The 144,179-nt window shown below is 39.1% G+C and overlaps 9 protein-coding genes and 1 long non-coding RNA gene across 15 annotated transcripts in view; 3 read left to right on the top strand and 7 right to left on the bottom strand.

The window, feature by feature from the left end:
• The first annotated feature begins 822 nt into the window (after nucleotides 1–822).
• On the top strand, nucleotides 823–1,189 carry LOC116697652 (uncharacterized). Its single transcript, XR_004334019.1, has 2 exons — nucleotides 823–1,007; nucleotides 1,077–1,189. It is a non-coding gene; the product is annotated as an uncharacterized LOC116697652 (long non-coding RNA).
• A 7,010-nt stretch (nucleotides 1,190–8,199) lies between these two features.
• Nucleotides 8,200–15,097, bottom strand: sp3a (sp3a transcription factor). Its single transcript, XM_032528941.1, has 6 exons — nucleotides 14,908–15,097; nucleotides 14,408–14,505; nucleotides 11,418–12,663; nucleotides 10,380–10,566; nucleotides 10,094–10,290; nucleotides 8,200–9,047 (listed from the first exon to the last, which is right to left on the bottom strand). Exons 1-6 carry the CDS (start codon nucleotides 14,912–14,914, stop codon nucleotides 8,755–8,757), a joined length of 2,028 nt encoding a protein of 675 aa, XP_032384832.1. The 5' UTR covers nucleotides 14,915–15,097; the 3' UTR covers nucleotides 8,200–8,754.
• An 8,976-nt stretch (nucleotides 15,098–24,073) lies between these two features.
• LOC116697637 (obg-like ATPase 1) lies at nucleotides 24,074–66,058 on the bottom strand. Its single transcript, XM_032528986.1, has 11 exons — nucleotides 65,843–66,058; nucleotides 65,642–65,733; nucleotides 59,997–60,140; nucleotides 58,515–58,642; nucleotides 45,367–45,542; nucleotides 41,634–41,714; nucleotides 41,167–41,264; nucleotides 31,047–31,187; nucleotides 30,407–30,503; nucleotides 26,596–26,718; nucleotides 24,074–24,539 (listed from the first exon to the last, which is right to left on the bottom strand). Exons 1-11 carry the CDS (start codon nucleotides 65,855–65,857, stop codon nucleotides 24,438–24,440), a joined length of 1,197 nt encoding a protein of 398 aa, XP_032384877.1. The 5' UTR covers nucleotides 65,858–66,058; the 3' UTR covers nucleotides 24,074–24,437.
• A 3,042-nt stretch (nucleotides 66,059–69,100) lies between these two features.
• sp9 (sp9 transcription factor) lies at nucleotides 69,101–71,698 on the top strand. Its single transcript, XM_032528970.1, has 2 exons — nucleotides 69,101–69,349; nucleotides 69,860–71,698. Exons 1-2 carry the CDS (start codon nucleotides 69,329–69,331, stop codon nucleotides 71,156–71,158), a joined length of 1,320 nt encoding a protein of 439 aa, XP_032384861.1. The 5' UTR covers nucleotides 69,101–69,328; the 3' UTR covers nucleotides 71,159–71,698.
• A 1,458-nt stretch (nucleotides 71,699–73,156) lies between these two features.
• On the bottom strand, nucleotides 73,157–78,936 carry cirsr (corepressor of RBPJ and splicing regulator). The gene is made up of 10 exons (XM_032528967.1): nucleotides 78,717–78,936; nucleotides 77,288–77,382; nucleotides 76,977–77,050; nucleotides 76,830–76,843; nucleotides 76,647–76,699; nucleotides 76,499–76,547; nucleotides 75,893–76,013; nucleotides 75,128–75,234; nucleotides 74,734–74,819; nucleotides 73,157–74,336 (listed from the first exon to the last, which is right to left on the bottom strand). Exons 1-10 carry the CDS (start codon nucleotides 78,786–78,788, stop codon nucleotides 73,622–73,624), a joined length of 1,386 nt encoding a protein of 461 aa, XP_032384858.1. The 5' UTR covers nucleotides 78,789–78,936; the 3' UTR covers nucleotides 73,157–73,621.
• A 325-nt stretch (nucleotides 78,937–79,261) lies between these two features.
• On the top strand, nucleotides 79,262–82,466 carry scrn3 (secernin 3). Of its 3 annotated transcripts, none has more exons than XM_032528974.1 (8): nucleotides 79,262–79,388; nucleotides 79,637–79,803; nucleotides 79,920–80,101; nucleotides 80,325–80,524; nucleotides 81,318–81,530; nucleotides 81,632–81,794; nucleotides 81,893–82,073; nucleotides 82,174–82,466. In XM_032528974.1, exons 2-8 carry the CDS (start codon nucleotides 79,648–79,650, stop codon nucleotides 82,333–82,335), a joined length of 1,257 nt encoding a protein of 418 aa, XP_032384865.1. In that variant the 5' UTR covers nucleotides 79,262–79,388; nucleotides 79,637–79,647; the 3' UTR covers nucleotides 82,336–82,466. The 3 variants fall into 3 exon arrangements, with proteins under 3 accessions (XP_032384865.1, XP_032384866.1, XP_032384864.1); XM_032528975.1 differs by having other exon boundaries at nucleotides 79,289–79,407; nucleotides 82,179–82,466; XM_032528973.1 differs by having other exon boundaries at nucleotides 79,289–79,407.
• Nucleotides 82,467–82,990: 524 nt separating this feature from the next.
• On the bottom strand, nucleotides 82,991–94,395 carry gpr155a (G protein-coupled receptor 155a). 3 transcript variants are annotated; one of them, XM_032528934.1, is made up of 16 exons: nucleotides 94,091–94,395; nucleotides 93,340–93,857; nucleotides 91,004–91,403; nucleotides 90,493–90,661; nucleotides 90,233–90,388; nucleotides 89,510–89,593; nucleotides 89,263–89,383; nucleotides 89,054–89,138; nucleotides 87,030–87,120; nucleotides 86,737–86,932; nucleotides 85,677–85,769; nucleotides 85,417–85,553; nucleotides 84,850–84,945; nucleotides 84,704–84,768; nucleotides 84,437–84,568; nucleotides 82,991–84,264 (listed from the first exon to the last, which is right to left on the bottom strand). In XM_032528934.1, the coding sequence occupies exons 2-16, from the start codon at nucleotides 93,773–93,775 to the stop codon at nucleotides 84,069–84,071; spliced, it is 2,457 nt and encodes an 818-aa protein (XP_032384825.1). In that variant the 5' UTR covers nucleotides 93,776–93,857; nucleotides 94,091–94,395; the 3' UTR covers nucleotides 82,991–84,068. The 3 variants fall into 3 exon arrangements, with proteins under 3 accessions (XP_032384825.1, XP_032384826.1, XP_032384827.1); XM_032528935.1 differs by having other exon boundaries at nucleotides 85,417–85,547; XM_032528936.1 differs by having other exon boundaries at nucleotides 85,417–85,550; nucleotides 85,686–85,769.
• Nucleotides 94,396–95,505: 1,110 nt separating this feature from the next.
• LOC116697627 (acetylcholine receptor subunit alpha) lies at nucleotides 95,506–102,978 on the bottom strand. Of its 2 annotated transcripts, XM_032528969.1 has the most exons (9): nucleotides 102,738–102,978; nucleotides 101,551–101,693; nucleotides 101,417–101,461; nucleotides 101,011–101,120; nucleotides 100,378–100,573; nucleotides 99,051–99,288; nucleotides 96,818–97,041; nucleotides 96,361–96,600; nucleotides 96,019–96,274 (listed from the first exon to the last, which is right to left on the bottom strand). In XM_032528969.1, the coding sequence occupies exons 1-9, from the start codon at nucleotides 102,778–102,780 to the stop codon at nucleotides 96,146–96,148; spliced, it is 1,368 nt and encodes a 455-aa protein (XP_032384860.1). In that variant the 5' UTR covers nucleotides 102,781–102,978; the 3' UTR covers nucleotides 96,019–96,145. The 2 variants fall into 2 exon arrangements, with proteins under 2 accessions (XP_032384859.1, XP_032384860.1); XM_032528968.1 differs by lacking the exon at nucleotides 102,738–102,978 and having other exon boundaries at nucleotides 95,506–96,274; nucleotides 101,551–101,742.
• Nucleotides 102,979–106,936: 3,958 nt separating this feature from the next.
• On the bottom strand, nucleotides 106,937–117,348 carry chn1 (chimerin 1). The gene is given in 8 exon segments (XM_032528994.1): nucleotides 106,937–107,752; nucleotides 108,175–108,280; nucleotides 109,528–109,665; nucleotides 110,506–110,583; nucleotides 112,017–112,069; nucleotides 112,071–112,188; nucleotides 115,219–115,303; nucleotides 116,602–117,348. Coding segments are annotated over 8 exon segments (1,002 nt in total). The 5' UTR covers nucleotides 116,854–117,348; the 3' UTR covers nucleotides 106,937–107,580.
• A 22,751-nt stretch (nucleotides 117,349–140,099) lies between these two features.
• Nucleotides 140,100–144,179, bottom strand: part of atf2 (activating transcription factor 2) — an 18,610-nt gene continuing 14,530 nt past the window's right edge. Inside the window, 2 exon segments of the mRNA XM_032528960.1 lie at nucleotides 140,100–141,879; nucleotides 141,882–141,994. Coding sequence (XP_032384851.1) covers nucleotides 141,790–141,879; nucleotides 141,882–141,994 — 203 coding nt within the window. The 3' untranslated portion in view covers nucleotides 140,100–141,789.

Below are 144,179 nucleotides of genomic sequence, written 5' to 3'. Positions count from 1 at the left end.
TCTTTGTGAAAGTTAGCTGTTGTGAAACCTGATCAAGTGCTTTGAAAAAAGTATAATTTGAACATCTAAATTACTATTAAACCGGGCAAACCTTCATCTGCTAATGAAAAGCATAATATGTGCTATGATGGAAAGCTCCTGAGCATCTACTGAATGGACCTTGTCAAAAAAAAAACGAAGTGCTGACGGAAAGCATACGTGGGAAGTCTCTTCCAATTGAAGTTCTCTTTGTTAACAACAGCATAAAAAGGTTGTTGAAAGTGTTAATCAGACCCAAGGGCGGACTGGCCATACCGGACCCTTACCGGTGGGCTGACGTGCTTTTTGGGCCAACCCATTTACCGGCCTATGAAAGTGGTAGGCCTAGATCAGCAGCCCATTGTATTTTCAATTGACTCTGAGGTGGCCCAAAAAATCCGAACACCCCCCTCTTCTCACAATTAAATGGACCAGTCCGTAACGGTGCGCGGCGCGAAACATAAACACACAGTGACAGTAGAACAGTAGAACTGAGAAGTACACAAATAGAGACGAAGCGAGACGAGTCTAAACGCGAAGATGAAACAAAGTTACCAAATCGGCTCACTCGAAAGAAAAACGCGGAAAGACGCGGAAAGACGCGATACGTATTTGTCAACGCTGCCAAAGATGACAAACTTTTTTACGGCTACTGTTGGGCTAATAGAGAGGAACAACAACATCCAAAGCGCTGAACATGACGCTACAGCAGCAGCAGCTAGCTGTGAAGTGGCGCTAGGGGAGGATAACGTTAACCAAGACAATGATGAGGACATCATATCTTTCGACAGAACCCTCTTTGGGATTTCTGCCTGCTGCAGTTTCGGGTTGACATTTGTCAGGCTAGAATAGTGATAGAAATCAGGGAGAAGAAACGCAAAGGAGGTGCAGACAAAAAAAAGAAACAGACGGTGCCAAATGGGTCAAATTGACAGACATGTTTTCGGCAGTAGCAGGACCTTCATCAGCTCCCGTGGCTGATGATAGTGGTGGTGGTGGTGTCGGCGGCAGTGACATGCACAGTGAGGAAGAGTCTCAGAGGGGGACAGATGAGGGAGCAAGGGTACAACCTGCGCTAAGCACAACTCCCCTTACAACACTTTGCCCCTTGATAAAACTGAGCCAAAAAAAAGTGGTGGACAAACTGTTGATGATAACACTACAACAATAAGCATGCTATACTGTATGACTGCATTAGTTTGGCTAAGCGCGCGTGTATCTGAGCCTTGACTAATGATGTTCTCACCGTTTTATTATTATAAGACTGTATTAGCCTACCTTTCATACAACAAAGTAGCCTACATCTTAATAATAAACACCACCTTATGGTTCATCCATCCTTAAGCTTGTGCATGTGTGTCCTTAAAGTAGCCTAGATAAACGTTGCACATTGTGCAAACTAACGAGACAAAAACTCATGAAAGACCTCTTCAGTCGTGAAATGGTAATACATTATATATAATAGAAGAGAGAGATTGTTTTTATGATTCATGAGGAGAAAACAGTTTTATTGTATTAATAAATGGCACTTTTTTGAAGTTTTTAATGTGTCAACTCTCACTGATTCTTGCTGTCTCATTACATGGCGTTAGTAGTTTTAAGGAGTGGGAGCTGGTATAAAAATTCAGGGGAGCGTAAGCACAGGTGGTATTTGTGATCTTATGTGGTGGGCCGGTCTGGGCCAAAATGCCAGGGCCAATTTTTGGTCCCAGTCCGTCCCTGATCAGACCACTGGCTTTGTAATCAGAAAGCTGCATGTGTGTGATGTCTGTGACCTCCACTATATTGTTCCCTGTCCTGTATGTAGTGTAGCTGCACTAATTTGAATGTACAATTTATAAAAGGATTGTACTAATCAAATGGAAAGATGATGAAAAAATACAAATTAAGTTGAAGGTGCCTCCTAACAGCAAGTCTTGATTAACTAAATATAGAAGCTTGTGATTCATTGTAATGAACCGTTCCAACAGCTTTTTCTTTTTTAACAGAACTGCTTAATGATTGTTTTCAGACAATCAATTTTGCAATCATTTTGAATAACTCAACTAAATTAGAGGATAAATGCTATACAAATGACTGACCTCATATTCTTCATAGTTTTGACATGGAGAAAATTTGAGTGCAAGACACCTTTTACAACCTTTTATTTTCAAGACTTTTTCTTTTTGGCAAGCGTGGTTCTCAATCCGAAAAGTTCATGTCAGAATCCTAGTGGGTGGATGGGAGCTATTTTGGAAACGTTATGTTTTAGTGCAGACCCAAAAGGCCTGTTAGAGGTTACCTTACTGCTTCAAATCTTACAGCTAGACCACCTTGGCTCGTCTACGGAGGCATGCATGATAAAAAGTGAAAATGTTCCACCAAAGTGAAATATCGCTGTAAGTGGGAGTGTCTGGGTTGCTGTGGGGGAACGTTAGAGGAAGTGGTAATGATGACAGCTCTAACTCAGTGCAGGTGCAGTAAAGCATGGCAGGTTGGTCAATTGCCCAGAACCCATTACTTCTCCCCCGAGACCAACCTTGTAATGTGCTAGGTAACTTCTGTAAAGGATTGACCTACTGTCAACAGAGAAATCTCTTTTTACAAAAAGACACAAGTGTACCTCACAAGGTTATGCAGGCAGGTTAATAGCGTGTTGACTGTCTGAGAGCGCTCTTTGCTAACATTATCTATTATGCGAGAAAAAAACCTTTAAATACAGGTTTGCTCTATCATTAAACCAGTGGAACACTTTCTTTGTACAGAGAACAATGGAGTATTAGAGCTTTTGGCAACCTAGGCTCTGAGTGCATTTTATGGTTGGTCTTGTTGGCCAGGTTTAGCATTGGCCTGCGGTGGGAGACACTTTGCATTTTGTAAGCACAGAGCACAATGCAGGTACATGTAAAATGCATGATATTGTTTCTTTCTTTGTTCCTTTATAGGAGCTGGAGATAGGAATAGGATGACCTTGGGTGCCAGATACATCTCTGCTCCTGTGTCATCTTCAGACAGCCACAGTTTGACCACTATCTACCAGAAGCATTCCATCCGACACTTGTAACAATAGTGTAAATGGGACGAAAATTGAGCTCACCTTAAAGGCGGACTTCAGTCCTCTTGAAGGCTGAAAGCACTGGATGAGTCCAGCGCCCAGTGGCAGCTCAGAGTCCTTGTTTTGCTCCCTGAGACGTGTGTAATCAGAGAGAAAGTCCAGCACAGATTACAGTCTTCAATCAGTCAGGGAGGAAAATGATATGTACATCATTGTCTCTGCCGCACATCCCAGGCACTGTCAGCCTGCATGCATATTACCTGTGTCAAAGCTGCCAGGGACATGACGAGAGAAACTGAGAGCCATCACCAAGCCGCCACTCAAGGGGGGTGTCGAGTCTTCGAGCGCAGCAGCCAGATTCAGTCTCCATGGGGACTCTACTCTGACCTCCAGGATGTTGTTGACACCATTTCATGTACATTTTCAGATACAAAACATCTCCTTTCATATCTGAAATTGTCTTTCAATGGGCTGAATAACACTGAAGGCCAGCTCTTGTCACCAAAAGAGAATATTGAGAACATGCTTGCAGTTTATCCTCGACTCGAGTCAGAGTAAGCTCAAGTCACATTTGACCTTAAGGTGCACAATAAAAAGTTATTTCGTACAGTGGGAAAACTATATGACTGGTGTGAAGATTGGCTACACATTATCCCTCCTATTCTTCTCATAGATCTCAATATCATCTCAATTGTCTCCTCACTAAAACCAGACACTTGCTGCGTATAAGTACAAAGAACAACATAATGTGGAAAATTTAATGGAGGTGTCTTATTGTTGTCGATTCAATTTTCACAGTTGGATCTGGAAAACAACGTACATAGAGTGAAAACCAGCAGGATAGACATTTTACAATAAAGAGAGCAAAGATTGATCACATCTGAATTCCACCCTCCTGAAATCGAACATGGTCAGACTGTCATTTTCCTGAAACAAGAGTGTTTAATTTGAAGCTGTGAATGGCACCTCTGCATAAAAAAGGATGATGAAAGATGATTTGCAGCTACACCAATGCACATACACCATAATTTTAAACCCAGTCGACATCTAATTGCCGGAAATGCATGAAAAACTAAGTCTGCAACTTCTGGCCCTGGCTCAGGTTTGCATAATAACCTCCCTGTCCCTCACCAGGTATCCATTCACCTTGAGAAGTCCATACCTAAACGCAATGTCAACATAAGCACTTTCTAGCTCAAAAATTCTGTTTATCCTGCTGAGGCTACAGAGGGAGGTCACCAAATTGTCTCTGAAATAAAATAAAAAAAAAGGTGCTGACCTTCTGCAAAATTGGCCACACTCAGTAGACAGGGAATATCAGGTTATTGAGTTGATCCATGCTGTGTTTCCCTGCCTGGGGAAAATGATCTGTGCTATTGTCTGCCTTCTACAGTTGATCAAGGGCAAGGATGTGTCAGGAATGTAGAAACACAGGAACCTTTTTTCTGTTGTTACAAATATCCTAATGCTTTAAGATAAAACACACCATTAGTACACTGCTGTAAACCTAAAATTAAGCAGAACAGTAAGTGCTTTTCACTAAAAAGTGACTTTCAGTTTGTATCAAAGAGAAAATTAAATAAAGGCGTTATGCTCTAAATGCTGTTTCACATAACAGACGTAAGTAAATGCAGCCGCAGGACCCCAACAATTCATTGCATTGTACTTTGAAGTTGTTGATTCCTTGAGAAAGACAAATAATAGTCACTTTGCAAAATTGCACGCCTATCCTTCAACTGGGGAAACAGTTAAAATTGGCCAGGAATAGTGAAGAAGCAGCCCTCTTGCTGAAATATTTTTTATATTTGGGACAGTATAATGAAAGAAGTCATTTCTGCCAACAGTTCACATTATCTCCCAATGGTTAAGAACCATAATCCCAAATACCATTTATATTCTATCACACATACAGTTGGAAATGTTATTGCATGATTACAGTGTTTCTCTCCCTCTGCATAGTTATTGTTTATGCATTTTGCACATCAATTGGAAGAGAGGCTGAGCACTGTGTACAATTGCACTGCTATTGAAACTGAGCAAGAAGAACTAAAGCTATTGGTTACAATAAAAATAAAAAAAACTATCACGAAAAACACAATCCTGAATGTGAATTATTGAAAAACCCTTAGTTTTACCCTCCAAAATAAGACTCAAGTTGAATTGTTTCACTCCTCTTTGGCAAAATTCCCTCCACATAATGTTCAAACTACACCAGTAACGATGAGGAACTAAGTGTGTGCAGTAAACGTACGTTTGCTCAACAAATCAAAGCAACAAGAAGCTTTGCTGTCTTGCATCAGTTTTTTTAAAATGATATTTTAATAACTATATACGGACACTACCTTTTCAGATTCATTGGCTAAAAATGCTGACGTACACATGTAAGTATATGCTAATAGAAGAGCTACAGTTTGTTGACAAAGTTAGCCTCCAATCCATATGGTCAGTTGAAATGACAGTGGACAGTGTCACGCTCAGAAGTCACCTAATCTCTCTACCTGACGGGAAGGATTGCTCACTGATGGCAGCTTTTATCTGCCACGGCCAGAGGAACTGTGCCTCTTCCTGTTACAATGCACTTTGTCAAGCAAGACAAAGTTATCCTGGCCCTGGCACCGGACAATCGCCCTTCGTCTCTACATTTTCAACTGTGGGTGTGATTTGCATCATGAAAAGCTGAAGGCAGACCATATACAACCTCTAGTAAACAATATTCGAGCACACAGTATAAATCCCCAAGAAACTGCAGACATTTCCTGAATCTCAGACCTAAGAAATATTTCAAGACACTCACGTTTTTAACTGCCACACGTTTTAACTGGAAAAACCACGACTCTCTGCGCAGATTGTCCCAGAGGTCTGTGCATCATATAGATTAATTCCTGCAGGGGAGCAAAGATTATTACAATATTCAGATTACCAAGCAGGGGAAATTAATTGGACTAATTAACATACAAGTAAATGATGATACCGTTAACACATTTCATTAACTCAAACTGTCATTCTATGTTCCTGGTGCACTTGGTATTGCATTACAATGAATTAGATTCATTAAATTATGCAAATGAAAGCAACGACAAAACGGACGAGTTCTTTTTAACATTATAGACCACATTTTCTGACTCATTTTCAGCAAATTGACTAAGACTCAAAAAGCATGCACTTTTCAGTCTGATTTACCAGATAAAGCTTTTCATAAACTACCATTTTAATTATGTTCACAGTGACTAAAACCAGGTAGGCTATAATACATTTTTAAATCCCTTATGCTGCTGTGTTGAGCATTATACCGGTATTAAAGAAAGAAAAAAGCAACAGTACATAATTAGTAAAATGTCCCATTTAGTGTAAGAGGCACAGATAGTGATGTGTGTGTGCTGCTGAGGGAAGGTAATATCAGGTTAATATATCAAAACATTAAGACATTATTGCTACTTCTGGCAAATGATAGTGACAGGAAACTCTGTGCACACTTTAAAGTCAGAAACAAAAGAGGACAGGTTATTTAAATGGATTTCCTGACAAATATAGAAACATCTAGGTCATAAAACCAGAAGCTGTTACATCCCATGCGTCTATAGGGTTTGTTCAAAGTCATCAGACAGTACTTTGTTCTCCAGCAGCAGAATATGTTCCTGACATTTCTGTGTGACATTAACTTGCGGTTAATTGAGGGTCCACACCTCCTGTTGGCCTCTGTGACTTCTGTCTTTATCTTAGCAGCGCTACATGGGGCAGGTCAAGGGGTCAAACATACCTCTTATCCTGCTCCCTTGGCTGCAGTGACATCTACTGGACTACTAACCCAGAGAGGAAGTCATAGGGGGAGAATGAACCTCCTGGCTTGATGAGAAGTCTTCGAAAAGACACAAAACAAAAGGTTTTAAGCATAAGTAAAAATTCAAACGTGTCTCACGTTTAGTCATTTTAGTATGAAATATAAAGCTGTCCTCAGAGAGCAGATAGTGTACAACCTCCATACATTAAAACAGAAAAAAAATAAAGCAAAAATGAAAGGAAATTCAAGTGTAACAGAAAGGTTTATATTGATGTTATTATATGGACATATTTATACAGAAGATTTTTGAGTGAGAACAAACCTTCAGTGTTTAGTACAAATTGAATAATGGGGGTTAAGTATAATCTCCTGAAGAGGACGTGTCCATGTGAGCAAAAAGATCACACCACATAATTTCATAATGTATCACAAAAAAAAAAAAAACTAATCAAATATGCCAGAATAATTCAATGTTCAGCGTGTATTCAATTTAACAATTCAACAGTTAGGGGGAAGGGGTTCAGAGATAAAATAAAACATACTATCGTGGAAGATACAGTTAAAGAAAAAGAATCAACACAAAAACAGAAATATTGTACATTGACTGAAAATGAATATAAAGGACAGGTTTTTGGGAAGTATACAAAACATTTTTTATACAAAAGGATTTACAAAAGGGTTAACAACAAGATGAAAGTGATGAGAATAGTGCTGTTTAAAAAAAAAAAAAAAGAAAAAAAAAGAAAAGAAAAAAAAGAGTACCGCTTTCAGTTATATATTTATCCAACTGCATGATGGAGCAAGACACTGGCGAGAATTCTGCAAAGCTGTTTCTATAAAATGAACAGGGGTTGTCCTCATTGTAAAAACTGACATGGTAGAATTCAACGAGCATTGGTTACATGGTGACAGCTTAATTCACCTCAGCTTTTGGTCCATCATCAACTAACATTTCTTCACAACATCGCCACCATGGCTTGAGAAGCTACAGGAGTGATTTACTCTAATTATATCACACAGACACAAGTCACCCTGAGTTTGTAGTCAAATTTGGCAATTACCTCCAAAAAAATGGCTTCTCTTCTTCATATTACAATGACTGTTTTTTGAAGTCCTCCAACAAGGTTTTTACAAAAACACATTTAAACTACATATAATGGAACAATTTGAAATATTTTCGACTTTTAATATCACAAATGCATTGTCTAGGTAAAGCCCAATATAAATAGCTGTTCAGTCAAAATATTTAATAAGCAAATAATGTGTATCATATCAACAGTATATGTTCAAGAGGAATTACAATACAAAATTGTGATTGTTTGATTTTTTTACCTGCAAAATGTAGCAGGTGTGAGCAAAGTTTAAAAAAAAAAAACTGGAGGAAAGAGGTCACGCTAATTTGCAAGCAGACTGACTGCAAGCAGGACACTGAAAACAAAATGCATAATATTGAAACAAAAACGTGGAATACATTTGAATGGACGTAAGCAATAACATTACTATAGCTGGATAAAATTAGCTCTGTTGTGAGATTTAGTATTTGCTCAAAGGATGGAACAAACCTTGCTCACCAAGGACATCATTACAATATATCATCAAAAAAAGGCGAGGAGAAAAATCGCTTAACTTACCAATAATTTTTGTGAAAAAGTAGATTCAAAACAAAATGGCATCCTACATTTCCGACGACACAATATTGTACAAAATAAGGCATTTCCTTGTGTGTTTACTGCAATGTCTTTTTCCACCTTTATCTTCTTTTAGTCTCCACTTTCAGTCCTTAATAAAAACTGAGTATGGACATGGGCTGACTATTTCGGTGTTTTTATATATAATTTTAGTTTTTCTTCAAAACTTGAAAAAAAATGCAGGTAGGAGTATACAGTATGAGAGAAGTTGTAGAAGTTCATAAGTGGAGTGTAAATCACTCCATGACATCGCTGGCCGCTACCGTGGTGACGAGCTGGAGAGGGATCTCTGCGTTGGCCAGGATGTCCTGGGCGTTGCTGGAACCCTGCTGGATATTGGTGAGGATGAGGGTGGTCCCGCCTGCCGTGGTGATGATACTGTCTGAGGACCCCGCCGATTCCATCGAGGCCACCACAGCGCTACCAGAGTTCACGGCTTTTTTGTTCTGATGAGTTTTAATGTGCTTCGCCAGGTGGTCGCTCCGCATGAAACGCTTGGAACATTCTGGGCAGACAAACTTCTTCTCTCCTGCCAGAGAGAACATATAGTTTAAAAGATAAAGAGTTTGATGCTGAATACATTTGGAGAGGGTCAAACATGGCATGTATCTGGAGGATATGCTTTGTAGGTGAGGAGATTAGTTGCAAAAAGTGGTCACATAAGTTCAATTTGTTTGTGTTAAGAAATGCCACTGAGATCTTATTGACTTCTTATTTGAATTGTTATTGAATACATTTGTGTTGTGTTTTAAGTTGCTGGATTCCAACCTGTCACTGACAAAACTGATAAATAAATTGATGACCAATTAATACAATTTAACTGATTACAATTATCAATTATTAATAATTAATTATCACCAATTAGAAACATAGAATGGTTGAATGTCTACTTGCAAAGTTAACTGTGAACACTAAGTCTTAATATCTGAGCTAGAAGCTGACAGCGTAATGAAATGCTACTTTAGCCCGTACTGTCAGAGGCCTCACTCAGCCAATGATATGGCCAGGGTTTCTCTTTCCTAAGTCCATCCTGGCAGTAAATCACCGTGGCATCAGATATTGTGTATCATTATGTTGTCCTGGTACATTTGACTTCTCATAGGCTACTACTTCTTATATTTTACCCTATGAATACTGATGGCAACTGCAGGGAAATGTTCTATCAAATTAAAAACAGATTAGGTGACCTGATACAAGAGTGTTCAGATTTAAAGTGGAATCACGGGATGAAAATTTAACCATAAGGCTAAATTCTTGAAAGCTTATTACTAGCTTCTCTTGTAATGTTTTATATTATCTGATGTTAACAGATCATGCAAATTAGACTGCAGAACAAACTGTTTAAACCCAATTCTGAACTGGAAAATTACCACCAAGTCTGTGAAATCTCAATTTGTTTTTTTTTTCACAATGGCCTTCAATACTAACCTGACATTTTACATGTAAATCTAGATTGGAACAAACACTGTTATTTCTTACATGACTCACACTTTGCAGGGCACAAATTAACACATTTTACTGATTTTACTGATGTTTTCCTGAAGTGCAAAGTGTGAGGGAGCAAAGAAAAGGCACCTGTGTGTGTTCTCCTGTGTCTCTGCAGCTCGTCGCTGCGTGTGAACCTCTTTCCACAAAACATCCAGCTGCAAACAAAAGGTCGCTCCCCTGAATGCCAGCGCAGGTGGGCTCGCAGGTGCGATGTCTTTCCATATACTTTCCCACAGCCGGCAATGTGGCAGATGTGCTGCTTTTTCTTCCCCGTGCTGGATCCTCTGAGAAATACAGATTTGAGTAGTTAGGGTTCTGATGATGCTGATTTCCTATGCAAAGCTGTACAGAGTGTCAAGTCAGGCTTACTCACCTCCCACCTGACTCTTTACAGTTGGGGCAAGTACAAGCCACTCTGCGCAGCCTCTTGCCCTCCTGACCCAACTGATCCTCCTCATCCACCAGCCTGACGCGAAGGTGGGACAGATCGCTTGTGTTCAGGGTGGACTCGGTGCTTAGCTGCCACTCTTCAGAGTCGGGCTCTTCTTTTATCCGAATCTCTGGAATTAATGTGCATGTTAATATTAAACTCTGGTAAACTTGTCAAAAAGCCTTCACAGTGAGAACTGCTTTATTACTGCATGTGACTGACAGCATGGCAGCAAATTTTACAAGTAAAACTCCATAGTAAGCACTGATAAAATAATTAGTTGACTGACAGAAAATGTATCAATGGCAATTTTTATAATTCATTAAACGTACCATGTAGACTTTTTAGCCCATGAGTGGCAGAAAATGGATAGAACTTAGCTACAATCAAAAACTTCATCACAATGTTTTGATAGCTATAATTACATTAACACATGAACAAACAGTTAATTATAATGTTAAAAGTTTGCATTATAAACAGTGTTTATAATGAAAACTCCAGTTGTTAAATGTTGATAAATTATCAACTAAAAAAGGCCAAGCATTTGCTGCACACAGCTTTCATGAATTTGTATCATTTTTAGACTAAAATATAGACCATTTTCCCAGAAGACATTTTTACTTGCCATAGTTACCGTTCTTTTTAAGTTTCCCAGTAAGCCATGACAGTGTGACAGTGAGACAGCATTCACAATGCCAGAATAGTGAAACTGAAGCAGCTAAATGGAATTCAACTATTATTCACTTATGATTAACACCGGTGCTTGTCCTGCTGTGAGATATCAAAATGTCTTCAATAAGGGCCTATTGAGTGATTCAGTGTAACATTGTATTAGTGTAATAAATGCAGTAATTATAGTAGGGCAGTAAAGTTAATGTTTTTCTGAAGATGGACCCCTATGAAAGATGTCAAAGTGGAAAAACTTTTAAATATAAATGCAACAATAAGTACATTATTAATTTTAAAAAAGAGATACTGTACCTCCAGGGTTGTCTGCATCTCCTTGTTGGGCCATTGTGTTGACTGTCACTGTCTGCAGGTTGGGCATCTGTCCCGTGCTGATGCTGACTGGACTGGAACCCAGTGATAGGGTCTGGACTGGAGCCAGGGTTATCTGCTGGGGTGGTGTTGTGGGCAGCTGGAGGTTCTGCAGGTTCTGTACTCCCTGCACCTGAAAGGTCTGCCACTGTATCTGACCTGACGGTGTGACCGTCTGGGCTTGGATGATGAAGGTTCCCGGGTTGATCAGCTGCACGTTTTGCAGGTTCTGTCCTCCTGTTGCCATGGACTGGACCACCTGACCGTTGGTGGTCTGAATAGGCACCTGCTGCAGCTGGATGATGGACTGAGCTGAGGACACCTGGATGCTCTGCTCTTGGTTCTGTTGGATGAAGCCCTCCTGGAGACCAGAACTCGAGTCGCCTTGCTCTGTAGCCGCTGATGACAACGAAGTGTCTTGTGTCAGCAGATCTGATTCGTTTGCTGGAATGTGTAGCTGAGAGGAAGAGGTTGGCACATAAATCTCATGATTTGCATTTGAGTCATTTACTTGTAGTGTCTGTGAAAGGTGATTATCTGTCTTTGCCAGACTCTCTGAGCCATCCACAGGCTGACTCGTCATAATTAGCTGGCCATCAGCAGTGACCCCTGTTGCTATAGTCTGAGCACCAGAGAGGCCAAGGGAGTCCAAATCCACACTGTTAATAGGAACAAAAGTAATGTTCCCAGGCAAACCCACAGGCACATTAGTAACAACCTGACCCTGGTTGTTGAAAGTGGAGCTGCTAAGAGAAATCCCCTGGAGCTGCTGGATATTACCAGTCTGTGATATGAGGTTCTGGTTGGTATTAAGGATGTTTGCAGTTGATGTTACACTGAGACTGTGGCTACCTTCAGGCAAGATCTGAATCTGCCCTGTGACATCCTGAGTCAGAGTTGCTCCTTCCACGCCTGTTGTGAAGCTCAGCTGTCCATCTGCTGTCTGAATTTGAGGAATGACTTGGTACTGAATGTTAGGCACTGAATTGGCAGAGGAGGCGTCTGTTCCAGATGTCACAAAGATTGGCTGACTCTGTAAGTTCTGGAGAGGAAGAACATACTGTCTGTTTGATGTTGATATTCCTTGACTTTGGATCTGTATCATTCCAGATTCATCTTTTTCTGCTGTTGTGGGGGTTAACACCTCCCATTTCTCTGTCCCAGTTAGTTGCGTAGATGGATCTGATGTCTGTGAAAAGAAATAATTGACATTAAAAAAACTGTACAAGACAATTATGTTCTAGACTTTGTACATACTATGCGGCTATCAGTTTACACAATCAGCATCAGACACATGAGTGGGCAGAGGGGAAAAAATATTTGAGGCGTAAGAGCTGAGTGGGCAAGACATTCAGAGTTTTGTTTCACATGTATGGTCCTGTTCTTAGTAACTGATAATCTATGATTCTGCTCAGACCTGTAGTATGGTTTGCTTGGTCCAGGACAAACAAAATAAAGATTCATTTGTTGCACATATGTTAGTTATGTTAGTTTTAGCCTGTAAGGTACATGCTGATTAATTACGAACCACGACAAATCAAGAGTCGTAAGACTGAAGTCTGACAGGTAACTCGTACATTAGACTATGTAGGTGGCCTGTCTTCCTGCATCATAAGTGCAAATGGGCAAACACACAAGAGTTTGTGTCAACTGTATCAAACAAGTGAACATAGCCAGAAAGAATCTTCATAGGTTTTCTTTTATGTTCTGCTTTGTGCTGCTATCACAGCTTTAATCAAGTGTTACTTTACTATAAATACAAACTTAACTGCTCGTGCAGCTGCTTTGCAGTGAAAACAAATTGTGCTCCTGTCTCCATGTCTAAAATACTTTTTTAAATGCCAAAAATTATGCCAAATATCCATTCCAGTGTTTCCCCTATATTCATTCTGCAGTGCTGCACTGACATGAGTCCATGAACAAGGCAACTATCTATGGTTAGTCTATGTGTCTGTAATAAGAGCAGGACAGTTGAGTGTGTTGTCTAAACTGCTAAAGTCAGTTGAACAGGTGAGGAGAAGATGTCAGTAGGCTACTGATTACAAACTGGCTCAGTAGTAAACAACACACTAGGATGCTTACAGATTCTATGTTTTTAGCTATGATGGGCGAGAGAATAATAAGTTAAAACATATCAATGAGGCTGTTTTGCCCTGTTCTCTAAGCATTGCACCAGTTTAAAATGCTACATTGCTTGTCTGCAACCAGCCATATGGTAACTTGGGAAGCAATTTGGCCTTGTGTACGCTGTTTAATTTGGCATGCAGTTAACACACAAGTCGTAATTTTGTTAAATAAAAACTCAACCCCCAACATTTGCTCCTGGTGTTTTTAACCACTGTTTTGGAAGGAAATAACTGGAGTAACAGGAAAACCATCCTTAAAAGTAAAAATGAGTGTTTTCTTATTAAAACACTGCCACCACCAATTTTGCTCAGTTGTGACTAAAGGCTTTACATCTGCTGTAGTTGTGTGATCTAGCAGAGGTGCTGATTCACCACAACATCGGCAGAACCTCTCCACCTCTGATGACAGTGACCCAACCAGGTGGTTGCTAGCAGGCCAAGGGGTGATGGCTGAGTGTCCTTCCTACAAAGGGTGAATTGAAAAGGAAGAGAGTGTGTGTGGCCATTCGTCTGGGGCACCTATAAAGTACGACTCACTGCCAAGTAGCTAAGGAAGAGGAAGTTAGGAGGTTAAAGGACTCTCTTGCCCGTGTTAAGCGCCCCAGGCAGTGTTTAGGTCTGACTGGAGTAAACAGCCTGTCACTTCGACCCCCTAAGGAGGCGGGATTTGGAAGATGCCTGAGAGGAAGTGTTGCCCAAGAGGTTTATTATATGTTGAACGCGTTAACTTCGGTAAGCACCACTCCGTTTGTGGAAACCCAGAGACGGCGTATAATGAGAGTCATAATCCCGAGAGGGAAACATTACCTGATTGCCCCCGCCCTGCTCTTGCTGCACAAAGTCGCTTTGACTGCTGTCCACGTCCAAGGCAGCCATATCTTCTGGTTTCATCGGCTGTTCCGGTGCTGTGTAGTAAAAAGCATATAGCTAAGAGTGGGAGCAGCCAAAGCTAACGTTAGCTAGCTAAGCAAGCCTGATACTCGCATAACTAGAGGACTAACGTTAGCCAATAACGTTACTGTAAACGTCAGATTACAACTACCACTACTAACTAAACCAAACTCCATAGAGAAAAGATGGATGTAGCAATAATTAGTTTGAAAGATAGCTCACTAGCTAGTGTTGTATATTAAACAAGCTAACGAGCGCAGAGTTAGCAACTAACGACATTGCTAACTTAGCCGGCGATGGTAAGCAATACAAGCATCCATGCTAGCGTGCTAGCAAGCTAATTCAGCCAGAGGATGCGTGTGGTGACGTTAGCTTGTTAGCTTACATGGGTAAAGAATAAGATAGCTATTACATACCAGTCATTACGTGCCTTGTCTTTAAACGGAAAGTCCTAATAGTCACAAGCCACCGGACATGATCAGCAAATGAAATTGATTGTATACGCGTAGAAATAGGTGATAACTGTCAGATTTTTTTCTATTTTGATTGACGGGCGGTAGGTAACACAAAGGGTGGGGCCTCCAGTGTTGACTCGGAGTATTTGCGTCACAAACAGGAAATCCCGCCGTCCTTCATAGAGGTGATTGGTTGTTCGTTTTGCACACCGTGTTTTTATTTGTCAGTCGATATGTCAGTCCTCCTTTGTTAGATTCTTTTCCTGTTTATTGTGCATGTTCAGTTTTACAGTACTGGTAGTGAGGTTTGTAGTTATATTGTTTACTTTCACTTATATTCTTCTTACCTATGAATCAAACTTGTTCAGTGAGATGGCTGCTTGCAAAGCCTGTCATATCTATCGGAGGACATACAGACAAGATATAGAAAGAGAAGTGCAGTCACCTTATTTTTCCAAATACACTGAATTCTTCGTCTGCATTTAACTCATCCTACCTAAAGCCCAAGTGAAATCACCAGTCCACTAAATGGCCGGCCAGTTGTAACTAGACTTCTTCCAATAAATACCACTCTGACAAAGGCTAATCAGTAAACATTGAACCCAAGCCCATTTAAAATAAATGCATTGTGACATTGATCTGATCATTATGACTCCTTTTGTCGGGTGTAATTTAAAATGAAAATACAAAAGAAGATAGTCTAATGCACCAATCCAGTTCTCTCTCTATAATGAGTCAGATGCACAGAGATAAAACACCAGTGCTCTTTTTCCCAAATTTAAAAACCAGTATACCTCACTGCAACGTGGTTAGTGTAGATATTATTATAATTTCTTTTTTTTCTTCTTTTTTTTTTTACAGTGTCTAGTGTATCAAATGGCATTGGAGTGCTGTGGCTTTAAAAACTGAGCCTGTGGCCTGATGTGACTGAATAAAGTAACTGATGGCGGAAAAACTGTTTAATTTAATGATAATTGGTCAAGTCATGGCAGATTAGAACAGTATCCGTATTTTTAAGTTAACAAAATAAATTTGCTCTATTTAAGACACTGATTTTGACTGTTTGATGAATCTAAAGGATGCCCTTTATCATGGCAGGTTAGCTCTCATGCATTTCTACAAACTAATAGTTGCTTTTTCTTACATGGGAATAAGAAAGTGATCAGCAATAGAGTTTTAAGATGTGTGTTGATTTCTTAGGACAAAAAGTGACACAATCGAGACACAATTTGAGTTTGTATTTGACCAGATTTATTCCCCTCCATCTGATTGTGCACAGTACAACATTGTGAAAGCATTGAAATGAGAGCCTGCATGCTATTGTACCTGCTCTGTGCCTGTGATGCTATCAGGACCCCACTTCTGAGTATTATTTGTGGTGTGTCAATTCCTCACAGTGTGCAACTGCAGTGAGGCTATTTCTCTCAACCTTCAATTCAAACTTGGCCCATTACAGCCAGACTACAAAAGCACTTTCCGTGCACTCAGAAGCTCACGGCAGTGAATGGTGGATATTTCCAATCACTCTGCTGTCAATCCAAGTGTCAAGTAAACACAGGCCAATGGAAACAGCTTTAGAAAAACCTTGCAGCTGTGTCTGTCTTACTTCAGGAGTCCTTGGAAACGTATCAACAATTTCTACAAAGACCTCCAAGTTAAAGGGAAAAGTCAAATATCCTAAAGGCAGCTCAAATGCAACACCCTGGTGGACGCAGTGGCCTACACAAGATACATAACTGTCATGGTGTTTGTCTTCAGACCTGTGAGTGTTGTCTCCAGCTCGAGCTGCAAACAAAGGAAATAAAATTGTATTGACAGACCTTGTATTCACCTCATGAGAGGAATCTGTGAAGTCTGTGGAGCAATTACCCAGTGGGAGTTTGAGCACCTCTATAAGGATTCAGTGTGAGAGATATAACTGTAAATAGGGGTATCATTGACCTTCTCACTGCCCAGACCCTCTAGCTTTCAGCTTTTTTTCAGTATTGTTGTGGGGAAATATGATACAAATTAGATTGCATTTTATTAAAAAAAAAAATCTTCACAGTATAAATTGACTAGAAATATAAATCAATACTTTATTTTTCAATGTAAGAGCCTCTTCTCTTTAACTTCTAGGAGTGGACATTCTTTAGAGCAGAAATGGGAAGGATAAGAGGAGTAACATAGTGAGTCCACAATGGCTTCGAGTGTTTCAAATTAACATATTGACAGTTGTTTTCATGATGGCCAGTCCAAGAGAGAGTGACCCCACAGAGAGAAACTGCCCTGCTGGAAGCACCTCGTGGGACAGTGTAAATGGGACCTGAGAGAGAATTGAAACTGGTGCAGCATGGAGAAATGTGGATGGAATATCAAATGTGTGTAATATACTTTAACTCTGAAGCACCTGAGAAAGAAACAATCATAGTGTTCTTTGTTTGAGTAACTGAGAATGTACTTGTTAGACATACAATGGGAGGTGCTTGATAGGTTTTCATAATAATTATTACTATGGATCTTTTTAACATACGGATGTAAAATATGGTCGTGTTGATGCATATTGATTTAGTATCAGAATAAAAAAAACATAAGCAGAAAAATATTCAGCTTTCATATGGTAAGAAGTATGAAAATACATGTGTTTGCATAAACTTTACTGCATATACTATACAGAATCATTGTTGTAAACAGCGTTTGAGATTTGGAAGTGTGCATTTCAAGCATGGCAGTGCAAAGGCCTCTGAATAAATATGGTATGTAATACACTTTTCTATATACAGATAATGTTTGAGAAGGAAATTTACACTCAGTGACCAGTTTATTAGGTACACTTGTACAATGAAATGCAATCCAATACAACTGTTCTGCCATGAAGTCCGCTTTTATAATGTTGTTTTGTGTAGTTAAATTATACGTTTTAACATTGAGGTGGTGTTGTTGAACTGGACAGCGGTATAGTCAAAGGTGCATCTAATTTTCTGCCTCCTCTGTAGTGAAGTGCAACACCTTTAACCTCATTAATAAACATAATTGAACAGCCTACTCAGACTAACTAATAAAATGTTAACATACAGTTACAGTATGTATTACAGGGTTATTGCCTAGACATTTTTGACTATCACATGGCTGCTTTAATTGTGTGAGTGTTATGGCATGAGTAAAGAAACATTTTTAAGTTATCGTTTTCATGCTTAAATAGTACTTTTTAGCATTTTGTGTGAAACTTTAAAGACTAAACTTGTTCCAAAAATGCTACAATACCACAGGTAACCAGTGAAAGTAGTTCAGACACATGCAATAAGAACTGAAAATGTATGCGTAAAAAAGTAAGTTCTTTATTATTTTATAACTATTTTAGGCGTTTTCAATATACAGAAACGAGCATACATACACATACAAACCTAAAACCTTGAGACATAGTCCCACATTGGTGCCCTCCCATTCTCCCTCCCCATACACCCCCCTATGGAACCAAGAGTGGAAAAAAGAATATACAGTTTGGTCAAAAGTGTACATACACTTGTAAAAATCACAATTTTTATGGCTGTCTTGAGCCCTTCAATAAGTTCTACAACTCTTTTTTTCTGTGATAGAGTGATCGGAACACATACATGTTTGTCACAAACAACAGTCATAAGTTTGGTTTTTTTCATAAATTTATTAGGGGTCTGCTGAAAATGTCACCAAATCTGCTGGGTCAAAATCCATCAGCAAATTAGTATTTGGTTACATGTCCCTTGGCCATTTTCACGGCAACTAGGCGCTTTTGGTACCCCATCCACAAGTCCTGGCAAGCTTCAGGTCGAATGTTTGACCACCTTCTTGACAGAAGGTGCGTTCAGCTAAATGTGATGGTTTTCTTGCATGAACCTTTTTTTAGCACTGTCCCATGTTCTCAATGGGTTTTAAGTTTAGGACCCTTTGGAAGGCCATTCTAAACCTTAATTCTAGCCTGGTTTAGCCATTCCTTTACCACTTTTTTGTGTGTGTTTGGGGCTTGTCTTGTTGAACACCCAACTGCGCCCAAGACCCAACCTTCGGGCTGATGGTTTTAAGTTTTCCTGCAGAATTTGGAGGTAATCCTCTTCTCATTATCCCATTTACTTCTGCAAAGAACCAGTTCCACTGGCACCCAAAACATCCCCAGAGCATAATACTACCCACCACCTGCTTGACAGTAGGCATGGTGTTCCTGGATTAAAGGCCTCACCTTTTCTCCTCCAACATATGCTGGGTGCTGTGGCCAAACAGCTCAATTTTTGTTTCGTCTGACCAGAGAACTTTCCTCCAGAAGGTTTTATCTTTGTCCATGTGATCACAGCAAACTTCAGCCGAGTCTTAAGGTGCCTTTCTGGAGCAAGGGCTTCTTTCTTGCAGGGCAGCCTCTCAGTCCATGGCGATGTAAAACCACGCTTGACTGGGAGACTGACAACCTGTGTTCCATCAGCTTCCAAATCCTTGGCCGACCTGCTTCTTGGTGATTCTTGGTTGACTCTTGACCATCCTGACCAATCTCCTCTCGGCAGCATGTGATAAGCTTGCGTTTTCTTCCTGATCGTGGCAGTGACACAACTGTTCCATGCACTTTATACTTGCGTATAAGTGTCTGCACAGTTGCTCTTGGGACCTGTAGCTGCTTTGAAATGGCTCCAAGTGACTTCCCTGACTTGTTCAAGTCAAAATTCGCTTTTCAGATCCACACTGAGTTCCTTTGACTTTCCCATTGTAGCTTTTGTAGCTGAGTCTAATCACTGGGTCAAATGACCCTATTTAAATGGCTCATGAGAAGTCAACAGCTGTAGTCAATCAGAATCACTTAGAAGAAGTGAGAGGCCATGACATGAGCTAATTTGATTGACACAACTCGCTACATCACCAAAATTGACATATTTTGTTGCTGTATGTATATTTTTGACCCAGCAGATTTGGTGACATTTTCAGCAGACCCATAATAAATTTATGAAAGAACCAAACTTTATGACTGTTTTTTGTGACAAACATGTATGTGTTCCGATCACTCTATCACAGAAAAATAAGAGTTGTAGAACTTATTGAAGACTCAAGACAGCCATAACATTGTGATTTTCTACAAGTGTATGTACACTTTTGACCACAACTGTTATATATATATATATATATATATATATATATATATATATATATGTACCAATTGTTCAAGGGTATGCAAACTTTTGAGCACAACTGTATACCTCTGTAGAATTGGATCTTTTATTTTTTTGTGCAAAGAAAACATGAGTGAGCAGGCAAAACACAACTCTTATCTATTATGGGATTCACATTAAACTGTAGGTCTTAGCAGAATGGCACAAATATAAAACAAAACATGGCAACAAAGAAAAAAAATGAACCGACCACTGTTCAAAAGTCTACATACCCTTAGTTCTTAATTCTGTGTATTGCCACCTTTAGCATCAATGACAGCGTGCAGTCTTTTGTAATAGTTGTCTATGAGGCCCCAAATTCTTGCAGGTGGTATAGCTGCCCATTCATCTTGGCAAAATGCCTCCAGTTCATGCAAAGTCTTTGGTCGTCTTGCATGAACCACACGTTTGAGGTCTCCTCAGAGTGGCGCAATGAGATTAAGGTCAGGAGACTGTGATGGCCACTCCAGAACCTTCACCTTTTTCCGCTGTAACTACTGGAGAGTCAACTTGGCCTTGTGCTTGGGCTCATTGTTGTGCTGGAAAGACCAAGATTGTCCCGTGCGCAGCTTCCGTGCAGAAGAATGCAAATTGTCTGTCAGTATTTTCCAATAACATGCTGCATTCATCTTGCCATCAATCTACACAAGATTCCCTATGCCTTCAAAGCTCGCACACCCCCAAAACATCAGTGAGCCACCACCAAGCTTCACAGTGGGGATGGTATTCTGTTCACTATAGGCCTTGTTGACCCCTCTCCAAACATATTGCTTATGGTTGTGACCATAAAGCTCTATTTTGGTCTTGTCACTCCAAATTACAGTGTGCCAGAAGCTGAGGCGCATCAAGGTGTTTTCGGGCATGTTGTAACCGGGACTTTTTGTGGCATTGACGCAGTAAAGGCTTCTTTCTGGCAACTCGACCATGCAGCTCGTACCGTCGAATTGTGCTCCTTGCAACAACCACACCATCTTTTTCCAAAGCAGCCTGTATTTCCCCTGACGTTACCTTCGGGTTCTTCTTTGCATCCCGAACAATTCTTCTTGCAGTTTTGGCTGAAATCTTTCTCGGTCTACCTGACCTTGGCTTGGTATTGAGAGATCCAAGAATTTTCCACTTCTTAATAAGTGATTGAACAGTACTGACTGGCATTTGCAAGGCTTTGGATATCTTTTAATATCCTTTTCCATCTTTATAAAGTTCCGATACCTTGTTACGCAGGTTTTTTGACAGTTCTATTCTACTCCCCATGGTTTAATATCTAGCCTGCTCAATGCATCCACAGGAGTGCTCACAAACTCATGGACTATTTGTACACACACACTAATTGCAATTTACAAAGCCACAGGTGTGGGAAATAACCTTTAATTGCCATTTTCACCTGTGTGTGTCACTTTGTGGGCCCGTGAAAAAGGCCAAACATTCAAGGGAATGTAAAGTTTTGATTGAGTTATTTTTGTTATAAATATTATTTAAAAAGCAGCCAAACAACTATGTAAATATGTCTTCATGTGATCACTATGCTTGAATCAAAGACAGATTTTTTTTGCATGATGAGTCATATTTTCAAAATTTATGACAGGGTATGCAAACTTATGAGCCCAACTGTATCAATGGGCTAGTCAGACTAAAGAGAGCGCTTAGATAACATGAGCTGTTAGAAATTAATTTATGGCGTTCTTTTCTCTCAACATTATACTGGCAATGTTTTCTCACTCTGACAGAGATGGCAATAAATCAAAAAACTTTGTTTCAGTACAACACAGATGAGAGGAAATTATTTCATAAACTCTCATAAATGAACGTGAAGTGTTATTTTAGTCAAATTCTGATTCTATATTGATTTCATGGCTGTTAGTAATAGTAAATGTGTCAGACTGAGTAGTCCTACAATATCAATAATTACAACATGGCAACACTTTTATTGTTATCCAAAATAGAGATAATCTCCTCTCTGTAATGATATGATACAATGCCTTTACAATAACCATTGAATTTTCCACCACAATCCCTTGTGCAATGTAATTGCTCTTAAAAATTGTGTTGTTATTTATATGTTTATTTGTTATAACTCATACATTCCTTTTTTAAATTCTACAAAGGTCTTTGGTGTGTACGTGATTTACAACAGCAAGCCGTGGTCGGTTGTCCTGGGTGTGTGTGTTTCAAAGCAAGCTTTCCACTCTGTGCCCTTCTTGATTTGATGCCACTGTGGTTGGCCTCTAGGCAGAGTGGCTCCTCTTGATTGATGGTGCTGACAGAACATTTGTACCAACAGAGAATCTGTCACATTTCTGGACTTGTTTTTATTACTTAGAGGTTAGACCAGTTAGATTGCTTTAACAATCCACCTACGTCACCTGATAATGTTTATGAATACTTGCATACACATTAACTGGTGCTTATGTTTGCGTGATTACTTTGAAATGTGTAACATGGCACCAGAGCAGAAACGACACTGAGTGACTTAAATCGACTGAATGACTGAATTCATTCTTGCCTCGCCTATGACAGCAAAATTCTTAGTATCCAACCCCGAAATAGTTGAGGACGTATAGAACAAGAGACTTTGTTATGATGTTTGTTCCTATACAACATCTGCATGATTTGAAATAGCTTTATTACTCGCTCTCAGAAGATTTACTGTCACTTTATGAAAAACAAAATGGTCCACGACCCAGACCACTGGGAACAACTCATCAGTCTGAGCCTACAGAAGATGAATATTCTTCTATGTGGGGTTTAGGTTGGCCAACACCAACACCACCACCACCCAGAGAGGAATGCAAAAACTGTTTTGTCTCAAGGCCTTATTGTGCTCTCCAGAGGATCTGTATGGTTTCACTTAGAAAACAGTGAGCCAAAAACAGCCTGTTGTTGTATAGAAGACAGTATATGAGAGCTGTAAATGTTAGTAGCAGTGACTTCCTTGGTCTGCTGCATGAAATATCTTTAAGTGATTAAAATCAGTGGTTAATGCTAAAGCTACCAAGCCAAGTACACTTATTGTTACTTCATACACGTTGTCATCCGTCTTTCGTTCCATCTAACCACAATAAACACTATCCTATATTTTGCCACTGATCTCAAATCTTAAAGACTATAATCCACCTTATTTCCATGACAAACACTGTTCTTTGTAGGGCTAGCAGAGACATGGTTCCTTTCTAAAACTTGGATATGCAATACTATTTCTGTGAAATGACCATTTTTATTCTATCTTTTTGTTCCCATCAAAAGGCCATTTTGTTCTCTGCAGTCTTAATGGTTACACGATATTCACCAAAGCGCTGCTGATCTACAGCTCTTTGTTCGGACTCCCACAGAGAATACAATCTTACTTTGGAGCACTGCGGCTGCAGCCATACAATTCCATCAGCATAAACGCTTCACAAACACTTACACACAAAGTATAGGGGCGAGAAAAACACTACTTCAGACAACAGGAATCGTTTTCTGGTTGTGGATTGTGTCACTTTCTATTTTCATACCATACAGAATATTATAAAATGTGGACTTTTTGTGAAAATTTGGTTTGACTGAATATTTCTTTTATTTATACGTAGGTGTGTATTTGCCTTCATTGTTCAGGGACAGGATAAAAAAAAAAACTGTAAACATAACAAGGATGCTATTTTTCTCAATATTTGAGGATTGTAGTGGAGTACTGCAGGGAGAGTTAAAGAGAGGACACACATATTCATCAATCATAAATGAAATGGAAATTGAAAATGAAAGGTTACCTCAATCACTTTACAAATAATCATTTAAACTGACCAGTTCTTTTGGCCGAAACACCTGCATCCTGCATGTGCCCTTCTAAAATCAGCATCACTTAACAGATTTAATTATAATTGTCCCCTCTCTGCTACAGTCAATGTCAGCTGTGTCTTTTAATTCTCTAATCAGTGGTCGGCAGGACCACTATCACCATCCCCATGCAGCTTCCCACTCAATACAGACATCCCAAAACACACACAGACTGGTTTTGTCAAATGTTTTATTGAGTGTAGACATCTGGGCTACTGTAAAACATGCATTATCTGCAGAAGGGGGAGAAGAGCAGGTGGCATTGTCCCCACTGTCAGCTGTGTCAGTGCTGGCACCCGTGATGGAGATTAATGAGGTATCTGGAGAGTAATATGCTCCTTCAAATGCTGCTACAATTTGAAGTGGGGGCCGATCCTGATCTTAAATAGCAAAGCTGTCAGAGTTTACTGAACCTGTGCTTTGGATCAGAGGGGGGATTTGATCCTACAGAAAGTGAGAGTAGCAGTGGGTATCAGGCCAATGAGAAATGAGGGGGTAACAAGCACAAGTCAGTTATGTCGACAGATTGTTCTTGTGTCACTTTTTCTTAGGTGCATTTGGTATGTTAAACTTGAAAAAAATGATGTCTCCATCTTCAACAACGTAGTTTCTCCCCTGTTGTCTGTATTTCCCTGCCGCCTGTAAGATAACAAAGAAAAAACAAACTAACAATAGAGCACATTGTAAAAAATAATTGGAAATAATAGTTCAAGATTAGTATCCAATCTATTTTATCAACTACAATAACTTTTCTCCAATTGCAAATGTCATATTCTCACCCTTTCGCTCTCTCTCTCACACCAACACACACACCACACACACACACACACACACACACACACACACACACACCACACACACACACACACACACACACACACACACACACACACACACAACAACACACACGTTTTCGTCAAGGGGGCCTGATTCCCACTAAGTAATAATCCTCTCTTCTGCCCATTTCAGTTTCATGTGCACAAGCACAAAATGTTAATAAGTCTTTGATTACAGCCTATCAAACTTCTCAAGGAAACAAAATAAGTTCTAACATTTCTTTTGTATACAGTAAGTGTTTGTTCTCCTTCCCGGCAAACTCAAAAATAATTGACTTGAAGTGCTAATACGGACAGGTTTATGCATTCTGGTTCTGCACAGCGCACAATTAATTAGATAAATCAATGTCCCTTTAAAGGCTCAGGAGACCATTTAATCCAAGCTCAATACCACCAGAAACACTGGATAGAGAGGGAGACAGGGAAAAAAAATCAATGGCTATTTGTGATTCCTGAGTATGTATTAAACCAGACGCGTCTAACTGGTTCATTTGCACTTGAAAGCAGCCATCTGGAGCAGCAAGCTTGGCTTAAGCAGATATGATTACTAATAATGTGATATCCCCATACACTGGCCCTATTCAGACTGCCTATTCCCACAACTGGCATTAAATAGGACAGACTTTAATGTCACAGTCAGAAATGCTCCATGTTCTTATGAGGCCCAAAAAGGGATTAGTAAGAGAGCATGCAGTAAGGACCTGACACTCAGATCTCAACCTTGGATAACAATAGTGGAATTCCCCAGAGACCCACAGGTTTCACCCTCTGTTTGCAGCTTACGATGGGTGTGGACAATACACTGCTGCCGCATTAAATTCTAAATACTTATTAAAAAGGCTTAGATAATAAAGAGATTTAAATGTTTTCATAGTGCTTCCTTTACACACTGGTCCCTGCCCGTCCTGTGTGTCACCATAATTACATTAGTTGAGCCGTGTAAATGGGCACATGGTGTTGATGATGCAATAGTGGGATTGTAACATCATGGCTTACATATGCTGTCACACAAATGTCACACACAGCAAGGTTTAAGTCACTTCTGCTTTCATTTAATTAACTGAGGATTCAATTTGTTGTCTGTACAGAAATTAAAGTATAAAAAAGAGCATCTTTGATATAAAAGGCATCCTACTGCATTGATTAACAGATTAACTCTGTACCTTCAATTGCTAAATTACAGTTTGCCGAAAAGAAACAAAATGAAAGCCAAATCTAGAAACAAAATTTGTGGTAGAAAAAAGCCTTTTGCAAAGTACTTGCTATAGTTGGGATCCAGTTATTGTCTTTACAAATTCACCATGAAATCAGTTATTACATTTGACAGGAGTGTGCACATGAACAACCCACAATGCAGTTAAAAGGTGAAAAACAAACACTGGCCATCGTGAAAATAAGATATGCATGTTACATTTCTGCGCTGCTCATCCATGAAACAGTCCTTATTTGAGGAATTTCACACTTTATTTAACTTGCCGCTTTATATCACTGTCACATGCTACAGTGGATTGGGGATTTGGCAACAGAGAGCTCTAAGCAAACAGCACACTCTATAGATCTGATAAATGCCTGGTGAGGTGACGAAGTGCTACCTCTGAGCAACTGTGCTGAGCCACGAGCAAGAGCGCCATCAGCCAGTTAAGACACATTGTGATAAAGATATGCACAGCTGGAGCAGAATGGCAGTGTTTAGAGCCAGAATCAGTTGGCTTGTCAGGAGTGGTGCTAGAGTGTGTGCAGTAATTTCTTCCCCTGAGTAAAGGTGAAGAGCAGTTTGCAGTAGGAGCTGTGTGGTGACTGTCAGCTCCACTGATCACAGAAGACTTCCCCTCATCTCCTCCTGCACCCTGACTGCTCACCTTGACAGCACTCTCACTGCCTTCCTCTTTAAAATCCTGGAATTTCATTACTTCCGCCATAATGAAGCCCTTCTCAAAGTCGGTGTGGATCTTTCCCGCAGCCTGTGGAGCCTTAGTTCCTTTCTGTCACAAGGAAGGAAAAGAGGACAAATGAATTGTTTGGAGAAGATGGATTACAGCATGCGAGCGACATGGTGTTTGATAGGGTGATAGTGTTGTGAGCATCACTTGGAGGTGTTTTCAGTCAGGGTATTCTTGCCTCAGTCCTGATTTCTGGACAGCTTTCCACTCGGCTGTGCCCTGCTAGGGCAGTCTGGACACCGATAAGGACCCAGCACTGCTATCAATGCGTTCTGATTCCCATTCCGTGGTGGTATTGATTTCTGTCCAAGCAATCTTGCCTCATTGTGGGTTGCTGCTCGGCTCTCTGGTCATGACAGCAAGAAGACCCAGTGTTGCAGTGAGAGGCCAGGGTGCTATAGGCCTCACTGCATTAGGCCTTACTATTTTGGCACAGCAGAGTTTGGTCATTGAAATTTCCTTTCAAACCTTTAATAATGTATCACTGTGGTCAATGCAGGGCTACTGGAGTATGTAAAGATGTTTTTGATGTCTTTAAATTTGAATGATGATTTTATCTCTAAAACATCAATTTAGAGGTGCCCCTGAAGTATTTCCGATGCTATTCACAATACACAAAATAACAATTTAATAGCTTCATAAATTCTTTGTTCCTTGAATACTCTTTAAAACTCTATAAGATACACAAATGGTGACTGATAAATTGTGCAATTTATATGCACTGAAATAATGCAGGGTGGAAATGACAAATGACCCAAATAAGTGACGTGGCTGCTGTGTATCATTATGACTCCTGCCTGTCGACCTGCTCGCTCTCTCTCTCTCTGCTCTGCAGCTCTGTGCTCAGGAACTGTTGAGCAGTTTTAATTATGTATATAATCAGGTTGGGGTCAACATATTTCATGCCAAAAGAATGATGCGTATTTAATGACTCTAATACATTACCATCTCTTTGCAATCTCGTTGACGGAGTGCTTGTGAGTTTAACTACCATTAATCAGCATCAAGGTTTGTCTATCTGGAGAAAAATAGATTAAGGGAGAGATTTTTTTTCATACGGAGCATTACAAGAGATCCACATTGTCCTAGTTAAGAGCTATGCAGAGCAGGCTGATAGATAATGGTCACCTCGAGGCTGCCTAATAAAGCATGTTAAAAGACTTAGGAACACGACATTACTGAGTGTAGTTTTTACAATGCAAGATGTATTGGCTTAATATAGTTACTCACTGATGCTTACCTGACTAAATGCCCCTCACACATAATCAAGGCTGGCTGTAATCAGTTATGTCGACGAGGACAAGCGTGTTTTTGAGGATGCTTTTGAAGTGTTTCACAGCTTTTTTTTGTAAATAGCGAGGACATCAGTCATGCTGAGACGAGTGTGTGCATAAACCCGGTGATGTCACCTGGCTAAAATGTAATGTGTCCTGTGTAAAGAAAGAAGAAAAAGGAAGTGAGCTCACCTTCCCCCCAGGCCTGTACAGTCTGAGAAGCCATTCTAAAAACATTTACCAAATGGTTTCTGTTTACATATTTGCCTGGACATGTTTCATATAATTTGCAACATTACATTTAATATTAATATATTTAAAATAATAATAAAATTAGTTTATTTGAAGGTGGCTGTTTCTTACATAGAAGTTTCATATTCATGTGAAGTACAGCCCTGAAATAATTATCTGATCCAGTCAGTGGCAAAAGAATACGGAAAATTTGCTGCACAGGAATAAAATTTGCATTTCGGATCAAAATGTGAATATTTTTTAGCATGGGGCGTCCTGTTGGCAGGAGATCTGAGGCTAATACTGTATAACTGCGATGTCCTGTGCTCATTACTGACCAGAAGGGGTTTGTTTCTCTTGCTTTCTTAACTTCCTGTTCTTCTTCTTCGTAAACAAAGTAATAAAAACAACACCCTGAATAATCTTTAAAAAATAAAACACAGTATAGGTTACTGAGCCTGTATTTTGTTACGTTTAGCAACATAACACCAAAATAACAGAGGATATGATAAATTCCTGTACTGTCACTACATATTGACTCTAAATCTGAAACATAAACACAGTTTGGCAATTTGGCAACGTAGCAATCTGTTATTCATACACCAAAAGACTGGAAATGTACTATGATATAATAACTGGAAATTAAGTTTAACACTTGTCAAAAGGGATTTATAGTGAAACAAAAATATTTTTGCCTTGTGCTTTGTTTTTGTGTTTATCCCTGGATCTAAAGTTGGTGTTCAGACTCAGAGCTCATATTCCAGCTAGTGTTGCCCCGCCATGTTCTACCTCAGAGGTGGGCTTCCTTCATACACCAGTCTATTTTGCACTTCAGGAAAATGAAATGAAACTGTCAACAGTAAAATGTTTGATTTGGTAGTGACTATCTAGTTTATAATAAAATAAGCTATAGTGATGTTAATCCATCCACCACTAAGACAACTAAACTCCTATCTAGATATTTTTCAACCGGATATTTGTTGTTAAAAGTTCTTTACTTTTGACGTGAATAACAAGAAAACTGGTAGAGAGCATAAAAAGATCTATTGGCTTTTTAAACATCTAGAAAAAACGTTTGTGTCCTGTAATATGATGCCCAACACAAAAACATCTTTTCGTGCCCTGTAAGTTAAAACCTAATGTCAATTTTAGAGAATTTAAAAGCAGTATCTGCAATGATAATCCACTGCTTATCTCTCATTGCTGCTTCTAAATAAACGTAATTTGTAGCAGCCTATTCACCAAAGAAATTGAAGAGACACAACCTGGAGAATTTCCTGATTATTTGCCATTCAAATGTGAAAGCTGTAAGTAGCTCACAGTCAGGGAACAAAGCCTTAATGATCTGCTTGGCAACAAGTTCTTTGAATAGATGTCATTGTGGAAAATTGCAATGCTTTTTGAAAATGGTCATCCAAGTTATGATTATAGGATTGAAAGTAAAAAGTGAAAAGTTTCAAATGGATGATTACGTACGACAGGATACAACCCAAATCTTCAGTTTTCAAAAAGTTTCTTAAAAAGTGACACTGCACTGTTTTTTTAACCGCCTACATGAGCCCTATAATATGTAACTCCGGACCAGTAAAATACCATATTATATCTGCACTCTATCCCTCTTTTTTCTCAAGAAGAAAAAAATATGTCTTTACACAGTACCAGCATGCAAAGCCAACATCTGTATTGATGTAAATCCTGTGATCCCATTGCACAAAGCTCTTGGCCGGCCGGCTCAGTAAACTGAAACACACAGGGAGGAGGAGCCCCCTGCAAGGGCCACAAACAGTCGAATGAAAAGCGACATCAATTCTGGCACAGACAACCTCCGTCACACAGATTAGGCAGGCACAATGCACAGGCTCCTTATCTCCAGCGGCAGGAGGAGGGCAGGCAGATCTGCACAGGATGGAAACATTCTCATGGACGTAATGGGCAAAATCAATTGTTGCCCTCCTCAATCAATGTAGCCCCCACTTTCACTGTTCAGCAGCTCACCAGTAATTGAAGTTATCCTTGGCCTGTAATGACTAGCTAAAGCACAACCATGACAAAGTTGAAAGTGTGTGATATCAGTGAGGGTGCCAGCAGGGTGGAACGTGGGACACTGTGTGTATTTGTATTTGTGTGTGTGTGCGTGTGTGTGTGTGTGTGTGTGTGCGTGCGTGTGTAGGTGTATGTGTGTGTGCGTGTGTGTGGTAGGCAGCAGGCGCAGCAGCGGCTCTTACTCGAATGGTCCATGCACGGACCTCATCTGGTCCAGCAGTGAAGAAGTACTCCAGCAGCAGGGCTGCGTAGCCTGCCTTGATGATCTTGCTCAGGGCGCTGGTGGAAAGAAATTTCAGTTTAAATCGAGGGGTCTGAACTGTTTAAGTATTATTTATTGCCACTGATGCCAAGACAAAGTTCACTTCAGTGGCAAGGCCCCATTCATTTCAATATATACTCATTAAGTGAATAAGATGGGTCACTTCGTTTCACATAAGACATTCAACTCTCCAATGGTTTCTTTGATTAATTAGAAAGCTTGTAGACTCATTTAGAAATTTTAAGAATTCAACCCGATGCCTCGTTCTGCACCAAGAGAAAAAAAACATCTGCTGTCACAATTTTTCTTTCCATAGAGGTTTTCACACGAGAACAATACACCCAAAATGCCCAAGTTATAATTATACCTACAGATGACAGATGACAGTTAAAAACTTAATTTAGAGGAAAACCCTTTGAGTTGTTCAGTAAGAAGAGGAATCCTTTGCTTTATAATGGTAATTACTCTTCCATTTATTATTCTATCAGCACATGCAATTAAAGGAGTGCATGGAGGACACAGCTGATAATAAAGTGTGGGGAGACTGAATGCTAATTAACCTCTGCGTCTTGTGCTCTGTGCAGTGCTGCTGCCTCTCCTCTTCACTCTTGTCCTGTAGCTGACTCTCCAGGGCGCTGCTGAAGGGGATGACCATGGCGGCGGGGTCATGACTGTCCACCCACTCCTTGATTTTCACCAACCTGGTAAAAATCAGCAGCCACACAACCAGTTGAAGGACTTGATTAACATGAAAGTATTTATCTGCTGGCATATGCATATTCATGAGAGCAGCTGAACATATGAGTGTTTGCAGCAGACTGAAGTCCAAAGGTGACATTTCTTATAAGGATTTTGACTTTGTTTCCATAAAGTGTTTAACTAAACATTTTGACTTGGAATGTGCTTATACAAAAGGGCATAGATCCACAAAGATGATTTTGTATGCAGTAAAGAAATAAGTGTGCGAAAAATGAAAAAAGTTGATTTGTGTAAATGAATACGATTAAACAAACTTGATTACAAATTACCTATTGTAAGATAATACCTAACTAATTGGAAGATGACCATGCCTTATGTTTTAGAAGCTGATCATATCTTTTGTATGAAAAAAAACAAAATGTGCAAAGTAACTTTAGCTGTAAAATTAATGAATTGGAGTAAAGAGTACATTTCTCTCTGAAACATATATAGTAGAAATATAAAATAGAACAAAATGGAAGTTATAGTACCTCGGAATCGTACTTAAGTACTGTAATTGAGTACACGTACTTAGTAAATTTCCATCAAGTTCAAAACACACACACACACAGCTTTTGCTTAATATTTACTATAACAAACAAATAGTTTATCCACCCCAGCTAAACATGTATCATAATGCCAATGAGAAGAAAAAAACTAACCGCTAAGTGTCACCTTACTCATAAATGCCTTTGTCATTCTCTCTACCACCTGAGTGTTTTCTTTCTTATTGTCTTCCAGTGCAGCAGGACACCTGACATTGCAGGACAAAGATATCCTCACACTTAATGGTAACTCTCAGTCAGGACAATACAAGGGGGTTAGGGCAATTATGAGATTAGCACCACAAGCTCTAAGGCTGGGATTGGACAGGTCTTAAAAACAGCATCACACAAATCCATTTTCACACGGCGGCCCTGACGGAGCTCCTAGGCTGGATTGATTCTAAGGGGTCCCTGTCATTATCTATAATGCTTGTTTCCTGTTTAAAGCCCATATGAATCAAAGACTGGGAGGGACAGACCACCTCAATACCACATCTATTCCAATAACAATGTCACTGCTTTATCCCCTACAGCACCATATCACTGCTTCTAATAGTTATCAATATGCAATATGTGACAGGGAGAGCCTAGTTTTTGCTTTGATTGGATGCATATCCCAACAAGCTAGAATAACACTACAGGGTAAATTTGGAATGCCTCATATGCTACATTGTCTGTTCAGATGCACATCAATTAAGAGCAGTAACCTAATATTTCTATGTGGAGCTGACGTTTGACTGTCACCACAATAGGGTAGTCACCTATGTCTCACCAATAAAAGACAGAAAAATAAAACACATTTAGTCAAAGACTAAAAAGCTAAAAAAGGAGATGGCGGGCACTCCAATAGGGGGAAAAAATCCGATCTGAGATAATAACAGCTGTAGTTTGTCACTTTTAGCAGCACAGCTGTCTATTTGGTGGCACGTTATTTGCATTCCTCAGGTATTGCGTACTCTACAGGCGGCTGAATAATGATTCACAAATCACTCTCTCCATACCAGTCAAGGGCTGTGATCCTTTGAATAGTCCATTGTACCTGAGACTGTAATTGGTGAAGTCTTGACAAAGCTGAGCCAAGCCAGCCAAGCAACAAAAAGGCTCTTGGTAGAAGGCTGAGGGGTGATTTTAATAATGCGAAGGCGAGACAGAGAACGTGAGTTGCAAATGAGCATGGGGGTCTCTGGGTCCTTGCACTGAGTGACACAGGACCAGACAAACACCTTGCCACAAGAACATGAAACTCCCCCTTCCTTCAATTCCAGAAACAAAGCACTGTCAATTAAGAGCTTTGATGCTCTGTCAACATGGCTCCCAAAACCGATTCTGTCAACTTCACCGCTGCCTACCTATGCCACTTTGCAATTTGTATTTATGTCCTTTCCAATTATTTGTGTGAAATTGTATGTGAATGTGTAAATTGGGAAACTGTTTATGTAAAACATGCTGCAGATGTTTTTTTTTATCTTTATTATTATATTTATTTCATTCAAGACATTTTAAATCATAAAAGGTCTTCATGTAAATCTGTATTTCAATGAAAATCAAAGAATCGTGTTTTCTACATCAAGGCCTGTTACCAGTTAAATCCGCACAATGGCATAGTATTAGTATCTCCTCTCTTGAAAATTTACTTTTTAATGCAGAATCCTCACCATTGAAAATTGGAAATCCTCTATGTAGATTTGTGAACTTCCATAATATAAATAATATATATTTGTTAATTTAAAACATTTAAATGCGTTTTAACAAGTCTAAGCTGCAAAAAAAATAAAAAAAATTCAGTGAGCGAAAGTGTGTATGTGTGTGTCTTGTCAGTCTCCCATTATGTCCCAGTGCCATCTCTCACCGCTCGCTAATAGAAAGATTCAGCACTTTCTGGTCTTGATATCCCTCTCTGAACAAATGATGCCTGAAATTTTTATTCTTTTTATAATGGAATTCCAACGGCCTTTGCTGCAAACCAAGTGGAAATTTTTGCATATCAAGTAGGAAAAATTAAATGTTAACCACGTTTTAATGTGATTAAGGGTGACAGGGACATTATTTCTGCTAATCATTCACCAGCTTGAAGGCTCAAACAAAGCTAAGGAACAAGCCGTGTTTGTGCTCTTCCTGCTGCTCTTGATTCAAGGAGAAAAATAGTTCTCTAAACAAACTTTTGCAAATCTAAAACAATTTTTGTTTGTTTATGTTAAAAACTGATAAAAAACCAGTCACTACAAAACAATATGTTTATCTTACAACTAGATAAATATGCCATATTTGTTCTAAGCTTAAGATTTGATGCCTGTTGTACCATACATCCGATTTAAAGCTCAATGTGAAATGAGGGTAAAAAAACAAAAACAATTGGAGCTTCCACAACAAGCTGGCTCTGAATGGAGATGTCCCACAGGGGGCCACTCTCTGGGGCTAGTCTATTTGTCTTTTTGTGAGGGAATCCTAAGGGGGGAACAATTCCTGTGTTTCTCCATGCCTGGGGCTTCCCTGGGCTTTGTCAGAGCTTTGATCTGCTTAAAAGGCTCAGGAGGGGTTAACAATTGAGTTTCTAAAGTACAGGGGCAGCTATCTGAGACAATGACCTGGGCCTGCGTCTGACATACATTCATACAGGTTGGCTTTATTAGCAGTGCTTAGCCAGGTAAGCCTGTAAAAGGTGGGCCATCACCACCAGTTTGAGTGCTCCTTTCAAATGCAATTGAATGTTGACAGAATTAAAGAATAATCCACTACCTGCATTCACTACAACTTCATCACTGACACACCCAACCTGGTGAGTGATGAAGGGATCAGCAACGGGCGTCTGGGCAGGCAGGTTTAGATCATTTAAAAACACTGGTCAGGTGTGCCCAGTTACAGCAATGGCACCTCAGCTCCACACAGTACCAAGGCAAAGGGCGCTGGGGCCGCCCCAACCAGCCATGTGTATTACTGAGCCGTTTCAAAATCTTGGCAGCTGGGCACAGACTCATCAAATCATAAACCTGGGGTCCCCTTCTGTTTTGCTGGTCCCCAGTTGCAGGGACAAGCATCCTAGAGGGTTAGGATGCTGCGAAATACAGCGCATACAACCCCCCTCATTTTTCCTTCCTCTGTGAAGGGAGACAGATATGAGAGGTATGAGCTCATGGTGGCTTTTGAGGCTTGGAAGTTGGGGCTCTGTGGGAAGCTTTTTATCCTCCCAGCGGTGAGCTCCTGAGCAACAAGAGTGCAGACGCTTTCTGCTCCCTATGGCCATGGCTGGACTGAAAGGCATTACACATCCGAGAACACAACACACACACACACCACACACACACACACACCACACACACCACACACACAACACACACACACACACACACACACACACACACACACACACACACACACACACACACACTCCAATATTGTGAACATCTTTCAGCCTTCAAAGCATCACACAAGCTGGAGGAAACAGCGCAGGCACAATGGGAGCAGCTTTAATTAAGAGCATCATCTCACATCATATCTTAAAGAAACCTCGAGGCTGTGCTGGTAACAAGCTTTTTTGAACAACTTTTTCTTTGATAACTACACCCATTAAATTTTTAAAGACAAGACTTGTGACTTTAAATGTTTGCACATGATAGATAAAACCCTAAAAACCCATCTCCCCCAGTTTACGATGGTTGTTGAGAACACATTATCAAAGCTATGGCCTTGTTTAAGGGTATTTGGGAGAGGGGGGTGACAAAAAGACAAACATTAGAAATTCAAACAGTAACCCAAAGGAGTACATTCAACATCACCCAAAATAATTCTCCATATGGGGTATCCATGCTGTCATTCACAGCAGTTGACTGGGCGAGAGAAAATAAGGGGGCTGGGGTAGAGTGGGGGAGTCATCAAGATGTGACAATTGTGACAAGAGCAGGCAAAGTGTAGCGTTGAAGAACACCACACGGATTTCTCCATCTCTTTTTTTCCCCCAGGATGACAGCTTAATGTCTACCACATGCAATATTTATTCTCATCGTATGTCAGACTGTCTAGCTGTCTTAGGGAGTACAAAGAATGCCACTTATTAGAATAAAAGCAGAAGGAAGGTAATCAAGGACATATGTAACATCAGCCAATCATGTCCCCTTCCAATCCCACTTTTTTTTCCTCCCCCATTCATAACAGTTCAACAATAATCCTGATAATAAACATTTAGGAGATGTATGTGGCAACACTAAATACATTTATTTGTCTCATTAGAGCTGCCGTGACCACAGGCAACTCACTGTGGGATGTGTGTTCAGGCTTAACCTTATCGCATTGATAATAAAAAGCACAGCTCAACAAAGCCAAAGCTATCCAATTGTATCATTAGACAGACTTGAAACTCGCAGACATTTCTTTTTATTTCTACAATGCCAAACATTGGCTTTGCAGGAAAACAATTCCCAGGAAGCCTTCAGAAGAAAGCACACATTTTGAACTGCTACAGAAGTGTCTACATACATGAACTGCAAGCAATTCACATTGGCGTACTTGGGTAAGGCATGATAAATGAGGGGAAAGTGACAATCTGTATTGCATTTTGGAGAGCAAACTGATTTCTTGCAGGTTCATTAAAGAACAAACAAGAACAGTAAATGTCTCCTCTAGTCTCAAGTTTAGGGTCTGTCTCATTAGCTACAACAACAGCACGGTGTCTTCGCCACCAGGACACAACAAAGACAACGGGGTGACATGTCAACAGTGTCCTTTCATTACCTGGACTAGTGACAGTCAATAACCAGGCAAACTGGACCAACAGGACTTTATTAGCACCATCTGTTATAGTTTTACTATTTAGCCTCTCCTGTTGTTTTCTCCCATTGAAAGCTAGCTAAAGGCATCCATTAGAACTGACTATGGGTAGTAGGGTTCCCATCTTTCCATGGGAAAGGGTTTTTCAGGATCCCACACCATAAATGGATCGTGCATAAAATTAAAAAAGTGATTGTTTATCTCCCTCACGGCTTTGAAAAAAGAAACTCTTACTCCCCAGATAGTAGTTCTTAAAAACGTGTATGGAGTCAGTGGTTTTGCACTCAATAAAGTTTCAGTTGTGTTTATGGCAATTATGGTTTGAGTAGCTGAAGTTGACTGCAGAGACAGCTTTCATGGAGTGGCTTCCAGTAAATCATAATAGTCTCCCCCCATTTCAGTTTTTCTTCGGTCTCTAAATCTTGACGAGTACTCAAAAATGGCTGGCTGTTTGTCAAAAATAATCACACAAAAAAAGAAAATGCATGTTTAAGTTATTACTTGGCTTCTTCAAAACCAAAAAAAATTGCATAAAACAAAACACAAGGCAACACTAAAGCTGAGCACATGAAGCATTTACATGATCTGTTTGGAGAAGCACTGAGGGGGAAATAGGTACTGTATGAGCTCTTAAGACAACTGACATTCTGTCATGGCTTCCTTTACTCTGATTGTCAAAGCTCCTCCTACAGGCCAACTACAGTATCAGACTCAAAGATATTTCTCCTCCTTTTTAACTGCGGGTGGTTTTCTTTTATTATAGAACCAAAGATGTTTAAATGTGCTAAATGATTTCCTGAAATGGCTGGGCATTGTAGTTTTTAGCAATCATAACTCAAGCAGGAGTACACAGTGCATTTGTTGTTGTATTTTCAGCCACGGATTGATACACATTTTGTCTGCTAGTGAGTATTTACGACAGTGAATGTGGGATTGATCCAAAATAAACTAGAGGTTCAATGTTTGTTGAAACAAAGAAACATGTCACCCAGTGCAACAGTGTGGTTCATAAATGTGTTTTTAATAGTGGAGCTCTATGGCACAGAGCAATAAGATGCACACAGGCAATATTTTATACTAGAATCAATTCATTGTTGGTTTTAAAGGAGGGAAGGGATGAAAATGGATAAATGCCATTACACAGCAATCTGATTGTGCAAAACAAAAGAACATAAGGCAGCTGCGCGTAACAGCATGCCTGAAAATAATCATATTTTTAAAAATGCATTTTTGTGAGATTTTTTGAAAATAAGGAAAAATACAGACTATTGCCAACTGTATCTTCTAACTTATGAGTAAAGTAGACAGGGTTTGAGTCAGGGTCTTCCTTAACAACACCTTAACAAGGACTTGTTGATCACATGTCTCCTGAAGTGGCGAGACACTTATTGTTATCCAGACACAAGCTGTCTTTTCAACAACAGTTCACAACAACTGGTTCACACATGGCATGTGATTTTCTGAATTACACCATGTCAGACAAATGTGGGGAATTAATTATGAAAGATTAATCTATGCCTTTGTGACAGAAAAGAAAAAGATGATTAAAAAGGCTGACTGGAAGATGAGCTGTGGCTTGTTTATTGGCTATTTCAGTTGCGGTTTCCTAAACATTAAGACAGAGGTACCTAATGTAAAACGCACGCAAATAATGTTTAAAGAGATGAAGTATTCAATTCGTAAAAAGAAGTGTAATAAGACTTAAGGAACATCTATACAGACTAAAGAAAGAAGTGCACGCACACGCACAGTTAATAAAAGCTCCAAGCAATGGTACCCTGCAGTTCTTACACTCACCAGGATAACCCACACTGCAGAGGCACTCACAGACAGGTCACGCTGGCTGGTTTCTTTAAAGGTCAACTCATCTACTTAAGAGGCACCAATTTACTTTAATGCACATTGTCCAAAAGAATAAGAAAAAACATAGAAAAAGACATGACAAGAAAGAAAGGCATCACAGCATATCTGGATCTCAACTGTGCTTTTTTACCATTCCGAAATGTGATTGCTCTTAGTTCTATGAGGAGGATTGAATAAATATCTGATATCAAACATATTAAAAGAAAAAAAGACTGATAAAGATGCCAAGACCACAAGCTTGTAAAATAAACAATAACTTAACTGACAAGTGAAAACACACTAACATTGGGCAGGCTGCAGCCACCACATCATCAACAGTGCTCAAATGACTCTAACACACAAACTATGTGGCACAGAGAAAAAGTCTTCCAGGCAGCTTACTGACGCCAAGGAAAGAGGAGAAAGCCTCTTGATAGACTCTTGTAGATGCCATTCCCTATCACGCAATGCCTCTCAGTCATAAACACATGACAAATGCGGCCTTAATCATTTTTTACGAGCGGGGATGTGCAGGGGGCAGTGCATGGTTAGAGGGGAGAGGGGAGCGGTGAGCAGCAGGCGGCCCCCTCTGCACAGAGGAGAGGGTTGTGTGGTAAAGTCTCCTCTGGAACATCACTGGGCCAGCAAACCTTTGATCGCCACACCGCAATTACGCCAGCATCCAAATGAGCGTGGAGTTGCCTCTGAAACAGACTTCAAACATGCACATGTACGCATTCTCATACACATACACAGACTGTATAGGATTGGAGCCATGTGCTCCTCTCAACAGTAAATGATGTACTGTCTCCAGCAGAGAACCTGGGGATGAAAGGAGGCCTTGCTCGTCGTCTGATCCTTCCATTAATGATGCCTCACTAAAGCTAATACTGTGTATTCTTGTCTAAACAAGGGCAGCTTGGTATGTGGTTCCCACACTCCAAACAGGATAATCTTAGTTAACAATGGACTGTTTATAGAGGCAAAAAAAGTTTGATGAAACTGCTGTATTCTACCATGTGAGACAAAAGCAAAGCATTACTGCAATAATCAATTGTGTGTACCTGCAATTAAGTGTCTGTAGTAATGAAATCAATTAACTTACATACATTCAACCCATAAAATTATGCTTGGTGGAGCATGCTGCTAAACTTAGTAACATTAACATAAAGCCTGAGTGGCAGCAGGCACTGAACAAAACATAGAATATAAAAGAGTACTTGAAAAAAAAACTGCAAAATGGCCTGAATGGATGTCCTGAGAGACACGGATGAGATTGGCTTGTTTGCCTCATTCGAGGATTCACCCTCTTTTCCTCCACACATTAAAGCTGAGATTGCAGTTTGTCTTGCTGTTTGCTTTGAATAGTCCTTAACCGTATCATCATCTCAACTGTGCTGGTGGAAAAACACGGGAGCATGGCGACAGCCAAATGGCAGTCTGGCGTCTCTGCTGCAGACTAGCTGCCATTAGGGTTGAGAGCAGCATTTATTGTACAATTAGAGCCAGCTAGATCTACCTGTAATCATCTCCATACAGGTGTGAGCCCCTCTCTGGACAAGGGAAGTGACTCATCACTTGTCAAACATCAACACTTTGATGTCAGCATTGTTCATTGTGGCACCCTCAGGACACCTGAGCACTACTGTTTGGCTGTTTAAAATGCTGGAGATTTATTATGTTTCACAAAGTAAAAAAAAAAAGACACACACACGCAACAAGAAAAAAAAAAACTCTTCCTACTGATGACAGATGTTTCACATGCTATGAATCATTTGATTTATGAGTTCCTTCCCCCTCCTTCTGTCTGACACTCATACTTTCATGTCAGAAACATTTTAACAAAAAGTCATAGGTAAACAACTTCACTTGTAATACAACGCTGCAAAGCACTAAAAACAAATTTTGTACAAACTGACACCATAAGCCTAGAGGGCAATTGGAAAAGTGCCATGGCAATCCACAAGTTAGTGTTATTGACAAAATGGCTGTGGTGTGGAAAAGTAGCCCTTTCAGATATAATAGATGTCTAACAGCAACCTTCTAAATCTGCTCTCACTGTGGCCACATTGTGACAACATTACTTACAAAGTGATTTTGACAGAGCTGAAAAAAACAACAAAGAAGTATATTTAGTGCATTTAAGGTCATCCTCAGTAAATTCACATTATAAATAATCTTGCACCTACAAAGTAAAAAGTGCACATGCCAATTTTTCTTCAGTTGTTATTGTGATGTGTGGGAATTTTCTGACTGTAAAGTGACACTGGTAAAACTACTTGAGCAACAACATGTGTAGACAAAACCAATTGTTTGGACCAAAACATTTTTACATAGTATAATATTCAAACAGCCTTATCCTTAGGATTTATTGGCTCTCTCCAGATAATATTAATTCCTTGTTTGGCTTTGAATGTTCTTGTTTGCTTTTAATCCTTTGATGCTTTCTATATGATATGACAAATTTTGATGGAAAATGGGGACCATATATGTGTATGTCCTTGTAAGTGCTTAATGAAGCGCAGTCTGGTTGGGGTTTGCAGAGCTGGATGTTGTATTAGAGCTTACTAGTGGCAGATCCTTTCCCTAAGATATGAGAGTTTCTGTCAGCAGGAGACCGCAGTCAGTGGATCAGCAAGGCCAAAACTCTCACACACACACTTCTTACACCCTGGCACACGCATACGCCGACGCATGCACACACGTTTTATTTTGAAATGCAGATTCAATCAAAGTTAGTTAGCTCTTAATAAGTGTAATGAGTTGGCTCCCACCTTTCTTTCAAAGCACTTACCATTTGTTCTTTTTCCTGATGTAGTCTTTCTCAGAGAGGTTAACGAGGTAAATCATTGGTTTGGATGTCAAAAACAAGTATTTGTTCAACACTTCAATCTGTGACAAAGACAGAAAGGGCAAGTGCTAAGAATCCAAACTTTCCAAAGTAGCCTTTGAAAACAGCACAGACAGGGTGAAGCCAAATCAAATTAGGGTCTGGTGTATAGGCGCTGTGGGGAGTGACTATAAAGCCTCTAAATTAAAATCAGCACGGCTAGATGTCATTAGCTTGTACAAAAGTAATGTCAAAATACAACCAATAAAAGACTGCATAATATTAACTTGTGATTTGCACAAATGGAAAATGAAATAAAAATAAAATAAATAAAAAATAGAGGAGGAGCAGCAGTTGTTCTTTTAGGTCAAATGAAAAGATTACCAAGCCAAATCACATTAATAAATTTGACTGTAACATCAAAGGCTTACCTCCTTGTCGTTCCAATCGTGATAGTAGCGGACGTGCTTCTTTTTATCCATTACCCAGCTCTTGATTTTGCACATAACGTCCTGTTTGGAGTTTAAAGAGAATAAATAAGAAGCCATTAAAGGAGATGAAAAAGAATATAAACCCAGCAGGGTATGGGGTAATTATTTCCTAAATGCATGGCATCCTGATGCCAAAATGAACAATGGCTGTGCTCGCATTTGAGCAGGAGTGGCCAGGCTTTGACAGGGATTGCATGCACAAGCCCCCCTTCCCTCCTTTAAATCATGACAAAATGCCTTCTGGGGTGTCTCGCTTAGAGTCGCAGTTTTGAACATCAATATTCCATTGGGACAGTTTAATGAAAAGAAAAGAGAGAGGAGACTGAATTGGCAATAACTGGAAACTAATTGGAACTTGGTTAGTTAGGTGTAAATTATTGGTCCTTCCTCAGGCACTTTGCAGAATGTAGTTATATACTACATAAGCACTAGTGAGGTAAAAGAACTGATCATTCACTGTTTCTGGAGAAAATATTGAGCATTTACAGCTATGTATGCCACATTCATTGCTGAGGTACTTGTGGGTTGAGACCACAGGCAAGACTGGGTCTTGACAGGATCTGGAAGCGGAAAAGGGTGGGAAAATGGGAGGGAGGTAGTTATAAAATTTGTAATAAAGAAATTGAGCCTATTATTGTTGATCCAGCCCCAAAGAAATTAGCGGAACACATTCTTTTTGTTCCTGTCAACTTGACCCTCCCCTCCCCCGTATAAAAACTCCCCCACCCCCTGCAACACTCCCCTACCTCCTTTTCCCTCCCCAAACCCTTGCAGCACTTCACAATCACACTCCCTTTTGAAAGAACTGAGGAAAAAAATCCTGCCAGAGCCTCAATTACACAATGGCAGAAAAAGCTCCACACACTGACCCCCAGCCAGCTGCATTCACTCTCTGCACATCTCTCTCCACAGGAATTCTAAAGGCCTTTTAGTCAGGCAGCCAGAGTGCAGCCAGCAGGAGAGAGCGCAGGAAGAGCTGCATACACTCCGCCCGCGCCGTCCCAAGTCTTCACAGAGAGATTAATCATCTGTGAAATGGAAACAGCAAACGGCCAGTGACACAGGCTGAACCCGCTCCAGGTCTCCCTCATCAGCTCGCAGCCGCCGTGCAGCGCTCCTCTAACAGGCAGGTGTTAATAAAAGGCATATAGGTCCCACAGGGGTCAAACACATATGCCTGCCACCATGAAGCACCGCTGGTGGGCCGCCTTCTTATTATTGTTTTGTAAGGATGGGGATTTTTGAGGATTCACACGGACAAAAGCAATGAAACATTGTTCTTGTAAACACAGCACTGGAAAAATTGATTTAAATCTTTATAACAATGCATACATATGAGCCCTGCGCTGCAGCATGCACATAAATGTAGCTGAAGCTCACAATGGAATGAGGTTTTCACCCTGACAGCAAATTTGAACCATAATATACTATTTCATAATTCCAAATTTCTGAATTGGTTGTTTATTTTCTTACAAAATCATATTTTCTTGATATCTTCAGCTGTGAGCTGCAGCAGTATGAAAACTCAAACCAATAAAATGTTTCCATAAATCCCCCACCTTTCTGATAGAACAGCAATCCATTCACTAACAGATATCGTTTTTAGTTTACAATACTAATCATCCCCTTACTATAGGGTATGTGTTTTGTCTTTCCCCAACGTCCTCTTTCAGCATGAAGTACATTAAAAAAAAGAAGCAAGATGCCCTCATATCACGTTATGTTTCATTTGTGTCACAAACAACAGAAAATCAACTATTCAAATATTCATTATCCCTTTAAGGAATACATGCACAAGGTATTACACTATACTGCATATACTAAAACACTAATATATGCATTAATTCCCCAGAGTGATATGGTAAGGTAGTGTTTCTATATCTGTATATGTGTAGCAGTAATAATATACAGGACATTCCCTACACTGCCTACATTTCTCTGAAATAAGCTACTAAATGCAACATAGATACCTGTGTGGGTTTGTCATATTTACTCCAGAATTTCACATAGTGTTAATATTTTTTTTCTCATATAACAAATCTGTAATTTTATTTTACCTCCACTGACAGAATAAAAATGTGAAAGATTATGTTTAAAGTCTAATGTTTAGTTTAACTTTTAGGACATTATACTATTGTGTCCACTAACCAGCACTATAAGTGTGAATGTGTCATCTGGAATCATATCAGGTATACTATGTGACAATAAGCAGATATGTAAAATAATTCTCAAAATTTACTACAAGCGAGATTCAAGCAGTTGTTGCACATGGAATTTCAGGCCACATAAAAACCTGTAGCGCTTATAGGAAACTGAGTGCAACAAAGGAAATTACATCTGATTTCAAATGTCTTGCAAATTACTCAGCAAAGAGAAAAATCTGGGGAAGTAATTAAAATCTACTCATAATTCCCTGTCTGTTCCTTTTATTTAATAGCATGCTGTGGCTCTACAGAAGAAAATACAAGCACTATTGTTTCTTTTAAATGTAAATTTTTTAAACATAGTCTTGCACATGTTCAACCTATAGCTGCTTATATAAACATGTATATGTGTCTGTGCACAGCTGAGCATGTCATACGCCAGGCGCACGCAGCCTGTAAGACAATCACACAATCCCTCCCATCTAAAAGCTTGCTGTAGCCTTTGATAAGCACCATTCTTTGCCATCTAAATAGGTCTTCCATAGATTTCACTTGCCGACGTGTGCACAACCTTTGACAAGTAATGTATCATTTTTATTCATTGCCTAAAATTGTTAGCAATTATGTGCGTAAGCGGCCACCTGCCTAGCCTGAATGGCTCCTATCTGTGGGGCTACAGGGGTGTGGGGAAGTGCTGTTGGCTGTAAGGGAGGGGGGGGTTAGTCTGAGGGGAACCAACCAAACATGGGGCCTCTGCAGCAGGTGAAAAAGCCCTTCTCGTTAGTGTAATGAGTGGTCAGGGCCTTGGTGTGTCGGGGCCTGAAATTGGGCATGCCGCTTCAAGTGAAAGGCCAGATCCCCTCGCGTGCTGGCCCATCCTATCCTGCGCCGATGCTGGAGGGACATCATGAGACATTTACAACCAAATTGTTGCTAACGTTGGCTGCTCAGCCTCATTACCTTAACAATATGACCATCTGAATGAGTGTGCATCCACACACATTTTGATCTGACATCCAGGATGTGGATTTTTTTTCTTCTGATCTTACCCTGCATTTGGCCCTGCACCTCGCTGCATAAAACCAAGTAATCCTTTGTCAAGTATATTCTAAACATTTACGGTATTCATACCGAGGTATTGGCATATGTGTCACCAACCGTATGGCCTTATACATTTTCCTGAGCTGCTGTAGGTGTATAAGCATGAGCAAGAGCTGTGCCATGATTTGAGTATTACTTAAGATGAAAAGAGCGGTGTGGAAACACTTTCATTAGCCCAGTGCTGTGACCCAGGGTCAGCAGCTGAATAAGTAACTCTCTATTAATGATTTCTACAGCAGAAAACCCCTGACCCCTGATCACTTTCAATGCAAGAAAGGGAAAAAAAAGGGGCAGGGGGAGGGGTGAGACCTATTGGAGGGAGATTAAAAAAAACATACTTTTTTTCTCGTTGGCCATGTGTGTGGGAGGGTTATTATTTGTGGCTTGTTGTGAGGGGGAGCAGAGGGCCTGCTGGAACATTGACTCACATATTCTGGTTTGAGTTTCTTGTCACCGCCTCTAATGGCCATCTTCTCGAGCTTGTCAATAATAGGGCCGATCATCTCCTCATCCTTTAGCCTCAGCTCCTCATGGATGATTTCCATATCCCTCACTGGGTCCACTGTCCCCTCAACATGGATGATATCCTCATCCTCAAAAGCACCTGCAGCACAAACACAAAGAGAGAGCATCACTATAGCATTTTTTTCAGCAGCAACAACACCACCACCACCGCTTTACGTAAACACATATAGTACAAGCAACCGAATCAGCGCCACAGAATCAATGAAATTGACTCCTTGAGATTGAATGTGAAACAGTGATTAGATTTGGCCTAAAAAATCACTAGCTCTTTGCAGAGAATAGGGGAAACCTTCATAGGAAAAAGCACAGTGGGAGTCATAAGTCACACAAATAAAATAAAATACTCAGGAATACATAAAATCTTTCTTTTCAGTGTGCAACTGTTAGAACTATAAGAAACCAACTTATAGTGTCAAAGTTAGTTCCACTATGTATGTATGTATGTATGTATGTATGTATGTATGTATGTATATATATACACATACACATACATACATAGTGGAGCTTTAATTGCAACAAAACAGACTTGTGTCAGACTGCACGGCGTAGGGTATGTCTATTCATTCTACCCCTGTCTTAAAACGATTAGCCATTAACTTAAAAAAATAAAAATGTAAGAAATAAACAGTAAAAAATGTCAACATTCACAGACAACAGAAGACAGTCTTTCCTTAATCATTTGCGTCTTGGCTGTGCTGGTGATTAGGTAATGAGACTCTGAAGCAGGCCATTTAGCCAGCAGCGGCTCTCAGGACTCCTGATACTCCAGAGAGGGAGGGAGGGAGGGAGGGAGACATGGGTGTACATCTGTCACATGAGAGTGACAGACTTTAACATTACCAGCAGCAACTGTTGTGGACTGCAATATGTTGTTTCATTTACATAAATACAGTTGGTGAACAGTTTGTTTTTTAAAATGATCATTCATTTTCCACTTCAAACGGGGTTTAGAACACCTCAGTGGTGGAGGGAGTATTTGGATCCTTTATTTAAAGGGTAATTTCAGTATTTTTTAATCCGGACAATTTTTCCATGCATTTGTGTCTAATTGCCTAATATGAACAAAAATCTTTACAATTAGTTCAGTATTAAGCGAGAATGCTGAAACCAGCCACTGTGAACCGGGCTGTAATGTAATGCTATAGGGCAAATGCGCACGGTCAATGTACTGTACCGTCCACTAAAAGTGCTTGTTTTTTGCAGCTGACAGGCTTAGATTGTTAGAAGTGTCTAACTAGATTAGTGAAAGATGGTGAAGTCTCTTTTTGAAATTGAGGTGACTTTCTGGAAGACAGGATAGCAACTGGGGAAGGAGGAGTTGAGGAGTTTGTTGTTTTTAGTACAACAGAAAGCATAGTTTTGTGTTATCTAAAAGATTTTCAAGAAGTAGCATTGAATATAACTACTCAAGTACACTACTTGAGTTCCACCACTGGAGAAGATCCAAGCTAGATTTATATAAACACTGTATAGGATTTAAAATATGGCTCAACATGTTTTGTAACTCAGTCAGTGACTTGTAAGACATAATGGGAATGCCATCTCATTCAACAGGGAAGTGGATGTCAGGTGAATAATGACTTGTGTTAAAGTATTGCTGTGTTGAGGGACACTGTGTTTGGAATGTGCATGGTGGAGTCAATAAATGTTATCAACAATCCATATTCATGTGTTGACACCTGAACAGCGAAGGTCTGTTGACAGGTCAGGCCCTGCGAGATAATGTCACCGAAGTGATTCACACTATTTATCACAAGGTTGTCACATCGCCTCTCAACAAGTTCTAACAGTGAGACATGTCAGAAATATTGATGATTCATAGCTGTGCTTAGTCATCATGGGCAACAACATACCTTAGATTCAGGCAAAACTTTGCAGAGCTACATTATGTATGAACTTATCAGACATAGTAGTTTGAACAGTCAAGTTATCCCCTGCATCTTCACTAATCAGATAAATGTCCTGGTTGCCTACAGATGAAGCCAGATTTTTCCCTAACCTGAAACAGTGCCCCCCGAGACCATCTCTAAGTGTTTTTTTTAGCTGCATGGCTCAAGGGATGGCATTGTCAGTCCACCATTTTGGTCCAGGCTGAAATATAACAAGTGTTGTATGGATTGCCATGACATTTTGCATTGACATTCATGGTTCCCAGGGGATAGATCACTAATAACTTTGGCAATACACTGACAATTATCTAGTGCCCCACTAGTTTAACATTTGTGGTTTTGAGTGAAATGTATCGACAACTTTTTTGCCATATTATTCTGTTTCCCAGGACAAACTGTAACTAGTATGCAAACACGTTAACCTAAGATGGTAAACACGATGTGCTAAACATGATCAATGATCTTCCACATGCACAGAATATCATATTCTTCTACTAGATTAAGGAGTGACACACTCTTGATTTTTTCTGTTTTAATAATAATAATAATTATTATTATTTTTACAATTTAGCATCAGTCACATCTAAAACATTAAAGCTTAACAAAAATGACAGACAAACAAAAATCCTTATTACTTATGTGAGTCAACAGAAGCTGTAGACTTTTGTGCAAGCTGTCATCCTGTGCGTTGTCCTCATGGTAAAATGAACTTATCCAATTACTCTTTGCCTAATCAGGCTGTTTTGGTTCCTCTCCTCTTGCAGAGGTACTCCACAGTATAAACAGTTCACTTACGCCGCACAGAAAGGGGCTAATCAGTGGAATTATTGTTTTGCTGCTCCAATTTGCCAGCTCCCTGTTCAGCACTGATTGGAATGAAAATTTGCTATTGTGTCTGCATGAACTCAGAAAATATAATGCAATGTAATCATTTTGTTAGCTGAAAGAACATACATATATTATAAACAATTATGATGCAATTTTAATACACTGTTTCAAAATGGAAAATGCATACCAGTCTGTTGTTGAATTTATATTTACATATTAATGACAAACCAAGAGGTTTAAACCAGGTTCACATGGCTAATAAACCACTCATGATTGGTACAAATCACTGTTAATGAATGCATGAGAATGACTATATGTCAGTCCATTTATAAAAATGTTTAAATGCCTAAAGCAAGCACAATCATTTCGTAACACATTTTTTAATTTCTTAAGTAATCGTCAGTTTCTAACTATTGTTAGACATCCCTAATAAAACAATGATAAATCAAAATTTCCAAGTGGCTTTCAAAGAGCAGGAGCAGCTGATCACTCACTATTTAGTCATCAGCTGACACTCTGCTCTGACTGCCACATATTCCAAAGTAATTTGCTTTAATTAATTTCGCCTAATTTAACATTCACATCTACTTTACCAACGTCCCATTCAAGGCTTAGAGCTGGAGAACAAATGGACGAGGTGAAAGAGAGGAGAGAAATCTGAGGGGGCAATCTTCACAATTAGTCCTTTAACAAATGGGTCTGGGTAGCGCTCTTATGAGTCTGTGGCGCCACACGCAATACAGTTAAAACAGACAAAAAAGAAGAAAGAAGTCAGCAAGGCCTAGTTTCAAGAGTCAGGTCTGTCTTACAATTTGAATTTTACTGCTTTATTTAAAATTATGATGTTTTGAAGACACTATTAACAGGTGCTCCTTTATTGACAGAACAAAAGGATTAGTCACTAGAGGGTGAGTGGTATTCAATGGCATGATTTCAGATCAGGCTCTGGGAAGATATAACTCCATGAACTAACATTTACAAATGAAAAACATTTAGAAAAGAAAAAAAACATTTTAGTAACATATTTAAGAACATACTTTAATATACATATGTTTTAGCAATCTATTTCATTACTTTTGTCAGGTGCATAGACAAGTCATCTGAGTCAAGTCAAGATCAATACTGATTGAGCTGCTTCCTCTGATGCTGCTACCTGGGAGAATATGTGGTCAACATAATTCAGTTAAATTACAGTATTCATTGGCTTCTAACTTCCTGTGCATGTTTTCACATGCAAGAGGGGTAAGAGCACATCTAAAGAACTTGCATTCCTTGCACTGCTTTTAAAATGTCCATGCAAACTCAGTGCCGCAATTCTCCTGGTATTCAAAGCAGTAAAAAGCCATTTTATGAGTCTGTCAGGAAAAGCCCATTATAGATGTCTCCTAGCATAGAAACACTAGCAATGCACACAAGGGTATTTATGTTCATTCAGGAAATATCTTCTTGACATTTAAGGATACATGAAATTGACAGCAATTTGAAGTACACTGCTTCTGTAACAGAGTTTGTGGCATATTCAGCCTTGTTTATTTGCGTATGTCAATTATGGCAAATATATATTAGCTCCTAAAAAGCAGTTTGACACCAGAAAATGGTGGGTTTCAGCCCATCAGAGAAACATTCATGTTATCTACATGATCCCATCTTTTAAAATAGATCAAAGTGAAATCACAGGGCTTGATTTTATGAATATCTGTACATCACAAGATATCTCCCATTCCTAAGTAATCTACGGTCAACTACAGTTTCTTGTACCAAACTGAGTATTTAAGGTGCATCTCCCAAAATGTTTGATATCACTGACTAAAACAAAATACATGAAAAGCCATTCAGACAAGACTGATCTGTGTGTAGTTGAAAAGTGGATGTACTGGCCAGGCTCCAGTTTTCATAAACTCTGAGAAAAAGAAAAAAAAAAACAGTGTTAATTTCCCTTATTATTAGCTTAACCTCTGTGATTCCATTTATTTTATTAAACCACGGAGCATGAGTGCCTTGATTGAAAGGAGCCGCCATATGCACACTACTGTTGTCCCACATCGTTCAGAGAACAAACCTTTTTAGATCCTTAACTACTATAGTGCTGCTGATTGCACAGGCACCAGCAATTTCCTAACCAACCGCCACCTGAACAATGATGTGTTCAGCTTTCAGGCCCTCCAGCCTTTCAAAAGGTGAATCATTTCACAGTTTGGAGCGAGATCTCCATAGCAACTCCTCTTTGAAGGGTTTAGAATCACCATCCAATAATTCTATGATCATCGGGCCTTGCCATTCCCAGTGGTTCTTTTCACAGCGGACAGGCAAGGGGGGCTTGAGGAGGAAGCAGGAAGATTCTACAGTCTATTTCAGGCAATTCATCTCGCAGCCCCATTAGAATTCAAAATATTGCGACCTTCAATCACCGGGCATGTTATCTGGAGCTGTGGCGATCTCCAGTCAAGATGGGTAGACATTTTGCTCTAATCATCCACGATGAGTGGAGGCTGACAAAAACTCTTTATTCTCACTAAAGCAAAATGCTCATTTAAATGCTGTGACAGCACCTTAATACAGCCCCAAAAACACACAAAGGGAAGATGATCCCCACAGCTAAATCATCTGGATTTACAATTGCAACGACTAACATAAACAAAGAAACACAACTCAGGGAAGCTTATGTTAGTGACTGTTTTGCAATGCAACTTTACCATTTTCCTCAAGACACAACAGTAAGGCAGTTGCTAGGACCCAACTGAGACTGTTGTACAACAGTGTATTTTTGTCCAAATGTGGAAAGTGGGTCGCTTGCTTCTTAAAAACCAGTTAACTTTGCTACAGCAGAGTGGACCATGGCTGAACGTTGAAAAAACAGACAAAGAAACAGTATGATGAAATCTGACACTGAAATGCCACAACATATAAAAGTGTGTAAAAGCACTACTGTTTGTCAGTCTTCCCGTGTCTCCTCCCGTGTGTGCATGGCACACCTGACGCCCATCAACCATGAAGCTCAGTATATGAAATCCGACTCTCCACTCACTCAAAGCCAGTTTGTTCTGATTTCTATGTGGCAACTATACAGGCCCTTATACTAAGGAGAATACCTGTGTCTTTTCCACCTCCAGTACCTGCCTGAGTTAAGCCTGCCCCTGCTGTTCCTCTGCCATAGCGTGCCACAATACTCACCAGCCAGCACCACTTCCCCACTACCAGATGCCATCGGCTTCCACCAGGATAGCCACCTCACTTGTTCACCATTTAACACTCCACTTGCAAGGACCAAGCTCAGGTTAGGCCAAAAAAAAAAAAAATGCTCTACTCTAAATCCAGTGTGCCAGTGTTTGAATCTGCCTCGGGGTCTTATTGTGAAAAACCAAATCATAACCATTTTCATTATTTGTTGGACATACAAGATCATGTCACAATGATGAGGAGATTGGAAACATGCCTTTTGTAAATTGTGCATGCTTTCACCATTTGGTTTCTATTTTCTGGCTCTTAGCACTTAGAAGATTTCCTTGTTTTAAACAATTTTTACTGTAAAATATTTTCAGCAAAATAAAAATCATATTTCTAATAGTAACTATTGGTTGTATAAATTAATACATCAAAACAACTGATATAGCAGCTGAATTGCTGAGAGATTCACTCATTGCCTGATCTGTTTAGACAGTCACACACATGGAACTCACTGGGTTGGGTAAGGGCTTTTGGATGTTTGAGAATTGGTGTGTGGGTGAGTGATGAGGCAGAATTCCTGGAGACCAGCCATTACTGGCGTCAGTGAGGAGGCAGGTTGGCCATAAATTCTGTCTGAAAAGTCAATCCAGTTTGTTGCTAACGCCTGCAGCTAAACAATCCGTTTGATTTGTTCACTATAAGCGATGAGTGGGCCGCCATCTGCATGATGCAATAACCAAACACAAATACTGTCCTACCAGATTCAGCAAAGTGAAGCAAACTCATTCAATCACTCTTTATCATCGGATTCAGATATTCATCAGGCAATGATGATTCATGTGGAAGTCAATGAGAACATGTTGTTAAAGATGTGTGAATAGGACAGTTTCCGGAGAGGCACACATGTTGACTGACTTGATAACATTAGCCCCAACACCAAAAACCAATATAGACAGTTAGCACCTAGAAGCACTTCCAAAGTGTTTCACAGCTTTGAAATACAAACTAACACACAACAACAACTAAGATGCAGTTAACAATTGTTACTTATGTTTATTAACAAACACAATTGTTCACAGTAGTAAAATCGGCCTATGTCTTTATAATTAGTTGCACAGTACAAAAATCTATATTTCCCGAAGTCTGTCAACAGTCTCAACCATGGCATTTTATGAAGGTGTTTTCAAGGTATCAAAGACTGCAAACCACCTAAAGGACTACAGTAGTAGCACGTTGGCTATTGGTCTGTTAAATGTTGTACAAACTGCTGCTATTAACAGTTACTTGCTGTAGGCAGTGGTGGGATGTAAATGTAAATAGACTTTTCTTATAGCGTTTTTCTAGTCTCAACAACTACTAAAAGAGCTTTTACGTAGTACCGGAACAATTCACATATTAATACACTGGCCGAGAAGGTGCCGTACAAGGTGCCACCTGCTCATCAGATACACTCACATTTACACTCCAATGACACAACATTGGGGTTAGTGTCTTGCCCAAGGACACTTTGACATGGGACTGCAGGGCCAGGATCAAACCGCCAACTTTTCGATTGGCAGGCAACCGCTCTACCATTGAGCCACAGGCATCCCCATGTAACTAAGTACATTTACTCAAGTACTGTAGGTACTTGTACTTTGAGTCTATTCATGCCACTTTCTACTTCACTAAATTTTAGAGAGAAATATAGTCTTTACTTCACTACATTAATCTGTTTTAGTTACTTTAAAAATAAAAGATTTTTTTCACACAAAACACATGTCATTCATAAAATCTGATGTTTTATTATAAATTAAACTACCCAACAATATAACGTCCTATAAATTTAGCTGAAATTATTAGAGATTAAAACACAGAACTGTTAGGATTGTTTCCAGTTTCTAAAATGTGAGTTTTCTCTGCATTGCGTACTTTTACTATTAATATTTTAAATACATTTTCATGATGATACTTTTACTTGCATTCTTATGATTATGATGGCAATCAATGCACAATATAAGACAAATAAAGTAAAGGTTAAGACCTGCAACTTAATTTCTTTTTCAATTAATCTGCAGATTTCCCTCTCAAGTAATCAATTAACTGTTCAATAAAACATCTGGAAACTTGAAAAAAATTCCCATTACAATTTCCTACAGCCCAAGGTGACGTCTTGTTTAGTCCGACAAAATTCAAAGATAAAAGCAAATCCGTACATTTTAAAAGCTGGAACCATCAAGTGTATATTTTGCTAAATGCCTTGAACACTGAATTAGCTGCTGAATAATTATCAATGGATAAATACACCAAATGTTTCAGCTCTATAAAGAATACTGCAAAATAACAATCGTACTGCTCTATGGCTAAGATCTCCTGTGACTGAGGTTTTGTTTCACTAAAAACCTCTAACATTGTTTTATAAAATGGGAGAACTTTGTGTCTGCTTCAGGCAGTAGCAGAGGAGAGGGAAGAGTCTTAACTTAACCTGGAGTACAGGTGCTGAAAGCATGAACATCCCAACGAGAGAAAAGTCTATGCCAAAAATAACAGCTACTTTCCAGTCGGCTGCCCAAAACCACAGCCAGTCCCTAAAGATAAATGTGCTATACCACAGTACCTTAAGGCTAGATTCTTACTGAGTGTCGTGCAACCGTAAATAAGTCTTCATTAGAAGTGAACCACAGCATTCCTGCAGCAATGAGGGGGGCACTGTGTGAGCATTCAAAAATCTAATTGCTGGAAACCAAACATCTGGGAATAAGGCCAGGTGAGCTGGCAAAGTAGCTAGCGGGGAACAGAAGAGCAGATGAAGTAGAACATGTCTGTGTCTTGTCTCAGACAGTGAGGATCCAGTTGTGTTCCAGTCACTGCAGAAGCACTGGGAACACTTAACCTGCAAACCATTTTGTTACGAGACAAGGCAACACCAGCAATTCAACAGAATCAGCTCTCAGGAGGTCATCATGCACCTTAATAGTAGTTGGAAGGTATTGTTGAAAGCAAATCCACTGTTTACACATGCTTTTCAAAGTCATTAATGTTTAAAAATATTCATATTGTGCACACCACTGGTGAAATTTTGAGACATAATTTGGAAATTCCAGTTAGACTACTCTATAAAAAAAAGGTTCTTATAAAAAGATCTAAAGACACTACAACCTGTTCTACCTTTGTAAAACCTGTTCACTATAACTCAATTTTCACAACTTTTAAACAAATGAATGCAAACCAAATATAGGGAATAAATCAATTGCTTGTGTCCTCAGTTGGCTCTAACAATCACTGCTTCATGTTACTAACGCTGAGCAACTTTCATACCAATCCAGACACAAAAAGTTATCCCTAACAACCATATAATCAAGCTATATAAAAGTAGTGGCTTTAACACTGGAGTCTGCCTGACACCAGCTAGATATAATTATAAAACAAAACCAGCTATGTTTAATGGTTAAGTTGTGAAACATACCACATTGTGTCCAAGGACTTCACTAGATTGGAAACAATGGCATGCCAAAGCAGATAGCTGTAAACACTCCACGCCCACACAGAAGCTTTCGATCTCCCTATTTATGATGGTTTAGAATGTTTGTTTTCTTTGTGCGAGTCGAAACAAAGGAGTTGGTTATAGGAGAGAATCTGGCATATACATTTGGCCCATATCAAATGTTAACTGAAGGTGTTTTAACAATGTACATCATGATACTAAAAATACACATATAACCCACACACTAATATTTTCCAAATGGACAGCCTATATAAGCTTGGACCATTCCTGTGCCACACATGTTTTAAGGCCTATGATGATTACTGCTTTGTTTCCCCTTTTCATGTGCATTTATTTTCTCCTTTGTCTTGTCTAGTGAAAACTTAAATAAATGTATGGTCTTATTCTTCCAATTGATAAAATACTTGCATTTATTATGAATCAGTGTTTATTGATGAGTGTCTGTAACATTATTGATGCATACATGCATGCAGTGTTTTTACATTGACATTATTTCCTGTATTGTGTTACCTGGCAAATGCAACTTTTCAACAATCTGGAAGGCAAATGGAAATGTTGTTTTGTTAAAAAAATATGGTATGTGTAAATAAAACAATGTATGTATTTTACATATCACAAACACATTGATGGTTTTGATAATGTTTTAAGGGTTTTGACAATCCGAAGAATGTAGACTACCACCAGCCTCATCCCTCACCAAAAGTCATTAAAAACGGAACTGACAGACCCGTATACTGTATCTCCCTTACATGTCTTGTCCACTCTGTAAATCAGTACTAAGTCTTGCAATGGGTGGTCTTTCAGTTCCACTTCTCACTAACTACAGACTCAAAGGCTATTTGAAAACTGTACTGGACAAAAATAATATACTTGTCAATGATACACAGAGACAGCTCACAAAGAACATAGCAAAATGGCCTTAATCTTAACCCTTTCTGTCCAGCCTGCCAACACTGACTCTCTAATCAGAGCTCCTTTCACACAGTGGGAAAGTCAATAACAGCCTTCAATCAGTAAACAAATTCAGCTTAAAAGGGCCTCTGCATTCATTTCAGATGCTGATATTTGATTTATTCTAGCGTGTAACGGTTTGTGTTAGACAAAAGACTATGTCAGAGACAGAGGAAGTTGAGGAAGACCTGGAAAGTACTTTGAAGATTGCCTCACTAAGTGACAGACAGGTATTAATTTAATGAGATGTCCATCTGGACATCTACAAAGTCACAGAAGGCAGTATTTTATACATTGTGGTAGAGAGATTTGTGTGTTCCTATAAACCTGAAGGCTGTGTTGTCTGGAACCGGATGTTTTTGATAAGGCTTCCCATGGCAAAGTTGTCTCTGGTGAGGGGCCAGACTAAGAATGGTTCAAAAAGCCTCATGAATCATTGAAGGAGAGGTGGAGTTACCCTGGCCGTAAGAAAACCTGGGGCTCCCGTCTGGAGCCAGGCCCAAATGGAGGGCCCGTCAGCAAGCGCTTGGGCCCGGCTGGGCACAGCCCGAAGAAGCTACGTGGCACCTTCCTCTCCATCCCATGGGCCCATCTGGTGGGGCTTACCTCTGCACTCTCGGTTCTGGAACTGTACTTGTGGATAGGGGTTGGACTCTTCTCTGAAGTTGCCCAGGTTGTAGTCTTGCATTGCCAGACCTGACTCCACAGCGCTGTGGAGTCAGGTCTGTCCCCTACACACACCCCTATTTTTTTTTGCATTTCTTTAAACCAATCACAATCGTCTTGGGCAGCACTAACTCCGGTCACAACGATGGTGCATATGCAAAATGTTTTCGGGAAAAAATTTGCTTTGGCGGAACATTTGCACCCCACAAAAGAAAACGGCACATACAATTTAAAATGAATGGGGGTTGTTTGCGCACATGCACCAAACAGCAGTTTGTATTTGGTCTTTTTGGAGACCCTGAATGGTGTCCTGTATGGGCTCCATAGTTCTGCTTGGACACTTCAATGCGCATGCCACATGGGCAATTATTGAGACACGTGGAGAGGTGTGATTGAGAGGAATGGCCTCCCTGAACTAAGCAACTAACGAATAACCTCAACGGTTATTTGTTGTTAGACTTCTGTGCCGGTCATTGATGGTTTGAATTTATGGATAATCATAAGTTTACCTCTACCAGAGCACCCTAGGAAGAAGATTGATCATTGTTGTGATCGTATCGTCTGATCTGAGGCCACATGTTTTGCACACTTGGGTGAAGCGAAGGGCGTAGCTACCAACCGATCACCATTTGGTGGTGAGTTGGGTCAAGGGGTGGGGAAAGACTGGACAGATCTGGTAAGCCCAAATTAGTAGTGTGGCTGAACTGGAAACGTCTGGAGGAGGCCCCTGTCCGGCAGATCTTCAAGTCACACCTCTGGCGGAGCTTTTCTTGCATTCCTGTGGATGTTGGGGACATTGAACTTGGGTGGGCAATGTTTAAAGCTTCCATTGTTAAAGCTGCAATGGGGAGCCGGAAAGGAGGGTTCGGCAGATAGTCAAACCTCACATTAGAGAGGAACATTGCATATTCCATCCTGGTCGTGGACCAACTGATCAGCTCTTCACTCTTGCAAGGATCTTGGAAGGGGCCTGGGAGTATGCGTTTCCAGTTTCCATGTGCTTTGTGGATCTGGGGAAGGCGTCCCTGGTCCCTCGGGAGATAGCGTGGAAGGTGCTGTGGGAGTATGGGGTCCCTTCTCAGGGCCATCCAATCCCTGTCCAAAGCGAGAGCGGTGTTCAGGTTCTCAGTAGTAAGTCTGAGTCTTTCCAGGTGAGGGTTGGCCTCCACCAGGGCACCTATCTTGTCACCAATCTTGTTTATGATATTCATGGACAGGATATCGAGGCATAGCCATGGTAGAGAGGGATTGCGGTTTGGTGCGCTGGGGATTTCATTGCTGCTTTTTGCAGATGATGCGGTCCTGATGGCATTGTCAATCCGTGACCTTCAGCACTCATTTGATTGGTTTGTGTGAAGCGGCTGGGATGAGCATCAGCACCTCAAAATGTAAGGCCATGATTCAAAGCACAAAACCGATGGAGTGCCAACTGTGCCACCCTGGCCTGGGAACACCTCGGGATCCCACAGTCAGAATTGGTCAATGTGGCTCAAGAAAGGGAAGTTTGGGGTCCCTGCTGCCCCGGGACCCGATTCCAGGTATGCAGATTATGATAGATGGACTATTATTGTTGTCAACAGAATTATAAAAAGTATTATACTTATTAGGAATGTACAGTATGCAGTGTGTAAAAATACAAAAAGAAAAAATCCTTATGATAACTCATATACCTCCAATGCACCCAAACTTAATCAAAAGTGACATTAGGAATCATATTACAATATTTTGTGGAGCTCAACTGAAGACTCTTATGTTTCTAAACCTCAGAATGGGCCACTGATTGTGTGAAGCCTAAACTTGGCACAGACCCTTTACTTGTGATTCTTATTTAGGGAGCATTGAATTTGAGGTCTGATATGATTTTATTAAGACTATTATGTTGATCTTGGCATGCACCACACAAGATACCCTACTGGCAAAGCTATAGCTCAACAAAGGCCTGTGCTTTCAAATAGTGTGAGCAAATGTTGCCAATGCTAGTCCTATAGCAGTATAAAATACTGTGATTTGTTGATGATAGTCTATAAAACAATGAGAGAGAGAGAGCAAGCCTCAACCTGTGACTCACGTGTCATGTGGAAGATGCCGTCACAGGCGCTGATATGGGACAGGAAGGCATTTCCCAGGCCTTGTCCAGCATGAGCACCTTTCACCAGGCCAGCAATGTCAACAACATTAAGGAATGCTGGGATTTTGCTGCAACCCAGGAAGTAGAAGGAAAATATATCATTAATTTAAGACTTTAAACATATCAATATTTTAACAAAAGAAGAAACCAGTAAAAGATTTCTAAAACACTTTGCCAGATTAATCTATGATTTTTGAGACTGTAGTTTGTGATGTTGTATAGGATTTCACCAATATAGTGGTATTTAATACAAAACTATCTCAAATTATAGCCACAAAACGTGGCATAGTTTAGTCAACATAAAATTAGCCAAATAAGTCTTAACACAGAGTGAACATCTTAAAAGATAAGGCTGGTGTTATTCTAGATTATTTTGATATTGTAAACAAAAGAAAACAAGAACAATATGTTAATCAATCACTCAATACTTTGACTTTCCTACAATGTCTGTGAACCTTAGCTTAAAGCAAATTAGTTCCTACTGAAGACGTAAATCTTTAACGGTTAATCTTTTTAAAAACTCAGTGCACTTGTTGGGGACTATTTTCAGTCGTGCATAAATACATATTTGCGGGCGCTCGGCTGCTCGGTTGGTGGAGCGAGCGCCCATGTGTAGGGGTTTACTCCTCGATGCAGCGGGCCCCTATCGGCTCTGACTTGCGGCCCTTTGATGCATGTCATATTCCCCCTCTCTGCCCTTTCATGTCTTCAGCTGTCCTGTCGAATAAAGGCCTAAAAATGCCCCAAAAATAATCTTAAATTAATTTGATTTTCTAGAATTTAGGGCACAGCAACAATTTGTGTGATTGACTCAAAATAAACTACAAAGCCCATTTTTACAGCTAAGTTTTGATAGTAGGTCCAATTCGTTGTTGATTTTGTTTCATGAGGAATATTGCCTGTATTTCATATTTTTTGGGTCGCTGGTATAATATATATATATATATATGGACTTTGTTCTGCATGTGTTTAAGTTACAGTACAGAGCATATACAAGATAAGTAGGATAGAACTGAGTTCAAGCATGCTTGTGAGATTCATACTGCTCTTTGAAAAGTAGGAGTGTAGTTTTTGTGACTAAAATTCATGCACTAAAATGATCTGTGCTATTTAACATACAAATACTTGTCATTCAAAAAGGATATCTTGCTTGTACTTGTTCAGTATAGAGAAGATAATCTGAATTCATCCTGCTTTAACAGCCTCTATAAATGCGTGTGATAACCAAGTGTTAGAGGTTCAGATGCTTCAACTTTCCCCTTAACAAAAAACCTTGGAGTAGAGCAGCAATCATACATTATACAGAACTGGCAGCTACATGTCAACAATATTGTTTTACGTTTTCTCATACCTATTGCAAGAAGACCGTCAGCAACTACACATCTGAAGTGTGAAAAATACGTGAACAATGAGACCACATACCTGGGAGGTTTGTGGAATTGGCAGAGGAAATCATAGCGTTCATCTGGAATGGGCACTCTGCTTTCATTTGGGTCAATGGTGCAGAAGGGGAAATTTTCAGCTGCAGCCTGACTCTTTGTCAACACGTTAAAAAAGGTAGACTTCCTGAAAATAGAAGCAGCAGTAAGGTCAATCCGTCTAATAGTGCTGCTGTGCAGAACCTAATGGTTCAATAGTATGAAATCCTTCAGTAAATTATGCAAGAGTGGCTTTTTTAGTTTTACTGCACAATAATGAAAAGGTTATTCTAATGGATTAAATATCTGAGCGCTTCAAAAACACAGTATTTTACCCAATTACAAGGTCAGATAATCCCATAATAGATCATTTGTACATGAAATTGCGGGACAAATTACATTTCTGATAGATATCAGCTTTTGAACGGGATCAGCCAAACGCCGCCCCATGTTGTGATCACAAAGAGGTTTATTTTCTATGGCACAAGCAGATCAAATGTACTTCAAAATCTACAGACAATGGCAAATGTCTAAGAGTAATAATGGCATGGCAGTTAATCCAGGACTTCCAATTTTTAGCCCCTTACTGGATGCTTCACATTGAAATGATTGTTTGTCGAGTCCTTTAGGCATGAAATTGCACAAGCTTGGTAAAGTGCATGCATTCCTTATATAAAGCTAAATTGTTTCTCTAACATACTTAAAGGCTATCTTGGGTCACCTTGGGGGAAAAAAAGAAGTACAATCCATGGTAAGACTCACCCATCATCACATGTAAAAACAATCTTAACTAATTGCACAGCAAATTACTTAAAAATTATGGTGCAATATGCTGGTCAATGGGTAAAGTGATCTGTAATTGAAGCCAGCAGACATTAGTGTGTTTTTCCACTGGTGGGTGTTAGAAATGTTATGGGTGCAGGGAATGGTGGACCCAAATGCAGGAGAGCAGGCAGAAGTTTAGTTGCAAGAGCTTCAGTCCACAACCAAGATCCAGGAAAAAACAGAAGGTGTCCAAAAATAGATGGTAAAAAATGAGGCAGAGAAATACACAACACGCTGACACAGGGACATCCAACAAACAGACATAAAATGATCTGACACAAGACAAACGGAACACAGACGCTAAATACAGGAGGTAACAAGCAAACGGTACAGGGGATATAGCAGGTGAAACACATCAGGGTGGGGCAGGACAATCAGACAGGCGGGAAAACACAGGAAGTAAAACTAGACAAGACAGCAGAGAAAACAAGACTATCACAATGAAACAGGAAACAAAACATAATATAAAGACTGAACTTTACACAATCACAAGGAGACAAGACATAGAACCAAAGAAATAAGAAGGTACAGAAAACAAAGCAAAATACCAAAATCATGACAAGAAACTCCTTATAGGGAAGTGAATCCCCCAGCATAGATGGCTGTGAGGCTATGTTATGTTGCCGACAAAGATATGCATTGTGGAATACAATAGATGCACCGAACACATGAGGATGGCGCAAACTCCAACTGCTGAATTGATGAAGACCGAGAAGTGGATGAAATCTACAGGTAATACATATCAATTCACAATTATTGTTGTTTAATAAAAGAAATCCAGGTAATCAAAGTCTACTCAAAAGTAACAAACAAGCTAGGTTATCTAGCTAGCTTAATCCAAATCTAGTGTAAAAATCTGGGACACTTAATGATGTTTTTCCACTACACAGTTATAAATGATAGTCAATAATAAACTGTTGTGGCTTAGGCAAGGAGAGAAAAAGTAGATAGGCCACGTTCAGAAAGCCTGTTGAGTTTTAACAATGACTCAAATTAGTTAGGCCAAATACTGTGTGCATACTTTACCATGTGTTCCAATAAGGGGTTAACTGAACTAAGACTAAACTTTTTTGTGTCTCTGAGCACTAATAGAATATATTCTGGTGTAGAAAATAGCTGCAACATTTCAAGTTCTCATGTTTCCCATATGTGTGAAGAGTGGTCAGCTACACCCAACTAACAGTAGGCTAGCATTTGAACATGGTTCATTGATGAAGAAACCATGGGAGGGTTGGCTAGTTGTACTTTGACACAAATGTGGTATGACAGGCCACAATCTCAATGAGTTCTACTTCTTATACAAGGAAAAAAATTGTGGTTTTGCTAGGGTAAGAAATAAAAACACTGGACTCTAGAGAGTTGGATTTTTGTGCAAAATGCTCAAAATCTAGCAAAACAGCTAAGACACAACATAATATAGATGGTGATTATACTGTGTTATCAATATGCAATATCTGACTATATAATGAAGTGAATTTTGTGAAAAATACTCTCAGCCTGTCAATGATTTATAGCAATATCCGTGGACTCAAGCTTACTGGTTCAGAGCAGTAACTGGATGACGTATCAACATCCTGGGCCTTTCTGTCCCTTTAAAACCTGCAGTTTTCAGCTATAACAAATCTTTCTAGGCTACTTTGAAAAACAACAGTTCAGCTAAAAGTGACTGAAAAATGTTTTAAAGAGCTGCACAATAAAAAAGAGAACCTGTCAGCTGAGCAGAAGATAACACAGTGGCCCTTTCCTGTGGCTCTAAGGGGGCTGAAGGAAAGTAATGTTGGTCTGCCCTGTGATTACGCTCTGTCACTGATGTTGCTGAAGGTCTTGATAGATGCTGACAAGGTGGATGTGTCTGACCAAGTCGGACATACAGACAGTGTGTCAGCCTCCTAAAACACATGGCCATGTAGTACAGATTCTTGACAAGTTGTCCACCTAAAAATCTTTCACACACTGAATAACTTTTTGACAAAGAGGTTGAAATTTCAACTACCTAATATTTTTGCATTCTTCACATCTATTAATTGTGTTTGATTACATTGATTTATTGATTATTATCAACAATAATTTGAACACCTCAAATAAACTAAAAATACTCCAAATTTCCTGGGTCTATGTCTTAGCTAATTTGCCTCTCTGTGATTTTTCTGTTAGGTACACATTGTAAACTTTAGTTACATATACACCTCAAACACACCCAAGCCACAAACATTATATATGCACTACTTCTCCCATAAAATAGCATCATTTTATATAGAAGAAAGAGACAAGATCTGGGACTCTGTTTTACATGCTGCAACTTATTCTCATTCGGTTTTCACCTTGCATTCTTTCGGTTCATTGTGCTGTAGAGTTTTAGGTTACCTAGGTTATGTCATACATGCAAGACACCAAAGCATATCTGGCACATTACAACAATTTTTGTAGTTATAAAATATTTAAAAGAATGACATAAGTTCAATGATAAAAAATAAAACAAGGATTTTTTTATATTCTGTCCATGCTGGACTTTTTTCAGTGCTAGTCAAACTCATCTAAAACATGTTTATTTCGGTAGATTATAATTGGATTAATCTTAATAAATATATATATATATATATATATAATATATATATATATATATATATATATATATATACACACACGCAGTATATTTATACAATTATTGTCTTTAAAGTGCCACAGGCACTGATTGTACCTGTGAGATTGGGAGCTGATTTAAGCACAACCCAGTTTCACTCCCAACAAAATATGGACGCTTGGTCATTGTCTCTTAGCGTCAGATGATGCAATAAGCACCCCTCAGTGTGTGTATGGAAGGCACCGGGCAAAGCAGCAGCTCCACGGTGCGTGAAGATGACATAGTAATAAGAGTGATAACGGTTGCGAGTAGTATGAAAGCACAGCACTTTCACCCCAGAGACCGGGGTTTGTGTCCTGCGTGTCACTGGACTGTTTTATTGTATAACCCCACCCACAATCTTTTCCTGAACCGAACTGTCCCGTTCTTCTTTTCCTCGCATTTAGATAAAGCATGTTTAGACAAAGCGCGTGTCGATAAGACGCTAAAGAAGACTTCTAGCTTCAATAACAACGCCTAAGCACTAAGTAGCTTTAAATTTATATTGTTCATTTTAATGTTTTTCACTGCAATACATCCTGCTGCGACTGATATTTGCTCTAGTCATAATCGTCTTATAATCATTTTTAATTTTATATTTTGCATATACTTTATATTGCACATATTTATATTTATACTGTTTTCACATTTTTTTATTGTTTATTTTCTTTTTTTGGAGCCTTGGAACGGAATCTCGCTCAACTATATATTGTGAAAGTGCAGTTGAATGACAATAAAGTCTGTCTAAGTCTAAAGGCACCTGACCAAGCTTCCGTATTTTAAGCAATGGGAGTGAGAATGTGTTGTCAAGCAACTACAGGCAAATAGCCATGTTGAAAAGTATTATTTCATGCAGGTTGCAATAGTGTCTGACGGATGAAAGGAGAAAGTTGATTTTCATACAATTTCCTCAAAAATGTATTCCGTGTATTACAGTCAATGTTCTGTTTCTGTTAAGATAAGATAAGATATATTTTATTATCCCGAAGGAAATTTGTCTTGGACAAACAAACAATATCTGCTGTTTAAAGAATTCAACACAACAACGGGGTGCATTCATGATTCGTTACAGCAGACGCTGACCTGCTAGGTGCCTCAGTGGTACTGACCGTCCTGAGTCTGAGAGTTCACTTTGAGATGTGGTTACTCACATGACATGCAGGTTAGGTGAGCTGGAAAGACTAAATTACTAGACATATGAATGTGATGGTGACAGTATTTGACTGCTTATGATTGACCGGAGAGCTGTCCAGGATTTACCCTGATCTTTGACCGGTGCATGAGTTATAAGTGGGTATTTAAAACCAATTGACAACCGGGTTTGTTTGCTTTGCTTTTCATTCATTCAAAGTTTGTCACCGCATTCATAGCAGTGTGGCAGGTTCATTCTTGCTTGCTGTCACACAGTTTTATACAAAATTAGATGGCTCATGGCACATTATATTAATAAGATGTCAATTAAAATATTTTCTTAATTAAAAGAAAACACAGCTGTGATGAAAAAAAAAAATTCTTAAATCCAATGAGGGACACGCAAAGAATAGATTGTAAAATGATTTAACTATGGTACTAAAACTTTGATTTTTGACGTACTCCAACTCTTTTAAGATGCACGTTTAACGTCAATCATAACACTTATCAGCTATAACGGACATGCTAGAAGTCTTTGGAGAAGTATGAGCAGCTAACATACTTTTATTTACACAGAGAGACAGAGAGAAAGTTAAGATGCAGGGAAGGAAAGACGAAGCTCTAGTGGGATTTGATCCTTAGCAAGTAGGGAACACGTAGTTCCAGACACTTTACAGCCTTAGGGAAGACTCCTCTGGTTGTTAAGGAACACTGAAAGATTTTCCTTGGACAGTCATCTGACTCTCTGGCTATGATGTACATCTAAAATCATGTACATCATGCTACATGTCTTATTGCTTGTTTTAGTCTAAAAGGTGTCATGTACAAGGTGTGAAAGCTCCTTTTGGAGAAACCTTAATAACTCAAAGTCTGAAGTGGACTGTATTTATAAATCTAATTTCTACTTTTTAGTCACACATTCAATTGTACTCGGCTTGCATCCTGCCTTACATGCATTCATATTTATGGTATCATGGGAGTCAGAGTTTAGAAGCAGACAGAGCACATGCTGGTGCATACAGTATGAATTGTGAGAAGGTGACACTATCTGTAAATATAAACCCTTTACTTACCCAACATTGGGCAGGCCAACAACTCCTATTTTCAACGACGTGCCAAACCTTCCAATCAGTGGTGGTGGCTTTCTTGCATCATCTCCTTTTCCCTAATAAAGAAAATGTGGAGATGTCTGCAGTCAGAGCGAGCCAAATACCATTACATAATCTTACATGCTCATTTTTTTGTTGAATGGAGCTGTTCTTCATAACCTGCACCTTCTTTGGAGCCATTTCCCACTGTTAAGTTTTTGCTGACTTCCAACAGCTCACCAACTCAGAGAAAACACCACATTCATTGACAGAAAATGTGCCTAAGCTAAGTCCTCACACCAAACCAGTCGACCGCACTTCAACTGGCTCGCTCCCCGGAGTTAAAAATAGAACATGCAGCCTATGGAAATGAAAGTTGACACTGTACTCTGGCAAGCTGACCTGTACTTCCAAATTTAGCTGTTGATAGTATCGATGCAGGTTGATGAGCTGTCGTGAGATCAATCTTACACAGAACTGTTGTGTGAAATGTGTATATTGAAAGTATAGTTAATCTTTAACAGAGGCTTGACTGTGTTGTCAACAGCTGCCTGCTTTCTATTAAGATTTTAATCATCTGTCTTGACTGTCGTCCAACTAAAGACATCCATGAGTTCTGACTCTATACTGACAGGGCCGAGCAATTCTGCCATTTCCTCTTGTGTTATAGCACATCAACTTCCTACAGCAATAAATCATTTTGTCAAGCATGTTTTTTAGCAGTGCACTTTAATGTATAAGAATTTCCTTGCTGTTGTTTCTATTTACCTGCCACAAAAATAAACACTGAAAACCTGGCAACCTCAAAGTACAAGAACAAACTCATGGTAAATGGCAGCTGAGATACAGACGTCGTCATTTAACACAATGGAAAAATACTGTTTTTATCTTTATCTCTGCATTTTACAAGACAACACAATAAATGTCAAAACCCAAAAACATCTTCAACAAAATGAATGTGTTAAGTTAAAGCATCTTGACAAATCTCCATACTTGTGTCCATTTTTTCAACTCAACGAGCATCCTCTGATGATACAAGTAATCGTATTGTATCTACAACATTGTACAGCTTCATCGCCATGGAAATAAAGTAAACATTCCTTGCACTCATAGTTTCTTCGACCCCCACCCCCCCCCAGGAGAGAAACAGGTGTAGCCACATGAGCACACAAAATTACAACAATTAGTTAAATGTCCTCAAATACACTTCCCTCAGCAGAAATACAAATTAAAGCACACAGGGGCACAACCAAAAACCGCCACCCAGTCCAGCAGCCTGTCTAATTTAACTTGCAGAAAATGAGGCTCTAATAATCTGGATTTGAGGCAAGTGAGGCTGGCTTTGTAGAAAGAATTCAAATGAATAGGTCTGAATTAATCATTTATCTTTTGTTGATGGATGCACCCCCACTTAGACTCATCACAATAGATGCAGAGCGTTTTGTTCGACCAAATAAATCATTCCCATTGTTTAAGGTACATTGATCAATCTAATGGCTTGTAATAGGCTCCTAATTGCCACTGAGAAGTGCTCACGAACGGAGTCCGGAATTACAGATTCAACTCAAAATCCTCACTTGAACGACAAGGCGAGATCATGTTCTCCCCTTTTGTCTCAAGTAAATATCGTCTGAAAAATCACTATTGTTTATTATTCTAGGTTACTGTGACAGACACATTTCCTTTCATACACATTTAAGGTACAGTTTTTATTGGTGCATAAAAATTGATTCCTATTTAGATTTCTTTGTTAGGATCATTATTCCAATCTGAACAGTCACAGTGCTATTTTTTCAGATTACTACACAATAATACTACATAATAATCATGTCCAAATAATATATCATTTGAACAAATGGACAGAAGACTGTAATACATATATATTATCAATGGCAACTAAATTCAGTGAAATCATGTTTTTTTTTAATAACTTAATTCTTAATGAAAGGGTTAGGGTCATTTTTTATGTTATGAAAAAGTATAATGAAAATAAATGCCCTTGCATTCTGCATTTATTTTCATTTTTATTAATTTTTTTTTTCGGAACAATCAACTTTGTTTAAATGTAGAATAGACATTTAATACTGTTAACAGCACTCTGACAATTTGTCATGATTGCAGAAATGATTCCATTTTCTTGGCAGCGCTCAGTATTTGATGAGACTTATTTTATTCACTCTTCCAAAGGTGGAGGTTTTAAAGCAAAAATTGTATTTGAGCAAATTGCGCTTGTGTTGACCGGCAGCATTCATTCTCTATAATGGAGCATTATGTGCCCTTAGAATACTGTAATGCACATCTTTCGGTCAAGCATTTCTCTGGAAAATTGCTTTAACTTTTAAGTTGATGATGGTTCACGTCAGAGTAGGACAGTTTTAGATGATGCCATTATCCCCGGGCGCCTTAACAATACGCGGCTTATTGAATTGTGATATTAAAAGAAAAAATAAGTCGCGAGTTTAGTAAAATTGTTGAAACCCGGGATCCTCTTAATTGTCCTCAATTTAATAAATGAGTGATTAGAGTGGCATTACATTTTTATTTCTCGGTTGCAAGACACCGTGCCTCAGCAGCTTAATGGGGATTACTGGCGGCCTTACAGCAGGCATGCCCTGGAAGCTGAAACTTTTTGTTCGCTTATAAAATACTTGCCTTTTAAAAACACATACTACATGCGCTGATAAAGCAAGCTGTCATTTTTAATTAACCCCTCACCTGCACTCCCCCAACAAGTTAGCGGGGAGGGAGGTGGCGCGTATGGCCGCGTGTGAACACGACCACACGCACGAACACAGACGCGCGTATATTTTGTCTGGATGTAAACAGACTTGATCCATTACGAGTCATTATCTGTTTTTTTTCCCTTCATTTGTGGACTCGTCGTTTTATTCAGCCAGCTCCTAAATAATCTAACCGCGGTAGTAGATTGAGTGAGGTCCGTCCTCTCAGGCCTGTTTCTGGACTTCTTTACTAAACGTAATCCATCTGTGATTTTCCAATTTTAACACCAGCACTTTAAAAAATACAGGATAAAGCATATAACACCAGTTAACACATAGAAGCATGCACTGGCTCGACACTGTTCTGATAAAGTCATCAGCAACAGCAGCGTCCATCACGTTGTTCAGAATACTATGTGCTTAAATAGCAACTATTTCTCAATGACGTGTTGCGCATGATCTGAATATTGAAAACTCCGAAGGGAAACCTGGAACTATACAGAATCCACAAACGCTTCAAAATGAGTGAAAAGCTTACCTCTCGGAGAACTGACGTGTGAACTCAATTCTGAAATGAAAGGAGACATTGAGCCTTCGTGTGAGAATACATAAAAATAACTATGTATGAAAAAATACCAAATCGTGTCTTGTATGACAGTATGAGCAGAGGCTGCACTACAGATGATTGACGGCGGGGTTTTTGGTGTTTCTGTCTGCGGTCGGGTCTCTCATTGGCTGACTTCATCCCAGCCATGAATGCGGCCATTGGATTGGCTGCGCCTTCTCGCCAGCTGTACTTCAAAGAACACGCTCTCTACAACTAGGTAGTGTTGGGAGCCGCGAGCCAAGAGAGAAACCGTGTGACCTGAGTCAAACACGGTGAGTCTGAATCAAATTGGAGCCGTACAGCATTGACATCGCAAACACTGTCAACACAGCACAGACCCTGGATATGGCAACGTCTATACTTGGGGTGAGTCCGACTTTCATTTATGCGCAAAAGTTGTGCGTAAAGTTATGGTAGCCTGATCTCCTCTTCACCTAGAAGTGTTTCTTGCTTTCATAAAAATACTTGCTTTCCAGTTTGCCGCCATGTTTTCCTAGCCTACTGTATTTATTACGATTATTTGCACTCATTATTAAAAACAAACGGTTGAATGTCGGTTAAGGCATCCAGATGAGTGTTTGTAGTATAATACTCACTGAAATTTTACAGCAGATATCTGACACAGCTAATATTCTGAGAAAGTTTGTAAAATTGTTACAGGTACGTGGTTTTATTTGTTCTACGCATGTTAAAAATGTTTCCCCCTTCTCTCCAAACACAGTGATCTCAGCTCAAATTATAAGAATTGAAGTTGGTTTTCTATAATGTGTTTGTTAAAGTCCTGTGTTGTTTCTAATCAGTTGTCTGCTTCCCAAATATCCGAGTAATTATTTGTTGTTGCCCGTTTTAAGTCCAACTTTTGTCTGTGTGTTTCAGGAAGAGCCACGGTTTGGAACTACACCTCTAGCTATGCTGGCTGCAACTTGCAACAAAATTGGCAACACCAGTCCTCTTACAACTTTACCTGACTCAAGCGCTTTCTCAAAAGGTGGATTTCATCCGTGGAAAAGATCCTCCTCCAGCTGTAACTTGGGATCCAGTCTGCCCGGTTTCACAGTAGCAACAAGCCGCTCGTCGACAGGACTAACACCGACCAGTGGCACAGGCAACAGTGCATTTTGCTTAGCCTCCACCTCCCCGACCTCGTCTGCATTTTCCACAGAGTACAGCGGTCTGTTTTCCAACTCTGCGAGCGTCACATCTCAAGAGTCTGGACAGTCAGCTTTTATCTCCAAAGTCCACACATCTGCAGAGACTCTTTACCCGCGGGTGGGGATGGCGCACCCGTACGAGTCGTGGTACAAGTCCGGTTTCCACTCGACCATCTCTGGTGATGTTGCCAACGGTGCGTCCTCGTGGTGGGATGTCCACACTAATCCTGGCTCGTGGCTCGATGTCCAGAATCCTGCAAGTACCCTCCAAACCTCACTGCACTCCGGGACGCCTCAAGCCATCCACTCCCAGCTGAGTGGTTACAACCCGGACTTCTCCTCGCTGACGCACTCGGCGTTCAGCTCAACTGGAATCAGCCCCACTGCGTCTCATCTGCTGTCCACCAGTCAGCACCTGTTGACACAGGACGGTTTCAAAACAGTCATCCCCACTTACACAGACGCTTCTGCCGCCAACGCCATGATTTCTGGGGGCAGTTCAGGAATAAGTAGCTCCTCCAGGTCGTCCCGGCGGTACTCCGGCAGAGCAACATGTGACTGTCCGAACTGTCAGGAGGCTGAGCGGCTGGGACCCGCCGGGGCCAGCTTGCGCAGAAAGGGACTCCACAGCTGCCACATTCCGGGCTGCGGTAAAGTGTATGGAAAGACATCTCACCTCAAAGCGCATTTGAGATGGCACACCGGCGAGCGGCCTTTTGTCTGCAACTGGCTTTTCTGTGGCAAAAGGTTCACTCGGTCCGATGAGCTCCAAAGACACCTTCGCACCCACACCGGCGAGAAAAGGTTTGCTTGCCCGGTATGTAACAAGCGCTTTATGCGGAGTGACCATTTGAGCAAGCACATCAAAACGCACACGGCCGGTGGAGGAGGCAAAAAGGGGAGCGACAGTGACACCGACACCAGTAACCTGGAGACCCCGAGGTCCGAGTCCCCAGAACTTATTTTGGAGGGGGTTAATCCCAGAATCACTATTAAGGATCCGTCTCCTCACGACGAGCCCTAGTGAGGCTTCACCCCAAAATCAAACCAGACTCTAAACTGCACAGCATTGAAAACGGGTCTTATTTGACAGACAATTAAAAGGAGAACATTTTCCAAGAAGCGATTGCAAAGTCTAAAAAATATTCTTCACAGGCGTAACGAGTATTTCATTCGTAAATCCATCTAAAGAAAACACAGGGATTGGACTGCAGGCCTTTGGGGATTTTTAGGGGCAACTTGAAAATGAAATGGATGTTTGCTAAGGGTGCGCGAAACCTGTTGAATTTTGGTTGGACAATGTGAGTTACATCTTGTATATTGACGACTAAACTATGTGTTATTTTCATGTAAATGTTAGGCTATGATTGTTTTATTCGTGTTGGTATCCTGGAAATCAGGGAGTTTACTTTCGATGCACTTTGTGGATATGTATGTAAACAGCTTTTTCAACTTTGGTTAACCATTTTATTTCTTTGCTAAAAAAAAATCTATATATAAATGTTTACCTGTATAAAGTCACACGTATAAGACTTTCATTTTATCGTAATTAAAACATCTTTAAAAAACGGCTGTACTTGTGTGATGTAGAGTTTATATTTTTGGTTTTAATATTTGGGTCGTTTAAATTTGAAAAATAGTTTCATTTATTTTTGGAAATATATTTTAAAGCGTGAGTGCTTCTCATGGGCTATTTTTTCTTAAAATCACCTATAATACCCTGACGGTTTACTCTATGGAATAAATCAATGTTTAATGCCCCGGAAAAAAACATTTCATGCCCAAATGAAAATCTTGTTAAATGGTATTAATTATGACTTGGAGCACATCGCAGCCCCATGTGTCTTGTATTTGCGATTAGGGATTCGTGTCTTATCAAATATCTAATTAATCTCCGAGACATCTTTTGTTCAGTTTCACTTTATCGGGGGGTTTCCAAGGGGGTTTGATGACAAAGGTCCCTGAATATTTATTCTAATTGTCCAAATTAACTGCTTTCATTTGCATACCAATCGATGGACCGAGAATAAGGATATGGCCTCTTTCTCTTTGCCGAAAGCCACATAGATGTTGTGGGAACAGTTTTTTAAACTTTAGAAAAAGAAGGGGCAAAGAGTCACATGCAAATGTTTGAATTTGAAATGCTCTTTGCTCAGCGCAGTCAAATGGTGCCTGCATGTTATTTGAATATCAGTGGCCCCGTATTGAAAGGGTTCAAGGATGCTCTCTGACTTCTTTGTGCTTACCCAGTGCAGCGTCCGACTCTCAAAGAAAAAGCCGGGGAATAATTACAGCGTGAGTCCAAGACTGGGAATACGTCAGGGAAAAGCATCTCACCCAGACACCCTCTTTTTTTGAAGAGGATGTTAAATTGGCCAGAAGGCAATAGAGGGAAATTATTTTCATTTCCTTTTGTGCAACAGCGGTTTCAAGGAAACGGCCAGATAGTGAAAACTACCAAATTGAAATGAAACGTAAGCTTTTAGACGCAGCATTTAAGAATTCAAGTACATCTGTTTTTAATATAAAATAGAATTTATATTAAGATCAAAATTGTTTTGCGAGTCTAAATAATGGAAACTGTCAAATAAAATGTGTAATGTTGGGCCTAATATTTAATGGAGATAACACATTATATAATCCTTTTTAAAATTCTACACCGGTCTTTCCATATCAAAATATAGAATGCTGGTATGCTTTAATAAAACATATAGTGCAGCTTTTGTTTCTGGGCTGTTTCCACGGGATATGTGGACAGAAATTATGTTTTGCTTGACGCCCGAAAAAAAAAAACCCAGCACGACGTATTTCACAGCTTTAGACACACATTGATTGTGTCATGCCATTTAGGCTAACCGGCCAGAAATATTTAGAAGCAACAACACCAAAAAACAGAAAGAAAGAAAGAACTAAAGTAATAGTGTTAAGCTGCTATCAGGTGCCCAGAACAATTTAGTATTGAGTGAGAGTACACTAACAATCAATCAACAGACGTTGACATGCTTTTCACCTATCACACGTTAATTGAGATGATTACAATTTTAATCATAAAATTTTCTTTTTAGGAATCAGCCGTCTAAGCATGACATGTTACAATGTCAATATTTCCACAAAAAAAAGACAAAATGCCGAAAGCAAGATAAGAAAAAAAAAAACTGCAGCGACAGAAAGTCTTTCTAGCACTGCCATTAAAATGAGTCCAATATTTTACCCATCAACGGATCATAGCTGCAAATTGCTTTCAATGGTAATCAATTAATTTAGACTTTCTTACATTACAAGACAACACAAGGGTGCAATGAACTACAGCTAGATATTTACTGTCGACTGCTTCCCTCTACTGGAGAAAAGGGAGACCTACTGCCCAATATCTGCATTTTTCAATGGAGGGACACTGTGATTACCAAGAACTCTATATAACAGCAATCGCAAAAAACATAGAACACATTTTGTCCAATATTGTAAGAGGGAACCGAAAAACAAACAGTTAGTGCTTTCTTTTAGCCCTGTCTTGGCTTCTCTCTCTTCTCTCTCTACTCCTACTTCTTACCCTGCCCTCCCTTTCCTTCCTCTTTTCCCTGCTTCTGCTCCTCCCATCTGCTGTTCTGCCTCTCCTTCCATCTGTGCTACTTCTGTTCCTCTCCCCATCACTACTGTGACGCCCGTTTTTACCTCTGTCCTCCCTGCCTTTCTCGCGGCTCCTACTTCTGTCCAAGCCAGACTTGAAGCTGCTAGGTCTCTGCCTGTCCCTGCTGTTGTGTCTCTTCCTCTCTTGACCTCCCTCCAGCTTGAGCTTGTGCTCTGGGCTGTGATTTTGACTCCTGCTCCTTCCCCTCTCTGTCCTCATTTGTCTATAATCTCCGGACTCCTCTTCAGGCCGCCTCTGTCCAGTGTGAGGGCTCTGTGACCTGCTTCTATGAGAGGAGGCCTTTTTCTGACTCTTGACTCGCCGCTCGCTCTTAGAGCTGTTATCCCGACAGGAATCTTTTTTCTTGTTCTTCTTTCTCTTTTGGCTCTTGAACTTGCCATGGCTGTCTGAATCTGAGCCACTATCACTACTACTACTACTACTGCTGCTATTGGAGGAGTCACTAGCGCTGTCACTACTTTCATGATTTTTCTTGTGTTTTCTTTTGCTCTTCTTCTTTTGTTTTTTGCTCTTCTTCTTCTTGGCCTTCTGCTTTTCCAGGCGATCAAGTTTTCTGTGAAACAGGTACATAAACATTTAGTTAACATTCTCCAACAAGGCAGCGGATAGAGATATATATATATATATATATATATATATAATATATATATTATTAACATAATAGTCTATAAATCACATTAAAATGTAAGTAATGGAACGTTAAACAATCTGATAAAAAAACTAGAAGTATACACCTGATATATTGTATTTATTACCAGGCTACAAATACATGAGTTTTTATAATTAAAAAACATTCATAAGAAACCATCAAAGTAACCTAGTAATTCATCAGTTCATGTATCAGGATTCCCCCTTAGTTTTCTCTTTCAATATGAGGCTTAAAAAAATATTCACAAGTTAAAAAAATAATAATTTTACATTACGATTTGTAAATTGTGCTACATTTTTACCTGAGGAGCTTCTGTTTTTGCTTGGTTGTTAATGACTTCAGAAATTCCACCTCGGGATCTTCCTCTTCATCACTGGCAACATATTCCTAAAAAAGCACACAGCACATCAAAATTGGTATTGAAATCAAAACAACATACCAATAAACACAACTCTCTAAGGCAAATTTGAGCAAATCTATATATTAATACATCAGCTGAACACCTTTAATCAAGGATACAATTTATTTGGTAACATCTGTTCACTTAATTTAAGTAGCTATAATAACTGCCCCCGCAATTTATGCTAGGGACATATCAAAGATAGTCTCATAAGGGTAGAGTATATGTGTGTGTATATTCATATAGCATCTGACTCCTATGTGTGCAAAGATGGGAGTGGGAGACAGACAATTACCTGCGATGGATCACAAACAGTAGAATTCCTGCCAAGGACACATTTTTTCAGGGCAAACCCACTGTTTCGCATCTCCGCCATTAACTCCGAGGGGTGCATCGACGGACCTGTTAGCAGAAATCACAGCCACAGAGTCCCATTGATGTCAACCTTATGCCAACCACTATCTCCACAGTGGGAATTTCAGGGACGGCTTTGTTAACAGAATGGGACATCAAATCAACTCACTCCACTTCCGGCTGAGCAAATTATACAATATCATTCTCTGCCAAAGCAGCAGTTAGGGGAATCAGAATACACAATAATTACATTTTTTTCTTCCTCGCTGCACAGAAGGCGAACCATTACGGCACTCCACCATCAACACCATGTACTGACTGGACTCCCTCAGTGTAAACATTACCACTTTACTACTCAACTCGCTGATTGCAGAAGTCAGAATCAGCTTAAGACTGGGAGCTCCAGCTAGTTAAATCTCTACATACCAACTCAACTTGTAATGATCACTTATGCTATGTAATGCATTTATATAACTTATTTTATATGTACAGTATAACGTTAACATGTGCTCATATGCTGACGCTCAATTCAGTGAAGGAATAACTCCTGTTTAATTCAACAGCATCAAAATAAAATCTGTAAATGAAATGGTAGTGGTTTGTTTACACACACATATCAAATTAACATTTAATTACATCAATAAACAAAGAAAATGCAGGAGGTGTTTAAAATGTCTGTTTTAGACAATGATAGTGTGTACTCTACCTGCTGCCTCCTCTGACGCCACAGAGCTGGCATTGATACCCGACAGCCCATAGAGAGGACACTCTCTGTCTGTGTTCACATGGCCCCATTTGTGACATTTGATGCATCGCACATTGCGCACCTGGGGAGTTAACAACAGAAATGACTGCAAATTGTGGAGATGTATACATAATTATTTAAACAACAATACTGTATGAATTGTTTTTCTGTTTGTTTTTTATTATGGCAACACCTAATTATAAAGAAAAATCTATTAAATTAATGTTATGGACTTTAAAATCATGACAAACTTTGAGTTACTTTTTAAAGCTTTATAATGCCAAATAATGCATACACAGTATATTTAATAATACAGTGATTCCCAATCGTTCTAGCTTCTGACCCCTAAGTTTCTTTAGTGTGACTTCATTTTCAAACGATTGCATTTGTAGAATTTTCAGGTACCTGAGGAAATGAAAGTACTCAGTATTTCAAAAGAAAAAACAGACGTGAGTCTCATTTCGTTATTTAATCTGTTAATTAACTTGTGACCCCTTTAGATTTAACCCCCAGGTGGGAAATCACTGGTGTAGTCTTTATGCTTCAAACAAATAAAAATCATCACACCTGGATTCCAAATGGCTGATCTCTAATATTCATGTCATCCTTTGCGTATCTACATGAGAAAATTAAGGATTAAAAAGATTGCAGATTCTGGAAGAATGCTGACAATATGACAAGAAAGTTTTGTTTCATATAAAAATCAACTACTTACTTCTCTCGAGGAGCCACCTTCTGCCACTCAAACTTGTACTCTTCTTCCCCCTCCTGAAAAACAAATACATTTTCAATATTAGTATGTAAATCGTTGTAGTTATAAATGAGTGGAAAGAATAAGTCACCATGCAGAAGATTTATACTGTGAAATTGTATAGGTTCATGATTTGCTCTACTTTACCTCTTTAGTTTCCTCTTCAGGACAGAAGACAATTATGTTGATAAAACAAACAAGTAAAATGTAAAACACAATTTTCTTAAAAATCAGATGATTGGAAAGCAAATATTTAGTTGGGATCAGAGCTGCTCAGCTAAAGTAATCCTTTACCTTTGGATGCTCCAGGTGGAGCCTCGTACATGAAATTGAGGCCATTTTTAACACGGTCATCCCCTATCAACACCCTAGAGGTAAGAAAATAAACATGTTTATTAATGGGGATTATCAACACTTACAACACGTGAAGTTGAAGGAAATATTTAGAAAATGTCTCCAAAATTAACATTGAGTTAATTATTAATCTTTCCATTTAAACAGTATGTTTTCATCAATAAACTAAAAATAAATATATTTTAAGTAAATCTGACATTAAAAGAACAGTTTTAAGGAGGCACTAGTTATCCCCTGTATATTTATCTAACCTGTTGTTGTAGCAATCCTGCTCTTTCATGTACGCCTGCATAAGATCTTCTTGCTTCTTCTTCTCGAAGGTCAGTTTCTGTTCTGCTATCCATACCTGTAAGTGAAAAGGAGGATTACTGCACACATTCTCCCTACTTCATCATACATTTCCAAACACATTTTTTGGGTCAGCTTACTTACCTGACATACAAATAATTATTCAAGTAACTTGACTAAAAACGAATTTCAATTTTTGTTTGTGCACTATATGCAATTACTGCCCTCAACCCTTACCCTTTCAGGGTATTAGAGGAGAGATCATCAGTCCATTTACTGAATAATGAATAAGTCATTGACTGAAAATTGCCAGTAACCAATGGCCAGCAACACATTTTAAACGTAATATTATTATTTTTTTACTATTTTTTTTTGCTGGATTCAGCTTTTTAAATGTTAACAATTGCTGCTCTGGTTCATTTGATATAGTAGTGAATGGAATATAGTTGGTTCTGGACTGTTAGCTGAACAATAAGCCAATCCAAAGACACTAACTTGGTCTCTTGGCAATTGTGATGGGCATTTTTATATACATTTTCATAATTGTATAGGAAAACGATTAATCAGGAGACACAGTACACAGTAGAGAAAATCATTATTCTAGTTACGGGCCTAAAGCTGATTAATGAGCAAAGCATACAAATATGGAATTCTTTGCTTATTTAATGTATTATTATGTAAAGTAACGTTACATTTGAAAGGTTGTAAAGTGTATAAACAACCAGTGCCAGAGAGGGGCTCAGAGCAAATTATCATTAGGAGGACTTAGCTAGCTACACTACAAGTTATCTAACTGGACACAATACTAGTAACGTTACTGTACATATTGAATATTTGTATAGTCCAAATGTATTGCGACAGTCATTTTAATAGCTGATAGTATCTTCATTTATTCCAGCCAAACTTACTTATGGGATGTGATGTCTTACTCATATGAAGTTGTATGCAGTACGTTAACATAATATGGTCAGCTTTTGTTTTTATATATGAATATTTTAATTAAAAAACTTCCTCAGAATATTAAGCACTGCTATCCTTCTAAAAACCATGATAGCAAAGTAAACTAAAGACAGCTGAAGTTACCATTGTAACCTCAGGTTAGCTAGTTTAAGTTACCAACTAACGTTAGCCTAGCTAGCTAGCTAACTTAACAGTACGAACTATGTACGACAGCCATCTTCGATGGTTTGTCTAAGATTCATACAAAAAAATACTCCTGTGTCAACATTTTCTATGAAGTAGATAGCTAATTATCAAAGTGGATAATGTTAACTCCTGCTAAGTAGCAATGTGGGCTAGAAAGAGCCAAACACGCTGAGCATAGCTCGCTATCACTAGCTAGCATATTATCTGACGTCTTCTAGCCTTTAGCTAACTGTAGCTAGCACTCACCTTTTTGATATTTGATTTCGACGCAGGGTGAAAATCTTTCTTGCACATAAAATTGGCAAACGACTTGCCCATGGCTGACAACCTATAACGTCTAGTGAGTGGAAAGCGTAGCGTTTGTATTGAGCTAGCGTATCTTCCTCCGCATGTCAACAAATCCCGACAGCCTGCATGAAGACAGCTCTGTTTTGGTGTATTGTCAGCAGTTGAACTGCGGAAGATATATTTTATCTCTTATGTCAAATCTACAATGCCACATCAATATGTGTAGATTATGGTACATTCTTTGGACAATATAACTAAGTGCAACATCATTTTATTGGTTTTTGTAATTGGAATTTGCCTTGGTGTAGGCTAAAAAGAGAAAAACGTCAAAAAGCAGCTGCAGTCACCTAAATACAGGGTTAGGGTTAAGTATAGTTATTTTAAATAAACACCAATTGATATCGTAATAATATAGGATGAAATATACAGATTAAACCATCAAATATGTTAAACGTGTGAACCGGCGTGATTCCAAATTATTTGTTCACTGTCATTACAACATGCTGACAGAGCGCTGTGGATACTTTCCTGGCTTCCCTACGAATGTAAAACGGACTTCAGCTCGGTCACGTTACCGGACTGTTTCCGCTGAGATCACATGGAAATAGAAACTTACAGCGGCAGTGCTCGGTAAGTCTGACAACCACAGGTATGGTTACTTTGTTTAAATGATGAGTAGTTACAGCATTTCATGGCATTACACATATGATATTCTAAAGTCAGCCAAAGGTGTAATGTACACCTTTAACTCAGATTTTAGGGTGTAACGTTCAGGTTGTTGTAAAGTGAATTGGCTGCGTATGCCAAGGTAACTCTTAGAACATGATCATTAAATATGAGTAATAACCTAACCAATTGTTCTTTCTGTTAACTCTCAGCAAGTTTCAAAATGCACCCCTACTCCTGCGACACCTTTGTGGCTCTGCCCCCCTCCACTAAGAGACAACGCATCATCTTTGGGAAAAACTCCGACAGGCCTTGTGACGAAGTACAGGAGGTAGTGTATTTTCCAGCCAGAGACTATGGCGCAGGGGAGAAGGTTGAGGTAGGTGTCAGAGACAGCTTCTTATTGACCTCCAACCTTTAATTTCCCATTGACTGCTCCTTGGTGAAACGTCATTGGATAACCATTAACAGTGGCCTTCTTCCTCTTGTGAACAGTGCACATACATAGAGATTGAGCAAGTTGCCCACACTTACGCAGTTGTGTTGAGCAAACCAGCATGGCTGTGGGGCGCAGAAATGGGTGCAAATGAGCATCAAGTGTGTATTGGAAATGAAGCAGTGTGGGGCAGAGAGAGTGCAGATGATGACGAAGCTCTTCTCGGCATGGATCTTGTCAGGTAAAGCCACTGTAAAAGCAATTGTTTGCAGGCCTTTTACCAAGCTTCTGTTACTCGCCAAACAACCCTCAAATTAAAGTGCAAAGAGAAGTTTAATGACATAGTATGAACCTGAAACAATTCAGTATATATTTTGTGTTGTCATGTAAGAATACATTTGTGAGAAACACTAAAAGACAAAGTAAAACAAAAATGGGTGACTACTTTTTTTTTTTTTCTCCAGGATTGGACTTGAGAGAGCCGATACAGCTGAGAAAGCCGTAGATGTTATCACTGAGCTGCTGGAGAAATATGGCCAGGGAGGATCTTGCATGGAGGATGAGTGTAGCTTCACCTACCACAACAGCTTCCTCATTTCAGACAGGAAGGAGGCGTGGCTGCTGGAAACGTCAGGCAAGCACTGGGCAGCAGAGAGAGTGGAAGGTAATCAGAAAAATAATTCTACGAATAGGTGTCTATTTAAAATACAAGGCAATGAAATGTACCTGAGGAAGTCTGAAAACACTTTGCAATTGGAGTCTGCCACATTATTCTCTAATTATGGATGTATTGGTATCTGTTTATATGTTGGCTGAGATTGCAATACAAAAATGGCAAAGATATGTTTGAGATTGTTTAAAACCAGTGTAACCATTAGTATGTCCACCAGAGAGCGCTGGCAAGTTAAATTTTCAACTGTAAAATGCCCCACTGTACAATGTTATGGTTACAACTTTTTAATTTAAAATGTTCTGCCATTAATATAATACATGGTACATTTTTAATCGTTATTTAAAACAATAGAAGTAACATATTCATTTAAATAATTTGCAAATCTTAGACTTGAGTTTGATTGCTAACCAGCTTGCTTCATGCTGGATGTAAGACATCAATTTGCATGTTACGACTTGTATTAATATTCAATATTATTAGTCGAATTTGTAACGTTTCAATGACCATACAATGTCATACATTGTGACTGAAACTATGTATAATGGCTACTTACTATGTTTTACTGTTAAGCTTAATTAGTTGAAATCCACAACCTACAGTAAAAATATTGTTTACCACTTTAGCTCAACATACACTGCATGACTAAAAGTACAGACGCTGGACTACTGGTATTTGATAGTTGAACATGTAAATCCTAAAAAAACATCTACACTGCTCAGGTTGCGGTTGAATAAAGGCAAGTTTTAATATTAGTGGCTAATCATCTCATTTTACACTTCGCTAGGTGGATATCGCAACATCTCAAACCAGTATGGCATAACAACAAAGATAGACAAGGAACATCCACAAATGAGGGACTACGCACGAAGCCAGGGCTGGTGGGATGGAGAGACCCAGTTCAACTTTGCCACGGTCTACTCTTTTACAACTACAGCCAGAATAGAAGCCTCTGGGAGCCGATACTGTGAGGGGAAGAAGTTGCTGGAGAAGAGCAACGGTTAGTAACACACACTCCACTGTGGAGAATTAACACACAGGAGGCAAAAGTTACACGACTTCTACCACTCTTTATGCATGTGTTGATTTTATTTGCTGAAGGTCACATCACTGCTGAGACGATGGTGGATATCTTGAGGGATAAAGAAAGTGGCATCAACATGGAGGGCATGTTCATGACAACAGGAAGTATGGTGTCTGTGATACCCACGGATCCTGCTCTGCCAGGCGTTCACTATTTTACAGCAACTCCAGACCCTGAAAGGTACAGCACCTTATCTCACTTCAGCAGCTGATAAAGCATCCTTTACAATTCATTTTGACAGCAGTTAATAATGATTTAAGACATTCTTTGCACAACAGGTCTGTATTCAAACCTTTCGTCTTTGTGAAGAACATTAATGAGCTGAAGGAGACGTCTTCTCCCAGTTATGGTCCAGATGACCCTGTTAAGAAGAAACCTCGCTTCCAGAGCAAGCCTGACCGCAAACATGAGTTGTTTGTCAAACATGAACTTGTGGCTGCCATCACTGAATCCTACAAGGTTTAACTACTGGATTTAATTTGGGCCAGCAATTTACCTAAATTTGTCACTTTGCTGTCTGCTGAAAATGTACTTACAAATAGTTTTTTTCCTCTTTTAGGACAGAGGAAAGAAGATCACAGAGAGTTTGAGGCAGCTGGAAAAAGAAAAGATGACCCAGATGGAGGATATTCTTTCACATGGCATTGAGGAAGCAGATTTTTTGGCGAATCTGTTCTCAAGCTCTGTTCGAGAGGAGATGGCGGTATACGGAAAAAGCTGAAACCACAAAACAGGTCTCCAGGGTGACGGTAGCAGTGTACGCCTCTGCATTTTATCGTTTAGTCATGTATAAGTACAAATACACTTGTATAATAAATCGGAACACAACTGAATAGTAGTTAACATCGTGGTCAGCCCAGGATACATGATGTACAATATGGAATAAAATGTTGAATTTTATGTATTTAATCATACAGGAAGTAACAAATGAATTATGTGAGGCATGATTTGAGGGTTTGGTAATATTTATTTTTAAACAAATCCATAAAATGTTGTACTATTCTTTTTTTTTTAATTCAAGACAATTTTTTCACTAGTTGTCTCAACATAGAGTTAAAAATAAACCTTTGCAACACAAAAAAATAATTTAGTTTTCTATTTATATGCCTATACCTGAGAATAAATGAATTACAGCAGCTCGTACATTCCCAACTCCCAATAGGAACACTTTAAAGTAAACATGCATTAACGCCATCTGAGTTCTGACACTCATTTCATATGGTTATCATCACCTTCATGCTAACCTCTTCCCTTTTAAGTGGCAGTTTGCTTTTGTCACTTTTAAAAAGTAATAATTAAACAATTTTAACTGAATCATAAGTTAAACTGATTACAAACAAACTCTAAAAATGGATGCAGATTTAACCACATCTTCCCTTTTGGCAAAGTAGCTTTGGAAGAAGATGATAATACACCCTGAAATTTCCAAGTAAATGAATAATACATTCAGCAGAATGACACATTAAACAACTGAGTCCTAAGTGCATATATTGACTGCATGAAAATGCTTTTAAAAAGCAGCAAAATCTTGTTTCACCCTTTAACACTGGTTATGAAAATGCATATTAAAAGGAAATAAATCTTGACTTTCATTTTTGTAGTTTTGGACATACTTTTCAGTTATGTAAATATTTTACTCACTGCAGATTGAGAAAAAACCCTCCTTCTCAAAAGCTACAGACTCAGAATGGCAAACTAAGGAAAGCTCATTGAGGTACTGGCTCTATTGGCTGCAATTCTGCACCGAGGTTGAATTTTTGGAAAACAACTTGAGATATGGTATTAGGGGACTATAAAAAAAAAAAAAGCATCCAAAAGCAGCATGTGATGGGACCTTAAAAATGATTACTGTCTGTTGTAGACAATTCAAATTTGAAGACTGACTTTTTGATTAAACTCTTGAACTCTACAGTACTAAGTGGAAGTTGGTATTAGGTATTATTACTGCCATTTCAGGTATTCCCAATTTAAGTTTTACTGCAAAATAAAGTTTAATAATTTGCTAAACTGTGATTACTGTACATGTATGATCATGTGACAGCTCATATTTCTGTCCTGATTAACTGTTGTAGCAATGTTGCAACTCAGAATCTCAGCAATTATCCTGGTGAATGAAATATTAAATTTAAAACTGCAAAAGTAAGACATAGGTGGTTTTAAAAGGGCTAATTCCCTTTAAGACCAACCCTACACAATGTATTATGCCCTGGCCTTTTACGTTTGAAAGTTTCAAGTCTGTTGCACTTCTGAACACACCCAACATCACATTACTGTTCAAACAAATGGACAAAACTGCATGAATGCTGCATAGTGAAGTATTGTACTGGATATGCACAGAGCATAGCAGTGCAATATTTGGCAGTAGAGATTTCTGGGCGTACACATTCACACTGATTAATCTTTCAACAAAAATGCCATTTACCTTTTGGTAAAAAAGAAAATGGACCTTGCATCTTATGTCATGAAGCGGTAATAAAGGCGACTGTCTTGGAAGCTGTGTTCCTGCTTGATGTGCTGAAGCACACCACCCTGCTCTAACCGTTTCCCGTAGAGCACGGCCTCACCATGGTCCTGAGCCAAGCCCACCTGCTGGAGCCACTCAACAAGTTCACAGCCAAGAAAACACTCCACCCTTGTCCTCTTTCCACACCTGAAAGTCAAAACAAACATTCACCCAAAAGTCAATTGTCTTTTTAAGGGTAGACAAAAAAAATCATTGTGGTATATGAATAACTACCAGGACATGTTTCTCAACACATCAGAGAACCTGTTTATTCAAGACATTTTTCATTAACCTCTGACCAGAGCAGCAGTGCACTCACCTTCTCTTTTTGACGATGTCATGAAAACACTGGTCCTTGTGGTATTTGGTGAACTGGATGCAGGTCATCCTGATTTCATCAGGTAAATCAGTCTGCTCTTCTTGCTTCTTTCCATACCACAGATTATATAACCTAAACACAGTCACGAAAACTAAAAATAAATCCACTGTGTGTAGTGTACACATAGTCTATATACACAGTACATACTCTATGTTGTGTGTTTTTAAAAACTCGTTAACTTAGTTTTGTTACATAAATGTTCTTTACCTCTTCTTAAATGGCAGTATAATCAAATGTTTGTCCAGTCCAAACAGAGCAAAGGAGAGAAACCCCTGGTGACATAAAACATGGCATGACACCGGTGGGATAATAAATGCTCACAATCTTGGTACTACAGTATTTTGAACACCAACCTGTCCATAGTTTGCCACAGCACAGAAGAACTGCAACTCCAAGTAGAGTCTGCCAGGAATCGGGTTCAAGAGCAACCACAAGCAGCTGGAAAGGTTCTGTCATAACAGGAATTTAGAGTGATTTTGTGTTTAAGAAACTAAACTAGCCAATCCTGGTGAGAGAACCAACTTGTAGAACCAGTTGAGTGAAAGAACTCGGTAAGGACAACTCATGAAGTGTATTTTACATAAAAGTATATGAACTGCCTTTAAAAATGATGTGCATTCAGTTAAGTCAACACTTTTTAAATTTACAGAAACACACATTTAACCACATTCCACAATATTTATTGGTATTTACTAGTCTTATTTAACATATTCCTTATCTGTTAAGACCAATTAATAATATTCCAAACATAAGAATTAATGGGTTTCTTTAGACAGACTTACACCCACACTGAGTGAGTTGGAAATTACACGGCTCAGCCATTTGTGTCTGATTTGGTTTGTGATGCACTGAATATAATGATGCAAGCAGTACGACTGACTTCATGTCACTGTAGAAGTGAAAGGTGGTGGTTTACTCACAGCAAGCAAGCTGACAGTCAGAAGCAGACATAAGAGCACATGACGGGCCACTTGTCTATCTGCAACCTGTTGGAGCTCCTCCACTTGGACAAGCAGGCAGTCTGTGGACTCACAGCTATTCCCACACTGACCTGAATCTTATTATAATTGTGCAAAAAAAATAATTGTATATTCTTCGATGATTATGGTTGTTCTGTGCTAGCGCATAATACATTTTCGTAGAATGAAAATGCATATATTTTGCTTTATCAATACAATACCTGTGAGTGTGAGCGGGGGGGTGTTGTTCATATTTGTGCTGATGATCATGTCAGGCATGGGCTGGGGTGGCGCACAGGCACATAGGAAACACACTGATAAAGTGATAAAAGAGTGAGTAATTATTTACCATATTTATACAATATTCTCCCAGTTCACACTGGAGGAAGAAAGTTAATACAATTTATAAGTACTATAATAAAGCTGAGAGTAATAATAGTGCATGCAGTTTCACATTTCATTGGCTGGTATCCAAATATCTTGAATGTCTTGAGTCAACAGAAATGTTCAATGCAACTTCTTATGTGACCAAAGCCAACTTCCCTTTGTGATTTAAGTAATTTTAAGCAGCTCCCGCTGTATTCTGTTTACCACTGACTTTACTTTTATTCATTAATTTACAGTACTTGTTGCAATGAAAAGTTAGAATTGTGCTAAACTGTAACAACCTAGTATCCTACAAACCAGTTTGATAAAATGAATAAGTGTTTCTCTTCAACACTTGCAGAACTGGTTTGCATCTTTTGTAATAACGGACCAAAGAATCAAACCACTCCCTTCGTGACATCTATTTTTAAAGTAATAGACTCAAACCACGGAGGTCAAAGTCAAGTGTTCCAACATTTGTGAGAAATGATGTGTTCAGTGTTGCATTGTTAACATTAAGTAACTAACTAAACTTATCAGTAACTTCAGATATGATGTTTCCTTCAGCTATGTACATCCAAAAGGTTTAGTTCCTACTTCTTTCAGTGTTTACTTTGTGATTTTGTAACTGCAAAGGTCTTTTAATACTTATGCAATTGAAAATGAGCTGTGGGAACATCAGACAGAAGTTACATTACATACGTAGCAGTTTTCTGTAAACAACTTGTAGATAAAGGTTAATCTTGACTTTGGGTTTTCTTTTTAACTTGGGCTTTGACAACTGACAAACCATTTTAGATGTGAAAATTTTAATATTAATTACCAAACTGTTGTACTTGGCAACCTGGTAATTATTCAGTGCCATTAAGACGATTTAAATAGAAGTCTCAGGTAAATCGCCATAAGAGAAAATACCTTTGCTGAGATCCCCTGATGGGGTGACTGGCTCACACAGAGTCTGGTTTTCTGGTTCAACCTCAGTCACAAGATCCTCTGCAGCGTTTTCCTCTTGAATTTGGTCACTGTGGGCCCAACTTCCTCTATTGAGACACACAAGAGAGCTCCCTCCCAGCAGTATACCGAGGGCAACTACAACTGTGGTGCAGATCATCTGTCAAAGAATGCACATACAGACTTTTAAGTAAGCGGGTTGAAAAACTTTTGTAAAATGTCTGAAAAACAGGAATGTTTTCAACTTATGCTTTTACCTGCGGTTTGCCATAAAAGAATGCTGAGTCAATTGTGTCAGGCATTTTTTCCCCAGAGATTAGCAATACAGCAGTTACAAAGACTGGAACCCTGTTAATACAGAGAAAACATTAACAAGACTGACAGTATCAAAATGTAAAACTAAAACCGGCTTAACAACACCAAATTGCAGATTTAATTTGCAGGAATTCAAAAAGTATGTTTAATCATTTACATTAAGTAAGGCATCATTACCCCTGTAAAATCCCCTTCAGTATCCTTGATTTTAGCTTTCTAAACTGTCCAACATGTGACTGCTATTTTAGGGCAGGTGTTCTGGTTGTGGATATCTATATATACAGTGCCTTGCGAAAGTATTCGGCCCTCTTAAACTTTTCGACCTTTTGCCACATTTCAGGCCTCAAAACACATTTTTTGTGAAGAATCAACAACAAGTGGGAAACAATTATGAAGTGAAATAAAAAAAAATTGAATGGATATTCCTAACTTTTTTAACAAATAAAAAAATGAAAAATTGGGCATGCAACATTATTCAGCCTCTTTACTTTCAATGCAGCAAACTCTCTCCAGAAGTTCAGGGAGGATCTCTGAATGATCCAGTGTTGACATAAATGACCAATGATGATAGATATAATCTACCTGTGTGTAATCAAGTCTCCATATAAATGCACCTGCTCTGTGACAGTCTCAGAGGTCTGTTTAAAGAGCAGAGAGCATCATGAAGAACAAAGAACACACCAGACAGGTCCAAGATACTGTTGTGGAGAAGTTTAAGGCTGGATTTGGATACAAAAAGATTTCCCAAGCTTTAAACATCCCAAGGAGCACTGTGCAAGCGATAATATTGAAATGGAAGGAGTATCAGACCACTGCAAATCTACGAAGACCAGGCTGTCCCTCTAAACCTTCAGCTCATACAAGGAGAAGACTGATCAGAGATGCAGCCAAGAGGCCCATGATCACTCTGGATGAACTGCAGAGAACTACAGCTGAGGTGGGAGACTCTGTCCATAGGACAACAATCAGTTGTATACTGCACAAATCTTGCCTTTATGGAAGAGTGGCAAGAAGAAAGCCATTTCTTAAAAGATATCCAGAAAAAGTCTTGTTGAAAGTTTGCCACAAGCCACCTGGGAGACACACCAAACATGTGGAAGAAGGTGCTCTGGTCAGTTGAAACCAAAATCAAACTTTTTGGCAAGAATGCAAAACGTTATGTTTAGCGTAAAAGCAACACAGCTCATCACCCTGAACACACCATCCCCACTGTCAACATGGTGGTGGCAGCATCATGGTTTGGGCCTGCTTTTCTTCAGCAGGGACAGGGAAGATGGTTAAAATTGATGGGTAGATGGATGCAGCCAAATACAGGACCATTCTGGAAGAAAACCTGATGTAATCTGCAAAAGACCTGAAACTGGGACGGAGATTTATCTTCCAACAAGATAATGATCCAAAACAAAACAAAATCTACAATGGAATGGTTCACAAATAAACATATCCAGGTGTTAGAATGGCCAAGTCAAAGTCCAGACCTGAATCCAATCGAGAATCTGTGGAAAGAACTGAAAACTGCTGTTCACAAACGCTCTCCATCCAACCTCACTGAGCTCGAGCTGTTTTGCAAGAAGGAATAGGCAAAAATTTCAGTCTCTCGATGTGCAAAACTAGAGACGTACCCCATGCGACTTACAGCTGTAATCAAAGCAAAAGGTGGAGCTACAAAGAATTAGTTTAAGGGGCTGAATAATTTTGCACCCCCAATTTTTCAGTTTTTTATTGGTTCAAAAAGTTTGAAATATCCAATAAACTTCGTTCCACTTCATGATTTTGTCCCAGTTGTTGTTGATTCTTCAAAAAAAATTACAGTTTTATATCTTTATGTTTGAAGCCTGAAATGTGGCAAAAGGTCGAAAAGTTCAAGGGGGCCGAATACTTTTGCAAGGCACTGTTTACGTTACAGTCAACCAAACAAAATAGCTTAGTTTCATTTCTGTGAGCAGGTTCCTTTAAAGTGACTCACCCCCAGCCAGCAATGACAAACATGCCTGGTGAAACTTTCACATCCTCAAATTCTTTCAAGAGCACCAGAGAGAGTGCTATTAGACCTAAAACGACAAAATATACATTACAGACATTACATTAGCAATCAAACTTCAGATTTAGAGCTCACCAAGAAAATTAATGTAGTGTAATGTGAGGTTAATGTGGGTGTTGGCATAGACAACATACCTGGCCAAACATAAGTACTGTAGAGTGAGATACATAATAATGTGAATGTCAGGACGTGCCCAATGAAGTTGTCTTCTCTCACCACAAAGTTCCACAGGATCATCCCAAAACAAGTTAGAAACTAGAGACCATACCATAACAAATACAGGTATTTACTCATGTGAAGTTACACCTGACGGTAGATGTCTTGTCAATTTAATTAATGGATAATAAAATCAATTTAGAGAGTATGTACAACGGTGATCACCTGTGCCAAGAAAAGGTTGACTGTAAACATGTGAGGTAGCCTCTTGAATTTCTTACTTAAAAACATAACAGTAATTGTCCAGACCTGTCAGGAAAAAACACATTTTTTTAGACTTTTGCACAGATGCTAAATACAACTAATAATAAACATTGTTGGCTGGTTATTCCATTTAAAAGCCAAGGAAAGGTAAAATTATAAACAATTAAAGTATAAGATACTGCAGAATACAAATACATGTAAACATGTTTAATCACTACAAGGTTATTCAATGTTTTCAGAAGTTGAGTTTAGGACTCCTTAAAAGATACAGTGAAAGTGGAAATGAATGAGGAAGTTGGGCCATATGTCAGTAAAGCATCTGTTTGGCCACACATCCTTTAAATAAATGAGCCTTTTAATGTTAACTTGCCATAGTGGTTCAAACATCCAACAATAAGCCATATTTTTGTATTTTCTTTTCATTTTACATCAGATGAACAGAAAATGTGGAATATCAATAGATAATTGTGGCGATGTTATAGATGTAACTAACTAAAATCCTGGCAGGCTAAACTGCTTTCAGTTATGAAGAAGACCATGGTCTAACAAATGCTTTATGAAGCATTACGTCACTGACATACTGAGATAAAACAAAATAAAGAAGGCACCAGCTGATAGTCAATTATTAAACATAAGCCAACAACAAGTTTACATACTGTATGTCACACTTAAGTGTCAACTCACCAGTGCAACTAAGCTCACTATGCTTATGTTAAAGCTGACATTCTGCAGTGAATTCATCAAAAGCTGAGGGTCCATCCAACGCATTGTAAGTAACCAGGCAGAAACATACATTATTGGAGCGGAGAGAAAAGTGCTGATCACCATGCCAGAGGTTACCTGTTAGGAACCAGAATAAAAAATGGTGAGTTGCAAAGAAATAAAAACAGTTCAGTATCATGAATGGCAGATAGGAGGTTGGCAGGTAGAGGTAGGCAACTTACAACTTCTAGCTCTGCGTTATAATAGACAGCATAGATGGCCACACTTGGTGCGGTGGGAAACACTCCATAAAGAAAGGCATAATTGGAGAGGCTTGAGTGATTCAAAGCACTGGCGTTGCTACTGTCCAACAGATCCACCATGTCCTTACAAATCAGCGGCATCAGCAACCTGAAAGTCAAATCAAAAGACTGGTGTCATAAACCATTGTTTGAGGGTTTAGTTAACACTACACTGAAAAATGCAGTGCTACTAAAATATTTACATACACTAGCTATTATCTTGCTAAGCACTCCTAATCCACTTGGTAAAAGTCTTGTGGTCTAAGAGAGGTTTGAGTCACCAAACCATCAACACAAAACAACATGTTTGGAGCACTTTACAAAGCTCTAACCTACTGACTCTCTACACTCCTAGAACATGTCTCATTATAAAGAGGTCATCTAATAACGCTTAACCTTCCTTTTTACAAAATTAACACCAGCTGCAGAAAAGTTGTTTTTTTTCACTCACAGTTTTGCTGTTATGAGTAATATCAGTGTCACGACTGTGGATCTGGTTAATTTCCCTAACTGTCCCACCATGGACAGACCCAAGTAGAACAGAGCTGCTCCCCCGAAGGAGTCGGCCAAGCCATCCACAAATTCAGCCATGAAGGGAGGAATTGTCTGGTGCAGTGCAAAATGGGCGATAATGCCAATGACCACCATAAACACTATAGGGTTCTTCAGGACTTGTAAAACTACAAGTCCCATGATCTGGAGTTTTCTCTGCTGGAGGTTTCCCTGATTCTTCCACTTCTGGATTTCACAGAAGGCAAACCCAATTGGATTTAGAAGCATCAGGGACACAGGTGCAACCAGGTAGATGTACTGGAGGTACTCTGGGTAGGTTTGCTGGTAAAGGGCCTCAACTGTGGATAAAGATGAAGACAAATGACTCCATGTTAAAGCCTGCTTGACACATAATAAATAATAATTACATTTTATTTAACAGCGCTTTCTAACACTCAAGGACGCTTTACAGAGAATAAAAGACAGATATAGGGAACATAAAAGTGTAAGTAGTAATACAAAACAGATAAAACAAAAAACAAAACAACAAAACAAACAAACAAAACAAAACAGGAACAGTGTATTTACAGATAAGCGAGCTGGAACAGATGGGTTTTAGTCTAGTTTTGAACAGAGGGAGAGTTGATGTTGCGGAGGTCGGGTGGGAGTGAGTTCCAGAGCGGGGAGCAGAGCGGCTGAAGGCTCTGTCCCCACGGTGATGAGTCGAGCATGGGGGACAGTGAGGTGGAGGGAGGAGGAAGATCTGAGGAGCGGGAGGGACGGCAATGTGTAGGAGTTCTGATAGATATGGAGGGCAAGGTTATGGATGGCTTTGAAAGTATGGAGAAGGATTTTAAATTGTATTCTGAATTGAACCGGGAGCCAATGGAGCTGCTGAAGAACCGGGGTCATATGATGAAATGAGGGGGTTCTGGTGATGACACGAGCTGCTGAGTTCTGAAGAAGTTGAAGTTTATGGAGGGATTTTTGAGGAAGGCCCAAAAAGGAGAGAGTTACAGTAGTCAAGGCGGGAGGTGACGAGGCTGTGGATAAGGATGGAGGCAGTGTGAGTGGTAAGGGACGGACGGAGGCGGTTTATGTTGCGTAGGTGGAAGTATGCAGACCGGCAGATATTATTTATGTGTGACTGAAAGGAGAGGGAGGAATCGAGGATGACGCCCAGACTCTTGACCTGAGGGGAAGGGGAGACCAAGGAGTTGTCGATTGGTAGAGAGAAAACTATTGATTTGGATAGGGTGGACTTGGTGGCTACGAGGAGGGGTTCGGTTTTATCACTGTTTAGTTTAAGGAAGTTTGCGGTGAACCAGTCTTTTATTTCAAGTAAGCAGTTAGTAAGGGACAAGGGGGGGAGCGAGGAGGTGGGTTTGCTGGATAAATAGAGCTGGGTGTCGTCTGCGTAACAATGAAAATGAATGTTGAATTTGCGGAAGATATCTGACTTGTTGGAGCATGCAGCACAACACAGTTGAAGGTGAAGTCTGCACTTCTGTAGAAAGAATAATTATATATTTTACATACAATAATATAATATATTATTTGAACTCAACATTTAAAACACAATTATACCCCTACTACATAAACCTTTCTGTAAAAGCAGGAGTCTCTTCCGACTGTCAAAATGAAGCAAAACAATAACTTGAAAATTCCTGGGAAGGGAATGAATACTGGAACTGAAGTTTCAGTCACTGCAGTGGAAGCTAAACAAACAAAACTACTTTCAACTTTCAACTACTACCAAATTTCACCACTGTGAAAAAAAATGTCTTGGGAGCAAGGTGATGCTGCTGTTCAATCATGCTTAATTGGGTTTGTTTATTTTATTGATAACAGCATAAGAAGACTATTAGACGCCTAAGCGACCATTAACGAACAGTAACATTACTTTTTGTTCCTCAAAATTTGACAATTTTGGTGGATTTCATGTATATTTTACCAATTCAACTACAGCCGGCTGAGAATAAACATTGTCAGAGATGTGTTTATATTTCTGCAAATGTATTTGAGTACAAAATAATGAATCCCACTTTATTTAGAAATTATTACACTCTCAGTATAGGAATATTCTTTTGCATGGAGGCAAAGTTAATGAGGGAAGGCCCTGAAAAAAGTAATATACAATTCTGTTAGCTAAAGGTAGTTTACAGTTTAACACCTGGATAATTATAATTTTGCTTTGATGGATTGGCAAATGTTAGGGCAGCATGATTATTGTTGTTGCAGAAGTAAATGAAAAGCCCTGTGGGCTGTAGGCTTAGCTAAATGTATTATACTTACCAATGGGATATCCCAAGGCAAAGTCATTGCTTTGGGTGGCAAATATGGAAAAAAGCCCAGCCTTGCTATAGCGGCTCTCAGGACTGGAAACTATCAGCGTGAGTACGCAGACAATGAAAAATACAGACACTTTGGCAATGAGGATGCTCCATAGGAATGACCAGATTACATTACCAAAGTCCAACAGTACCATGTTCTTGAACAACAGCGCTGGGAGGGCAAACTTGGACACAAAATTCCCCAATCCTTTCGCCTGGGTGGACGTGATGATGTTTGCCCTCCCTGCGACGTATCCACATAATATTATCCCAAAGCACTCCAAGAGAGCCGGTAAGAGCTTGTCAATAGACATGCTGGATAAGAGAGCAGAGAAGTCCGGGTCTCCTTCCTCATATGAAAAGTTAAATTTGGTGGTTCTGTCCGTAACCTCCATCATGTTGTTTATGATCCTCCGTCCAGTGTCACCTGTCTTGCCTGGTTTGCAGTCATGTTAAAGTCCTGTTCGGCACTGCCAGATACTAAAAGAGGGGGAAAAGCTACAGTCAAAGAAGGAGTTAAAAGAGGCTCCAACCGCTGAACGGGCTGGTGCAAAGATAAGATAACCGTTAAAGTTACTAGCGTTAGCTAGTTTACCGAAACACCACCATACGACTGACTCCTTTACGATTCTTACGAGAGTTTGTAAAGCGAATTGTTACCATATAGCCGACAAGCAATTCAAATGTATCATGTTTCAATTTAAGTTGCTCACCTCTGACTGCAATTGTGCCCCCTACTTTACCAAATGTCAATCAAATGTAGTAGGAGTAACCCTTAGTCAGCTAACATTCGCTAACATTTAGCACCTAGCTTAGTTGGTTGGCGAACCGAGATGGTTGAGTAAAAAAATACTACGTGGAGTTAAAAACTATAAAGTCCACTGTTATAACACTGTCCGCATAACTCTGGACTAGCTGACGTAAGCTATTTAGTTACATGTCGTATTGCATAACGCTACTTATTTATGCTAGTTTAGTTCCCACACAGCAACCTTTGCCATCCCTGATTTGACAACAACGATTTAACCAATCACATTATCCAGAGAGGGGTAGGGGCGGGGCTTACTCCACCTACATACCCAGCAGTGCAATAAAAAGAGGTAGGCTACTTTTTGGACACATACAGTATAGTAATTGTACTGAAATAAACTGGGCAGTCAATTTTGGGTTAATAACTAATTAAATTAGTGTTTTATTACAAATTAATACTTTAGAAAACAACATTTTACAAGCCTTCCCCTTACATAAATGGCTTTGAGATAGACTCCTCAACCTTGCCATAACCAACCAACCAAAAAAAGCTTGTCAGCATTGTTTTGTAAAGAGTTGCTTGGTAAGTCTTGAAAATTGTTTATTTTAATTAATATGTATTTTAATTCATATTTCATACCATTATTGTTAAAACAATTTTTTACTTATTTATTTCACACAAACTTGAATGATTATTTGCACAAAATGCAGCATGTATTTCGCTGGTGAAAGATGTATGTGTTATGATATTGTTAAATAACAGTAAGTTTCCCTTATGTTTAAGGTGTGGTGCAAATTGTCAAACTGACTGAAATTCCTCCTTACAGAATAAAGAGTCACACATGTAAAACTGCCAACAAAAAGTCAGTTGGAAACAGGTCAAGCGTCATTGTCACCCCCCTGTACACCCCCACCATCCGCCCAAGTTTTCAATCCTCAATAGTTTAATATTTTATGTATTGAGTTAAAGCTGCAGTAATCAATATCTCACAATGAATTGTAAGGCTGTGCAATGTACAGAAGTGCATTGCATCCACCAAAGAAAAAGAATTTAGACAATTTATGAGATAGTACCTTATAATTAAGAGATATTCTCTCAAGATTATGAGTTAATGCAATACCCTGCCGTAGTAATGTGACAGTGCTTAGTTAGGAAAAACCTAACTGAAATCCACAACTTAACTGTTTTGGTTCTGTCTCATCAGCGTCATTGCTTCATGTCTGCTGGATTTGTGAATAGGCAACTCTAAACATGTGTTGAGCTTATAATGCAAGTCAACAGAACCTTCATTTACTTTTCAAATAGAGGGTTGACAGGAAAATAAACACATGCAGTGGGAAACCGTGGTTAACACTCCATAAAGAAAAGCCATAAGTAGAAAGGTGAAGGTGCTTTAGAAAGGTTGTGTTTCTATTGTCCAACAGATCAGTTACAAATCAGAGGAAAGTGTAAAAGTATTATTAGCCAAAATTCCAAACCCTATATCAGAGTTAAAGTGTGATTGTATGGTACCTACGTATTCATATTTATACTGTAAGATGTTTAACCTTTAAATTAATAAAAATATTTAACAATGTGAAACATGACTAGTCAGCTTTACAAAGTTACAGGTCATAGGGATTCTGATATACAGTAAGGACACTGAGCAAGTGTGCACTTCAATCACCCTGAAAAATTGACAAAACGCCTTTTATTTAGTTGTTCCCTATAAACATGTCAAGGAAAATAATCCAAAATTTTCTTTTGAATTAATTAAACATTTCAATTGCACACTATATTCACTAAATATTAATAAAAGATACTGAAAACATACTTTGCTACTGTATGTATACAACGTGATCCTTTGCACAAATAGGACCAAAACACCAAAGAGCAGATAGAGACAGGTGATATACACTGTGAATGCTGCAAGGCAACATACTGTAGCCTATAGTTTAAAAATGAAGGTCATGCATTTCACATTGAACAACAAGTGTCATCTGAGAAGTAAAACCTGCAAAATATAAGGTGCCCACACTTAGAGCATGCTCAGCTCAATTAGACGGCCCGCAAACACACCTAACGTGCCAATGAGACAGACAGCCATGAACACACACAGCAGAATATGATCCAACACCATGGCCACAAACTTCCACTCTTCAGCTGCCTGGAAAGAGAAAATACATAATGTGTCATACACAAAGACTCATTAAAGAACCATATTAGTGACACTTTCTGTGTAGCAAAGATTACATTGTTGGATTCCTCATCTGATTTCATGGTTTCTGCGATGTACTTGACTCCTTCAATGGCACTGCGGACATCAGGGTTCTTGGTGATGGGTGACTGGTAGGGAACAGAAGAGGTCTGATTGCCAGAGATGTCTGAGATGTCAAAATCAGCACCATAGATACTAGATTTAGTCTTATTTTCCTTCCCTGGGCGTTTCATTGTTGAGAAGAACATGATGTTGGGAATGGTTTCAATAAAAACCTGTCATAGAAAGACAAAATATATGCACCATGTCAAAGATGAAAGCAGCAAAAAAAAGATGTTCTGTCTTAAACCACTAGATGGCAATATTATAAAGGGAAAAATGTAAGGCTTGTTCTCCATAGCTTTGGAATAGGACTGATTCATTTCTAGTAATTCAGCGCTACAATCAAAACAACATATGTCATTATTGTTTCTCCTCTGCTTATGTGCTCACCTTACGAACCCAGTTTGGCATTGTGTGAGTGCTGGGGGAGCGGTGGTGGGTGTTGATGACAATGACAGTGATGATGATGGAGGCAATGACGAAGACCATGGTGAAGAGCATGTACTTCCCAATGAGCGGTACAGCACTGGAGGTAGAGGGGATCAGCTCCACAATGACCAACAGGAACACAGTCAGAGACAGTAAGACAGAGATGCTTAGAGTCATCTTCTCACCTGGGAGACAAAAAATGACATCTCACTGCTTCTATACTGCCATTTTATTAATTGGTCAATGAGAATGGCAGGATAAATCTGAAGGGATCGTGAGATTAGCAACAGAATTGGAAAGCAGAAAATAATTGACAAAACAATCTCATCTCAAGATCCATTAGGTAACACATAATCTTCATCATCATATGGATTTGCATATCTGAGATCATCAAAAACTTTAAAACAGCTACTTAAAGGACCTTGATATCAACTTAAGTAACTCAGAAAAAAGAGTTTTTTACTACACAATATCTTATTCACTTATTTATTAAGACCTTCCTCTATTCTTTGCCTTTTTTCTTGTTAATTTCTGAATAATACATCTTGAAGACTCAAAGCATTCAAATAATCATAAAAAAATAAGGTGAATTGTTCAGAACTGATGAATATCAAACCATTGATGATGGGTCACAAATCAGCATTGCTGAATTTTGGACCATAACGTTTGTCCCAAAATGTTTCTAATAGAACATAGATGTAGTAAGGACACATTGTGTATTCAGTAAGATAGTCACAATAACTAGAGAGTTGCTCTCCAATCTTGTATGACAATGACATAAAGGCTTTCAATCATTCAATTCAATTCAAGATAGTCACAATAACTAAAAAAACAGTCTGTGTTATTTAAACACATCTTTACTTTAAAGGAAACATTGAAATAACCCTGAAATCTGAGTAGCAATTGTGGAGCAACACTGCCACAAGGGAAAGCTGTTGTTGTGAGTTAATAGTTCCACCCATCCAATCAAGATTCCACCTCTACTCGGCTATATATACATAATAACACAACAACACAATCTGCACTGTTCACCCATAACAGCAAATCACATTTAAAAAGTGAGAGGCATTTTTTGTTGTTGTTTCTAAACCCAACTACAAGTCAACAGATTCTGACACCATTTCACAAGTAAAAAGTAAGATGTTTTTGTTGCTTCTTAAGAGCAGTTATCCCAGAGAGAGCATATTTTGGCACCAGCATCTCCTCTACACTTTCCTGTCTGCAGCCATATCAGAAACTGGGATCAAGTGATGTATTATACATTAAAGCAAAGGCCTGCTTTCAGACATGACAGCACAGAGGGACCCTGGGTAATGAGGCAGACCTTCACACTGGGAACACAGCCAGATGTGCACACAAGCAGTGCAGTTACTGCACCAGCCGATGTAGCACCTCAGAATTATGAACAAGGATTTGTCTAATACAATGTAAGTTATTATATCATATCTATGTTTTCATATCATATCATGAAAACAGAGCTAATTACTTTTGACAAAGTAAATCAGACTTTGGATTGACGTTTACTGGCATAAACATTAAACATTTACACAAACAGACATAGAAATAGTTTACATTTTGGGAAGTAAACTTATCTGATTTCCTTATGAGGGTTATGAAAATACCTCTGTCTGTGGGTTAAACATGAAACATCAGCCAGTGGAGTTTTCTCGTCCCCAAGAATGTGCCAGAAGGTGAGCCAATGGGGCTTTGATACACTGATAAACAGTTAGCCTGGTTCGGTTCAAAGAAAAAAAAAATCTGCTACGCCTCAGTAACTAGCATATTTGCAACTTCTTTGTTTAATCCATACAGAAATGGAAATGTTAAAACATCATGACACAATTTTATGGAGGATTTTGTGCCAGACTTTTTCTTGGGTGGGAGCAGTGACAATGCAAACAAACAACATACATATAATTGTTGTGTTAATTAGTGAGCTTGTTGGACCGAGCCAGGCTAGCTGTTTCGCCCTGATTGCCAGTCTTTGTGCTAAGCTAAGCTAACTCCCTCCTGGCTGAAGCTTTATATGAGAATGTGAGAAATATGAAATATGAGAGTGGTATCGATCTTCTTTTGAAAATCAGAAAAACTATTTATGTCATCATGCCTTTTATGTCATGATGTCACTACGCAATTAACTGATACTTAGTGTTATGCAGTGTAAAGGAACAATGTAGAATCAGTGTTAACATACCAGAGTCTGTAGGAAGATAGAAGACAAGGCCAGTCAAGAAGGAGAAGAGCATGCAGGGGATGATGACATTGACGATGAAGTACAGTGGGAGCCGCAGCATGAGGAAGTGGTAGGTGATGTCCAGGTAAGGTGTGTCCGGGCAGCAAGCGTAGTACACCCAGTGCTTCCAGCCGCGGAAATCCTTCATCACCCACTCTCCACTTTCCATAAAGTTACTCAGATCAGGGCGGTCACTGTCCTGGTAAGAAGAAGCAATATCCAACAATGATTTGATTCAAATTCTCATATATTTCTATTATTATATATAGTACTCTGAATTGTGTTTGTCAGAAAGTGTTTGAACTAAACTGTGTTTAGGTTGTGTTCCTACAGTTGAGTATACAGGACCTGTTCTATAAAATGTTGTGGTTTTAGAGTGGGTTGTGATGTTACGTTGCAAAGTTTGTTAGTATCCTGTTGACCTGAGGAAGACTGCTTATTCTTTATAAAAAAAGGAGGAGGATACTGCCCCAGTGGTGCCCTGATGAAGGCTTATTTTCCAAAACACATCAACATTAGAATTAAGATGGTGAACTTTGTATCCTAGTTCTTAAGCAATAAAGAGGTGTTAAAGATGTTGTTCAGAAGGCCTTGTGGTACACTTGTTCTGATATATTTCGACAGTCAAGAATCATGTAAAATCATTACTGCCATTTACACCATTTACATTCTTTAAGGGCACATTGGAAAATCCGATGACATTTTGGGAAATATATTTCTTTGCTCTTTTGCCGAGAGTGAGAGGACAATATCACCACTCTCATGTCTGTATGGCATGAAGCCACAGCCAGGAGATAGTTAGCTTGGCTAAGCATGAAGGCAGCGGGGAACAGCAGGCCTGGCTCAATCAAAGGTACAAGCTCAGTAATTAACATGTTATATCTCTTTTATCTAATGTGTACACAGTTTTGGTTTTACGGGACTCAAGGAAGTCACTGCTCCCAGCCCAGAAATAGTCTGAAACAACCCTTGCATAAAACTGTAATATTTAGAAGTTTTTCCCCTTCAGATTATGTACTGATGAAATAAGTAATATATTAAATACTAATTAGTGAACTTTAGAAGTCCTGGTAGGTAGATGTTTATCTTTGGACAGAGCCAGGCTAGACGTTCACCCTAACGCTTATGCTAAGCTAAGCTAACTGGCTGTTGGCTGTGGCCTTATATTATATAACCAGACATGAGAGTGGTATCAATCTTCTCATCTAAATCTCAGCGAGAAAAGAAATAACTGCATTTCCAAAAACGTAGAACTATTCTTTTATAGAAATGGTCTGAATGGAATTACAGGATTGACGACGACCAAGTTTCCATCGTAGGTCCAGGTACCCAGCTTCATACTGCAGTTCTGGAGGTCAAAGGGGAAATGCAGCACAATGATTTCACAGTAGCTCTTGAAGATGGCAGGTGGGTTCCATGTGATCATTCCTGTGTACTCCAGCAGCACTTTGGTCTCATGAACGATGGCAAAGTCTCCATCAGCACTAGGGGCACACAAACACAGGCATCATCAACATTGGAGATAATAGGTTAAATGTAGACGCAGGGGGCCATTAGGGCCTGAAGATGGGTCCATGCTGCTGTCACAACCCAGCCAAACAGTGCTCCGCTTGGCACAAATTGTTGTGGCAGCGGAGCGGGTTGTCAGGGAAAAAAGCAACGTGTCAGATGAAGCATATGGTGGGAGGAGGGGGACCTGCAACACAGAGTCCAGATTTAGCCCAATGAAATCTGAGCTTTTGCATGCTGCATACTGGAGTAGAGAAAAGTGTGAATCAAAACATCCCTGATGGGTGTGTTGATTGTTACCTGAAGTCTATTTGCTCTAGGTCAAATATCGCTAATTGTACTGAATAAAAAAGGGTTAATAAAATAATAAAAGAGAGACATGACATGCAGCAAACATAGCCTGGTAACATACTTGTTGTAGAGAACCAGATCAGGCCGCCAAATGTCAGTAGAGGGAACTCTGATCTTTTTGATGCCACCGTAATCCTCTGGGTTCCACTGCAAGTTCACATCTTTCCATTGCTGAAAAAACCCCAGACAAAGACATCCTGAAAATACAGTATATAGTATGTAATAACATTTTAAATGTTAATAGTGTTTTCAATTGTATCCATGATTATATTTCTTGGCAGCATGATTTAATTTTTCACATTTGGGATATTTATAGTTTGTAGCTAGAGGCATGATGATGTATTGTTTCCCATCCCTTTCGTACTCATTTTTATTTGTATACATTATTGAGGCTTTCTGTAATAGGATGGTGTGTTCAAAGTCTTTTTTCATTAATTCACAACAACACAAACAAACATGTTTCAAACCTGTTTCAGTCGCACGTTGCTGCTGACGATCTGGTTGACCTCATCCTGTGAATCCAGATAAATGTGTTTAGACAGTTGATGACAATGAATGTTAATACAGATTGGGTGATGTGGTATGTGACATGAGACCTCACCACACTGATGAGCTGGATGAGCTGAAGGCCCACAGTAACAACCACCGAGTCCTTGAAGTGATTGACAGGACGGACAACCTTGTTGTAGCCAGTGAAGAGGGTTTTGACCAGACGTGTTTCATCAGAGGAGGCCCAGGCAGCACCTAAAATAAAAAACACACCACACAGCCTCATTGATGTTATCGAAGGCATTTCAGCGGAGAAATATGTCTTTCTTTACGCTGCCTCTTGAGCGTGTTGAGCAATGAACATGTTGTGCCAAAGTAGAATATCGCTTTAAGAACATCTGATACTTGAGCAAGGCTTGACTTGAGAGGAGTAAATTTAATATGAGTTAAAAATAGATAGCAAACGTCATGCTATAGGTGTAAGGTGTTAGTGAATATATGTGCATGTACTAAGTTGTTTTTTAAACAGATTGAAAAGGTCCCACTTTTACTTGGTGCGTGTAAAGTGTGCATTGAGTAAAGCACTAAAAATGGACTGTTGGTGATTTAAAAAAAAAGTATTTATGTTAATTTTTTAAGGTTTAAATTTCCAGACTGTATAGCGGAGAATACCATGAGGGAATTTCATTGAAGCACATGTTCTGAAATTAGCCCACAGAGTAAATGTATTTATTTGCATATGTATATATAATTGGGCTCTACATTTGGTAACACTGCACTCAAACATGCAATGGTATGTAAGTTTGTTAACAGAGATGCTCTTATGCTTTTTCCGCTACATATCTGTCACAAGCCAAAGCAAGATCCCCTTTCATTTTTCAGCTGACCTTGAAACAAAGGTCATTTTACAGCAACGTGTTGTTTGAATGGTTGAATGATTCTCAAGACATACTGTTCCACTCAGTCAACTAAGGAATCGCATGTTTATGCAAGTGGTTTCATTTGGTGACAGACTAACAAAATGTTAAAAAGTAAAATGAAATGAGCGCACATGCCCTTGTCAATCAAAAGGCCGCTTTGCCCAGATTTCAAATTTGCTCATTAGTTTTGTTATTTGAATTGGATCAGCTTGCCCTGACCAGCAGTTTCAATAAACATGATTAATGCAAACAGGGTTTAGCAATTGTTTTATGGACTCCAACTTTCTCTAATTTTATGATTAATTAAAAACTAATCCCCTCCAAGTAGACAGACACTTATTTACATAGGTAACCAACACACATGTTCTTAAGTTCTTACCTGCTAGAATGACTAGATAAAAAATGAAAAATACAGCATTCATTCTTGCCAATAAATCCCAAAACCAAGATCCAACTTCAACACACTGACCGTTGACCACTTGAGAATTAAGAAAGGTTTGACCCACCTAAAACATTCTTTCAGCACTGCCCAATGACTTACTGTACAAGCTCAGAACTCTCCACTGGCAGCCTTGTTGTTATTGTCTGACAGCGGATGTGAGTGACTGGCTGCCAAATGCTTGTCATTTGAGAGCACCACATTCTTTGTCATCTGTTATAAGATCAACATGCCAGAGTAATCCACTACTGAAATATCCCATCGTGAACTTGGCCACACACAACCTTGAGGTGAGAAGAGCACATGCTTGCTGCTGCTTTTATGATAAACTATCCTTGCTGTCTTTAAATCTGCATATACAGGTCCATATAATAATGTGTAGCCTCTTGAAAACACACATTGGGTAATGATTTCACAGATGTATACATATATCGGCTTGTTCCAAGGAAAGCTCTCTACTTCCATGAGTGATGGTTTTAATGTTATGTGTTGGTTAGTTTGGGTAACACATGACGTTCATTTGATTTTAGAGCTTTGGATCTTGACAAGAAACAAATAAGAAAGCTTTGTCAAGTTCATGTTTGACCTGTTTAACTAAATCTGTTCTTTCTGTTCTTTGTTTTGGCAACCAGGCATGGTTATGCATCTGAGTGCCTACCTTTGAAACTGTGAACTAAGTCCCATTACCACATTAGCTCTGTCAGTACTGTTGCCATTGTTAGCGCTGTTAGCAATGTTCAGCTCAGCCCCCTCCGTGTTTGCTTGTGACATCAGAGGTGAAAGCCATGTGCAGGCATTTCCAACCCGGACTCTGAGTGTTGCATACAGCACCTTTAACTGTCTGGCATGCAAAATTCAGTAAAACCCCAGAGCATTGCTTTTCTGAAAGGTTAACTGAAAAAAATCAGGAATTTCTTGAATTTGTATGAATTTTCTGAAAATATGTGATATGAGACGTAAATGTTTATATGCATATCTGTGAATTGTTTATGCATATTTACAAAGGTTCCCTAGATCACAAATTCCTAAACCTTGAAATTATGCTCAAGACAAAATATAATAAAATACTTAACTAACCTTAATAAGAGTTTTAGTGAAGGTAACTGATCAGCTGATACGGGATTAGATAGAATAAGATAAGATATTTTTTTCTTTTTTGAGTAATGCTAATTCATTGATGGTTACTCTAACATATTTGCTCACATGAACATTTAAGGTGTTTTAAACCATTTCTTAAATGTTAATATATTACATTGTTTTCTGTTTAGTTATGTAATTGATGAAGCTCTGTTTTATTTATTTTGAAAAGATTCTCATTGTGCTTCTCATGTCCAGCTGCGCCTAAAAATGATATTATGATCACAGATAATTCAGAATTATATTCAGATGGTCAAACAGCCTGGTGTGTTTCCTGGGGGCCAGGTGTTACACCCAATTTTCCCTCTTTTGCTCTGCAGTACCCCACCCTGTCGGGCCCGTGATGGGTCAGGCAACTCAATTTCCTTACATCCCGAATCCGTTCAATCAGCCAGTCACTCAACCGCCTGCCTCATTCATCTCACTTAGGGACAAATGACCATTTTGGCAATGTCTGAATTAAGAGAGATTTGTCTCAGCCCACCCCTCTCTATCTCCAATCTCTCAGGCCACCTGAATTTACACCAAAAGTACTGCTTTGGCTTTCTTCAAGGCTGTCATGTAACACAGGACAAGCCAGCATTTTATCTGCTCAGTCGCCCTGTAGTCCCAGGTGTTTTGGTGCTTTGTCAGTATTAATTAACACTTTGAAGGCCCACACCACAACTCCAGCCTCTAGAGAACTATGAGCTGTGTGTTTTTATCTGCTCCATAAGTGATTAAATGTTCAATGAATCTGAATGAAAGCGTCCATGTAATATATTTTTTTTTGGGGGGGAAACTGGACAACATACTGGATGTTTCTGCCTCAATAAAGATTAAGAGGATTAGAGTTTATAATGTGTGTTGAGTGGTATATTTTACATTGTGTTACAGCATAAATATAGACACATAAGTGGGCATGATAAGCAACATTATGTTCAATATTATATTTTCCTGATCTTAAGCCATTATATTTGTGGTTTTACTCTTGCCATGTATATTTTGAAAGTATTTCTGCTGGTCTGTTCAATGTAAAATCACACTGTATATAAAACTCAAACACGGCAAAATTCATCATCTTCAAGATTCAAGATCAAGATTAACTTTATTTGTCTTGCGCAATTAACCCATGCTGCAGACACAATAAAAACATGCAAACACAGACAGCATGTGCACACACAAATACTGTACAACCCCATACCACAGGCCATACTATGGTCCTGACGGTGTAAAAAACCCAACATGGTTGCAAAAAAGATTGCAAGTTTTACAATTACCAATCTCTATCATCATGCAGGCCGGTTCTGTTGTCATGATTAGCCTATACAATTATAATAAATGTTTTCATTTAAAATTCTTCACATTGTTAAACTGAATATTTCTTTATATTTTAACATTTGAAAATGTATTCAGGTCAGCTGTTCACAGAGAGGAAAACATTACCATCCAGTCAACAGAGAAAGGTCAGTTATCTCATGGATCACAGCATTTCAAATTTAGTCTCATTACTGTGAATGAGGCACATCCACCACACAATGCATTTGGCAGACATTGCACAGTGTTATCACAGCATCTGACTGAGAAATAGAAAGCTCGATAGCTTTGTTGGTGTGGTTTACCTCCTTTTGAAGTCAATGCCTGATGTAGATGAAGGTGTGATATATCTAAAATGGCTGATAATGGCGGGGTAGGCTAAACGGTTGGATGAAAATCCAATTTTGCCGCACAATCACCAGAGACAAGTCTGAATTCAGCTTACACTAACTCAATGTGATGTGGTCACAAAACCCAAGTGATTAAATGTCAAGCGGTGATTGCTTCTCAGATGCTTTGTGGGGATATTTAAAGAATAAAACCTAAATGGGAAAAGCTCAATGTATACCTGAACATGCAGGAAAACCATGTGGTCACATCAGATTTTATATCTGACAATAATAATCCCACCTAAAAGATAACGTAAAGAAATATAATTTAACACGAAATGTGGAATGAAGACACTATGCAAATAACTCCTATTGTGGCCTGCACAGTTTAATTAAGACAGTGGTCGTGTATTGAGCCCCTGCTAGTTGTGCATGGCTGGTTCGTAGAAATTGTTTGGAAAGACATAACCTGGGAGTAATTAAACCCAAAATGCATACATTTTATGTGACATTGTTTGCATATATATCCATTAATTAACAGTCTCCGGAGTGCAAGAGTGGTGTTGCCTTAGGTGTTGTGTGTTGGTTTTAATCTCATAGTGAGTCAGTGTGATATGTGTTGTTAGAGGGGTTTATGTAAAGTCACATAATGTGAAGCTTTTAGGCACAACCTGTCATTCTGAATGTGCACAACGAATATCAGTCTGTCATCTGCCAGGGTCATCTTGCAGCCACAAACAAGTATGTTACTCCGGTCAAATGTTTTAAGCATCAATATATTGTTTAGTATTTTCAAGGATACAGATGCTGTAAATGTCAACAGTTTTCTTAATGATAACATGTGTTTGCTTGATCAATTCTGATTTCCCTTTCTGGTCTGTGGCAGTCAGCATCAACATAATTTCCTACTGAAGACAACCATCTTTAAAAATAGAACCACCAATATGTAGAGTATTTTCCCAAAACAGCTGGGCACTGTAGCTTGTAGCTAACTAAAACAAGAATAAACAGTGCAGTTGTTGGGGATTATTTTCAGAGGTGGATTATTAAACATTTGGTGCTTTAGTGAGTATTTATGGCAGCAACGTCTGACAGATCCAGTTAGCAACTAGCTGGTGAACGCAGTGGAACATTTAGAAGCTTAAGAACTGTTGTTGTTGGAGACCAAAAACAGAACTAAAATGAGAGCAAATATTTGACTCACAATTGGCAGGTGGCCAGAAACACAACTCTAAATAAATGATGTTTGCCATAACTACTGTAGTAAGTTATGTTGCAGCTTGCTTCTGCTGTCCCCCCAAAAATTAGTTAATGCATGCTTAACACACAACATGATGTAGCTCTTTGTTTTGGTAAGTCAGCGTAGTCAATAAGCACTTTTATTTCTCAGAGTAAGGTTTAATAAATTAAAGTGATCATGCACAATTTGTGTACAAAAACATTACAATAAAAAATAAAATCCACAAATAATGCTGTTTGTAACGTAATAAAAATGTTAAGGTCAGGTAATTGCACCAGTGTAGACACATCAACAGGAAAGGCTCATTTAACTACTCAAAGGTGAATAAAAACTGTTGGGGATATAAAAAAATACAGCATCATAGAAATTACCCCAGAAATATCAGTAGCGCATTTTTACAACCAGCTATAGAAAACAGAAAAAACTGCACAGCAGGCAGCTAGGAATGTAGACTATGACTACTACAGAATAGACAAAAGCAAATCACAGCGCTACACGATCTTATCACATGCTGGGTTACGACTACAAAGCAACAAAGACCTTGCACCAAGCATGCTGGCCTGTCAGCTTCTGAAAATCCCCCGACAAAAATGGGGAGACAAATGTACAAGTGTAAAGTTCATCGTCCACACCCGCCACAGGGGAGGACAGATGTTAGGTCAGCACTAGTCCATACACAGGGCATTTAAAAAAATGTATCAATCAATGTAATACACACAGTCATTCATGTCTTTACACAAAAGAATGATTAGCTGTTCTATAAAAAAGTCCTGATCTGTGTTTAGAAGAGTGTATCTTCATTTTTAATGAGCACCTCCACCACTTGTCTCTGGTAGCGGATGTCATTAAGTGCTGTCATGGCGTCCAGGTTTGGTGCACGCATGAGGGTGGGTCCGAAAACGATGGCGAGGTTCTCTGCGTTCATCAGGTTGAATTTCTCATTCTGTGTCACCCTGCAAATATGTATTCAAATTAAAAATATATATAAAAAGTTAGAAACTGGAAATAAACCGATTTGAGAGACTTAATGAAAATTACTCTAGTAGGGAAAGGAACTGAACATGTTTTTTTTTTCTTTTCTTTTTTAAAGCAAGGCCCTAACCATTGTTATTGGACCTGCCCCTTTTTGCAAAACCCTCCCAACAATATCTCACTATTGACTGATACAGATCTAGCCATCAATAACTAAAAGTGTGCAAAAGAATGTTACATAGTGTACTCTAATTTACACAAGAGTATATTACTTTATACTTCATTCTACTCTACCTTCATCAAAAAGTAAAAATGCATAATCATCCCACTTTTCTGAAACCCCTCCCCCTTTTCATTTTAACACATCCCCTTAGTTCTTGCAAAGTTTGAGGGCATTGCTCACCTTTTTAAGTGCGCCATGAGGAACTTCAAGGTTTCACTGTGTGATGGTGGCAGCAAAGCAAGAGCTTCACGGAAAGCTTCCAGCTTCTTCTCTGGGTCTGTGAACTCTGGACAAAAACATAAAGGAGTGCGTTGTTAGTGGCCAGAATACACTCTGTGACCTCAGAGGAGCAGGAATCAATGTAGTTATTTCCTGTGGGGTAATAAAAGCCATTTGTCTCTGAGAGGAAGTCTGAGGCTGCTTGAGATGACTAATGCAGATAAACATTGTGAATGTGTACTGAACTGTTGTGTTTTGCAAATTAGGGGCATGGAGTTGAATACTTATTCAGGACTTAAGGTCAGTGTTGACTTTCAAAGTCCTTGGCTGGTATTAAGTCAGTTGCATTAAGCTGCATTTTCACAATTCTGTTCCAACTGCGAAAAGAGTGAGAAAAATGTCCTTTTACTAAATTAATGAATTAGAATAGAAAAGGATTGTGGCTGTGCAAAGTGGATTTAAACACAACAACCCTGCAAACTCTGTCATTTTTTTATATTGTGTTGGGGTTCTAATTTGCAATCATGACCAGCTTGCTCTACATTATCCCGCTTATTATATGGCTTATTACACGGCTTATTACACAGCTACTCATTCAGAGGTTATCCACTGTTGATGCCTGTGTCCAGGTCGGGACGGGTAACTTTACAGCTGATGAGCACAGCTCTCAGGCGGAAGTCAGGTGGACAAGGTTAGTGAGCAAACCATGGAGCTAACTAATGCTCTGTTTGCACCGTTCCCATTATCTCTATTAGTGATCCACATTTTTCCCACCCTCTCTCTTCCTTTGTGATCAGCTAATCAGCGGAATAAGCTCCATAATAGTACCAATATTGATTGAAAAACAATTTTATTGATTAGAAAATGGTCCACCAAAGTCAATGATCAAAACTCTGTCAATGGCAACGGCCTCTTATACTGAAATAGCATACCACAGAAGTGGTCAAGTATTCAACCAAGCCGTGTGTGTGTATGTATGTATGTATGTTCATCTTTATGGACTAAGTATACAGAAATCAAACGTTTGTTTTTATTGGAGGTTTTTACATTTGACTCAATTACATACAGGTGTTTCTGTTATTTTGCCCACCATTTTTAGGCCAATATACTGTGGCTGACCTCTGTCTTGTGTTTACGCAAAGCCTTTTCTGCAAATAAATATTAGATTAGATAAAATACTAATGTCTGTAATGTGATGCACATGAAGCAAACAACATAAGTACATTTTAATATGGACTGCTATCTTTAACTGCAGCAAAACCCAACACAGTGAAACAGGTGTTTTTCTGACTAATTTCTCTCGTTGTAACTTACTTGCAGCCTCGATGAACCTAGGGTAAGCATCGTATGAGATGATGGGAACAGGCAAATCCCTGAGGTAAAGTTTCAGTGCACCCGCGATGATATTGATGTCTTCATAGGCATTCACTGAGATGTCTGTCTTCTCGCCATCTGTGTGGATGTTACATTACGTTACATTTATTTAGCTCATAATTTAAAAGTGATTTACATTAAGTGCAGTGAACCATGTGGGTACATCCCCAAAAGTGCAAGAATCATGCAAGTATATACAACTTCATCAAATATACTGATCTACTTTGAGTGCTACATGTGCTTGTTGGTTGGATGTGTGATGGCATGAAGGACACAAGAAGAAGATAGCTTTCACACTGTAAACATGTCTGACACATCAACACTTTGACACTACAGTGTGGATTGAGGAATAGAGAGATTGTGTTACTGTGGGTTGGAAAAAAAATCCTGTCCTCTGTATTTTGCAAAGTAGTTGCTATCATCCGCTTGGCCTGTTTTATTCTGACTTTCCCTCAGTTATGCATGCTTTCCAGAGCAGGCCATGGCCTACTTTTGCTGGCAGACTGAACATCACAGCACTGTGAGTTGGAATGACACTCTGTCATGGATGATCTCCCACATGCAAAGAAGAGTTTTGCCCACTGCTGCCGGGTTTTTCTTACAGTTAAAATTCACACTGCACTGGGCAAAGACAGGCTCATTCTCACTAAGTCAACTACTGAATCCCAACACAGCAGAAGAGTCTTTTTTCTTTTTTTTGAGACTACATCCATGTATCCTCTGAGGTCCCCCTGTCTGTCCACACTGTGAAACTCTGCATGAGAGGGACATGTCAGGATAGGATCTGTTTCCCAGATGGACCCTAATCTTCCAAGAATGTTTCACTTTCCCATTAATCTGACATGTTCTGTGTGTAAACATATGAAAGCATGCAATATCGCGTTATGAGCTGACAGAAATCTAAAAAGGAACACATACCTTTGTCGAACGCCATCTTGACTTCTTCCAACGAATCGCTAAATCCAGATATTCTGTAGAGGCCTTCAGACTTCAGTCCTTGTGGAACATACATAATAAAAAATAGAAATAAAACAATTTTTCAGACACAGTCAGGGTTGTTTTAAGTAATGTAAAAAATCACCAGTATATATCGCCTTGGGTAATTTAGGTGATGCCATTTAACACCCTTAAGTATGCACAATGAATTAAGGCTAGAATGACCACAATGTCACACACTGGAACAACATGGGCAGATGCAAATAGTTTTCTGCATGACTGGGCAAAATAATAGAGACATAAATCAAACTTAGCTGCAGACAAATATTAGGGGGCAGACAATGAGGGAGCAATGGGTTTCCTACATAGTTGAATGATTTAACAGAAATGCAATCAAATAAGGCAGCAGGAAACAGAGTAATGTATTCCTCATTACACATTTACAATTACTAGCACACTCATCAGTCCGCTCAGTCATTCCCCCGCCCAAAAAACATTAACTCAGTTAGTAAAGTAAGCAGACTTTTAACACCTCAAATTATATATTGTAGATCGCATACTACAAAATTAGAGATAAGCTGTTTTACAACAACAGTTCTACAGTAAACAGGATCCATAAACTTAATTTGACATAGCATTTCAAATGGGTTAGACTCCTGCATAAAATCAGCAAAAATGCTGAAAGTAATTAAATTTAGTTCAGAAGAACTCAAGAGTCTCCTGACCTGACCAGACATAAGCTTGATTAGTTGTCCTAGAATAATTCCTAAATGTCTTCATGGAAGCAAAGAAAAGGCGGTAAAGGTTTGGATCTTATAAGTAATGGACCTTATGAAAATTGAATCACTAGGAAATGTTGAAATTTAAATGATTTTTAATTCATAACTTTGAGTAAAAACCCTTTTTTGGAATGTGGACATTTCCCGAGGGTAATTTTCCAATATCCAAAACTAGATGTTAATCTTTACGTTTTAGGTTTCACAGATAAAAAATGTACCGGTAAGTATCCAATGAAAGGAATCCGGTTCCACAAATTGTGTAGGTTAAAGTCAGGCACCAAATTAAAAAAAATAAAATAAAACTTGGACATTCAGTCAACCATAGTTAATGGTTTGAATGTTTAAACATTCAGCAGTGACTAAATTTAAATAGGTAATTGGTTGCTTGTCAGATTTAAATAACTGCAGCCTTTCATAGCTTCTATAATTCCTCCTACATAGTTTACAGCAAGGCTGGCTGTCCTTCAATAGAAAGCCTCCCCTATCCCAATTATTATCAGCAAATCATATAGCTGGTAGGGTTTAAAATGTATTCAATTAGTATATACTGCATTTTTCACATTTTCATCTTGGGAAAGAAATAGTCTTACATGAGCTAGACAAACCACACACACACAGACACACAGACACAGACACACACACACCACACACACAACACACCACACCACACACACACACACACACACCACACACACACACACGTCCTAAACTGACCTCTTGACTCGATCTCTCGTATGCACATGTCCACCACCATCGGTCGGTCGTATGTGAGCTTTCACCAGGGTCGTGAGGTCACAGCTGTAGACTTTACGGATGTGTCTCAGGTCTGGCTTGCAGTCGTTGGGCACCAGAGATGAACATTGTTTGTGGACGTTCAGACCACAATCTACAGAGTGAGAGAGAGAGAGAGGAGAGAGAGAGAGAGAGAGAAGAGAGAGAGAGAGGAGAGAGAGAGAGAGAGGAGGAGAGAGAGAGAGAAGAAGAGAGAGAAGAGAGAGAGAGAGAAGAGAAGAGAGGAGAGAGAGAGAGAGAGAGAGAGAAAGAGAGATATCCAGGAGGTGTAGTTCATAAATCTACTGTAGAGTTCTATTAACTATACAATACAACCAGAATGCAAAGTCCTGTGGATCAGTCATTTTATGTCTCTACTGAGGACTATTATGCAAATTCACATTCAACATCAGGTTCATTTGGATTTGGTTAGCTGGTTTAACGTGTGTTTTGGCTTGCAGAAGAGTGTTAAACCCCTTGATCAATGTTTGTCCCCTAAATGTCACAGGACCACTGGAGAGCTCCTCTCTCTCTTCCCCACATGGCACTGGAGTGCCCTTGAGCAACGGACAGATCCAAAGTCACCTCAACAGGGCCATTTGCTTATTAAAAACTGTAAAATAAAACACTGATTAACCACAAGACAGGACATTAATCTATAAAATATTTGTTTGTGTCTTTTTTCAATTTTTATGAACACATTTAATAGTAATTCAAACAAAAAATGCATTTGATAATAATTACATTGTTTTGTTTGTCCTATAAGATGTTTTCAGATGCAGAATGCATCACAATGGGTGTTTAAATGGCATATTAGTCATGATGTCAGTTTTTGTATCCCACATTGCGTTTTTTCTTCAGTCACAGCGGATGGGGCCTGAGGCACAGCTGTTTCAGGGCAGGAATCACCTTGTCGGGAACAGAGAAGCCCATGGAGAGCAGAAGCAGAGACAAACTGCAGCTCTGCTTTGTAACAGAAACCCATGGAGGGAATTAGAGGAACATTGAAAATGCTGTGGCCTGGAGGAGGGATAGTCAGCGCTGCTGCTGTGTGCTCTATTCTTTTCCAGATCCAAGCTCACACACATTGGCTGTGGAAGCAGCAATTGAGGCGCTGCAGGCTACACTAGACCTAGTTTCCCAGACTAAAATGGGGCAGCTCTTCAAGCTCTTAGATCTTTTGAGCCGTCTCCAACTACTTAAAGTTTTTTTTTTTTTTTTTACAAATGCATCTGCTCTGTCTGCTTTTTTATTTTAAAAAAAAAATGAAATTTTCACAGATGAAACACAAATTTTTGAAATAATGTATTAACAAAAAAATTCTTCTGAGAGCAAAAAATTGATGTTTCTGGAGAAACTCAGACAATATTGAAATTAATATGGGTCCCTGGAGAAATTCACGCAGCCTGCATTTATATGCATTGATGCAGAAATGTAATTACTTTAAGAGATGATTCTCTTAAGGACATGAGACAGGCAATATAATCTGCTGATCTCCTGTTGTCCATGTACTGTAAGCACACTGACGGCTCGGGTCCCAGGTGGGGCGGGTGAGGGTGAGAAAGGGGCCCTAGGGACACCGGGAGCCGGGAGACAGGGGATGCTGCTTTACTGCACCGTCAGCTCTGTCTCCGTTGCTATAATAGGGAGGAGGCTGCAGCTCAGTTTAAGTGAAAGGGCTCTGAGAAGAGGTTTAATGGTGGCTGGTTGCTAATTTCTAATCAGCACATTACCACCATATCGACCAGCAGAGCTACCAGTTAAAACCAGTTAAAAATCAGTCAGAAACCAGATCCTTTCTGACTGGATCTGAAAACAAAACACACCACTTGTATTTGTTGGATTGGGTTGTTTCTTTTAAAGTATTTAAGTTGAGTAGGGGTTGAGCTGCTTGACCTAGCTCTTTGGTTAAAGCTGCTGAATTGTAATGTGTGTGGAAACAGAGTTCCTTCCCCACGCTCTGAGCTCCGCTCCTCATTAAAGAGACATGCCAGCTTTGTTTTCCTTCATGGGCATGATGGGATGAGGCTGGGGGGGCGTACTCTGATGAAGAATTGTGGCACAACAAGCACAAGCAGAGGCTGGCTTTCTGGCACACGGCCAAAAACAGTTCACACATACAAAAAGAAAAAGGGGGTGGGAGAAAGATTTTTTGGTATGCAAATTTGAGCATCATGTGACACTTCACTGCCCTAGATTCTGGTAGCTGTGGTTGAGACTGAAGGAATGGTAACATAAGACTTTATAAAGCCAAACATATGTGCCTTTTTATGTTGTCAGTGTTCAAAATCAAGACATTAATAATTAACACGAAAGCTCCCACAGCTTTGTGTGACATACTTTGTTTCATCAATAAAACATCAAAGACACACATCAGTCTATATTCTAGCACTATTCTGGGATGGGAAACGAATTCCAACAACAGTTACAGGAAACCGAAATCTCATCACAGTATTTGACAAGCACATGTGGAAATATAACAGAAGCATTCACCTCACAATAACAATGTATATATGTTACATCTACTACACACAGTAAAGGTATATTCACAAAGGACTGAAAATGATTAGATATTATTCAAAATATGCTCACACTGTGGAGCACATAATGACAAAATGTATTTTCAAAAACACAAACAACTGTGCTTCATTATGTGTGTCTGCTGTATTGAGCCTACTGTTGCGTGTTTACTTATAATGCTGCAAATGTTTATCCATCAAAATCATGGAAGTGGAAACACAGATAGCCTTTGTCTCTGTAATAATGACAACAGGATGTGAATAACAACCCGAGCCCTGAGCTAAAAAACAAAGTAGTCATTATTTTATAAAAAGAATAAAGAGCTACTTTTAAATTTTAAAATTACTCTGACAGTGCTGGAACTCATTGCTCTGCTTGTTTGAATTGATCACTCTATTTCCAAACCCAGTGAGGAAAATAGTAGGTCAAAATAAGGTTTTAACACAGTATAAAGTACTCTATTATACAACCCCTAATCCACAAACTACTGTTAGGATTATCGATGAAAACGCAATAATCCAGCTCCAGATGCACTGAAAACCAAGTAACCCATTTACAGTCATGCATGCAAAATGTACCATTAAAGCAGTTTATATAACACAGTGTTAGTGAGAACAAGATATACCTGCACATTTGAGCCCCTGAGCCATCAGTCCCCACATGAAGCTGGCACAGTGTTCACACCAGTGAGGCCCTCGAAAGGTATGGACCTACAACAGAGAGGAGAACTGTGATAAATATTAGTGAGGAAGTGCAATGAGAAGAAAGTAGGGATTTGCTGCCATTTGCTCCATAGACACCCCACACACTTCTTTACCCATCCAGGAAACCTGTAGGCGCTGCCGCTTTAAATGAGGCAGAGGAGGATTGTTGTTCAAACAGACCCTCAAACTGACAATACTGAGGTAGGTGCCATCATGGCAGAGTAGGATTTGACACGTGAACCAAAGAGTGAAGGTGCAAGTTGTCAGGGAAACTTGCTATGGAAACAGTAGGAGGCCACCATGCTGTTGAAGGAAATGAAGCCCCACACTTAACCAGGTGAAAACAGGAAGGCCTCTGGGAGTGAGAGCAAGCCACAATTCTTCTTGTTCTTTGCAATTAGTCACAATACAACAGGCAAGACCTTATTCTGGTTGGCATGACACTGTGTGCAGTTTGATTTTTTTTTTTTTTTAAATAGCATCTAAATTCTTTGACAGTCTGCCATCATCAGATTGATGTCATCTGACATTTCTTTTCATGGTTGCAGAATCTTGGTATTATTTCACATGTATCTAATCAATTAGTGATGTTTAAATGGGCATATAATTATTCTTCTGGTCTGCATGTTTCGTTTCTGTTCACAGTCAAGAGAACCTTCGAAATGCAGGTGGTAAATGCATTTCTTCAGAATAATTCATTTAAGAGGGTGGGGTATGGAAATGTACTTTAATTTGATACATGTGGTGTGTAAATTAAAAGACTTGTTATAACACCAAGATGCTGTTGATCGTCTCTTTATTATTACTTCACTCAAATTGTACATCATCCTTTCGTTGTGGGAGCTTTCACCACAGGAACTATACACTCTTGCGTGTCCTTGCGAACAAAGCAGCAGAAAGAGATTGGTAAGCGTCAGCAATTTTAAAGCCTTGAAGGTGTTATTTCACCTGCTGCTCTCCATCCCATTAACCAGCAAAACTAGGACAATGAGCTGGAGCCAAATAGGGATACACTCCTTCATGGTTTCCCCTCTCCATCGGCCTAATCTCTCCATCTGGTGCTCAAACTAACAGCAGTGGTCCACAGACCACCCAACAGATTTTCTTTTGATAAAGGCTCACTGGACACACCAAAACTGCTCTGTTTTTCATCCCCTCTGTCTGACTCTGTAACACCCCCCCCCCCCCCTCCTCCTCCCATCTCCCACAAGAGAAGCATGAGAAGCAGCCCTCTGGCCACACATGATGAAATTAAAGCAATGTTTTGGAGATGCAACAGCTAATTAGAGTTGTTTAAGTCTCACCTTGAAATTGTGGACTTTCTCAGATTTGGGTGTCCGCTCGCTCTCCTTCAGGGTGGCTCTGCGAACCAGTGAGGTGAGCTGTGAATAAGCGAATAGTTTAAGTGGCTGCCAGAAAGTGGCTGGAGGTTTCTGTGGCCCCATCCTCATCACCAGAGCCGCCGCCAGGATATCCTCCTGATTGGCCTCTCGCTTGGCCTTTTGCACCAGGGACTTCTCTTCCTTGTGAACCTCGTAGGACTCTCTAGATGGCATTCTGGTGCTGCAGTCTCCCAAAGCAGATGAAGGAACAACCTCAGTGGAGAGTCCCAAATAAGGAGGAGAAAACAGTTTGATGCTCAGAGCAAGACTATATCAAATGATATTACTTGCATTGTGCCAATTAAATAGAGACATCACAGACAGAAAATTGCAAATTTGAATGAGAAAAAAGAGTCTGAAAATTATTTTAAAAAATCCAAAAGGAAAAAACTGTGGTCCTTATTAAATCCTCCCACAGCAGTGACCGTAGAGGAAGTGGAGTCTCTATAACAGGAGTGCCAGGTTTTATACAAAAGAAGTGCAGCCCTGGGTGCTCATGTGGTTCTCTGGGAACGTGTATGCAGATGAGCTGAGTGGTTGCACTAATCCTCTCCTCCCTGTGCAGAGCTGATATTCTCCCTGGAACAGAGACAGCACACTATTGTGTATGGATGCTGTCAGGGCGGGCAGAGCGAGGGGGAGGAGTACAGGGGCGGACCCTGTAGTAGTCACAGCAGATTAAATGGATCCCACCAACCAATCACAGCATGTATACACCGGCTTTATACTAGCCACCACCCCGCCCCCACACAACCATCTCCATCAGATATCAAAGCAGGGGACCCTGGGTAGGATGAAATGAGAGTGGGATGATAATGAGCAATGAATGAGTCACGCATCAAGAGTGGGCTGCTGCCTGCAGAACTTGCGACAGCAGAAGGCCGTTGGAGAGGAGCTATTTTCAAAATCATGTTGCCACACAAACTGACCATGACAGAGACCACGACAAGTACAAACACAAAACCACCAAGCCCACAAGCAAATTATTGGATCCTTCAGCCAATTAAAAGAAGTTATATATTCTACATTTAGCATTTGGACTACAAATTAAGAGGAAACCAAAAGACATTGATGAAGAATAAACAGCAATATGAAGCAACTCTTGAACATAATTCAGTTTCTGTAAGAGTGTTGTTTCTGATCCACCATACAGGGATGAAACAGCTTTTAAATCCCAAATTTGTCAATGCACCAAAAACACAGTCACATCCCATTTCAGTGATCTGCTGGAGAAAAATTCACTATTATGTGGTTTTAATATCTTGCATCCATCATGCATCATGCATCATGTGAAGTACACAAGCAGTTGCCTTAGGTTATGAAATAAGCAACATAAATACATTTTTCTTGCCTTAAAAATAAACAATGTAAACATCACCCAAAAGGAATTATACAATACATTTGAAATTGTATAAACTATTATCCAGTTTAATATTTTTTATTGTAAATTAATATTCGCTATTATCAGCAGCTTACTCCATCTTCTTACATTCTGATAAAATATACAATGAAGAAAAACCTATGTCTGGATCCTGGGAGCCTTTCATTTCTGTCTTTGCAGCCTTTGTCTGAATTTTCTTCTTCTGAATTGTCTTCCTTGAGGTTTACAGAGGTACAAGCATTGTGTTGTGTCCATGCAAATGTTGTATCAAATATAGCATCATGACAGCGATGTGGGAGAAAGGATCCGCAACCTGCTTCTGTAATTCACACTGCAAGTCACATGTGATTATGCCCCCACGTCTCAGAGTCTAATTCAGACTCAGCTGTGAAAGTGCAATGTTCTCACCTTTTTATACAAGACAGCTGGAGAGGAAGTGACTGTACAGACTCCCCTTCAGAAATCAATGAGGACTGTTATAGCTCTTGTTGCCCCCATCTCAGCAGAGGTCGATCAAAATGAGAGTATGAACAGTGTAGGGGAGCAGAAAAGGGGGCTTTGAAGATCAGGTTACTTATAGAATGGTATCCCGAACTGGGGTGTCTGCCGGGGTACAAATCACAACATTAAAGATGTGAAAGGGCTTCCAGCGCAGCTCTACTCTTTCATGCTCAGGAAAAGTCTCTGCTCAGGAGGGTATCCGAGAGTGGTATAGATAAAAGACAGTGAGAGCCTTTAAAATGCACCCGTTCATCCTCTCAGACCCTGAGCAATTTGAGGGTTTTGCAGCGCAATTGCGTTGCCTGCTGTTAAGTGCAGAACAAGAGTCTGACTTCTAGGATGTGGTTTACTTTGAACATAGCTCTAATTGACACTGATTGATATTTTTGTTTCCCAAACATGTCCAGAGATGGGACTCTTTAGGATGGATGTATACAGTCCAGTATTTTTTACATCTCTGTGATGTCCATCTGTTTCCAGCCTTTACAAGTGATTTTCTTTGAATGTTTGGATCCAGGCATATATACACGATTGAAAACAAATCAATCTTTCTATTAAACAATTCAATTCAGATTTAACCCAGAAATCCCACATTCTTTGTTCAAATTTGATTTCCTCACTTCCTCCCACTCTCTTGTAAGCTCTTGAGATGGTTAAGTGACTATTTCTGTGGATTAGGAGGGTTGTTACATGAGGAAATGTTCTTCTAATGCACTGTTGACCCAGCATTGCCATAAAGACCCATTAAGAGGACAGCGATGTTCATTCTCATGAACTCTCCGTGCCATGATTTTTATATCTCACGTAACACTCATTATTTAAGATATATAAATAACCTAGAGGCCGTTTTAGTGATACACAAAGCTGAAAGGTTTTGAATTAATGTAAAAGGCTGCTGATCCACCAACCTCCTCCTTGAGTAAAGCTGCACATCACAAAGTTACATAATGTTATATAACCTAAAACTACAGCAGGATGACAAGAGTGAGAGCCAACATGTAGAAAAGTCTAAAAATATAGAGGACTGATGTCAAATCGAGGGAGTCTGCATACTGAAAGCTTTCAGTAGAGCTACGTGGCATTACATTTGTGAAATGAGCACAATAAATTTAAATCTTGTCATGCATTGTAGGTCTTTATACTGTGTGAGGAGGGACTGTACTTAATAATAGTAATAATAAAACAAATAACATATAGCATTCATTCTACAATCATTTATCATGGGATATGGGAGGGAAGAGTACAATCTGAATCACAGACAAAGAAAGTCTACATTGTTTTGGCCACCAGCCCCGGGAAATACCACATATGCATTTGAGCTTAAAGCAGCTTAAATCCTTGCTTTTTTCAGCTGGGCTTGCAAGAAACCTGGAACAAATTACACCATATTTTACCAGGACAAATAGATTACTTGGATGTGGCTGGAACAGTCTGTGTTTTGACAGTGATGTATGGGAGGCTGCTATCACACTTCGCTATTCACACAGCAAGGTCAGAACATACATAGGACCCACTTTTTACAATATACAGAGACAATGCATTGTGAGGTTATAATTACAGCTGCATTTTAAACTGGATTTATTCCAGCGTGAGATTTTACTCTTGAGAAGCAAAACCCTGTATAAAATATATATTTTACAATAAATATATACGTATGTATAACTGTATACATATATTTATATACTGTGTGTAGTATATGTGCACATTTCATTTTAACACAGACGTATTTGACATATTCTTATATACTTTCAATATATTTAATCATACAATTATATGATTCTTTACTTTTTCAATGCTTGTCCTTTTCTTTTCTCTATGTTTATTGTTAGGCACCAAAATACCAAAGGAAATGTCTTGTATTTGAAAACCTACTTGGCAATAAACCTGATTGTGATTCCGATGCAAAAAGTCACAATGTAGTCTGAAAATGCCAAAGTGCTGAACAAAACAGTCAGTTAATGCATCAATGACATGGAAGCAAATCAGCGATCACATCACTGCCGTCACACTCCACACTTGCACTGAGCAACACAACCTTGATAGAAATCCTTTAAAATGTGCATTCTCTGCTTACCTGTTATGGAGTTTTGCTACTGGTAGAAATAAATAAAATGTAAAAGCTTACATTCACATACAGTCGTCCTGAAGATAAGTCCTAAATATTGATATTACTTTATATATGTATACAATATACTTATGTGAATTAGTGGAGTTCTCACAACCAAAATAACTAGTCAGTTATGTACAAATGCTACCATTACTTCTATCTTGGGAAACAATTTGGTAACCACAAAGCCATCTACTTGGGAATCACCTACTTTTAAAAAGAACAACTGTAGTATGTGGAATGACAAATGGTTGTGAGGAATAATTAAAAGGCTTGAGTGGTCTTTTATCTCTGTGTGGCTCTACAGAGAGCAGTTTCCCCCAACAACAGTCTGAATACCAGTGCTTAAAGCATGATGAATGGCTCATTGTGCGTCGGTTATTTTGGCAACAGGGTGATGATAACAGGATAGGATGAATTAGTTAATGCCTGAAATATTTGGTCAGTCTTTGGGTGTTTTAATAGAATAGCAAAGGATTGCCAAATCTGTGGAATATAAAGAGATCGGGTTTATTTACTTTTCCAGCAGCAAGGCTTTTCAATTAAAGGAATAGTTTTGTTTGAATTTTGTTTCTTTCCATGAGTGAATGTATATCAATCTCATGTACATGTATATATATGTGTTTGCTGTTTTCACATCATTTGGGGTGGACGGTTGAGATGGAAAAGATCCCCCATGCAAACTTCTGGCGGTTCATGTAATGTTACTTCTATTTTTACTTAAGTTAAGGATGTGAGTACTTCTCCCACTTCTGCCTGGCACCAGCTCCTTTCTTAGACACAGACTCGAGATTGGTATCAAAATTCACATCTTGCTCACCAAAGCAAAATGGATAAGTATTACTGTTCCATGTTATACTGTTCCCTAAATGTAAATATTGAGGGAGTCATAAAAACAAAGTTGTAAAGTCTCCTATTGTGTGTTAAGATTTTATAAATTATACATGATATCCGCAAAGACTGTAAGATAATTAGTGCTTTATCAATTTTATTTAACCTTTATTTAACCAGGAATCCCTTGAGATTGAAATCTCTTTTCCGAGGGAGACCTGGAAAAGAAATGCTTGAAAAGCTCCCTGTGTGAGCGTCCAGTGTGGACTATCTGAATGCAGAACATCACACGCTGGTCATCCATAATCATAGATGGATCAAGCAGCTATATCAGCTATGTATTCTTTTTTTCCCTCTTATGTAACTGTTCCTTACTCCTTCACATCAGACCGGCGGGGGAGGGTGTATTGCTGCAGACACAGCACCCCTTCTCTTCTCTGCTTCTCTTCATAGTCGTCAGATTCATCTACTAACCCTTATAGAACTGGCTCAAGTTTGCCTTGCACCAGCTCTTAATTATGCTGTTATAGTTTTAGACTGATGGGGGACTTCCTTTGACACACTGAGCTCCTCTCTCCTCTCTCTTACCATCTGTGTGCATCCATGTCCCAGAAATGCTTGTTACTAACTTAGCTCTGGGGAGCGTATTTCCCAGAGTCCCTATGTCTTTTCACCCAGCAGTTTTCCTTGGATTAGGATGGCACCTAAATCATGGTCGCAGTTGTTGCCGTGGTCCCGCTCCGTGCCATGCTATGCCCTGCTACGGCCTGCAGTGTCCTGCTATGCCACTACTACTAAAACTAATATTTCTAGTCATAGTTCCATTATCTTTATTGTGACTATTATTGCCGCTGTTCATCACACCCCCAACTGGCGCAATCAGAAACCGCCTAGCAAGAGCCTGGGTCTGTCTGAGGTTTTTCCCTAAAAAGAAGTTTTCTTCAGCACCTGAGCTTTCTCCCTAAAAGGAGGTTTTTCCTCGCCATTTTCGCACTAACTGCTTGCTCTTGGGGGAATTACTGGAATTGTTGAATCTATAGAGTATAGTCCAGACCTACTCTATCTGTAAAATGTCTTGAGATGACTCTTGTTATGATTTGATACAATAAATAAAAACTCTCTGGAGAAAGGCGCACACACACACACACACACCCACACACACACATTATACTATTATTTCAGCATCATTACATCATGTCATATCCTTTTATTTACAAAAAAATCATTTTGGTTAAAGAACACAGAAGCCACACAACCACTCAGAAAATCTTCTGCCAACAGATTCAATGATTTTATCATGTATCATTTATGAACAGGATTAGATTCACATACACCATGTGTTTACAGGATTAGGGCACTCTCTTCTACATACATTTTGTGTACTTTTTTGTGTACTCAATCATTTCTTAGGAGGTTTCTGGGAAAAATGCATGTCTTTTGGTACTTACTATATTATATATAGATAAATTAGAGACTGTGACAGTAACAAATGATACACTTCCAATTAATCAATTACAAAGCTAGTGTAACCAAAGGAACACATAGAATTGCATAGGTCTTTCCAGGAAACTAACAAGAAAACATTAGACAATTACAGTATTAGGACATAACAGACACATAAATTAAATGTTAGCCTTCTTTTTATGGTGTGGGTAATAGGCCCCAATGTTCCAATGAAAGGAAATCTAGAAACGTGCTCTGGTTTATCGGCATTTCTTTAAACCCATTTCAATTGTCTGTCACGTGTCATGTTTTCTGTTTCCTGTTTTATTTTGAAAGTTCTCTGTTGTCCCTTGTGTTGTCTTGTTTCACTTGTTGTGATGTAGATTTTGCGTCTGTGTGATTACCTGTCCCCGCCCTAATGTGTTGCACCTGTGTCTCATTGTCTCCCCTGTGTTGTGTATTTAAGTTCAGTCTCTCCCTTACCCCAGTGCCAGATCGTCTGTTCCATTGTGTCAGCTTTTGAGCGGGTTTCCCTGTATTCCTGTTTTTTGACCATTACCTGTTTTTGGAGTTCACCTTTTACCTGACATTTTGGATACTGTTACCCGTGAGTTGGATTTTGACCCAATGCCTGTTTACCTGGATTTCCCTTTGCCTGCCGATTATTGGACAATGTTGCTTGAGTTTATTAGCTTGCTAATAAAATCAGTGAACACTACTTGAGTCATACATTGTGGGTCCATCTCTCTGTGAGCTTGACATCATCATGGGAGACGCTAAGCACCATATGGAGCAACGGTGCCTCTGCAAAATAGCCTCGGGAAGGTTACTCAGACTTTAAAAGCCCAAGGCAACAGATATCCAGCCTACATAAGTGAAATCCAGCGAATTTCCATTGGCTACGGAGCAATCCCAGAAGTAGAACGTTGAGGACATAGACCAAGGTAGACTCTATCTTGTATTAACTGTACAATGCCTCCATATACAAAGCGAGGTCCATAAAGAAATAGTTTTCCAGGTTTGGTGTGGAAAAGCTTAACTGACCTGGTGTCATATACTTTCATTAATATTTATACTGTTCTATGCTTTTACAACACAGTCTTGTATTATTGTCCTGGATATTGCACAACTGTACCTTGCTTTGTCTTGTTTTGCATATTGCACTTTATATGTAATCTGAATGTTGCTTCATTCCCACTGACTCTTGCATCTTTCATTCTTTTTGTTTTGTGGGGACCAAGAACACAATCTTGTTCCTCTATGTACTGTAGTGCACTGTATACAGATGTATGACAAAGTGTCTCTTATCTTAGAAGTTCTGCAATAACATGATCCCTCAGCAGCTTCAGTCGGTTGCTTCTGCAGCTTCACAGACTCTAACAGCATGCTTCATTTCATAAAAGAAGTGTGAAAATGTATGTTTCAGTACAAAAAAGAACTGCTCCTCTAGCTTTATTTTTCAGTGTTTTTGGAGACAGGTGGCCCAGAGTCACATTTTGGCAGCGGGGCTCGACTTTCTGATTAGTAATCTGCTGGCTGTCTGCTCTGGCTGAAGAGGACACAAACCTGTGGAGTGCTGACCATATTGTATCTTATTATGTTTCACTTGCTGTAAAAGAAGAGCATCTGTTTAGAGTGCCAGGTTCCCATGAGAACAATGTTTCTGAGCCAGTGGACTTCTTTCATACACTGCTGGTTATCTTACCAGCTGAAATTAGTTGACTGGTCCCATGAGGAGGTGATGTTAATAGATATTTTAGAGGTGCTGATGTATGAATAATTTCCTTAGTGTGCTTTATACTACACTGCGCTACAAACATATTGCGTTCTGAGCAACAGAGTGTTTTATGTTAAAAAAAAAAATGCATCACACATTTGTAAACATCAGAAGGTAACAATAACAGTAATCACTGAGCGAGCACAATGAGACCTAATAATGGAAATTTATAAGAGCTATACTCGTGTCAGTGAAGAGCTCTCCAAAACTGTGGCATGGTAGCCTGCACCTGAAATCATCCCTGAAAATATTCTGGGCATGACAATGCGAGCATGCTGATGTTCTGCAAGTTAATCATCTTTAGGTCATTGTCAGCATGCTAACATTAGCTAAATAAGAGTAAACACAGCTGAGGCCGATGGGAATGGCATTAGTTAAAAATATGTTTGGTCATGAACCAAATTTTACCTGATGTCAGGGGATCACCAAACTTAAAATTCATTCTGAGGGGAACATGAATGTATACAAAATGTCATGGCAATCAATCCAATAGGCATTTCACTCTCTCATTTTCACTCTTAAAAAATCTGCTTGTGGCATCAGAGGAAAAGTTAAGAGATCTCGAAGTCCTTAGGGTAAATCATCTAGGAATTACAAATGTCTGTCTTGTCTTCATAAAATGTGATAGTTTCACTGTAATGTTGACTCTTTAAAATGGAACAGTTTCATACTTCATCTTGAAATGCAGACAGCTACATTGTGTTATGTTCACACATCAGATCAAGCTAACAATCGTCATCTTTCTTCCCTATAATCAGCTGTAAAATGACACCTGTACTTGTGATTCTTCTGTGCGTTTGTCAGTTGTCTGTTTCAGTTTTTGCGTTCAATTTCGTACCCAAGTGAAACGGTAATGCAGGATTGTGGTATCATGGAAACTGGCAAAGTCAAAATGATTGACATTGATTGTTCTATAAACAACAAACCAGCAGTTAGAATGAATGTATATATGTATTTCTATCTAATCCAAGGCACTTGGCTCAAGGCAGTTTTCAAATCAGCAGGCCATGAATATCAAATCATTCAAAATTACCCTAAGCACAGCGACTGGCGGACATCTGGTCAACCGGTGTCTGTGGATGATACTCTCCCCATGCAGCCTGCTTGTTAGCATATCAAAGACAGAAATGTATTAGTCAGACAGAGAGAGAAAAATTGAAATCACTGGAGCTGTAAAAAATATTGTTTTGTCTGGATGTTTTAGTCCACACAAAAACACCTTCACTTTACATAAAACCCACAATAAAACATTACATAATCCCTGGGCTAATTAATGTAATCTGCCAAGATTTCCAAACTGTGTCTCTTTGTTCTAAGGGTTGAACTCCACCACCACCACTATTATCCAACCTAGTTTATGAATCCCCTGCACTGTGAGAACACACACTGCAGAAGAAAGTAGAGGTTGCTCCATTTTCTGAATGTATTTTAAAGCAACGTGAAATTGTCAGTTTCTACATAATCTCTTCTTGCGCCGCTAAGCAAGGACAATCTTCCTCATTGTCAACACTGACTGCCTCTGGCTGGTTGTCTGTTTGAGGGCTGCATTTTCCTCCAGAGGCTTGTCTCTGTGAGAGTCTGAGCTAATTTAGCATCCTTTATATCCACTGAATGAGCAACAACTTGCGCTCAAACTCATGAACACAGTATGAATAAGCAAAGGTTTTACTTGTTTCATTCAGTACTGTAACAGCAAAACTCTGCACAATACCTTTTTCATGTTGCATGAATGGACATCCTGCTGCCATTGTTACATAATTTCCAGAAATACCTTTCAAGAGCACTTCTGTAGTCATGAGCCCTTTTATTTTCCATATGCAGTCCCAGTTTACAGGTGAAGCCAAAAACGCTATTTTAGTGTTTTATGAATGAATACAATGCATAATTGTACAGCAAACTACAAAGAAAAACACTTTTTTTTTATATTTTTGTACCATGTGAACTGACAAATAAATGGCTATTGTGGGAAGCCACGGACTTGCAGGTAGTGACGTGGAAACCATTTATCATTTTGATTATCCGGGCCCCCTATATAATTGTTTGGGCAAGCCTCTCCTGATGATGAATACAACAGACCAACATTGATCACACTGATTGTTTCCTGCCCAGCCAGTCAGAAAGCCCAGAATCTGAATTAATTATGAATGGATCAAATGAAGAATACATGAATGCAGTAGATAAAAATGCATGAGTGAAAAAGATGGTACAGAAGTGAGATGTCTCACTCTGTAGCTAAAACAGAGACCTGAACACACAGGGTGAAAAGAGGAGCTGCAGCAATGTGTAATACAACAAAAATATGTTGTTTTTTTTGTTTTTTTTTTTTTACATTAAACCATGTAAACCTATTCTGGTACAACCTCTAAATACAATTATGAACCTCAAAATGATCATAATATGAGCACTTATCCTATATTATTCAGGACAGTTTTCAACTATTTGCTACTGAACAAATAGATTCTATGCATTATACAGAGTACCTGGTGGAGAGACTTTAGTTACATTTTTAAACGTAGTGGTTTAACTACGACTGCACAGAATCCCATTCACCTCCACTGTAGTCTTGCAGACTATCTCCACAGCGCCGTTACCACTATAACCTGGACAAACTATTTGATTGGCCAGATGCCACTAGAGCAGAAATAGGACAATGTGTTGTATTGTCATTTTGGTGAACTAACCCTATGCCCTTAAATTCTCTGACATACTGTAATTGTAAATTTATGGGAGAATTTAGTTTGTGTACATATTACATACGGAACATAGATGAAATAAAGTTGCTTATGTATCTCTGTGCACAGGAACAGAAAAATCATCAGTGTAAGGACAGAATATATCATCTTTTTAAAATCATTCAGAGATGATATCTGACTTCAAAGGAATTTGAAATTTCCTGAAAGCCTGTCTCAAAGCCCAAACAGTAATTAGCCGTCACTTTATTTAATGGGGGAATGTTAAAACAGTGATTAGGTCGTCTTTGTTGGCTTGATTAATTCATTCGCTGGTGTGAACGCAGGCAGCTGCAAGTCTGCTAATCAGTAGCAACAATCATCACAACTTAGCAATCTTCACAACTGTCTGGTATAAAGGAAAGATATCATAGAGCACACAATTATCAATCATGATTTTGGAATTTATAAAAGAGAAAAAAAAACTGTGATTCAACATATTTTTCCATTTGCCTCTAATGGTGATCATGTCTTCGGTGTTTTCAAATTTTAATCTTGTGCTTTGAATTGTATTGTGCTTTATACATTGCATTTCCAACGCAGATAGATACTGCATCAAATATTAATTAAGAATCAAATCTGTGTACGCCTACTCCTCCAAATCACTTGAAACACTTTAAAAGAGTAGATGAGAGATATCTTTGATTTGCTTTAAATTGATTTAATCTTTTAATTTGTTTATTTAAAACAAAGGACCCGTCCGTGTCACAGGTTTGGGAACAATCTAAGGCTCCTCCATATGGGTTTCTGTGACTGCCAGTATCTAAAAGACATCATAAAATGGGACTTCTTAAAGGTTGTTTTGCATTCAATATGTTATTTGTAAACAGATGTACTGTAAATGGTACATGATGACCTATTTATGGCTGTGGATGGCAAGGTCTTTTTCCTCTTTATACTGGCTGATCAAATTAACAAAGCCAACACAATATACATAGTTGCTCTCATCAGCCAATCACAATATTGTGACAGTGGATCATGAAGGCAAATCTCTATATTCGCCATGTTCAAAATAAAGTCAAAGAGACCCCTACGAGATCAATTTAAGACCAGAAATATGTATTTAAAAAAACATGTTGGTCTGCTTTTCAGTCCTTTCCTGTGAATGTAGGTATTTTGACGTTTGATATTGCAGGAAAACCATAGGCTTAGAGGTGTAGACTTTATTTCACTCACCAGTTTCAGGGTCCTGCTATCATGCTGCTGACACAGTGGCACTAAAATAGGGATAGATACATTACTGTCATTGTAAAAAGAAATACAATGGAAATTTAGGTGCACCCAAGTAATGTTCCTTTTCATCATCCATCCATACTGACATTCATGCAGCATAAATACAGAATAGCTTCTTTTTTGAGAGGCTTAGTAATTTCGTAAAAAACCTGTACTGTAGTGTTTTAGCAAACACCACAGTCCCCAACAGGATTATTTGTTAGGGGACTATTTTAAGACTTTTTTTTAGCAGCGGATTAATTACACATTTGGTGCTCCAGCAAGTATTTATCGTAGCAGGTTTATGTGGGATTGACTCAAAATAAACTACAGTGTGTGTTTATAATGAAGGAACAGTGTGCTTCATTTATACGGACAACAATGGATCTCTATGGCACAGAAAAATAAGATATATTAGACCTTTAAAATTACTGATTTCTGGTATGTAAACAGTGGGTGCTCATAGTATGACAACTGTGAACAATATCCTGTATCTCCTGATATCATGTCTGTCCCTCTCACAGCTCAGTGTTTGGATTCTGTCAACATCTGGCACAGAAGAGCTGAGGAGTTTATGTTGTCTGTCGGCTTGTCAGGCAGACACAATCCCCGTTTCACCTCGCTATAACACACTTTATGAGCACGAGGGGCCCAAGACAGACTTTAATACCGCCAATAAAAGCGGTGACCTCACAGTCCTTTGTGTCATCTGATAAACCACAGTAATCCCGCTCCTCTTCATGTGTGATGAGAAGTGCCCTCATTAGCTCGGCGCTGCTCTTAAACATTTGATAGTTAAATCCTGGGTTAGCAGCCTCTTCTGTAATCCCATTAACTTTATCAAGCTCAGACACGATTTAATCATTAGAGAAAATGGGCGTGTGACCAAGAGGAGCTCGCTGAGACAGAACAAATTTTGTCAAATTGTGTGCATCTTAAGAACATTTTCAGAGTCCACATAAGGAGTTTTGAAATCCACATCAGGGTTAGGCGGTTTTTAAACCCATTTAGTTGATTTATGGAAATCCCATTAAAAGGTGTTACTGACTTGAGTTAGTGCTGAAGAAATTGGAAAATACAGCTGTTGTGATAAAAATGGACTTGGCTCATTTTTTTATGGCTCAGATGAAAATAAAGATTGCAGAAGCCCAATCATAGACAGTTTAGATAGATGCTTATTGATGAAAAGATTTTATAACTGCATTTAGTGGTAGAAAACAGCACAGTGTGTTGATTGATATAATTCAGAGTGACAGCAGAAAAAGAGTGTTTTGCATTCTGTATTTATGTGACTTGTGTGAATTCTCACCTACGTATATCCTACAAGGTCATTTCAGTGCAGCTGCACTGCGCTGTAAGCAGAACGGTGAGTCGAACCTGAGACGACCGCTTTGCAGAGACAATGGAGCCAAGCATCATTTAGAAGCCAATGAGTTTCTTTTAGATATCTGTAATAAATCAGTAGCTTTATTGAAACATACAAAACACTTTGTCCAGGCAGTTAAGTGTTGTATTCAACCTAGAATTTGGTGTGCAGTTTGTTGCTTTGATAATGAATGAACAAATGAACTGAGCAGCAGCAGCAGGCACAGGCTTATTTGCAGATATTTTTTAAAGCTGCTTACTTTCTGCATCGCATCAAATTAGAAACTAAAGCTTTCCCTCATTCCTTATGATGCTCAAACAATTGGTTGCACAGGACTTATTTAACCCTTCCCTGATGTAGTATGATGGGTTTATTTCATTGTTTGTTTTGTGGGTGTTAGTAGAGCTAAGAAAAGAACAAAGCCTTTAGAGAAACAATTCTGAATTGAAGGGGAAAATAAACACTATTGATCACATCAAATACTATATTCATTATGAACTACTAAGCAAAATAAAGCATAGAAACTAATCTAGAACTAAATACATGTACTCAACATACATAGTAACTGTAAAGTGTATTCCTACGTAAGGAATAAAGGAAGTAGTAATAAAAATGACAAATATTGCACTTTAGGTAATGGGATTGGGCGGTGGATAAAGTGTCTTATGTTTGCAGATAGCAGTGTACACTTATTGCACTTGTAAACTAAGTGTGTGTCTCAAAGCAGTTGAGTATTAATAACTTACAGTCTAGTTATTTTGGTCAAATCTAACCCCTACATTAACAGAGAAATAAACATGCTATAAAGTAAACTGAGGAAATTCTTCTGGTCCTTGAACTGCTTTTAGTCATTTCTGACAACAAAGAGACTAAAAACTTAAGTTCAAATGGGAGAAAATTGGGAATCATATCATAATAACCAACGAACACAAGAATGTTCTCAGAGCCGGCTCAATAAAACTCAGTGTACGATATGGCCCACCATGAAATGATCGACGGCGTAATGAAAGAGCTAATGAGGGGGATCAAGATCGCTGCAGAGCCAATAAATCAACACAACTGTGCCTACAATGATACTGGAGCAATAAGTACCACTGGTCATGGAGCAGAGGGAGAGGGGGGTGGGGAAAAACTGAAGGGGGGAGGGGGACAGACAAGGTGGTCGACGTTGCAAGTCAATGTCAAGAGCACATTGATAATGTTTTATGGTTTCTGAAAGCGCAAAGCTTTATTATACATGCATAATTTGACTTATTCTTAATCTTCATCATCAAATAAATCAGTAAAAACTTTCAAATGAATCCACATAAATATGGTAATTATTGCAATTAATAAGAATTCCTGTTGACACCTCTCCAAAAGAAATCAATCCTCAGATCTGTGCTGAAGTGTCTGACAATCAATAAGGCTTTGCACTGATCAGCAGTTAGTGAAGAAAATTCCCTCGTGTAAGCATGTTGAAGCGAAAGGTCAGTCAACACTTCAGGTAAGAGATATGTTAGCAGGGCACTTTGACAGCCCATTTGAAAATCATTTAAAAAATAAATTGTCCTCACACTGAGATCAGAAGACAATTCCACCGCTGTCATCAGGGAATCAATATTCATGAATTATGAAACAGAAACAAACATCCTTAAACTTTAAATACTGGCATGTACAAAGAAAGAGACATGTGGATGGAGACAACAGCAGCTTTGAAAATTCATCCTGGCACAGAGTAGAAGATAGGGCAGAGGATATGGGAATAGTTTATTTTTAAAGATAATTTTGTATTCTATATTTTTCTTATTGTCCAATCCAATGATAATACCATAATCAACAATCTGTTAGTCCGTCTTTCAATACATTCTGCTTTCCCTACTTTGTCTATGGCTCTGAGCTCCAAGCACAGACAGCAGGTCACACACATAAAGTAGAATTTCAACAACAACAAAAAAAGGTTCAGCAATTTCCTAAAACAGCTGGGCACTGTAGTTTTCAGCTAATGTTACTCAAAGGGGAGTAAGTATTGTTTTTGTTGTGGACTATTTAAAGCTGCGGATTATTACACATTTGGTGCAGTGGTTCCCAACCTGGGGATGAAGACATCTGCAAGGGATCACAATATTAATTAAAGTTGACATGAGATAATTTCCCTAAATTCTGCTAAACCATTTTATGTCTCAAATATTTTGAATTTTAGAGATTATTTTCTCTAATCTTTGCATTTTTGTTGAAAAAAATACGGTATAGTTTACTATTTCAAGCTCCTAAAGAATATTCGGCCAACATTTTGAGAAATGCTAAATCAATTCTCATTTACTCACTAAATACCTTTGCTCAACTTTCTATTCTTAATAAAACTGGGGAAAGGTTCCCACCACACACCTCATTAGAAGATATAACAGAGTGGCTGACAAACATGGATCAGATATGAGACATGTAGCAAATACTGAAAGAAGAAAACACCTTTAAAATATCAGCCGGGGTCAGAAAATGTACGGCTCTGGAAGTTCTCAATCATTTTTAGGCAAGAAGGATGAGATTGAATAACTTTCTTTAGGTCCAAGGTGAAAACAGGATCTAGAAGCGGTTTTAGCATTTTGAATTATAGAATATGTGTTAGAAAGGCTAAAAATAACTTCAGATTTACTAATGTTAAGATGCAGGTCTTAAACAACTTTCTAGCAACCAGTGGTAGGAAGTAACTAGGTCTTGTTACTGCATAAAATGCTTTAATCCGATTCCTTTATACGTCTACTCCACTACAGTTATGTAAAATGACCACAACACAATCACAAAGAGACACAAAACAACCCCACTGAGATGCAAAAAAGCTCAAAACAACCACAACGAGATGCAAAACAACCACAACGAGATGCAAAGCAACTGCAAAGAGACATAAAAGACACAACCGATGCAAAATGACTACAAACAATGAAAACAATGAACAACTGTTTGAAATGTCTGTGCCCTACTTCAATGTAAGAGGGGTAGGAAGCCTGTGGTTTCATAATCCGTTCATGTCACCATAGAGAGTGAAGTGGACCACTATAAAATATTAATAACAAAATAAACAAATTCACATGCAGCAGAATTGAGAAACAGAGACCAACACATACAGTATGAATGCACATACAGGCACAGGCCTGCAGTATGAATAGACCTCGTGCATCTTAATGTCAGCAGAGGCTAATGGAGGAGACATCCTGATGCCTGCAGACGCACCAAGAAATGCCCAGGGGAGGCATTGGCAGAGTCAAGCTCACCCGATGCACATGCCCATTGGGGATTTGCCTCCACCAGAGCAGTGCACTCAGTGATAGCTGAGCTGATACACCCTATAATACTATTAAAGAGATGCACATCTCTGGTGGCGGAGCCAGATGCCATGCCCAGTCGCCTTCCAATCAAGAGCAAAGGCAAACAGACCCACTATGAAAGTATGTGGAGGTTGCCAAGTGAAAATAATGAGTGGTTAACAGTATTTGTAAAGAGAACATATTATATCCCATCACAAGTTTAATTAAATGTCCAGACCATGAATGAACGAAGTACTTTATTCCCCCAATTTGAATAACAATGGAGGCCATCTTTGCTGGGTGCTGCAGGCAGCTTGCATTAAATCCCATATTTGGTTTGGGACACAACCAGTATATTTACATAATCTGAATTAAATGTAAATCAAGCTGTTTCATCTCTGTCTCCCTGGATTTCAGGGGTTAAAGCGTGTGCTCAAAAACAGCACCCCTCAGCAAGGGGAAAGAGTCTTCATTGTTGTGAAATCTGGAGTTTAGGCCCTGGAGCATCTTCTTTTCAGTAAACCTCTGCGTTTTTAAAATTTACCCCTGATGCCCCCTGAAGGAAAGGGTAGCCAGTTTGTATTTATGATACAACTCACGTAAATGAGGCTGTTTGGCCTTAATCCTTGCCTAATTAAGTGCCAGTCTGCTGAGGCAGCCTGCTAAGAGCCAAAGCGTATTACCTGTCGAGTAATAGGAACAGCTGGAGCAGCCTGCCTGTCAGCCAATCAGCTTCACATTATTATCCTGCTCATTTATTGAAAGGGTAAAGCAGAGAGACTCCTAACGTTGGCCATCTTTATCTCTGTTGCCATTCTTTCCCAGTTAGGCTCTGCCGTATGTGATGGCTCCACGTGTGTGACTCATTATTTTATGAAATATGGAGAGTGTTGCGTGTTTTTCATTGATGATGCTTTTTATTCCATAATGTGTGGGTTGTGTTCACCACACAGGACTCTGCTGTCGGTCTGAAAGCTTCTCTTCCTGCTGCAGAAGCCAGAAAATGGGGATACCTCGAAACATGCATTCATTAACGAAAACCTCATCAAAATTAACATTAAAATCCTTATGGAATGAATAATGAATAAGGCAGAGCTGTTTGCCAAGGGGAATTTAATTAATCAAACAATCAAAATTAATTGCATGTGGAGGTGAAAAAGAATAGAAAAATATCACTGCGATGCTCCGCTTTTTCTCTTTCCTTTGATTTTACTTCAAAGATGCAGAGCTGTACTGTGTCATCATTCAGTTCCAGATTTGTAAATATGCAGCACGGAGCCAAAAGTGTTGTTATTCGTGAATACTGTGACCTACATAGCAACATTTACAATTCTCCCCTCTGTGATCAGCAGCTAATCAAGACTGCCCCACTTTAGCACCGTTAGGGAACGTCCATGTGTTGGAAGGCAGAATTCTGTCTCTGTAAAATAATAAATACACAAAATTGATTGACAAAAAAAGAGATTATTTTGTAATTATCATTGACATTTTAAGGAAAAGTTATAGTCTCATTGGAGTCTCAATTTAATTTTTTAATTTTTTAATTATTAAAAAACTGAATCTACTTTGTGAATTAAAAAAATCTTCAATTTGAAAGGCTTATTTGCTCACATCTACATCTTTGCGAGTTATCCTAACAATAATCTGAGTTAAGTTTTCATGAAAGTAGATACATACATTGAATGAAATGCCATTGAATGCCATTTGAGGCATTGGTTTGGATGTATCGCCACCTGTTGGACACTCTGAGCTGGTGCTTGGTGGATTCATCAAAACATTTTTTTGATCAATTATGTGAGCAAATATCACAAACAATCAAAGTTATGTAGTATTCATATTATGTTAATAATGGGTGTCAATTGCTGACAATGTTTATTTCATCTGAGCCCACAACATCCTATGTTGCACTCAGTTAATAGTCCACACATTGAAAGGCAGGATAGTCTTGTCAGCACAGCAGTATATGTGTTTCTTACTGGCTTCTTGTTACAAGAAACATTTTTATATTCTAAGATATAAAGATAACCAGGGCTACTTCATTTCAGGTGTGTTTTATGTTCAATGTGATAAAAGACAAATGGCAGCTCAGTGTTGGCTCAGTAAGGCAAGGCAAGTTTGTTTGTGTAGCGCCTGTCAACAACAAGGCATTTCAAAGTGCATTACATACTGTATACAAAGACTTGAAGACATGCTATAAAAGATACACAAGGCAACATAAAAACTCACATATATGATTTAAAGTGGACATGTTTTGAAAAACTCGCTTTTTCAGTGCTAGTGCAGATACATTTAAGTGCCTGGAGTGACGACCAACACTCTGCTTAACTCAAAAAGCATTGGATTCAACAAGACGTTCAGATTTAAAATGAATAAACTAAAGAAATAGAGGAATAAAAAATACATTGCCATTATAAAGCAGTGAAAGACATGAATAGATAGTCCCTCCTTAGTTTAGTCAATGTAAATAACAAAGTCTTAAAGGTGCAATATGCAGGGCTGCCAACTTTTCCAAAAACCTTGGAGTGAGATTTTGGGGGGGCCAACCCATATTTTGCCGCGTACAAAGCAATTTCTTTGGGTCTTTATCCTTTAGGGTTTAAATTGGGATTTGGTATATGTGGGTGGATGGGGGACTCCCTAGGGGGATCTGGGGGTATGCCCCCCCAGGAAAAAAATTTGAAAAATAAACCATTAAATGGCACTTTCTGGAGAGTTTTTTTGCAAAAAAAAAATGGAGAAATCAAGTCTTACATGATATGTGCAAAACTGTAGGGTTAGGAGCCTTTGCATTGTTGTATCAACAGGTTTTAGGGCATTCAGCATTTACATTATATAGATTATTAACTTCTTATAATATAAGAACTGACCCAGACAATGTGCCAAACATAATGAACCACATGAAGAGACAGTAGCATATGTCAGCAACAGCTGAGAAGATTTGGGTCTGTGGTGAACAGGTCCAGGGGTCCCTGGTGTAGGGACCAGGGACCCAAAGTTAAATTAATGATGAGGGATCAACTAAGACCACTGAAATTCTAAAGAATAATAAACACTGAGTTACATAAATTCTAATCCTTTAACCTTTGTGCCAATGTTCAGTAATGTTTGGCTGTCATCCTCTGGCCCCACTTACTGTTTTTACTTTTTGGGGAAAATAAAGACTATTTGTTCATTTTAAAAAACATCAAATTAATTATTTACAGTTACATTTAGAGATGCAGAGGTTAGAGATGCACAATAGTGGCCCAACGTTGCAGTATCGTATATATATATATATATATATATATATATATATATATATATATATATATAGTATATATAGGCTAGTATAGCTCAGGTGTGTTTCACCAGATTTCTGCTCATATTTACAACTTTGTGCACATTCAAAATATAACTCCTCCCATCTCTGTTGTCCGAGATGTGGAGAGTTGTACTATAGTCTGCTGTGCATGTCATTGCTCCGCTGATATGATGGATCTCATTCAGACCGTCTGACAGACGCAGAGGCCCATTTGGGTCTCTGGTCTCTGACAGAGTTTAGAGGTGGCCGTACGCTGCTCTTCATCGGAGGACTACGCACGGATGCAACGCGTCACCGCCCCCAGCAGAGCGAGTCCACTAACATGGACTGAAGTTGCTACGCTACCAGCCGCGCTGCTCACCTCTATTGTTACAGAGAGAGTGGACACGAAGCGACGGACGGTCTGTGATAATCAGAGCTCATACCTGAAGCAGGGGAAATGCACCTGGGATGGCTCGTGAAAAAAATGTTCTCATTTTGCGACAATTTGAAAATTCCACAGACAGGGAGCGCTCTTGAACCCACTCACAGTCTCTGAAAGCACAACTAGTCGATCACAAGTGGCTCAACAGGTAAAAACATAGATAAACTCATCTATCAGAAATTTGACCGACCGGGTTGACACTTCAGCGTGAGAAATCGGGGGTGTGGCGTGTGCGCGTGTGAAACCAGTCAAATGCGTGTGTCTCACGGCCAATGCGTGAGAGTTGGCAGCCCTGAATATGTAATACTGACGGCTAGCATTTAAAATGGTTACTGCAGTCCAAATTCAAAATACTGGAGAGAGTCATCTACCCCGGCCCCTCCTCCTCAGACTTGAAGATCACGGAGGTTGCCAGGCTGAGACCCAACTGTTGCTAAACGCTTGTCTCACGTCTCCAGACATTACTCCACAGCGCAGCGGAGTAGCTAACGTTAGATGCTGGTTATATTGACAGTCATAAAAGCCCGTGCTCTCGCGGAGCTCTGTACCCAACTAACCGCCACACTTTTTCATTTTTAGAATCATGGTAGGAACCGCTAAAAACCCCACAACCTCACCGTCCTCTCCACACGCCACACACTTCCTCGGCTTAGAAAAATAAAAATACGGCTAAATATACTACTTTGCCATCCTCCTGAAATACACTTTTTATTGGCTTAGAATTAAGACAACAGTTGCTAAACACACTGCAAACTCACGGTCCTCGCTTCCCGATTTACAGCCCCCTTTCTTGGCTTAAAATAACTCACTGCTGTCTGCTACTACCACTACACAGGCTACCCGCTGTACACAGCCGTGGCCCGCTGGCCTGCTTCTCCACTAGCATTAGCAGTTAGCAGGGTTAGCATGGCGGCGTTAGCCAGGACCAGTCGGGATCACTTTACCGGCTGTGTCTCAATTGTTTTTGTGAGTAACCAACACGAGTACTATATAATTCCACTTGAGTACATTAATGTTGAAATGACATAAATAGCCCGTCCCTAGTAGCAGTGATAAATTAGCCTGAAGCTAATGCTTACCTGTTCAGGAGGAAATTAGTCCTTTTGGGCTCTAAACTGCTTCATCTTTCAAATACATCTCCAATATTCACCCGGGGTTTGTTACGTCTCTGGTCACACAACTGTTAGAAACATGCCAGTTTCTTTTTTTTAGGTTGGGTATCTCCGTTTGTTTTTTTGTTTGCTGCTTTCATGGCTGTACTAACGTTACAGCTGTAGCGTGCTGGGTTTAAGTTTTTACAGACAAATCTGACAAACCGGTCTGGCTGCCAAACTGGGCAGCTGATAACAACACACAGGCCAAAACACAAACAGAAATTTCGTCACGGAATGGAAATTTCAAAAGGAGAAAATACAGGCATTAGCATTGTTGTCGGAAAAGATTGTCTTTCAACTTAGCATGTTTCCTAAATAGCTGATGACGCATTGGGGTCATTTTTGGATTTATTAGCCTACAGTAAACATATTACATATTGCACCTTTATGCCTAGATTTAAAAGAACTAGTTGGGACAGACCTCAGTTGATCATGTTTTGAATCTAAAGTCATAATCTGCAAATGTAGTGGGGTATACATTTTAACATGAAAATATTCTAATGAAGAAGCCTTCAAGTTCATTGGCCGGTCCAAATTGCATCAGAATACAACACTTAATATCAGCAGTGGCAAGTAGCCAAGTACAATTTACTGAAGTATTGTAGTTTTTTGTGGTATGCTTGTAGTAATTTTTTTATTTTTATTAATTTGATTAATGAACATCAGTTTAATATACAGGATGTGAATATGCGGGAAATAGCAAGAATGCTAATTTACATCCATAGTCCCAGGTAACATATCGTCACCTTCCTAAAATAATCGCCTAAGTCATTTTTTGACAAAAAGTATTTTCTTGCCTAAATCATCTCCTCATGGTGCAGGCCACCTCTGGTAACATTTCCTACATTCTCAGTTGAACAGTTCATGTGATTCTACGCCTTTAGTATAACTGCATAAGTCAAAATATGTTCAGTATTTGGTCCAGTTTTTTGTGTTTTCTAAAAAACGTGAAAAAATGACTTAGGCGATTATTTTAGGAAGGTGACGATATGACATACAACAACATAGATACAAGGCACAAGTAGAAGAGTCTCTTCTACAGGGTGAAGCAGCTTTCAGTTTCTATGCTCCTCATATCTGGAATAAACTCCCAGAAACCTGTAGATCCGTTGCTACTCTCAGTTCTTTTAAATCAAGGCTGAAGACCTTTCTTTTTGATGCTGCCTTTCTTTAAATGAATGCTCATTTCTTTAAATTTCTTATGCTGCACTGTAACTTTTATTCTTGTGTTTTATGTGTCCTAATGTTTCTATTTTGTTTTTAACTGTCCATTCATGTGTTTTATTGGTTTTTAATGCTTATGATTTTTAACTGTTTTTACTTGTGTTTTATCTGTTTAACTGATTTTGTGAACAGCACTTTGAAATGCCTGTTGCTGAAATGTGCTATACAAATAAAGCTGCCTTGCCTTGCCTTCTAGTATATTTTCCATTTTATGATTACACTTCTATTCGATTTAGAGGGAAATATTGTAAATTTTACTCCACATTTATCTGACAGCTGTAGTTACTTTGCAGATTTTACACACCAAACATATGATCAACACATAAAATATGATGCATTAATTATTGATTACTATCCAGCAGTATGTAAAGTTGTTAAAATGGCATAAAAGATATGATCAAGTCTGTATTCTGCGACCACAAGGTGGCAGAATACACCGCAACATGTTTTTGTTCAGCAGCAACAGCTTCGCATGACTTCAGCCCCTCGGTTCAAATCAATATACAGTGTTTTTGTGTGTAAACTACAATGATACATTGTCCTGTTTTGCATTAGAGGACTGGGCTTGTCTACTATCGACATTTTCATCTTATTGGTAGAAGCTTAATGCACAGCCATTTATTTGTTATCACGATTAACATATATTTAGTTTCTTTTCATCTGGATAATGAAATGTGAGCAAATCTGGATTTTAAAGACATATTAAAAGGTTTATTACAACAACTTATCAATTTAAATTTTTATACAGAACTTTCACAAGTTACAAGTACATTTTCAACACAGTATCACACTCCTTTTTTAGCAGTTAAGCCGAGGTACAACAAATAACCAAAGCTTTCATAAACTTAGAGCCTCAACTCAAGTTGAACCAACTTGTTTAATATTTATCTGACCGAGACATTATAGAATAAACAGTTAAATTCTCGCAGAGAATTATTATCTCATGCAGACAGCACATAATGAAATAAATAAAAAATAAAAAAATCATACTTTAAGAAAACAATGTGTTAGGTTCTCATAAAACTACACAGTAGTAAGCTAGTACAGACTAAGAGAAAAGGCAAATTGACTTCATGGTGTGATTTCCTCCCTATGCAATGATGAAATGCTTACAATTCTTACAGGCGGTAGTAGTGTTACTCTAATATACATGATGTGATTCCAGTTCACATCTGAATGCTTTATTCTTACATGAAAATGAATGGAGTCAGGAAGAGGCCTATCCTAATGATTGAAACATTGTTACGATCAACTGCTAAGAGAGTTTAAGTGATCAACAGGGTTAGCTACTGAAACCAGACTATTCTATAAAAAAAAAAGTACATAACACCTAGAAAGATCACATATAATGTATCATTGTTATTTACAAGGTTTTCTAAAAATCATTAAAACAACATATTGCCCTTAAATGTTTTCTGTATTAAAGCCAGAAACACTCACAAAGCAAGAAATTTCCTTACTGAGAAATGATGTTCATGAGACCCTTATTCTGAGAGAACAGCTATCAACTAAAGGTAATCTGCATTAGAAATGTACAGAAGTAATTCATACAAAAACATTAATGGCACTGAATGAAGTCACCAGATTGAGTAATGGAAAAGGTACTGCAATCCTACAATCACTGCTTCAGGAACAATCAGACTACAGGTGGAATGTTAAAGAAATAACACACATTTGTAACCAGACCACCTCTTTAAGACTATTTGTACAAGCCACGGTGAGCTCAAACATTCAAACTGAACAATGCGACTACAGTTGATTTCACTCACAGAAAAGTTGTCAAATTTATAATCTGATTCAGCCATTTAACATTTGTGTAATGTGACAGTATTGAAATCTACTTCTAAAAAGCTGCCAGTACTTAACAATTGGACTGTCAAAACTCTAAAAAGGTAAACCTGTCATTTCTCAAAATGTGCAAAATGGAAAAAAACAAATCATGACAACAGTGACTGCACTTTATGTCACTCTATCATAAAGACAGTGCTTATATAAGTCATGAAAACAATTAAGCAAACTACAAATGAACCACATCATACTTTTGTAAAGTCTCAAACAATTCACTGATCAAACCTTCCGGCTGATTGCTTAAAAAACAAATTTTATATATGATTATTAAATAGTTAACACAAAAACCTTTTAGAACCACTTGTTTTACATCTTTCACCTAAAGTGCCTGTTCTTTTGTCTTCATCAATACCAGAGAAAACATTTGCATTTTTAAAAAGCATTGCCAACAGAGGACAAAATTGATCCAACATAAAATAATAAATTAAAAACGAAACTGAAGCCTGGGGAAAATCGCCTTCCTCCGTTTGTCAGAGAGATTGAAGAGGCAACGGCACTCCAGTGTTGAGGCTCGGGCACAGTTTGGGACGATCAACTCCCTGAAGGCTGAGACTGGGTCTCCTCTGTGCTCTGGTGTGATGAGGTGGTGGAGGCGCTGGACGGGGCCGAGGCGGACGGGGCCGCGACGACGAGGAGCTGACCCCGTTGGAGGTGCTCACGGAGCTGTGCTGGATGGCCTCGTTCTGGGGGCTGCTGGGGACAGACATCTCCTCGCAGCTCTCTTCTTTGTCAGAGACTGTTACAGAAGATGAGAAAATAACCAATGAAATAGCTCATAGCATTATTATGTTTGGATTTTAGTCACATTGCAGTTTACCTGCAGCATTTAAATGATATAATCCAGAAAGGCTCAGGAAAGCCTTGTCATGTAGGCCTAATCAGATATAAAACAGCTATTTGCATGTGGTGTATGCAAACTGTTTCATTAATCCCCATAATGCTACTTCTGCACCCCTTCCTTTAATTAAAGCTCCAATGTCAATTTAAACCCACATCATAAGGGTACATTATATTCTGGGGCATGTGGCAGTTTCCATTCCCTAACTGCATTCTCATTTGTTTTTTTGTTACCTTGCCAACTACTGCAGCGACAGATGATTACAGCACCTGATTTTAATGATGCTCACACTGGAGAGTAGGGAAGACTTGGAGTCGAAATGCCACCAGCTGTTATGCAGTTGCATTGAATTAATTGGATCCTGACGGGAAAAAAACTCTACTCTCATGCTCTGTTTCGTAAAGGAAAAAGGAGCACAGTGATAATTAATATTGTTAATGATATGAAGTCACTTCTTATAGCACTTTGTAATTAATGACTGGGTTTCGTATTTGAGAACATAAAATACAGATTCCATAGCAAGAAGAAGCAATTAAAATGCAATACAAATGCCTTCACTTTGGAGGCTTCATCTGCCTTCTTGACTGGACTTTGACCGTGTGATTTAGTGCAAGTGAATGTCAAAGCGCTATAAACCCCCTTGCTGTTTTACTATACAGAAGGTCAACCTGAGGATAAATCAGCTTGGTGGTTTTGTTCCATGTTCAAGTGAGCATTATTACTCCTAAAGACATTAAGAGGTGGTTGTCTATATCATAATAATAAGAAATTCTGGTTGCCTGGGCAGCCAGAGCTTTTTCTGCTCTCTTGGTTTCTGAAGTGGGGTTCGCTGTAAGCAGATGGACTGTTTTGTGTGCCAAGTGAAAGCATGTCCTGGCTTGTTTGTGGGGCAGTCCGGGTAATTTCCTCCCACCTGCCATGGCCACGCCTGGGCAGGACGATGAAGGGTATTACCAGGTCTGGGGTTGCAGTGTACTCTTATGGGATATGTAACACAGGGTAAAAGAGGGGCTTGATGAGGCCTTTACATGAACGAGGGTTACAGATCAGTCAGAATCAAATAATGTGCTTCACTAATTAGTAAGTGATTTCCAAACAGGGGTACTCATGCCTCAGGGTGTACTTATGCAATTGCCAGGGGGCCTGTGAAAAGATTGTGGAGAAGCTCATCAAAAAAAAAAAATTGAAATTACTATTTCATTTAAAATATTGCATCAGCCGTAATACCTGTCAACTACATGTGAGTGCATAAAAACTAGTCCGCAAGCAAGCAGAGACATCTAAACACACATGAAAAGTAATGGATAAATGAAGGAAGTAGATAGCTACAGAAAGTAATTAACTAACAGTTCAATAATATAATGGATGAATGGGTGAAATAGCAAAAACCTTAGGATAGTTTTGGCAAACTATTTCGCTACTTGAAGTAGCAGTAGTGGAGACAACTTAAACCTATATAGCTAGAATAAAAACTTAAAATTGTTAGCTAAAACATATAGATAAATAAGTCTGTTGAGGTACATCAGACAAAGAAAGAAGGTTGAAAACCACTGGATTATTTCATTCTGCCATTCTACCAGACATTTATTTTCATTCTCACATTAGTTGGCTTGTTTGAAATCTACCCCACCTGCCATGAGCCAAACTAATGAACTTGGGTATTTGGATGAGGTTATATTTTCCCAAACAGCGTAAAAAGTGCTCCAAGTGTCATCCTTCACAAAAGGTCTCAAAACATGGGACAGATGTCCTCAGTAAACACATGAGAAAGATGACGCAATTCATCTGTGGATTCTTTCTAAAAAAACAATCCAGACAATACCAAATGAGACCTGGCTCTGACAGCCCACTCTAGCCTGGAAACCGTCAGTCCCATAATGCCCATGACGCGTGTCAGTAGGATTGTTAGCAATAAGGGATGCATAATGAACAACCTAGCTTGGTGGACACCCCGCAATGAGAATGCTCTGCAGTCTTGTCAAGCTTGCTGCTTTAATGGACTCATTTCAGAGGCAATCATTGTCAATACAAGTCAGCGGAGGCATTTAGAGAACAGTGGACAAGTGGCTTGGATCACCACTTG

The sequence above is a fragment of the Etheostoma spectabile genome, chromosome 11 (assembly GCF_008692095.1).
Source record: "Etheostoma spectabile isolate EspeVRDwgs_2016 chromosome 11, UIUC_Espe_1.0, whole genome shotgun sequence".
Taxonomy (NCBI): Eukaryota; Metazoa; Chordata; class Actinopteri; order Perciformes; family Percidae; genus Etheostoma; species Etheostoma spectabile.
The sequence above is the reverse complement of the archived record's forward strand: the minus strand, read 5'-3'. Positions and strand labels throughout refer to the sequence as shown.

Excerpts from the sequence above, each read along its gene's own strand:
- sp3a (XM_032528941.1), bottom strand. Across the intron at positions 12,664-14,407 it reads AGCAGGGCGGGGGCAATCAG|ACATCAGATCCATCTACGCA; the intron begins GTAATGTTTCCC and ends TTCTTTTCACAG. Across the intron at positions 9,048-10,093 it reads ACACAGGAGAACACACACAG|GAGAGAAGAAGTTTGTCTGC; the intron begins GTGCCTTTTCTT and ends TCTCTCTGGCAG.
- LOC116697637 (XM_032528986.1), bottom strand. Across the intron at positions 45,543-58,514 it reads CGGCATCTTCCACATGACAC|GTGCTTTTGAGGATGAGGAT; the intron begins GTGAGTCACAGG and ends TTTGTGCTGCAG. Across the intron at positions 41,715-45,366 it reads AGAAACTCAAACCAGAATAT|GACGTTATGTGCAAAATCAA; the intron begins GTGAGTCAATGT and ends AACTCCAAACAG.
- sp9 (XM_032528970.1), top strand. The coding sequence starts at position 69,329 with ATGGCAACGTCTATACTTGGG. Across the intron at positions 69,350-69,859 it reads TGGCAACGTCTATACTTGGG|GAAGAGCCACGGTTTGGAAC; the intron begins GTGAGTCCGACT and ends TGTGTGTTTCAG.
- cirsr (XM_032528967.1), bottom strand. The coding sequence starts at position 78,788 with ATGGGCAAGTCGTTTGCCAATTTTATGTGCAAGAAAGATTTTCACCCT. Across the intron at positions 77,051-77,287 it reads CAGGATTGCTACAACAACAG|GGTGTTGATAGGGGATGACC; the intron begins GTTAGATAAATA and ends TCTTACCTCTAG. Across the intron at positions 75,235-75,892 it reads GGCGTCAGAGGAGGCAGCAG|GTCCGTCGATGCACCCCTCG; the intron begins GTAGAGTACACA and ends TTCTGCTAACAG.
- scrn3 (XM_032528974.1), top strand. The coding sequence starts at position 79,648 with ATGCACCCCTACTCCTGCGACACCTTTGTGGCTCTGCCCCCCTCCACT. Across the intron at positions 79,804-79,919 it reads GCGCAGGGGAGAAGGTTGAG|TGCACATACATAGAGATTGA; the intron begins GTAGGTGTCAGA and ends TCTTGTGAACAG. Across the intron at positions 81,531-81,631 it reads GTTGCTGGAGAAGAGCAACG|GTCACATCACTGCTGAGACG; the intron begins GTTAGTAACACA and ends TATTTGCTGAAG.
- gpr155a (XM_032528934.1), bottom strand. The coding sequence starts at position 93,775 with ATGATGGAGGTTACGGACAGAACCACCAAATTTAACTTTTCATATGAG. Across the intron at positions 89,139-89,262 it reads CAGTACTTATGTTTGGCCAG|GTCTAATAGCACTCTCTCTG; the intron begins GTATGTTGTCTA and ends TTGTCGTTTTAG. Across the intron at positions 85,554-85,676 it reads CCCCCCGCTCACACTCACAG|ATTCAGGTCAGTGTGGGAAT; the intron begins GTATTGTATTGA and ends AATTATAATAAG.
- LOC116697627 (XM_032528968.1), bottom strand. The coding sequence starts at position 101,742 with ATGCCTTCGATAACATCAATGAGGCTGTGTGGTGTGTTTTTTATTTTA. Across the intron at positions 100,574-101,010 it reads GATCTGGTTCTCTACAACAA|TGCTGATGGAGACTTTGCCA; the intron begins GTATGTTACCAG and ends GTGTGCCCCTAG. Across the intron at positions 96,601-96,817 it reads TGCCAAACTGGGTTCGTAAG|GTTTTTATTGAAACCATTCC; the intron begins GTGAGCACATAA and ends TTTCTATGACAG.